A 144,179-nucleotide genomic window follows, 5' to 3' on the forward strand; every position below is an offset into this window, starting at 1 on the left:
ACCTGGGCGGCGGTGTAACCCCCTTCTGAGAGGCATCCTCCATGGCAATAACCTGGCTTGTTTCCAAAAAAGCGCTCCTGCAGCCGACCAGCCTTGCGCCTGTAACACCGGCCAGGCGCCTTTTAATACACGCTGCCGCAGCAGCAGCCGGCGTCCCCCTCTCTGCTGCTGGCGCCAACCCGGCGCGCACTTCCGCCTAGCTGGAACGCACGTGGCCGTGACCCGCACGCCGCGTGCATCCCCGGAAGTGACGCGCTCGCCACTGACGCCGTCCTGACTGCCGGGGAGACTCAGCGCTACCCAGCGCAAGAAGCCGGAGCCTGCATCCGAACGCTGGGACCACGCAGGAGCCGGCAGACAGGTGATACACACATGCAGTATGCAGGGAGGGACGCTGTGGGTTCTATAATGTCCTTGCCGCCGGCTCACGGACATATTTTAGGCTTAGGCACCGCCAGCCTGCCCGCCCAGGTCTCCGGTCGCACAACCAGCCTACCGGGTATATCAAAAATAACAAACTAAACTCTAACTGACTACCTGTCACAGACAGAAGGAGACAGGAAAAAGACTACGGTCTGAAGGGAGGTGCCAGATTATATAGAGGAAGGGGCTGGATCCTAGGGGAAAAAACTACCTGTCTAATTGGAGAGGAGAGAGGGATGAACCCAATGTAATGGCTGCCATGAAGTATGAAGAAGAAATAAAGCTTAATCATATCTGCTCCTAGAGGCTACAGACTGGTGAACCTCGGTAGCAGAGCATCAAAAGGATCTGAAATAGGAAGTTCCCTTATTACAGGAAAACTAAAATAAATTGCTACCTGACTACTAAAGCTTAGACACTATGGAAAGAGGAGCCCCATTACCCAACATTCTAATGCTTTTACCTGCCTGCCATTAACTTAGAAAAGAGAAAACCCATTGCAAGGGCTGCCATGGGCTATTGGGAGAAAACAATTATTTTATATCTTCAGGTCATCCTCAGTCTCTTCTATCAAATCACTACACAAGTATACCTGGAAAGAAAGTCTAAAATCTTGCATATAAATGGATATTAATAAAACATTTCAGTGGGACGACCTAACAGCACAGATCTATACTTTGGTCAAGGTCTCTACACAACACATTCTTCTAGTGCAATATGGTAGCAGTTACATTTCAACATAGAGTCAGACAGATTAGGGGGGAAAAAAACCAGAGTAAAAAGAAGTATTTTTTATTGTATTACAAAAACACACTTTTGGCAATATTCCATACTTTAATTTCCATTAGTCTAATTCAATAGGGGGACAAAATTGTTTAAATTTAGTGAATTTTTCAGTTTGTTAAAATGAAAATAGCCTCACATTTTTTGGGACAGATCAAAACAAAAAGTAAATCAAGTAAGAATCCTGTAACGTAGTTTTAAGTACACCAAGGCCCAAATGTACAGCAGAAGACAAGGAGATGAAATTCAGTTTAGTAAGGTCTGTTGCGCTGATCATTTCTAAAGTCATTCCTGGTAGGTGGGAGAGAGGAAAAAAAAAGTTTTAATAACTGTAAATAATTTGCGGTCATTACTTTAAATAAGACACCAAAACAGGCGTAAAACCTCAATTTGTATAGGCAATAAACTGCTTCATGCAGAATAGCTACCTACTGAACAAGGCTTTGCAAACATTTTAGGAACACTTTATAAAATGTGGCTTTATCTATACATTATAGTATTTTAGAGGTATAATCTTTGTAATAATATTTGCAACACCCAGATTAAATTAAGTCAAATATGTCAAAACTTTATTACAAGTCACAAACAATTGTACAATAAATAATAGCAGAGAGCTCAAAATAAACTAAACCTGGTTTGGTTCAGAGTTGCACATACTCAGATTGTGGGTGTACTGTGCAAGTCCCGAACCCATTCTATGGCCCCCCCCCCCCCCTTTTTTTTTTACTCGTGCCGAAGCCAGGCTTCAGTGTCAAGACAGATTGCCCGAGTGTGCTAGAGGAATTAAGCAGTTATTGTGAATGAGCTTAGACTTTTGTAAGATGGCCGATGGTAATCTGATGCTGCACCCACAACAGAACTTGGATCTGTGATGCCAGCAGGAGAGGTCTTTTTCAGATGCCACTGGTGTGCTACTACAATGCATCTCTCTTAATCAGGCCCATAGCCCCGAGTACATACTGCAATCACAGCGGTTGTGTGCTGGGTAGAAATCTATTTCCCTCCACTCGAGCAGAAGAACTAGTATACAGTCTCCTTTTAAACACTTATGACCAATGATAGCGCAATGTTTATGCAGTGTCTCGTCTGCAGTATTATCACCATTTTCCTCTAATTTGCAGTACATATGCTGCATATTATGCGCAGCGGTTAGAGCAGATGTTGTGATTTGGGATGTGTTTTAGCCACAACAGAAAAAGGTCAGAAAAAGTAGTAGTCATTAAAAAAAAAAAAAAAAAACTGGCTTAATATACCCAGGGATAATAAAGGCAGCTTAACAGAAATTGCTGTGATCCATCTATTCAATACAGACACAAGTATAAGTTTTAAAGAAAATACCCAAATCAAAACTATTGATATTGCATTAAATAGTATTGACATAGCTGGCAATTTAACACTCTAAACCAGAGGTTCCCAACCGCGGTCCTCAAGGCACCCCAACGGTCCAGGTATTAAATATATCCATGCTTGGCCACAGGTGACTTAATTAGTAACTCAGTCAGTCTGATTTAACCATCTGTGCTGAGCCATGGATATACCTAAAACCTGGACCGTTGGGGTGCCTTGAGGTCCGCGTTTGGGAACCTCTGCTCTAAACAAAATAAAAAACGGAAAATATTCAGTTTGGACAGAAATCCTCACTTGTGTATCCAGCTTTTGTTTAAGTGCTACTGAAAAGTAGTTATTTAAGAGAAATCTCACCTGCCACCCATCTTTCCTCCATAGCCACCTCTGTCTCCCCCTCTTCCACGTCCTCTAAATCCTCTGTCACCTCCATATCCACCTCTTCCACGATCTGTGGGGAGTGCACAGCAGTAAATCAAATAGGATTCAGATAAACAATTAACACATTTAAAAATAAAAAAAAAAATAACCAAAAATAAAAATTTACACTATCCATATGGAAATCCCCACAAACAGAGAATGTATGCATTATTAGATAGATCTTGTGCAGGACCAATTTGGTAGTTTTTACTCCACTGGAGGTTGTATTCACCATTGCTCCCTTCACTCCCTTGCCCCGAACTCTTCTCACCTAGCTTTAGCCACACACCCTTCCTTTACCTTATAAAGGTCATCACCCATTGCAGTTTCTTTACTTTGTGGTCCAGCTAGTCTACAGAAGAGACTGCTATACTTCAGAAAGCAGCATCAAATTATTTCTGGAAAGCCTAAAGGGGGAGCTGTGGTCTACATTTTTGTATGGCCATTTGGCCCTAAGGCTATGTTTTTTTTTTATAGTTCTAGTACATAGACAAAGGAAAAGTTCTTAACAGACAAGTTGAAGCATGGGATCTTGCATTCAAATTAGTTTAAAAAGGTTGGTACTTGTGAGTTATCCGGGCTCCCGATTTTTTGATTGTATGCCTTAAGTTAAGGCATACAATCAGATGCGATGCGATATCGCATCGCATCCGACCCGATTTTTCCATAGGAATCAATGTTAAAATGGACTGAGTCCATTTTAACATGGAATTCAATGGGAAAAAGGGGTCCTTTTCATACCCCTACTATCCAAGTGGGCATGGAGTTGGATATAAATCTGTGGCGAGCGTAGCGAGCCACCGAGCCCGAAGCGTGGCGAGCGAAGCGAGCCCCGCGAGGGGACGGTATTCCGTGTCCCCTCGCGGGGCTCGCTACGCTCGCCGCGCTTCGGGCTCGGTGGCTCGCTACGCTCGCCACAGGTTTATATCCAACTCCATGCCCACTTGGATAGTAGGGGTATGAAAAGGACCCGATTTTCCCATTGAATTCCATGTTAAAATGGACTCAGTCCATTTTAACATTGATTCCTATGGAAAAATCGGGTCATCGCATCGCATCGGATGGTCGCATGCGATGCCCCGATCCGACCCGATTTAAAAATCGGACGCCCGGATAACTCATAAGTACCAAAAGGTTTCCCTGTGGGTGTGGAGCAAAGTATGGCGTTACTATATATTAAATTGAACAAATATAATTTACAGACTTGCCAGACCACATGGCCAAGCCCAAAAATTAAGAGGCCAAACCAACCCCCACTCTGTCTTGAATCTTCTGGTCTGGGTTCACTGCACTGGTTACATGAATCTCTTCTGGCAAAGTTTACATTACCACAGGAACTGTGAAAAACAAAACAGATTTCTTAAATCTTTACAAAAGTACAATACATAAATGCACAATTATTCAAGAAGCAAGGTACTTACGGATTTGGGCAGACCCAGTCTCCACCTTGTGGTGGACCGCTGCTTCCTCTGAAAGAGCCACGGCCCCCACCAAAGCCGCCGCCACCACCTCTATGACCTGTGAAGAAAGTTAGTGTAATGGATTTAACCAAAATACATGTAAAAGGAATTATTTTTGTTTTAATTATGTATTCAATACTACACTTACACCTGTTAAAACAGTAATAATTACACAAATTACTTAAACTACATGCAATTTTCTCATTACAAGCGTTTTCTTATTACAATCAAGATTTGTCATCAACAAAAAGGTCAGGCAAATAATCCACGATTTTAAACCTAGATTATGTTAGAAGAGTGTACTGTGGCATATATTTGCACAAGTGCCTGATAAATGTTACAATTAAAAAAGGATAGCTCCTTAGGACATATGTATTTTCAAAATGAATTAATGCAGTGTAAGTCAGGAAATACAAAAATAAACCACCCTATGGGGAAAAGGAGGATTGGATATTATAAATTATCACGGATACTTACCACCGCCACCTCGTCTTGGCACAGCAGTAGCTCCTTTTAGAAATTCAGGCCTCCGCGTAGCAAAGGAAACTTTTATAACATTACCCATAAATTCTTTTCCTACAAATAAAATAAACCTTTAATCACCACTTGTACATTTTCAGTGAGTATGTAAAATGATTATTAATATATTTTTTGTTTTACCATCAAACCAAGTAATGGCTGCTTTGGCTGAAGGAGGATCATCAAAGGACACCGTAGCTTCTCCTTTAGACTTGCCAGATTCCTTATCGGTATAAATATTTATCATTGGTTTAGCAGTCTTCTTGTTAATCTGCAAGACCATTTAAAAAGTGAAAAATACTTCTGGTTAATGTCCAAAACTAATGACCAATAAATATATTCTCTTTGATACCTTAGTGACTTAACAGAAAGAGGCTACATTTAGCTCTGAAGATATTTTTCAGAAGCAACACAAACTGCTGAAGGTCTGGAGATACTGTATACACGATTTCTGTGTTGTATTGTCTGATACCGATGTAATAAACATCCTAACACTGCAGAATATTCTGTGTCTAACTACCCTTCTTCCGACGAGACAGAAAGACACACCCACACAGAAAACCTAGTGCAGTGCTTGTGTTGGCGGCAACCCAAAATCCTGACAAATGGTGCTCCCTTACCCTCCCTAGGCATAATGACAGCACCCTACTTTAGCTGCAACATAACCATCTGTATTTGCCATACTATTAGGAGACTACTAACCGCAGTGATAGGACCAAATAGGTAGGAATGGGGAAGAGTGTCATGACCTCAACAGAACTGCGAGGGTGTATCCAAATAGGCACTCCACCAACTGACCATCACAGCTTCTTTGACACCCAATCAGATTTGTGCAGTATATAATAGTAGTCCTACAACATTTGGTACAACTCAGACCTTAGTTGGCCAACAGGACAAGCTCTTGGACCCTAGGGATCATTGTCATGTGCCTCCATTTATTGCTCACTTAAAGGAATCTGCTGTACACCCTTTCTAGCCATTTGCTATATTTTAATGTGCTTTAATAGGTTTCTCTTAAGAAACCTCAGCATCTTACACACCTGTTTAAAAAAGGTGTATGTGGAGGAATTGCTAGGGCGGAAAACATGGCAATAGCCAACCAGATGTGGTACTGAAGCTTTAATTATTAGTAAGTTTGTATTTTGTTACCTTTATAATGCCAATCTGTTTGAAGTAGTCACCCACTTGGTCTGCAGTTACATCTTCACCAAGACCTTGCACAAATATGGTGTTGTTGTCAGAATTATCCTGATCATCTTTTCAAAATAAAACAAAAATAAATAAATTTTCCCAGACATGATTAGGCAGGAACCATTTACAGTTGAGCATCAGGTAGAACTCTCTTACCATGGTCCGGTTTACTTCCATAATCTTTAGGGCCTGAAAAAAGGACAAAATAAAATATTGGACGAACTGGGTGAAAAGAGCTTTTCGTTCAAATCAAATACAGAAAAGGGAGAGCGAGAGAAGAGACTGAAAAAAAAAAAAAAAAAAAAAAAAAAGGAAAAAAAAGACATGCTTTTTACAATCCACAAAGTCCCACTGAAAACAATTTGAATACATCCCGGTTGGAATTAAAAAAAATCACTATATAAGCTATGCATAAAAGTATTGTGTGTTTAAAAACACCTATAACTTTCATATTCGAATATAGAAAAAAGTGTATTTACAATCATGCATATACCCAAAAACTGTTAACCAGTTTTCCAAAACACCAGTTCTTCCATAATTTTCTAGTTTGATTGCAAATTGCTCCATTACGCCAAATGGCCTTAACCTTTGAGTGCCAACATCTGTGAGAAATGATCAAAATATCCACTAAAAATGCCAGCGTCACTCACATTTGTTATATAAATTCAAATAAACATTGTTGGGATAGAGATATATATATATATATATATATATATATATATATATATATATTTTTTTTTTTTTTTTAACCCAACAATTTTTATTTGAATTTATATAACAAATGCGAGCGACGCTCCTATATAAAAAAGGTAAATATTACAGGTCATTATGATGAATAAAAATGTTTGATTGGGCAATTTTTACACCTATTTTGACAGTCACTTGGCACTCAAAGGGTTAAGCTGGTTCACACCTAAAGATTTCCGTCCAATCTGTCTGGTGGGAACAAAAAGCCAGGTAATATATGCAAGCAAAGGACAATAAACCATTTGCTTCCAAATGCTGAAAAGCAGACTATAGGTCAGAAAAATTTAAAGCCATTTGCTTTACCAAATTTATTCAATAATTTTTATCTATTTTCCAGTGTTTGGGAGCAAATGAGTCACTTTAATTTATTTTCTCCCATGCATTGCCAGATTTTCTTCAAACCAGACAGATTGGAAAGAAAATTTCCTATGCTTTAAGAAAGTTCTCAACTGAATTTTAATCTGATTGATTGTAGTGATAATTTTGCATTTGGACCGGTTACATTATTGACCATACAAACTGACTGATGTTCCCGATTGGCACAAAAAATTGTGCCAATATAAAGATATAATACAATTTCCATTTTTGCACTGGTCAACAGCAAATCGATATTTGCCAAAATATACTCATTAAGCCATTAATTAGGACTTCTAGTTCCAGCTTAGCATTTTTTTTAGTATCTCAACGCACTTACAGTATATTATTAAAAACTGAACTGATTGCTGGTTTCCCTAGTTTTATTCGAATTTCCGCTTGCACCCCAGGACGGGTGCAAGAAGAAATCCACTAGTCAGCGGTAGCAGCTCTGATTAGAATAGCGCTGGGAGCTCCCTCCTGGTGCTATTCACATAATTTTGAGTAGAATGGACTGCACTGAGTGCCGTGTATGCATTTCTCATCTGGCATCCAGTGTAGACACCAAAATGGACACTCAAGCACTAAAGCAGATGTAGTGTTTATGGAAGGGATGGGGAACCTTTTACATCCCTGGTTTATGGAGTAGCCAGCACAACTGTGTGTACTGACAGTTATGTTTATTCATCTGCGAATGCAGACTATAGCTGGGTACACACCTAAGAATTTCTGTCAAATCTAGAAAAACAGATGGCAGCGCTAATAATAGAATAGTATAACCAATTGGACTGGTTTCACAATATAAAACAAATTTATTAGTGTCCAGTGATCACTTAAATTAAGTGATCTGGGTGGCACTCAGACCCTGCTGAATCCTGTAAATAGGAGTACATTGCAATCTTCAATTGGGATCCATCCGAACCAGCCCTGATTTTGAATCCTCCACCATCTTCAGCACAGGAGCAGATTTTCACAAGCTCTGAGCGCCCATCACCCTCCAAGGTCAACTGGATACCATATCTGGACCAGCCTACTACCGTTGAGGAAGTACCAACTGCGCAGAACGGTGCCCCATGAGTGGATGGAAAATCATTACCTCTTCCTATCTTTGAGGAATTTTCTAAAGGGCATAATAGGAATGAACAGACCCCACAAGTACAATATACCAGGAATCATGGGACAAAGTCTAGTGCACTAGCATCTTTTTAGTGTTTTATATATTATTCCATATACCAGTTTATTATTACCTTTAATTGATCTTAATTTAAGTGATCACTGTACACTAATACATTGTGTTTTATATTGTGAAACCAGTCCAATTGGTTATACTATTCTATTATTAGCGCTGCCATCTGTTTTTCTTGTTTTGTGTATACCCCTCTTAGGGACTGACCATCCCTACTTACCAGCAGCTTAGTGAAATCAACTCAGTCAACCGCTACCAGCATTACCCCCTAGGGGGCACTGCTTTTTTCTTTTCTGTCAAATCTGGTGGGAACAAAAATCTGATCTTGTATGGGAGCAAAGGATGATCAACCATTTTCTCAAAAATGCTGGAAAATGGACATTAGGATTTTGTTTTTTTAAATCAAACAGATTTATAAAAATAAAAATAAACAAATCGACCATGATCTGCTTTAAGGTGCCCACACACGTACCAATTACCCGGTACTTTTTGTGCTAAAATAGCATTGTTGTGCATGTGTTATGCATGCACAACGATGCTATTTTAGAACAAAAAGTACTGGGTAATTGGTACGTGTATGGGCACCTTTACAGTGAATTGTTTTTTTGTTTGTTTTTTTATTTACGCTCCCATACGTCGCTAGATTTTGTTTGTTAACCACCAGACAGAAAAATTTTGATGTACCCAGTTTAAGGCCAACAGATCACAAAAGCATTCAGAGGATAGAGTGTAAATACGCAGACTTATGGGGCGATCCCTGGCCATTTTTCTAAGCTCTTTTCGAAGACTTAATTTGACTAGATGCTTAGAAAATGCTCCTACATCGTTCCGTGTGTAGCGGCCATAGCGATGCACTGCATCGAATGTTTCTATAGCCCAGTGATTAAGATCCAGCGTGCAGAATAAATCTAGGTCATCGGTCAGGGCCAGTGTTCTCACAGGAGAACACTGGCCCTGACATCACTCAGCAGCTGAGCTCAGCTGTTCGCTGAGCGATTTGAGCAATCTACCATAGCTCAGCAAAATCTCATCGTGTGTAGGCCACTTTATATAGTTAAAAAGAATGCTTCCAATTAGGCTCTTTTAGACCTTACTTAGTGCATGTACTGGGCATATAAAAAAAAAACCTTAGCTATACATTATGGCCAGATAAAGCTAGAAGGTATATTGAAGAGAAAAAACAATAAAAAAACCCACATAACTTCACATCTGCCTGCATCTGGTCACTACCCAAATAGGCTCTGTTGGATCCAGATTCGGTGTTGCAGAGCCAGGTCTCATGTAGCGACATTAACTGAATGGGTATTTGTTTAATACCTTCCCTCTATTGCAGTCTGTGCTCAAAGCATAGTTCACAAGACACATTTTGCAAAATGGGGTACATTAAAATGTAAGTAGTATCTGCTACTAGTTATTCAATTACTCTGATACCTTACAGCAAATGAACTGTAAAGCTTATCACATACAGGTATCAACATGTCTGCAGAGATCTCAGCAATAGTCACTTCAGAAACACAATCTAGCATGAGATAACCATGAGTGAGAAGTCTGCTTGCAGTAAATCTTCATTATCCTTACCCTAGTTGCAGTTACACTGACTGACCCTTGATGTATCCTTGCATACAGATTTAAGAGCACGTTACTGGCCTGAAACAAGCTGAGGCGTCCTGTCCAATGCGACAGGATTTTCATGGAATCGATATAGGTTCTTGGCACTTACCACCAAAATTTTTGAAGCCACCTCGGTCGCCACTGCTGCGGAGGAAAAAGCGGAGACATGATTTTTTTGCCCCCCTTTACCACATAGGGTTGTTGAACTCAGAAAAGCCAAGACCAGTGAAGCTACCTTTTACATCAAGCCCATCTATGGCAACCGGTGCCTTTAAAAATAAATGAAATAACCTGCTTTTATAGAGATGTTCAGGAAAAAGTAAATTTGTCAGTATCCCTCTTTCCAAATGAAGAAGAACTAAAGGTGCCCATACACGTACCAATTACCTGGTACTTTTTGTGCTAAAATAGCATTGCATCGCATGCACAACGATGCTATTTTAGCACAAAAAGTACCGGGTAATTGGTACGTGTATGGGCACCTTATGTGCTTTTCTAGCATCAGATATAGGATACACAGTTTGAAATGTGGTTTATGTAGGCTGGCAATATGGAGAAACTCTGGCAGAGACCAAGCAGACAGTTGGATGCATCCCTTGAATGGGATACAAACAGTTCTGCCATTTGGAAAGGGTATATTGACAAAGATTTACATTTGATTATACATTAATATACTAATTTTGATAACTTAAGATACCCATACATTGGCATATCTGAGCATACAAACATGTATGCACCGAATAAGACCTCTAGCACACAAGGCACAATTAGTGCTGTACTAGATCAGACTGAACACTCTATTCAAAATGACTGCAGACAGTCTGGATTGGGAGTAGCTTTGTACCCACATATTGTAGTTTTGCTGCCAATTAGGTCTTAAAATCTGACTTGCACCATGTATGGACACCTTTAAGAATTCAGTTTTTTTTTCCTACTGAGAGACGGAACGGTTTGTTATACACCAAGTTCCTTAATCCCCTAACAAACTTCCAAGAAATAACACTATAGAATAAGAATTGCTTTAGTGCTCATTTGCAGAACACATAACAAACAGTTTACTCAGGAAAGACAGTGGATGGAAAAAGGGTCACTGAGGGCGCACTTTAAAGCTGCAATTCCATGAGAAGGTGGGTTTTGTATATGTGCAGGACAGTAGTTTACTGCTACATGATACTCTTCTAGTTTCCTTACCTTCTGTTCAGCAAGCTTTTCACCATTTAGTCTGCCAAGTATCATGCAACTACAATGCCAATCAATCACAAAATAGAATGTATTAAGCAGCCCACTACTCCTATCCCCTAGTCTTCCTCTGCTATAAACTACATGGAATGGTGAACGACTCTTGGGTTATCCGTCCCTCGAGCTAAAATTAAAAAGTTAATTACCGCACCAAGTTTTGCAAAAAGAAGACTGTAAAACAGGAGTAAGTGGGATTACAGCTTTAAGTAGCCCTTTCCTTGTGTTCCAAACCTCTTGACAGTATACTAAAAGTCTAATATAGTTACCATGGCTTCACAAAGAATGGAATCGTTCAGATTTACAGTAACAAACCAGTAACCGGCCACTTCTAACAGAACTGAAAACCAGATTTTAAAATAAGCCATTTTAGTAGATTAGGTAGGCAGATATGTTTCTTGTCCCATCAAAATTATTTTGTCAATATTTAAAGTCCATTTACTACTTGCGTTTGCCTAATTTCGTTATCTAGCTAGTTCATTCTTTTGAGAACCCAGGGGCCCCAAGCAGACCACTGCCTACACACATTTCCCCTTTCCATCCTATCTATGCAACTTATATAGGTGGTCTGTTGCTATATGGAGAGCTCAAAAAAAGCACAATATGTGATGGGACCTAGAAACAGTGCCGTGGGACTCAAACTTAAAGCGAGGGTTTCACTGAACACGATGGCTGTAGCACCTGCATCTTTCAAAACCTGTGCAGTTCCTCTTCCCGGTGTTGGATGTTGCTCTCTGCTGTGGTGCTTCTAGTACACTGTGGTCTATTTTTCATCACATGCTCAAATGGGAAAATCAACCCACTGATTAGATACAAAGCCGCTACAGCAAGAGTCTCCTTTTCATTTGGGCACACCTTATAGTCAATGATTGGCCAATAGAGTGCATGCAGATGAGCAGGGTATGAAGTTCGCTCAGACCTAATGAAAAATACCTAAAACATGTGTTGCTATTGCCTTCTCAAACGTCATGTTCATAATTATTGAATTAAATCCTTAAGTCAGCTAAATGTTATCAGGATAAATATATACCAACAGTAGGTATAATAAGGGACAATCCAATCCCCAGGTACAGCAGTTACATATGCTGGAAGAACTTAAATATCAGAAGCCTACTGGTTTCCAACTAGTTTAGAGGGTACCTAAAATGTATATCTGGGAGCACAATCGGGGTGGCTCCCTGTGAACACCATTTGATGCTTTCAGTAGCAGACATGTGGTCTCCAGATTGGGCGTCTTTAATAGGTGGTTAACAGAATGTGTAATAGATCCTCTTACTTCAGATTTCCACACTACCATCATGGCGCCGGGAAAAAAAAGCATCAGGATTTAGAAGAGGTTAGGGAGGTTATGCTGGGTAAGCGTTGCAATATTCCAGTGGCAGTTCTTCCATTTTCACTCATATTATGGAAACTATAAATACGGTGGTTACTTTCGATAAAAAGTATTTGTGAAATTTATTTTGAAATCAGAGAAAACAAATACAAAAAGGTATGAAGCTGTAGTGGTCAACTCCAGTCCTCGAGAGCTGCCAACAGATCACATTTTCCAGACAACCAAGCTGCTCCAAATTTGTACTCATCACTCATTAATGCTGTGTACACACCTTGAGATTCCATTGCTATTCAACTTAAGATTTGAGTGCTATGCAATCTTTGCTAACTCTGTACTATTTACATACAATTCATAAAATCTGCATTAGATTTGCACTATATAATCATTGCTGCCCTGTTTATATGGGATTCGATTTGTGCTGTCACCGATGTGCATATCAGGATCGCAAGGTAAAAAAAAAAAAAAAAAAAAAAAACTTTGCCATCTGCATACGGCTTTGACTATATAGTCAAAATCTAATGTCAAATCTCACCGTGCGTACACAGCATAACACATTTTAAAAGATCCACAGGTGGAGCTAATTCACTTGTGATTGTGGGATCTGGAAAACATTAACTGTTGGTAGCTGTAAAGGACTTAAGTTGGCTACCCCTGCCCTAAGATAACTATTAAATCACAGTAATACTGCAAAAGGCTATTTTTTCTTCTTCAGGATAACGGACTAAAACAGCATGCCCTAATAGTAATTGATGTTCAAAGCTTACAGCTGTCCATTTTAGCACACATCCTGTACGAACAAGACTCCTGAACAGACTAGTACCATAGATAATTACCACGGTCTATTTCAAAGCATCATACAACTGCACTGTGCTTAGTGGTGGGGGTGTTCAGTTAAACTGCATATAGCAAACTTCCTATGACAAATACAGTTTGGGGACGGTTCTAGTACATAATTATATTTGCACTCAAACATAATATATAGTGATGTGCTCAGGATACAGATGCTGGCTGCTGTCAAAACAGCATAATTTACTCTTACATTCGCTCAGCCAGCCCATATCTACCCGGGTGTGGTATATTAGCCCGACAGTCATTAGTCAGACGTCGGAATCCCAACTGCACAGCGTGGGGAGCGCAATGAAGCCCCTTGCGGGCTCGCCACACTGCGGGCACGGTGGCGAGCTGCGCTCGTCACCTATTTTATTCTCTTTCTAAGGGGGTCATGGACGAGGGAGGGAGCAGTCTGGATTCAGATGTCGGAATCCCGACTGTCGGGGAGCCGTCCGGCACCCATCTACCCCTGGCCTGGCCTGTGAGTCCACATTGCAGCAGGTAATCCAAATACAGATCGAGTATAAAACAAACTGATTTACTTCATGCCATGTGCCAGTCTTTTATGCTGCAATGTGGACACAAGAACAGCTAGGCCAGGGGTGAATTTCCACTGCTTGAGTTCTATAAGAATTTACGATTTAATTAAATTGAGCTGCAGCAGTGCAGTGGCTTTTCTTTCCCCATATAATGTTGTTGTTAGAGGGGACAGCTACTGTCGACTGGTCTGCAACTACTCCTTCCATCCCTCAATCCAGGGCGTGCAAAACCATTGGGCAGCGGACGAGCTAAAAAGGAGAGGTGAGAGCGGCCCTTGCTTCACCTACAGCCATTGCTGGACTGCTGTGCTGGATAGCAGTGGCAGTGCTACAGAGGTTGTGCTGTCACCATGTTAATGAGTCATTGACTTCTTGAAATACCACCGGCCGTTGGCACTTTCACTGTGGCGGCCATGGTGCAATGCACTGGTTTAACCGATTGCCTGTCGCAAATGTAGAAAATGACAGTCAGATCGCTGCCACATCACCTAATAAACCACCAGGACTCTGTGGAGCAGATGGCCAAAGACATCAGCTGGCACCCTGCCACTGCATCCCATAATTTGCTACATTGCTTCTCCTTTAAGTTTATAGCTCTCTGCAACTAGCAATGGAGACGTTAATTTTTTAAGTAAATTGCAATGTAGCTCGTTCCAGGGGACCTAGCCAATCTGAAAGAGTAGTCCCTGATCATTTGAGTAAAATACATACTATGCGCATATTAGCAATCAGTTAAATAGGTGACTAATATTTCCTTCACACATGCAGCTATAGCCTGGATTTTTGCATTTGAAGGCAACGCAGGCTTTCTGCATGTGTGAACAGAATCAACTTGTGTCCAAGTCCCATGTCGTTGTTCTTCACCAGGGTCAGGACCAAGATCCAGGAATTTGCCCACCACTGGACTTGGCAAAATCCCTGCGCTATGTCTGAAAGTGGTAATAAGGTGCTTTTAAGCACACAGAAGTCTAGAAAAGTAGCAGCCATGCTCCAAATCATTATTCTTTAATGCATGGTTATAAAGAACTTTAGATACATCTCAGGTTGTAAGTTTATATTAAAATAAGGTAAACCATTGACATTTTTGAAGACAGTATGGTTTTAAAATGCCATTTAAAGCTATAATCGCGTTCTTTTATGAGGTAAAAAAAAGCTTTGTAAACAAGGTTGAATATGTTGGTTTTTTTTTTTTAAAAAGGAAAGTCATTTTGTTATTGATACCTGTAAAAGTTGATTTGTATAGCATACATTTGTATACAGTCAATATAATCTCACAAAAAATAAAATTATGAAAGTATATTTGATCTTTAGTACCAATAGATTGCAACAGAGCAATGTGATAATCTTAGCACATATATAATTTAACTTTTAGAAAGAACAATGATGTGCAATATAAATATATTTAATGTCGTTAAACTGCAATCAGAATAGCCATGTTTTCCGGAAGCACAAGTGATCATGGTCTTTACATTAGCAGTATGTTACATTGTCCAAAGGGAAGAAAAAAAAAATGCAGGACAGTTTAGAAAACTACAGTAGCTTTTTTCTTTATCATTCTTTTCCAGCAAAAGGCATATTAGATGACTTAAGTGGGAAAATTATTAGCATACCAAAGCACACTGAACAAGATTTCCACAAAAATACATTGGTGGAATTCAACTGTTAGGAGCAAGATGGCACCCAAAGTAGTTAATTGTCGCTCCTTGTATCATGATTATATCCAAATACATGTTTTATATATACATTCCAATAAAGGTTAGCTGCACTACTTCATAGTGCTAGGTAAGCTACCAGAGTTAAAATCCTTGGTCAAAAAAACTAGTCAAATAAAGAAAATTCAAAAAGTTGGACAAGATGAAAGAAAGCATGTCCCGATATTGTAATTCCGCTCTATAAAATACCTTTTTTTGTATTAATTTAATAACTATGAAACATATAAACAAGAGACACAGTAAATGTGTACATAGCTAAGTAACAGTAAAGAAATATGGCACAAACCGAGGTAAAATAATCAGCAAAGAGCCTAAGCCTTAGATACACAATGTAAAAATATTACAAAATGAGTAGCTGTACATGCCTAAGGAGATTAAAATGCTTTAAGCACCAGCATACACAGCCTTATTAGAAGTAAATTGCAATTCAGTAATAGGAGCAAGAGAAAAAACTAACTCACCTCATGTCACTTTGCCTATCTGCATCATAGCCCCCACGGCCTCTGCTACCTCCAAAACTCTGGGATCCACTAAAGCCTCTATCACCACCATACTTGCCCGAATCCCGTCGATCATCATCTGTAAAATAAAAAAAGATGATGTTAAATATGCCAAGTCATTCTAACAGAAGCCAAGATTCTGCTTTAAGTCACATTACCAAGACTAGTCAGGAGTGTAATGATCCCGCTAGGCTCATTTTACAGGGCACTGTGCCCTGCCCATTTTCTAAGCTGCTGAATGTGCCCTGCCAATTTATCTGCGCCCTACCAGGACCACTACCCCCGTCGAGCTGACAACGCTGAGGTCTGTGTTTAACAGACCTCAGCGGCAGGGAACAAGTGGAATAGCTGGCAGCTGCTCTCAGAGGGGGATCAGCGGTGTGTCAGAGCAGCAGGGGGTACCTGGAAGAGCTGCCAGCTATTAAGTAAGGAGGCAGCAACAAAAGAGGCCAGGCAGGGGCGGTGAGTATTACTGGCAAACTACATCAGTGTTACTGATAGTGAGCATTATTGCTTGCATCAGGGCACTACTTAAGTTAGTATACTAAATTCAAATGTCTGCACATCACCTTGAGAGGTGTGGCTATAGCCCTCTTTCCGTGCGTAGGACTGCTGCTGCCCCCCGTATCCTGAAGGTTCAGATGATCCTTGATAGGGTTGTTGTCCATAACCAGATCTTGGTTTCTGTCCATATTCTTGGGTATCAGAGGAATCCTGCTGCTGATACGACTGTCCACTGTTATGCGATTGACCTCTGCTGCTGTATCTGAAAAGGTTAAGATTTAAAAGATGCAAAAAAGTGTGCCACACTGAACACTGAATAGTTGGACTTTTCCGTTTTATTGATTCTACCGGGTAGGTGGGCGACTTTCTGGTAATTCCAGCAGATGAACGGCGGTTTAGCAGAGATGAGGGAGTGCGCATCAGCACTCATCGCTGCCTGGTACACAATGGGCAGCTTTGGAGCTGAAACAAGTAAACTGAGCTGCTTTCAGCTCATAGTTGCCCAGTATGTATTGGCCTTTACAATGGAGAATCCTTAATGTGTTTAACTGAAGCAATTCTACAGTATTATCTATTAAAAGGTCTTACACACGCCATTGCCTCCTTTCCTTCACTCCCCACATTCCTCCATCTATTTCTGTAGCTTCCACCTTCACATTATCTTCAGGATAAAGTCTGCAGCAATCATAGCTTGTTTACTTCTATCTAGATTAGAGTTTGATTGTGCTCAAACTCGGTCCTCAGGACCGCACACAGTTCATTTTCCAGGTCACCCAGCAGGTGCACTCATTACTGACACATTTTTAAAGATCCACAGGTGGAGCTATTTCACTTGATTCTGTGAGGAGACCTGTGTGGGGTCCCGAGGACTGACTGAGAACCTGTGGCCTAGTTTATTTTCTTCTGACAAGCACTATACTAGCTACAACTACTCCTACATAAAGCTTAAATTGGCATTACTCATCACAAATACTTAGCCTTTACATTAGCTAGTTCTTCAAGTCTAGGTAATGTTTATTTTTTTTCTATTGTGTATTTGCGGCAGTCTTTGCATTGCATAATACAGTAAAATATGTTATTTTATTTGTAAGGTGCCATACTTGGTTGTACATGTTACAAAATTACTAAGCATGCCCTTCACAGGCTGAAAATGTAAAGCCAGTACAAACTACTTCAGCGTTCTACTTTTACTAGCATCTTAAAAACGGTCCTTGGCTAAGCTGTATACGTGCAAAATAATGAAAAATGTAAACTGCATGAGTTACATCTAAAATAAATAATTCCTAGTTTGAAGATGAATAGTGTCCACTAAAGACAAAAGCACATTAAACCACTTCAATGCCTTACATGAGAGTTTGTTAACCCCTTCACGACATTTGACGTATATATACGTCATGGCCGGGAAGTACTTCCCGACACATGACGTATATATACGTCATGACTTTAAACTGTCACTGCGTCTCGAGACGCAGTGACAGAGGGACGATGTCTGCTGTCCCTGACAGCAGACATGTCCCTGCATGCCCAGGGGGGGCTGCGATGTCGCCCCCCCGTCGGCGATCGCTGTGATTGGCTGTTCAGTGTGAACAGCCATTCACAGCGTTTTCCTGTGTTACCAGCGAATCGGACGCTTGGTAACACAGGTGTCAATCACCGCCGGGCGTCAGGGGGCATGAGGGGGTCATCGGTGACGATGACACCTCACCCCACCCTCACCCCACCTGCCCCCAAGGCTGTGATTGGTCCGTGGGACCCACGGACCAATCACAGCCAAGGCGCGACATTTAAACTAACGGTGACTGCGCTGCAGACGCCATTCCGGTCTGGAGTAGCGTGCAGAGCGGTCACCGTGCCTATCTGCCGTGATACTGACCTGATCCTTGCTAATACTTACCTGATCCTTGCAAATACCTTACCTGATCACTTGATCACTGCTTGTAGCGTGCTGGACGCTTCCTGGATCTGACTTCCTGAGACTTCCTGCTGCTGCTGCAGTGTGATAGAGAGATAGAGAGAGAGATAGAGAGATAGTGACAGAGAGAGCTATATTTTGTGTCTGCTACCCCCCCTTTTTGGGGGTGCAGGGGTTTTTTATATATAAATAACTGTCGCTGCTGCTGCAGTGTCATAGTGATAGATAGTGATAGATAGTGAGAGATAGTGATAGATAGTAATAGATAGTGAGAGATAGAGAGATTTGTGTCTGCTACCCCCCCTTTTTTGGGGGTGCAGGTTTTTTTTTTATATATATAACTGTCAGTGCTGCTGCTGCAGTGTCAGTGATAGATAGTGATAGATAGTGAGAGAGAGAGATAGAGAGAGATAGTGACAGAGAGTGATAGAGAGTGTATATTTTGTGTCTGCTACCCCCCCTTTTTGGGGGTGCAGGTTTTTTTTTTATACATATAACTGTCAGTGCTGCTGCTGCAGTGTGATAGATAGTGATAGATAGTGATAGATAGTGAGAGATAGAGAGAGATAGTGACAGAGAGTGTATATTTTGTGTCTGCTACCCCCGCCTTTTGTGCTGATCACTATATCTGAGGTGATCAGCAACTTTTTGGGGGTGCAGAGGTTTTTTTTTTTTATATATATACCTGTCAGTTGCTGCCAGTTGCACCAAAGGTTGTGCACCTGCTGCCCCTCACTGGTAATCAGTGTCGCATCACTGATCACCTTTTTTTTTTTTTTTGTGGGTGCTGTGTGGTCTTTTTTTAATTTTTTTTTTACACACACTGTGATTTTGTGGGTGTCCTGTGGCCACTGTGCGCTGATCAGTGACGTACATCACTGATCAGCTTTTTCGGCACAGGGTTGATCTATTTTTTTTTTTTTTTATCAAATTCCTGTTGCCTTTGAGCGCTGTTCAGTGACAGACGTTACTGACCAACATCTGTGCTCAATTTTTGGTGCAGGACCTTTTTTTTTGTTTTTTTAACCCCTTCAATTTTTTTTTTTTTAACCCCTTCAATTTTTATTTTTTTTAACCCCTTCATTTTTTTTTTTTTTGTATAAAGTATTTTTTTTGTTCTGCACTACATACACACAACACACTACATACCCCCCGGGTTGAAATAAAGTTTGTACCCCCCCCCTACACTATACACGTGTTGAAACATTTCACTACCAGTAACACAAAAATAAAAATGTCATCCCAAATGTCATCCCAGTCATCCAGAAGAATGTATTCAGTGGAGGAGGCATATGCCATGCTTGCCTCTGATTCTGACACAGCCAGTGAGGCAAGCGGGGAATTTGAAGGATTCGTCTTAAGCTCCTCTTCCTCCTCTGGTGATGAGGGACCCCCTCAAAGACGCCCCCGTAGAGCAGCTGAGACCCCCCCCCCAATAATTGATCTCGTATGGACCCCACCACCAGACAATTTTGAGCCCCAGGTTCCTGAGTTTTTGGCCATGCCAGGAATCCAATTTGATTCCACAGGTCTCAGAGAAATTGACTTTTTCAAATTATTTTTCTCTGATGATTTTATAAATTTAATGGTGGACCAAACTAATTTATATGCCCAGCAGTTTATTGCTCAAAACCCCACGTCATCATTTGCTAGGTGGACCCCTGTAGATGCAGTAGAGATGATGACGTTTTGGGGTCTGGTGTTTCATATGGGCATAGTAAAAAAGCCACAAATTAGGCAATATTGGAGTACAGATGTTCTGTACAGCACCCCATTTTACCGTATGGCCATGACTCGGACTCGTTTTGAGGCAATCCATAAATTTATACATTACACCGATAATGCACAGTGCCCACCCAGAGATGATCCCACCTTTGACCGGCTATTCAAAGTCAGGCCGGTCATTGATCATTTCAGTGCCAAATTTGCAGAGCTATACATCCCTGAAAAATTTATTTGTATTGACGAGTCCCTTATACATTTTAAAGGAAGGGTTAAATTCCGCCAGTACCTTCCCAGTAAGAGGGCAAGGTATGGCATAAAAATGTATAAGCTGTGTGAAAGCACCACAGGGTACACCCACAAGTTTAGGGTATATGAAGGGAAGGATTCAAGAATTGAACCGCCAGAATGCCCCCCCTCCCTCGTAGGTGTTAGTGGCAAAATTGTCTGGGATTTAATGCACCCCTTCCTGGATAAGGGTTATCACCTCTATGTGGATAACTTTTACACCAGCATCCCCCTGTTTAAGGCCCTTGGTTCAAGAGGTACAGCAGCTTGCGGTACTGTGCGCAAGAACCAAAGAGGCCTCCCCAAAACGCACATTGCCCAAGTAATGAGAAGGGGTGAAAGCAGGGGAATATGCACCGAAAATATGTTGTTGGTCAAATATAAGGACAAGAGGGATGTCCTTATACTGACAACAATTCATGGAGACAGTACCACCTCCATCCCTGTACGAGGTACCAGTACCCACACCTCAAAACCAAATTGTATCCTAGATTACAATAAGTACATGGGCGGAGTTCAGATCAGGTACTGAAGCCGTACAGTGCCCTGCGGAAAACAAATATCTGGTACAAGAAGCTGGCCGTGTATATCATCCAGATGGCACTGTATAACGCTTACGTGCTATTCCGTTCTACCGGCCAGAGGGGGACATTTATGCACTTTCAAGAGGAAGTCATAAAGGGCCTAATATTTGGGAACCAGCAGGCAGAGGGCCCCAGTACTTCTAGTACTGGCCCCCGTATTGTACCAGGGCAGCATTTTCCCAACGAAATCCCCTCCACTGCAAGAAAGGGCAGGACACAAAAAAGGTGCAAAGTTTGCTATAAAAAGGGAATAAGAAAGGAAACTATTTTCCACTGTGAAACTTGCCCCGACAAGTAGTAGTAGTAGTACGTTTATTTATAGGGCGCCGCAAAGTGTCCGCAGCGCCGTACATAGCAAACAAAAAAAATGACGAGGTAACGTACAGGGTGTGTTGAAAAATACAGTATAAATGGGGGTATAGCTGGTAGAACTAAAATCAGCATCAGTTCAGAAGTAGGTGTCAAAATTGTCAAGGAGACTAAAGATGAAGTAGAGGAAGGGAAGAACAGGACAGGAGCACAGGTGAGGTAAAGAGGTAGGGTGAGTACGTGAGGAAGGAGGGCCCTACTCATAAGAGTTAACATACTAAAAATAGGTGGGTGGACGAACGAAAAACAATAGGATAAGTAGGAACGGAGGGGAACGGAGGCAGGATAAGAGGATCAAAAGAGGTTAGGAGGAGGGATAGGCTAGTCGAAAAAAGTGGGTTTTGAGGGAGCGCTTGAAGGAGGTAAGGGAATCAGAAAGCCTGATGGGTGGCGGGAGGTTGTTCCAGTGCAGGGGGGCAGCGCGAGAGAAGTCTTGGACACGGGAGTGGGAGGAGGTGATTAGGTGAGAGGTCAGTCGGCGGTCAGCGATGGAGCGAAGAGGACGGGAGGGAGTGTGGATAGAGATCAGTGAAGAGAGGTAAGGAGCGGTGGAGGAGGAGAGAGCTTTGTAGGTGGTGGTGAGGAGTTTAAAGAGAACTCGGAAAGGAATGGGGAGCCAGTGAAGAGATAGACAGAGGGGGGAGGCGGAGGTAGAGGCCTATGTATAAAGGAGTGTTTCAAAATATACCACACATCGATGGATTATTAGGTTCATCATTTCACCGTGCATCGGGGGTCTTGCTAATGCCACATAGCACCCACCATTCATTCCACCAGAATCTGAGCTGCAAAATCCAAAAATCACTCCTTCCCTTCTGAGTCCTGCCATGCACCCAACTGGTATTTTTTGGTCACATGTGAGGCATTGCCGTACTCTGGAGAAATGGGGGCACAGATTTTGGGGTGCTTTGTCTCCTTCATTCCTTGTGAAAATGAAAAATTTTGAGCCAGAAGTACATTTTTGTGTAAAAAAATGTAATTTTTCATTTTCACAGCCCAGTTGTACCAAAATTGGTGAAACCCCTGGGGGTTTGAAATGTACACTATACCCCTAGATGAATTCCCTGAGGGGTGTAGTTTGCAAAATGGGGTCACTTGTGGGGGGGTTCCACTGTATTGGTAATGCAACATAGCACCCACCATTCATTCCACCAAAATCTGTGCTGCCAAATCCAAAAATCACTCCTTCCCTTCTGAGTCCTGCCATGCGCCCAACTGGTATTTTTTGGTCACATGTGAGGCATTGCCGTACTCGGGAGAAATTGGGGCACAGATTTTGGGGTGCTTTGTCTCCTTCATTCCTTGTGAAAATGAAAAATTTTGAGCCAGAACTGCATTTTTGTGTAAAAAAATGTAATTTTTCATTTTCACAGCCCAGTTGTACCAAAATTGGTGAAACCCCTGGGGGTTTGAAATGTACACTATACCCCTAGATGAATTCCCTGAGGGGTGTAGTTTGCAAAATGGGGTCACTTGTGGGGGGGTTCCACTGTATTGGTAATGCAACATAGCACCCACCATTCATTCCACCAAAATCTGTGCTGCCAAATCCAAAAATCACTCCTTCCCTTCTGAGTCCTGCCATGCGCCCAACTGGTATTTTTTGGTCACATGTGAGGCATTGCCGTACTCGGGAGAAATTGGGGCACAGATTTTGGGGTGCTTTGTCTCCTTCATTCCTTGTGAAAATGAAAAATTTTGAGCCAGAACTGCATTTTTGTGTAAAAAAATGTAATTTTTCATTTTCACTGCCCAGTTGTATCAAAATTGGTGAAACCCCTGGGGGTTTGAAATGTACACTATACCCCTAGATGAATTCCCTGAGGGGTGTACTTTGCAAAAGGGGGTGACTTGTGGGGGGGTTCCACTGTATTGGTGCTTTGGGAGTCTTGCTAATGCAACATGGCACCCACCATTCATTTCACCAAAATCTGTGCTGCAAAATCCAAAAATCACTCCTTCCCTTCTGAGTCCTGCCATGCACCCAACTGGTATTTTTTGGTCACATGTGAGGCATTGCCGTACTCGGGAGAAATTGGGGCACAGATTTTGGGGTGCTTTGTCTCCTTCATTCCTTGTGAAAATGAAAAATTTTGAGCCAGAACTGCATGTTTGTGTAAAAAAATGTAATTTTCCATTTTCACATCCCAGTTGTACCAAAATTGGTGAAACCCCTGGGGGTTTGAAATGTACACTATACCCCTAGATGAATTCCCTGAGGGGTGTAGATTGCAAAATGGGGTGACTTGTGGGGAAGGTTCCTAACTTTTAGCACTTATGGTGCCTAGAAACCTACATGGTGCCTAAAAAAAAATCTCATAAAAAGGAGGCTCCAAAATCAAGTAGGTGCTCCTATTATGAAGCCTGTGGTTTGGTCAACGTGCACACTAGGGCCACATATAGGATATTTTTGAAAACACAAGAATTGGGGGAATCAATTTTTAGTCACATTTCTCTAGTAAAATCTACTGTATTTGTTAGAAAAATGTATTAAAATTGAAACTCTGCAAAAAAAAAGAAATTTTACCTACACTTTGTTTTAATTCCTGTGAAACACCTAAAGGGTTAACAAACTTCCAAAATGCTGTTTTGAATACTGTGAGGGGTGCAGTTTTTGAAATGGCATCATTTATGGGGGTGTCTCACATACAAGTCCCTCAAAGTCACATCAGAACTGAACTGGTCCCTAAAAAAATCAGTGTTTGAAATTTTCTTGAAAATTTGAGAATTTGCTAGTCATATTTGAAGCCTCCTAGTGTCCAAAAAAATGAAAAGGGGGTTGAAATAATGATGGCAACATAAAGTAGACATATGGTCTATGTTAGTTATTAACTATTTTGAGTGGTATGATTATTTGTCTCACAAGCAGAAAATTTAACATTTTGCATATTGCTAAATTTTCCATTTTTTCACGATATTTTGGTATTTTTCACAAAAAAACACAGACTGTATCGACCAAAATTTACCACTAACTTGAAGTACAATGTGTCACGAGAAAACAATCTCAAAATCACTGGGATAAGTAAAAGCAAAAAAAAGTTATCCCCACTTAAGTGAGACATGTCAGATTTGAAAAAAAGGGCTCTGTCATGAAGGCACAAACTGGCTCTGTCATGAAGGGGTTAAAGCAGGCCTGGTAAATATACTCCGTAACTCCTCGAAACAGTGGTGGCTTTAGTAAAGTTTTTTTTTTTTTTATAAACACCGTCTTGAAATCAGTCGCTGAAATGTATTTTGTTTAGAAGGCACCACTGTCCATGACTAATTACTGGAATATGCCAAAAAACTCATTAGACATGGTCATAAAATAAAAGTGATGGTTAAGCTACAAAGTTAGATAGTAAGCAGCTTTTGCTAAAAGGGCAAAGGGTAAGTAAGGATCACTATGCCAGTACATTTCTAGGGAAAAATATCCTGAGAGAATTTCAGTCATTTACCTTAACGTCTCATACATGGCAACCATTCTACTACTATTGCACTGGGCCCTGCTATGATCAGTATCTTATACAGCTCCATTTATTAATTTAAGTTCTTAAAAAAGGTGGAATTCCTCCAAGCGTAAGGCTTAGGGGGGTATTCAATGTCAGGGGCACGGCTGTCGAGCTAGCGCGACAGCCGTGCCCCTGTCCCGTTCTCGGTAAGCTCGCCTGGAGCTCGGCAGTCGGGATTCAATGTCCCGGCCGCCGAGCGGCGAGAAGGGGGCGTGGCCGCAAGTTGCGGCCGGGAAGTGACGAGCTGCAGCCGGCAGCTCGGCACTTCCCGGCTGTTCTCGGCAGAACGAGCCCGACAGCTAGAGATGTCGGGCTCGTTCTGACAGGAAACCCTGTTCAATGCTGTCGGGGAAGACAGCATTGAATAGGGCCCGTCGAGCATCTCCCCCACGGGAGATGCTCGACGGAGATTGAATATCCCCCTTAAACTCAATTGGTACCTATTTTGGTACTTGTGTAGTTTCACGGCGCCAGTAAATCGCATGCGGTATCTCATGCGTGGTGCGATTCAGTACCTGTTCATACCCCCACTTTGGCATGGAGTTGATTTTATATAGTGTGGCGAGCCCCATGTATTCCACGGCCGCTCGCCATGCTTCTGGCTCAGTGAATACATGTCAAGTAATCCGTGTCCCCTCGCCATGCGTCGGGCTTGGTGGCTCGCTGCGCTATATAAAATCAACTCCATGCCGTAGTGGATAGTGGGGATATGAACAGGTACTAAATTGAATCGCATACGATATCCGGTGGCATCGTGAAACTACACAAGTACTGCTATTTTACTCAGAATTTGCACTGTGCTCTAGTAAAATATCTTTGTCTGCTGTAGTCAAAGTACTTCTTTCTTTAGTAAGTCAGTATGTTTCCTTTTAGCCTCTCACCACATTTCCATTGTTTCCCAGACTCAGGCCATATGAAAGGGTTCCAACATCACCACCCCCCCCTCCTTACAAAGAGCGAAGACATCCAAAGAGGTACCAGGAGGGCAACAAACAAGGATAAGCAGACTATTTGGTACTGTTTCCTAGCAGGGCGCCCAGTTAGCATACGTACGGTAGCGTAGTGAAATCGCATCGCTTAGCCCTTTTGTGCCTTGCAATCTCAGTAGTTCATTTAGTTAATTTATTCACTGCACCCTGACTGAAATTGCAGTAGTTGATATGGTAAAACACAAACACTATCCATCCCCGAAACGTGGCGAGCGTAACGAGCACCGCGAGGGTACGCGTTAAGCATCCTCCCGACCTTTTCATACCCCCACTATCCACGTCGGCGTGGAGTTGATTTTATATAGTGTGGCGAGCGCAGCAAGGGAAAGTGGAATACATGGAAAGTAATCCGCGTCCCCTCTGGGGCTTGCCACACTATATAAAATAAACTCCATGCCGACGTGCATAATGGGGGTATGAAAAGGTCGGAGGACGCGTTTTGCTGCGCTCACCACGCCTCGGGGTGGATAGTGCTGCTGTTTTAGGAACACATTCGCACCTGAAAATTCATACAGCTGACACAGTAATGACGACATGTGTTAACTAATTTACAGGGGGTGGGAATGACGCAGCGGGAACATCGCAAGGCACAAAAAGCCATGCGATGTGCGAAGCAATTTCAGTATGCAGAATAGCCCACTAAGCAAAAAACTTCGTGGGCGCCCTACTAGGAAACAAGTACCGACTATTTTGCCAAGGCCCCATTGTGAAACCCCCAGGTACACAACAGTATTTGTTAAACAGTTAAAAAGCAGTGTCCTACATGTTTCAGAGCCGTTCTTTTGGCAGTGAGAATGGCTCTATTTCTATGGCTTGAAAAGTGTTCCCTGGGGGTTAAACGGGTTGAATGTGTGAATGATATTACATGCTATTTAAAAATTGTTTTCACCTGCAATGTGAAAGGTCTTAAGGCTCTGACCCGTTTTAAAGTCCCGTTTAAGAATACCGGGTCTTTACCCGTTTCTGCAGTGTGAAAGCAACATTAATTGCCAATGGAGAAATTTGTGGCGGCTTATTTGTACTTTGATACTCACCTTGTTGATCAGTCATGAAATAGCATTTCATAAAACCAGTCATTACCCACCACCCCTCAGCACCTAGTGGCCGAAAGATAAAATCTTACCCTCCTCTAGAAGAGTCTGAACTTTGTTGTGCATAACCCCCATAAGATTGTTGGCTTTCATAGGGTTCTTGGCTCTGTCCTTGAGAGGACTGCCCATAACCTAGAACATATTGAAATAGGTTTATAGTATAGTATAAATTTATTGTAATGTAAAAAACTGCTTCTGGATCATTGAAAAGTAAAATGTATAAAATTAAACATGTTTCCCATTGTAGGCTTTATGGAACATTTCATCAGAGAGAATTAATCTAAAATAAAAAAAAAAGAATTCAGACATACCTGCAGACTGGCTCTGGCCGTAGCTAGAACCATAGCCTCCATAGCTCTGTCCATATGACTCTGGAGTCTGCCCACTGCCAGAGTAATCCTAACAACAAATGAGATTTCATTTACATTCAAATCTCCAAATCCACCTATGCAGGAGCGGATCACATTGTAATTACTTATGTTAAATACATACTACAAAAATTATCCTTCCAATATTCCTGCGTCTTTGCCAAAAATCTAGTAATGTATGGAAGCAAATAACAAATCATTTGCTCCCAAATAATGGCAACCGGTTGTTTGGTTAAATGAAATGGATTTAACAAATTTGTTTTAGTCTTGTTTCCAGCGTTTGTGACAAAATGGTCAAATCTGGATGCGTCACAGACAATGTGTATAGCAACACAAGCATAAGGTCGGCACTAGTTTTTCACTTCTTTTATTTTTCAATCTTTGCCATTCTTGTGGTCTCTACTTTACCATTCCCAATCAAAGTATGATGAGGGTACACAATGCTCTAAAAAATGCGCCAAAAATGAGCTGCCATGACTTTCAAGTAGACCCCCTCTGCCATGGAAAGACCAAATAGTAATGTGAAAAATTAGAAACATTCCTACCACAATGCAAATCTGAGGAACCCCCGATGACAACCTGATGGGAACATGAAAATAGGCATCCTGAATGTCACAAGAGGACATAAATCCCCTAGCTCCAGAACCAGTATGATGGAACACAGACTCCATGCAGAACTGTGGGCTGTTGCAAGAAGGCAATCTTACGCCATCACGGTGTATACAATATTTTCCAATTCTGGACCAAAGATTAAGTACCAAGAATAAGAAATGGCCACAAAAGGTGTTCTGAAGAGTCGATCAGCTGCCAGGAATGAAGACGTCACTGAGAAAGCCAATTCCTTTGGCGGTAAGGATAACAGTGCCAATTGCTGCTGCACTAAGATAGGAGGCCGCCTCCTTGATATGCTACAACTAGTGAGCATCTTATTCCTGTGGAATGTTCTAGGGTGCCTGAGGACATTCAAGTGTGCCTGCCAAACCCCTTAATGCAGGGGTGGCCAAACCAGTCCTCGAGATCTACCAACGGTCCACGTTTTCCAAGTTACCTAGCTGGTGCACAGCTGTAGTCATTACTAACTGTCACGTTTTAAAACCTGCTGCATTCATTCCTACTATAGAGCCACAGGTTGCCTGGAAAACATGCACCGTTGGTAGATCTTGAGGACAGGTTTGGCCACCACTGCCTTAATGGCTTTAGATACCCAAGCAAATGCTAGGACTGACCGTGCAATAGCAGCGGCATGAGAATAAAGCCCCTTCAGGAAAGTCTCCAGCTTCCTGTCAGATCCTTAAGGGAGTATTAGCATTAGGGAGGGTAGGAGTCTTTGTGCAGACTCCTTCCAGCCAAGCAGTTCCTACCACAATGTGTGACCCCAGCGGTGTGAGGTGTGTGAAGAGGTTGGGGGTGCTGTATGGTCGACTATTTATCATCATGTACCAGACAAAGTTTTTACCTTTTTTTAAGGCTTGATAATAGGGCACTGAAAACATAATTATCATCTACCTGTGAAGGTTGTCCAGCAATATGACCACCACGACTTCCATATCCAGAATAACTGGAAAAACAAATGTTTAAAACTATTCACAACATTCCATTTTGGTTTGTATTAAAATCTACACGTACATTGAGAAACATTTGTTTTATTTGCTTTTAACTGATACAGAATTTGTATAAATAAGCCAGAGTTAAAGGGCATACACAGAGATATGTGCTAAGCTATTTGGGGTAGGTGATTTCCTAGTGACCAGCTCGCCCATGGAGAGCAGATATGCAGTGATTTGTGCTAAGCAATTTTGATAAAAAAAATAACTCAAAAAGGGCAGGGTAGTGGTTCAGAGCGAGAGATCTCGATCACTTTCTCTGTACACAGAGATTTGCAATCACTTGCTAAGCAACAGGACTACATTTTTACTGCATGCACCGACTTAGCAGGATATAGTTAATCATCAGAGTATACACACGGAGCAATCTGTGCTTACTTTCTAAGCCAATATAGTCAGATTGCTTAGAAAAAAAAAAAAAAGCACAAAGTTGCTCCGTGTGTGTACGTCCCTTAAGGGTTCATTTATTTACTGGTGTGCATTTTTTAACACACAGAACATTTAAAGCAGGCATGTCCAAACTGTGGCCATCCAGCTGTTGTAAAACTGCACATCCCAGCATACATTACCATCATTTTAGCATTCTCTAATAGTAAAACTGTGGCAAGGCATGATGGCACAGATGGAGGGCCATAGTTTGGACATTAAGGGGTTTTATTTAAACTAAACGGAACTACAATCGGATAAAAACTAAATCCCCCTCATTTGTTTCTTTATTAAAGGTCATTCTTTGCTTTTTAGCTATGCATGTATATAGAAAGGTTACAATATTCTCATTGCACCAGGAAACAACAGTTCCCCTTGAGAACAGCAGCACCCACAAGCACAGTATTATCTTTGCTTGTGCAAGAACAACACTTCTAATCATATTAAGATATGGTTAATTTACATATAAACTACTACAGGGATGCTCCACACATGTCTGTCATACAGCAATGATTACATAATTCAAAGTGAATTTCCTTTAATAGCATTTCAAGTTAAAATGAATAGTGCACCATCAGAATTCACTTTAGCCTACTATTGCCTTGGAGCTGTATTGCCAGTGGAGTATAAGCAAAAATATGCTTTGTTACATGAATGGAGGATGCAGAGCTACTTTGGCATCTGAACAGCCAGCAGTTGCTTCTGGACTGGACTAGTGCTCCTCACTGGTAGAAAAGGTTTTTCTTTAAGTAGAGAACCAGTTTCAACTAGAGAAGTTAACAGTGATTATTTACAGTAATGAAGTATATTCTGAAAAGAAATGTTCATGAGCTACAATGCCAGTGTTACAAAATAAGGTACTTGTTTCCTAGCACGGCGCCCATCGCAAACCGTATTTAGTGGTGTGCGATGCGATCTTCCCGTTAAATTAACAGGAGTGCTTGTACAATGAAATATCGCATAGCATCGCATGCCAGCAAATGGCATGCGATGCGATTTTTAATTGTACAAGCACCCTGATGGGTGCTTATAATATTAAATACACCCCGATTGTCAATGCCACCCCCACTATCATAGCCAACCCGAAGAGTGGCGAGCGCGGCGTCAGCCGACTTTTTCATACCCCCACTATCCACGTCGGCGTGGACTTGATTTTAGATAGTGTGACGAGCGCAGCAAGCCACCGAGCCCAAAGCGTGGCGAGCCCCGCGAGGGGCCGCGGAATACATGTAAAGTAATCTGTGTCCGCTCGCCACGCTCCGGGCTCGGTGGCTCGCCACACTATCTAAAATCAACTCCACGCCGACATGGATAGTGGGGGTATGAAAAGCCTCTGCTGCTTTCTGCGCTACTATGCAGACTGTAGGAGGCTGGGAGGAGTTGAATGGATGTGGCATCCATTCACCTCACAAAATTAAACTGGGAGCGCATGGAGACTGGTGGCTGCCCAGCAGCTTTCCAGTCGGCGTTGCGGGGGTCCCAGCTGGCTGGTTTTCCGGCGCTTGGAGGTCATCTCCAAGCACCGGTTCAGGGTCCGCCAGCAGCCATAATGCCAGGGGGACGCCCATATAAAAGGGAACAACTGTCAGGTCCAAAAACCCTGGTGTAAAAGTGGTATTAGTAGGATCTACTTTCTTCTGTCCATGTGCATCACCTATTCTACCAAATACAGGTCTAATCAGCCCTGCTCTGCAGCCCACACCCAAACTTCAAACTAGTGAAGGCTGCAAATTGAAATACCGTTCATGATGTTGTATGGTCTTTGTTTCCAAAGATTAGTGCAGTCCAAGAATTTGCAAAAATGTATTTATTCAAAAAAACATGAAAAACTCCACATCTAAAAAACCTAAACCGGCTTCCATATACAATAAAAAATACAAAGCAATTCTTTGTGAAGTCTGTGACACTGGGAGGCAGTAGAAACCAGGGGTTGCAGTGGCAAAGCAACCTCTGAGTATAACATCTTTCCTGAAAAGACGGTATCCGGAGGAAAGGGGGTTACACGGGTAACCACAGTGGCAGTGTGTGAGCCGTGACGTCCCCAGACCAAAAAGGAGAGGTCCCTAACAGTTGCTACAGCAGAAGGGTGAGAGTGTTCTCCTTTTTTCTATTTTCCTGCTTCAAGCCTTTGAAAAGGTCACTGTGAGACTGTGTTAAAAAGCCTCATAGGAGACACCCGGGAATTACAGCTTTCCCTATGAGACTATTGTTTTTGGCATAGCATAGTTACCCGGAAAAGTTCTGGTTTGTTACATCAAGAATCCCTAGTTTCCCTATGATGAAGTATGTGAAGAACTGCTTTGTATTTTTTATTGTATATGGAAGCCGGTTTTGTTTGTTTTTTTAGATGTGGAGTTTTTCGTGTTTTTTTTTAATACACTAATCTTTGGAAACAAGGACCATCCAGTTTATACTGATACCAAGGGCCTGGCGCTGTGTGAAAAGCCTCAAAAAATCTTTTTTGATTTTAGCAATGTTTTGTCTAGTATACAGTTGTACTATTGTTTGAGGACAAGCAGCTGCAGGACTTTTTGTTTTGGCCCTTGAGAAGTGACTGTCAGTTTTTGTGGCATATTCACCTTTCTTGAGGTTGTCCGCCATAACTCCCGTAATTACCAGGATCTAAAAACATTCACGAAAATAAAGTTAAAATGATCTATATAACAATTTATAATAATTACAATTGAAAAAAATAAAGCATCTTAACTACATTATTAAATACAGTCACATGAACACAAGTCAAATGAAATATTTCTATTTAATAACAAAAAACATTACTTTGGATCAATAGGCAGCTACATTTAAGGCTTTGTTTATGACAAATGCATACAAATATTGTTTTTATGACCAGGCCTGAAAAGTAATCTGCATAATATATAATCGCTTACCAAAGGGTTTGTGTTGCACTCACTTACCCTGGTTAAAGTCACAAGTCGGACCAGTTTTCCCTACAACTTCCTTCATTTCACTTGGCGACATTTTTTTTACAAGCGATTTATCCCAAAAGGACTACCGGTCTGATCAAGGGAAATCCAATGCGATACATGAAGGGTGCTTAAGAGCAATCTCGATGTGCACCTGACGGCTGCACATACAATTTATCTTATGTGCCGCACTTCCGACCCCCAACCCAATGCACACGGGACCTCCACCCTTTACTAGAGGGAATATATGATGGCGTGGATAAATTGGTGTTCCACCGACCTTGCTGCTGCCACTGCCATCACAGGTCACATATGTTCCATCGGCCACATGGTCTAAAGCTGCAACCACAGCCTTGGGAACCAGTTGCTACCCGTGGAAAAGGGTCACAAGCCGGGTTGCACCCAGGTTGGTGCCGAGTACAAAACCCCAGGTGCAACCCAGCTATTGGGTATAAAAACATTATAATTCAGGAATGAGGATCCTTTAGCCCGCGAGCTGTTGGTCGACACATCCCAGCATGCCCTACTAAATTTGCTATTTGGTCATTCTAAACATGTTGAAGGGCATGCTGGTATGTGTAGTACAAGAGCTGTTGGGCCAAAGGTTCGCCATCCCTGCTAATTGAACAGCTCTGGGAAATTTACCCCAAAATGACAGCATGCACAAAAGAACTCAGGAGTAACTGAATCTTCCTCTTAAGCTGGGTACACATTTACACAATTCATGGCTCACTCACTCGAGAAATGCATGTGGGCATAAGTGAATGACAAGGGAAAGATATGACCGGTGTCTACGTTTAGGAGACCTATGGTGTAGTCAGTGCAACCCTATTACATACCATCTGTCCTAAATTCATATTGCTCCCCCACACAATCCCATCATCTCCCAGGTCATGGGGAGCATTATTAATTAATAAGGCTCTTGTATAGTACAAAACATTAAGCAGTGTAATGCACTACGCAATATGCTGGTGCAAGAGCCAGGCATTAAGATATTTTAGACTATGTAAAATCCGGACCCGGACTAAACTCCGGATATCAAAATCTGCAGTCCGGAGCTTGTAGTGTCCGGTCGGTGTCCCGTCCAGGGGGCGTCTTATCTAGGGGGGTTCCTGTGATAGCCATCATCAGGGGGACATGGGGAAGGGGAGATTACAGCCTCCCCGTGTGGTCCGGCCCGTCTGGTTTTTGTGACATGCCCGGACCATACAGGGAGGCTTTATTCTCTCCCTCCTCCTCTCTCTGGTGACAGTTGTCACAGGCAGCCCCCAAAAGACAGGACACCCCCGGACCGGACGCTACAAGCTCCAGACTGCAGATTTTGATGTCCGGTCCGGCAGTCCTGTGGTCTTGTCCGGTTGTTACCCATACCCAGATATTTTTCTGTCAACACCTTCCAACATAGCCATAACACTTAAGAAAATAAGTTGCTGCATGACGTATGTTTAGAGTGAAAGCATGCTTGATAAATACAACCCCTCTATAGCGATACATCTGGACTGACATGTTTCCCACCTGCATGCCAATAGTGCTGCTGTGCCAGGAGCACCAAAGGGGCAGTCACAATATACCTGCGTAATCAATGTGGGTTGTCTTCCAAGAGGTCAATTTTACTGCCAGGATTAGAGCATGCCATCCATTCTGTCATCCAACATGCATGCAGCAACACAAAGCAAAAGCTCAGTCCTGCAGCTGATGCAGAAGCCACAACACAGAGGGCGCTGCTCAGGCCAGGGTTAAAATAGCTGTAGGATGAATTCACTCCACGCACACATACACAGAGCCTGCCCTGGACAGGACAAGGATTACACCTTTGTAAACAGGGTGTGATGTAAAAAGCCATGAAATGTAATTTAATGAAGAGTGATAAACCAGCAATCAGCTCATACCTGTCATTTTTCGAATCCAGTCTGTAGTTGCATTTAGGGGCTGAATGGCTAGTGCTTTATCACTATTTTATCAGTTTTCAAGCTTAGTACATTTGGCCCACAAGGAGCAGCCACTGGCGGTACATCTAGCGTATGAGTACTACCGACAGCACAGCATGGGCCTCCCGTGCTCCTGCATTTAAGCCGTGTGCAACGTGATCGGCGAGAGGCCCAGCACCGTGTCCGGGTTGGGGATGGGTTTAGCCTATATGCGCGGTCTTCCTCGTTATCCTGCTGCGTCACCCGCCTGGCTGGGCAGTAGGCCCAGGCCCACAGCGCGGTAGGGCGCCCATCGCCTAACACGGGGGCAGGTCATGGCTTCTTACCTGACATGATGCTGATGGCGGCGGTCAAGACACCAGAGAAGAGACCAGAGAAACACGAACACCACACGCGAGCGGCTCCAAACGTCACACACTAACCACGAGGGGAGCGTACCCACAGCGGCGCGAAAGGGGGGTTCGTGTGCGTCTCCACGCGGGAAAGGGTCAGCGCCTTACGTCACGCACGCACGGGGCTTCAGGAAACAAGTGACGTCAGCGCGCAACATCACGTCTCTCAGTGTCCGTCTGCAACTGGTGTATCAGTCTCTCACTGGGTGTGCGATGTTGTCACTGGTGATAGCGTGACTCCAACACTAGAGGCCGCTGGAAGTAGTAGAGAGCGAGAGATACACATGCACGACGTGAACCGATCGTAGAGTGGTGCATGTTACACGTATTATCCACATCAGTACAGTTACGGACTACAATTTAGCATAATCTACCTTACAGTTACATAGTATCACTGTGTTTCTTTGATGACGCTTTCAGGCCTCTGAGCTGCAATAGGATTATTATAATATATCCCAGCTTCAATGGGCATAACATGTATCACTGCATCGATGTTAAATTCATATGGAAGTATGTAAAAACCGGAGCCGGACTAAACTCCGGACCGCAGGACAGGACATCAAAATCTGCAGTCCGGAGCCAGTAGCGCACGCAGGGGGGGTTTCCGAGTACCCAGAAACCCCCCAAGGAGTCTAAGGATTTTAGGCTGAAAGCTGAGGGTCCCCTCTTTCCATGAGTACAAGAATTTTTAAAATCGGAACTTGGGAACCGGAGATATCTGACTTCAAAGCAGTGGTCCCCATCCAAGCCTGTTAATTGCTCTTCCCAGTCAGATATTTCAGGTTCAGGGAGCGCAGGCAGCCAAAATGGCGCACGGAGCGGCATAGGGGGGCGGGGCAGTGGCGTACCGCAGTCCGAACGGCATGAGGGTCAGGGGGCAGGCAGGTATGCCTGACCCCCCCCCCCCCCCTTTTCACACCGGGTGCTCCGGCCAGCCAGTCAGGGAGAGCAGGGGGGAGTCTGGCCGGGAGGGGTTTAAATAGCCAGGCCAGTGGGGGAGGCAGCATTCAGCACAAGCAGAGCCAGGAAGCAGACCTCCCCAAGCAGCATCAGCAGCTTACAGCCGAAGCACAAGCCACTGAGAGGACAAAGGGCAATGTCTCCTTACCTAGCTTTGAGCACCAAAGGGGATATCCATCAGCCAGGGACCAGAGCAGGATATTAGCAGTCTTTGTCATACTGCTTCACAGCTGCGGGCAAACGGAAAAAGTGTGGAAGGGGCTTCAGCGACTGAGGCAGCATACAGCCAGCATCCATACGGCTCGAGAGGAGAGGCCACAACCAGCATATCAGCAGCATGAAGACATGGCTCAGGCAGAGGATACAGACGGAGGAGCGAAAATCACCAGCGGCTTCCAGTCAGGGATCGGAGCTGAGCAGCAGCAGTCTGTGTCATCCCGCCTCGCAGCTGCCGGGAAAACTGCAATAGCAACGTCGTCACCAGAAGACATGGGGAAACCTATCCACGCCATCTGAGTGAGTACAGAAGCAGAATCCAGCCATTTGCCATACAGCTCCCAGGCCTGGTTCCCATAGCCAGCATGAGCACAAGGAGGAAGTGGGGGAGGAGTCCAGCAGGACAAAGGCAGCAGCAGATTCATTGAGGAAGCGGGGGAGGATTTCAGCCACAGCAGAGGAGTTCGGCCAGAAGGGGCTCCCCCTAGTGGCCGCATCTCATCAAAGCGTTCAACATTCACCAGCGCAGAGCAGCTAACACCACAGCGCAGCAGTAAGGGCCGGCTGCAGCCGCACACTTCGTTTAGAAGAGGCAGGAGCAATATTTTTATCAGGGTGAGCATGTTTATCAGCACAGATGGAGGGGATACAGCAGAGGGCATCAGAGTCCGCCTATGTGTGGCGTCAGGAGCCGGGCAAGGAAACACGGCGAGGCGGGGGCCTTGGCGACACTCGTGGATCACCAGATAGGAGCACATCACCACAGATGAGCAAATACCCACACGGAAGGAGCACATTCATCAGGCCGAGAAGGCATCAAGGCAGGCCATCTGGCCACAGTGAACAGGCAAGGACAGCAAAGTACGGGCACCGCTATGATCGGCGTGGCTTCAGCATTCACGGCGTCTCAGCCAGAATCCATTTGCTCACCTCCTTGCGCATTGTTCGGCGTGGGTAACGGGTGGCATGAGAAGAGGGTTTCCAAGATCGAAGCAGGAGCAAAACAAACGACGCACAGGATTTGGTAAGACAAATGTTGATAACCTGAAAAACGTGTAGTATGCCGAGGTAGATAGTATACAGAAAGTTTGCAATACTATGTACTATGCCATGAGCTGTATATACATTATCCAGAATGTTAGCAATGGTAGTTACTGTTTCCCTTGTGGCGCCTTATAAATAAATGATAATAATAATGATAATAGTATGCCAGTATGCATTATCCAGGATATAATATGCCAAGAAAGGGAGGCAATAATTACCCAGAATGTTAGCAATGCTAGGTAGCATGCCAAGGGACGTAGAATGTTTAACAATGCTAGAAAGTTATACATTATGAGAACCAGAATGCTAGCAATGCTATGGGCGACGCTGTAGGGGTGCCTAGGATGGGTTGCAAAATGCACTTATATTAAAAGGCAGGGCCTTATAGCATAACCCCTGTGGCACCATATAAAGGAAGGATTATTATAATAATAATAGTATGCCAGTATGCATTATCCAGGATATAATATGCCAAGAACGGAGGGCAATAATTACCCAGAATGTTAGCAATGCTAGGTAGCATGCCAAGGGATGTAGAATGTTTAGCAATGCTAGAAGGTTATGCATTATGAGAACCAAATACTAGCAATGCTATGGGTGATGTTGTAGGTGTGCCTAGGACGGGTCAAAAAAGGCACGCGTCCCGGTACAGAGTGACAACAAAACAACATATGTGCAATCTATATTAAAAGGCAGGGCCTTACGGCCATCAAGAGGGGTATAATTTAGCCACCGTAAAACTGTTTTTAAGGACATTGGCTATGGATTGTCGCGCGCAATGAAGTATAATGGACAGTTTAAGTCATTCCTGAGAGACCATAGGAATTCCTTTGTCATACGGCCAGAGGGCAGGTGAGTAGTTGCCACGGTTTTCACGGCAAGAAGTAGCCCTGCTGGCCTAGGAAGGAGGGGGGAGGTGGTGTCCCTCACCCCCCAGGGTGATAACAGCCACACAGATCCTATGCTGGGTCTGGGAGGAAGGGAGAGGGGGGGGGGGGGGGGTTGTGTACCTCTCACCCCCCATAGTGATAACAGCCACACAGATCCTATGCTGGGTCTGGGAGGAAGGGAGAGGGGGATGGGGGGTTGTGTTCCTCTCAACCCCCATAGTGATAACAGCCACACAGATCCTATGCTGGGTCTGGGAGGAAGGGTGAGGGGGGTTGTGTTCCTCTCACCCCCCATAGTGATAACAGCCACACAGATCCTATGCTGGGTCTGGGAGGTAGGGAGAGGGGGGGGGGGGGTTGTGTTCCTCTCACCCCCCATAGTGATAACAGCCACACAGATCCTATGCTGGGTCTGGGAGGAAGGGAGAGGGGGGGGGGGGGTTCAGTTCCTCTCACCCCCATAGTGAGAACAGGCACACAGATGCTATGCTAGGTCTGGGAGGAGGAGGGGGGGCTGCGTTCTCCGCACCCCCAAAGGTTGGGCAATCTGTATCGCATATGCAGGGCCATAGGGTATGCATGGTTAGAGAGATCAGTACAAGTAATGTTCTCATGGATATCATGGCATTTCATGGAAGAGTTGGGAGGCAAGGGGGGAGTCCCGGCAGCGCAGCATCGCATCCCCTTGTGTGGAAGGGCGCAGGGGAGGGGCAATCAATCACCCCTCGTGCCACGGCAACAGCCCCAACATCGCTCGGCTGGAAGAGCCCAGCGGCATGCCCTTGTGCATGTGGAGCATTGGTAAATGGTCAGAACAGGGCAGAGCGTTAGCAAACAGGCAGGCAGAATGGATTAAGGAAAAGGGAGCGTGCCTAGGGATGGCAGCAGTCAGGTAAAAATTGTTTTCAGCACAGCAGCGTAGGTCTGCAGCCACGGCGCAAGGGGGCACCACAGTGAGATGGATGGTTTTGGGTCAGTTACAGGGCACTGACCGGAGCTACCTACACCAGCCAAGGGGTAAGGGACATTGGAACATCGGCCGAGGTGTTAGTTCACTTACATGGCTTGGTAAGCCCGGATGGAAATGCAGGGCCCTTCTTTAAAGGGCATGCATGTTTAGTCTCCAGCGCTAAGAAGCACAGCAGACAAAGGGGATAATTAGCCAGCAAGAAAATCTGCAGCATCAGGGACTGGCAAATACATGGGCGGGCTTAAGCCATCAGGGAGATTAGCACGAAAATGGCATAGGGTAGGAAGGCAGCGCCTTACCTAACCCCGCCAATTTCGGTCCCAAGGGGTAAACCAGGGAGGCCCGGGCTCAGCCAGCACCCGTCATTTATTGACTCAGCGGTCAGGAGGATAAGAGCGCAGGGCCAGGGAGCACGGAGGCAGACGTTTAGACATTAATTCAGCTTTTAGGTTGCACCCTCAGCGTTTGAAGGCTTTTTAGCCTCAAAACTTTTAGCCTCATGGGAAGGAGCTTGACGTCTGTTTTCATAGAAAAAAGGTTTGGTTAGAATTGCGACATCTCATGGGTTTCGCTACCAAGCATTCGGCTCCTTCCCGCAGGAGCGCATAGGGTCAAGGGCGATAGCATGCCTCCGATGAGATCCGGCGGGGCAGGGACCCCCCGGGTCATCGCTATGCTGTCACTTGCGGTGAAACCTACAGAATGCCAGTCCTGCCAGAGGCGCGGGGGGGGGGGGGGCATTACGTTCCCCTCGTACCGGGCCACAGAAATTGACACGGTCATTCCCCCAGTGGGAGCCTGGGTAAAAGTATTAGGGCAAAGAAAGTCATGCCGCGGGCAGTCAGTATTGGGAAGTTTAAATTCCAGTTATTCGTAGATGCCGCAAGGGCCAGAAGCTGCGGAGCTGATGGTCCACCGGAAGAGCGGTGGGCGCTGAGGGGAAACCCTAGTGGGAGGCCATGGAGCAGCATGGAGCTATGCCCAATAGTTGTGCCAGCAACAACTTGGGCAGAGAAGAGCTCACCAACAGACTGAGTCAGTCTGGCGGGCGACAATCGGGCAGTTGTTCAGGCGGTGAACAGCCAGCAGGTAGCAGCACCGCCGCTCATTAGGTGTCCTGGTAGTCGGTCGCAGCATCCCGGCACAGCACCAATATTAAGTTTAGGCCAAAGGAAGGCGCCGGGAGTGGGAAACGGTAGGGAACGTATTATCCAGCCGTAGCTAGGAGCACGCAAGGTAGCAACTCCCCATGCGAGCGCAACAGAACATGGAGGGCGTACAAGTCTGCCCAGTAAAGCTGGATTCAAGTGAAGGGCAGCTGCAGGAGGTAAGCTTCCAGGCAGCGGCTTGCCTGATGATTCTAAAGGGAAAGAAGGCCGCCAAGGCCTGGGTGAGCGCCATGCGGGCGGCCATAGGTGTGTCGGGAATCTAGATTAAGACAATGCAGAGTCTTTTTCAGTGCAAGCAATAATAAGGGGCAGGACATGGAAAAAGGCAAGCATTCGAGCCTCGACACCTAGGGGTAGATATTCATGCTAGAAGTGTCGACAATCCGGCCAGGTCACATTCAGTGAAGCAGCACAGGGGCCTTTAGCGATGCATGCCGGGTTACCGAGCCCCTAGCAAGAGCTAAGCTCGCTGTGGGGATGGCGGTAGCGCAAAAAATGTGGCGGTAAGCAGCAGCAGGGGCCAGTGCAAAGTGCATAGACACAAAACGGATTGGTAGGGTAGAAGCTGGGCGCAGCCGTACGGGTGCAACGTGGCAGCTGTACAGGCGCAACAAGGCCTCGGCATGCCCGGGGCAACCGGCCCCGACTACATGGAAATCAGGCCGCCGGGTGAGGAGCAATGCCGGTGCATAGCAAGGGCTCCCCCCGGGACAAGCGACAGTTTGCAGCAATTCCAAAGAGGGCATGTTGGCTAGCAAATCGAAAGGTTTAGCACACAACTCAGGCAAGCTATATGTGAGGCCGGTCATCAACAGTGCAGCACAAGCGTGCCGGGTAAGCACAGGGCCCAAAGAGGAGAGGCATGTACGGAGCGGTGGCCATTCCCGCATGAATAGGGTGGAGGCCAGGGCTGCAACTAGACCATATGGTCAGCAGCCTGAACTAAGGTATTTTTGGTCAGACAGGTGCACCTGTCGCTGGGCGATAGAGACCCGTTCGGCAATGCACGGCAAAGGTGCCGGGGGGCTAAAATAAGTGGAGGCGGCAGGGTGGGGGTTTTTCGGCCCCTGGGCAGGTAGAGGGGCCTCAGTGGCGGGAAGAAGCAGTGCGCAAGGCATCGGGACAGGAGGAGCCAGCTGAGGTTTGCAGATTCACCCTCGGTCGGGCCGCACGCCAGGCTCCAGCTGTCGACGGCGGGCCAACCGGCTGCGCGCCAGCCAACGGGTGATCGGCGGGGGCTGGCTCACAGGTAAGGGGCGTAGCCAAGGGCCTACAGCGTAGGCGGGGGGCACGCCCCGCGGTTTAAGTCAATGTAGGCCATTGACAGGTTTCTTGCCTTGCCCACTGTTCTCTGTCCCTACCCTGCAAAAGGTAATTAAGGTGTGGTAAATAAACTGTGGCCAATGATTCAATCCCACGCACTGTCTCTGAGTATGATTTCGGTTGGGGTTGGGAGTGAGGTTACACGAGGGACACAGCACACAGCCCTCGCACCCTTAAGGGAGCGCAGGCAGCCAAAATGGCGCACGGAGCGGCATAGGGGGGCGGGGCAGTGGCGTACCGCAGTCCGAACGGCATGAGGGTCAGGGGGCAGGCAGGTATGCCTGACCCCCCCCCCCCTTTTCACACCGGGTGCTCCGGCCAGCCAGTCAGGGAGAGCAGGGGGGAGTCTGGCCGGGAGGGGTTTAAATAGCCAGGCCAGTGGGGGAGGCAGCATTCAGCACAAGCAGAGCCAGGAAGCAGACCCCACCCACCCATCCCATCTAGGATTTATAGGGTCCGGGACCCATAAGGTAGCATGCATTTAAGTTGTGTGGTATGTAATGATGTGATCTGTAATGGTGTGATATGTACTGTATTATTCAAAAAATAAATGAATTAAAAAAAAAAAAAAAAAAAAAAAAAAAGCTAAGTAATAAAGGTAACAAGTAAATTAACGGGATCATGTATGAATACATTGGTGTTTCAAAGGTAATGTATTGTATTCAAGAAAGTGTTGAGCGGGGGTTGGGTAACCAGCTATAAAGGGAAAAGGTTTTAATGTTATGCAATATTGTCACAGTTGAGTGTTGTAAGCATGTCGCAGGGCGGGAAGAAGCAGTGCGCAAGGCATCGGGACAGGAGGAGCCAGCTGAGGTTTGCAGATTCACCCTCGGTCGGGCCGCACGCCAGGCTCCAGCTGTCGACGGCGGGCCAACCGGCTGCGCGCCAGCCAACGGGTGATCGGCGGGGGCTGGCTCACAGGTAAGGGGCGTAGCCAAGGGCCTACAGCGTAGGCGGGGGGCACGCCCCGCGGTTTAAGTCAATGTAGGCCATTGACAGGTTTCTTGCCTTGCCCACTGTTCTCTGTCCCTACCCTGCAAAAGGTAATTAAGGTGTGGTAAATAAACTGTGGCCAATGATTCAATCCCACGCACTGTCTCTGAGTATGATTTCGGTTGGGGTTGGGAGTGAGGTTACACGAGGGACACAGCACACAGCCCTCGCACCCTTATGTCTGATGTAGTGTTTTTCTGAGGTTATATTCCAAAATCTGGGACTCTCCCCCTTCAAAGGACACTAGAAGCTTGTCTCTACTGTTCCCAGAACCAGAGATATCAGCCTTCCAGCAGCTGGTTACTGCTCCAGCTCCACACACCTGGTATGTAGTTTTATATTCTCGTTGGCAGATTGCTCTGCCTCCTGAACTCTGATCCCCTAGTCCCCAGTACCATTTGGTAGGTGGGATTCTCTAGTTTTAATTCCAGTAAAATCTAAGAAATCTAATTCCGGGAACTGGAGATATCTGCAGTCAAGCAAGCTGTCCTCTCACCACAACATAATGAATAATAAGCCCATTCCACTATACACCCCTCCTTTGCGTATTAAACATCCTCTACCGCCCTGGAAGTTATGTATCAGGACCCCTTCATTCAGCCCAATCCCCCCTTCTCCCACCTCATCTCCCACCATCTGTGCAGTAAAGGGGTAATTAGTGGAAATTACTGATCCAGGCCCTACATGCTGAGCGGTTGATATAATACCCCCTACCACCCGCGGGACATCAAAGCATATACTGGGTCACCTAAGTGTCCATCTCTGTGCTTTGCTCCGCCCCTCTGGAAACCCCCTTCTGAAAATCCTGTGTTTGCCCCTGGGAGCTTGTAGGGTCCGGTCCGGGGGGTGTCCTGTCCGGGGGGTGTCTTGTCCGGGGGGGGTCCCTGTGATAGCTATCACCAGGGACATGGGGGAGGGGAGATTACAGCCTCTCCGTGTGGTCTGGACCGTCCGGTTTTTGCTACATGCCCGGACCATACAGGGAGGCTTTATTCTACCCCCTCCTCCTCTACCTGGTGACAGGCAGCCCCCTGGACAGGACACCCCCGGACAGGACACCCCCCCGGACCGGAGGCTACAAGCTCCAAAATGCAGAGTTTGTTGTCTGGTCCGGCGGTCCGGGGGTTTTGTCCTGGTCCGGTTTTCACCCATACCCAATTCATATTGGTTTTTTTTCTGGTCGGGGTAGAATTTGTTTGTCGTGGTTTATTAAAGTAAATATGTTACATTACACAAACAGTTAATTTGCACACAAAATAAATGTTTAAATAAACATTGCCTCAAAGTAAAAAGATCAGTTCATGTTTTGTGGAAAAAAAGATTAATAAGTACACATGCTTGTCCTTTTCTGTGTAAACTGACAGGTGCAATGCAATGCAACAAGCTTGCCTGGAATGCTCTATACCACGGGTGTCAAACACAAGGCCCGCGGGCCAAATCCGGCCCGCCAGACCTCGTCATGTGGCCCGCGCAGCCGCCGCCAGCCTTCACCTTTAATTCTCGCTTTTTTTTTTGAGATCCTGGCCTGCAGTCTGCTGAGGAGATAGCACGCAGGGGCAGTGTGTCCCATGAGATGCATGAGAGCTACCAGAAGCTCTGTGACTCCTACATCATGCCGCACGTCTGACGGCTTGCACTACTACTGCATGGAGTAGCAGCCAATCAGGCGTGCATCCAGATGGAGTTGTGGAACTTGTGTGACGTCACTCTCCCTTCAATCAGCTCACATAGCCGGAGCTGCGGGGTTGGTGCTGGGAAATGCTGGGACTGGGACGTCACGCAGCTGGCGATCCGCGCTGGTAGTAGCGGATGGGAGCAATGGAAGTATGTGATTGGTCTCTACTACTGCTGGATTCCATGTGGTAACCGTGTGTGCGAGGCGGCTTACTGGAATAGGTTAGTAGTGTCAAGCTCGGGCTGGCCGCTGTACATGGGGATCTGTCACTGAGGGTGAGGTTTACACACCAGGCCTTGCTCTCCTCCTAACTTGACTTCAAGGCCAAACAGTGTTCAGGTCGACTGAGCCACTTAAGACGTGTTAGGATAGCTATGTGACCATTTCCATCTTTCTCAAAATCCAAGCAGCTCATATTAGCCCAATAAGTTATTTTTAGGTCCCCAATCTCCCCTATCAGGAAGGAATATCTTTCCTGAGAACTTTCTCAAGTATTATCCAGGTAACTCCTCCCAAAATCATTTTTCAAAAAATTGTACATTTGAATATCTACTTGTCATTATTCTGACTATGTTTCTGCTTTCAGAGCTAGTTATTACTTACATTATTACAAAAAACAGTAATAATTGAATGCAGTGACAATAATTTATGATAATAAAGAGTGGACACATAGTCCTACAGATACAACCGGCCCTTTGAGGGTGACCAAACTGCTGATGCGGCCCCCGAATTTGAGTTTGACACCCCTGCTCTATACCATACAGATTTCAACAGAAATATACTGAAACAATACAAAAATGAAAGCATGGTATTTCATCTGCTATTAGCTCATACTGGGAACTATTCAATCATTTCTAGAATTTAGCTCATATCTAAAGTGCCTGTAAACCATTAAACTGTTCTATGCAAGACAGCATTTCGCACAGGAGAAGCTGAATAGTGTGGCTAATCCCATGGATTTGTATGTAAAAATGTGCCATAGTAATTAACTGAATAGCTCCTGGGAACTAATCCTGGGAACCAAATTTCCAACCAATAATTGAATTGCTTTCACTTCTTAAACCCAGCTGATGGTGCCCAAATGGAGCTACTAAATTGTTGCTCCTTTCTGGCTTGATTTGCTGCCAGTGCTGGCATTACAGCTCATACCCCAGGGGTGGCAAGCTGAAATGTGCAAAAGTTGGCCATTTGAGCAATTAAAGAGGACTTTTCATACTGCACCGATTAGTTTTGTTGAGTTTTGCTGCTTTACATGGCTAAACCCTACACACATTAGCACATATCCTTCATGATATTACAATTGAATCCCGTCCCACACTAAATACACCATACAAAGTCTCCTTTATTTATTTTATTAACATGCTCTGTAGCAAATAAACATTGGGAACATACACTAACAATACGAAACAAGATTGGGTGCTCACAAATAATATGGGGCCTTATTTTGGTTCACTCTTTCTGACAAAATCCTTCTTAGATGGACAAAACCATGTGCACTGCAGGGGAACATATGCAAAATGTGCAGAGAGAGTTAGATTTGGGGATGGGTTTTATTTCAAAGTGAGATCTATATTGAAGTGTAAAAATAAAGCAGTCAGTATTTTCCCTGCACAGAAACAAAATGACTCACCCAAATCTAATTCTCTCTGCACATGTTACATCTGCCCCCCTGCAGTGCACATGGTTTTGTCCATCTAAGAAGTATTTTGTCAGAAAGAGTGAACCAAAATAAGGCCAATGGTGAGAAACTTGCTTTCAAGCTCACAATCTATAGGGAGTTTAAACATGAGCTTAAGCATCACAAAATGCATATTAGTCCAGGCAGTTTGCATATTAAGATATTAAGCCTTATTTTGAGCTGCACGCACTGCTGATGCTGGATGCAGTGGAGCATTTTTTTTACTACTGAGCATGCATCACCATTGTGCCTGCACATTGTCACCATTGGAATTTGAGGTGCATATATATTGAAAATGCGATGGTATACCTCACAACTTTTGGAGGTGAGAAACCAGGAAATGCCGTGGTCATTTCTGAGGCGTGCCCAGCGCACCCAGGCATCTGGGCAGCCCCTAGCTTCCCTCCCTGCACTGCTAAAAGTTGTGCACATTCGTACTGCATCTATTCAGTCATCACCAGAGCAGCATTTATCAATGGCCACCCCCAACTGCCCCCCCTCCCCACCCACACACTGCCCACCGGGCACTGCAACCCCCACTGGTGGGACAGCAGGACCCAGTGGAATTAGTGGGACTGTAATTGGGACAGTTGGGAGACATGCAGTGGCTAGGTGGAAGTTGCTCTAGGCAAATAGCTAGGCTGCCTCTAACTTGGGCCCCCATTTATCATTGATCGAATTTACAATGCGATCTGGGCAAAATATTACCGCCCAGGATCGCATTGTAAAATGCGATCATTTCGCCCCAATGTATCAACTGCCCGGGCGCAGGGACAGGGCTCCGAAAGGAGCCCGTCCCTGCGATGCCTGGAGCCGGAAGCCGGGGGGTCTGCGCATGCGCGGTTATGCGCTGACACCCCCCCCCGCGACCCCGCTGACCGCACTGCAGCTCGGGCAGTGCGATATGTAGCCATAGCCTACAATGGGCTATCGCCATATCAGAATGGAGATAGCCCAGGGCTGCGATGCCGGGCTGCCCAATGTTGATACATCGGGCAGCTTCGCATCCCCCATAGAAACCTATGGGGGATGCGGCCGGCGACGCTGCAGGGGGGGATCGCAGCAGGGATCGGAGATTCCTGCTGCGGTCCCCTTTAATACATTTAGGTGATACTTAATATTTGCGGTTAACTTTCGGGGATTTAGCCGCAAATATTGCTTGATAAATGGGCCCCTTGGTCTGAGGCCTCTTAAAGGGCCAGATGGTATCAAAGGTGATAAAGCACTGGTCAGTCAGCTCCTTACAGACTATGGGTCCGATTCAGACTCATTTGGGCAGTACGGATGGTGTATTGGTGGCCCTAACTCTGTAGAGTTTGTATATTCTCCCTGTACTTGCGTGGGTTTCCTCTGGGTACTCTGGTTTCCTCCCACAATCCAAAAATATACTGGTAAGCTAATTGGCTCAAAAACAAACACAATTAACCCTAGAATGTCTGTGTGCGTGTATATGTGATAGGGAATATAGATTGTAAACTCGACTTGGGCAGGGACTGATGTGAATGTTCAAATATTCTCTGTAAAGAGCTGCGGAATATATATGCGCTATATAAGAAACTGTTATTAATAATAATAATAATAATAATAATAATAATAATATGCAGGGCTGTGAATTTTCCTCTTGCCCCCCGGAAAGGTGGGCAAGTCCCCTGCATCCCCCAGGAACCCCCCCCGTCTTATTGTCCACTTACAGAACACAAGTGGGTAGAATGATTTGCACTGAATCACGTCTTCATAGCCCCACCTCCACTATTTGTACAGCACTGTATGGCAGAGGGCAGAGCCACAATTACACAATTGTGTGGCCACACCCCACTACACCAGATGGACTTACCTCTCCTGCAGAAAGGGGAAGCAAAATCAGCAAGTATGGCTATAGAGAGCACTTGGAGAGTGGATGTGGCAAGCAGCTGTAAAGGGCACTTCCCCGAAAGACCCAGGACCATCCCTGTCTTCATCGCAGCTAACCAAAAGCCAGACTGAGACTCAATAGTAGCAATACAGCTGTGTGATTGGTGGGCCCAGCAGCATATTGCTGTAGTGTGCTTAGGTGTTTATTACTATTAATTGTAGTTATGGCCACCAGCATAATCATCATCAATTGAGGAGTTGGCTTAAATAATCAATGGTGGACTCCTAATATGGATATTGTCATCAATGGTAAAAAATAATAACCATAGGCCATTTGTAACTTGCTTAGAGGAGAATAGAGCAGCTGTTTCCTGTAACCTGTCCTCCTTTAGGAATTGTGACTAAACTTCCCTATATCATAGTTGTTGACCTTGTTGGCTGCCCTCTCCGGGAAAGGGCAGCCAGCTCAGTGAAGCAGGGGACAGGGCCATTGTCGGGAGGGAAAAAGGGTCAGTTTGGGGGTGGGTGGAGCCACAGATGGGCTGTCCTATTGGGGGCATGGCTAGAGTGGTCGCGTACGCGTAATTTTAGCCCCCCCCGCCATGCAATGCCGGTATTTCAGGCATTGCACTGCAGGGGGTGGGGCAAAAATGCTGCAATCGCGTCATTTGACCCGCGGACCCCCCTGCCGGGGGGGGGGGGGGAGTTCGTGGGAGATAGAGGGCTATGCAGGAGAGTTGCTCCACTTTCCGTGGGGGCCAGGAGAGGGACCCAATTTCCGGGCAACCCTGCCCTATATCCACCAGGATTCTTTCCTGAAGTGGAGACATCATTAAATTAAATAAAGACTCATGGAGCAATTCAATTAGATGAGAGCTTGTAAAAGGGTTTTTATTATGAAAATGGCATACATTGCGTGAATTCCCGATCCAATTAGATGGCAATTCACAGAACTTGTGATGAGGATGCAGGGCCGGTGTAAGGCTTCTCATCACCCTAGGCAAAACTTCAACCTGCACCCCACCCCCCCATACTGCCACCAATAACCACTTTCCAACCTCTAAAGGCATACACGACCAACATTCCAGAATGGCAGGGAGGCTAAAAAAAATTGCTCGGTGCTCCCAGCCCCACCTCAGGAACAGTGGGCAAGTCCCCTGCTTTCCCTGGAGGCCTGCCTTTGCCACCCACAATAGAGTACAAGGAGGAAGGGTCAGCAAGGTAGGGAAGTATTCCTCAAGGGAAAGTATGGAGCTGAGTTCTTAGAAGTTCCAGAGCAGACGCCTGAATTAAGTACAACAAGTGGCCACTGATATAGCAGGAGAAAGGTGCCAAATGGTAGATTTTAGGGGTGTGATACAGTGTCTAGATAAAGTCAATAGGTCTACCCCAAAAGGTCAACAGGGTCAAATGGTCAACATTGGAAAGGTCGACTTGGGAGACGTCGACAGCGTCAAAATGTTGACAGAATCAAAATGTCAACAAAAAAGTTCGACATGAAAAGGTTGACATGAGTTTTCACATTTTTGTTGGTGTGATTGTCGGCAACCATCGAAATTGATGTCCAATTAGTATGATGCTTACTCTCGCCATGCTTCTGGCTCAGTGCCTCGCTGTGCTTGGCATGCTTTTATATTCTCACTCTGTGCCTGTATGGATACAGTAACAAGGCAGTAAAAAATAAATAAAAAAATCCTGGTTGACATGACAGCCTTTTGTCTCTCTCGACATTTTGACCTAATGCATGTTGATCCCTTAGGGTAGGCCTATTGACCGTCTATCTGGACACCATAGATGCAATCTGCAATATGAGTAGTTCCCTATGAGAATGGTTCACGGGCAGCTCCTGCTTTGGAGGAGGTTTGCTGCCATTGGCCATGCTGCCAGGTCCTCCAGGGGGCTCCTGGACAATTGAGATGGCAGATGCTGGGATCAGAGCATGTGGAAAACTGGTGACTTGACTGTGCATGAGCATATCCTCAATTTCCATGGACTGCATCAGATATACAGCCCATAGTAGCTGGCTAGGACTGACAATCAGACAGGGAGTGTCTTCCTACAGGACGCCAGCTCTTTGCTTATCTCAGGCCATAATGGCAGTCCCGGAGGTAGGAAACATCTTCCAATGGGAATGCCTGTCCAGCTAATGAAGCTGAATCAGGCCCATATCCTGTTTCCAAAGTGGAGTTCTGTTTCACTGGAGGAACTTGTTGGGGAAGCAGTGTGAACCAATCAGCTCCTACCTGTTGTTTTTCAAACACAGGGCGGGATGCTCGAACGTTTATCCCCCTCCACCAAGCTTTGCATTGTTAATGATCGCATAGCTCTAACATAAGCGATTATTAACACAAGGGCCAGCTCTTGCTATAAGAGCTGTCCCTTGCGATAAGAGCTGTCCCTTGCGAAGCGGCTCCGGGGGTGGACTTTTGTGTCTGAAACCCGAGAGTCCGTCTGCGCATGTGGAGGGTGACGGGGAAGGCGGGGGGCATGCTGGGAGGGATCCTCACACAGCGCTGCGGTAAGAAGCCCATAGGCTTCTGCATGTAAGATTCCCTCCGCAGCGCTGACACTGCAGAGGGGGGGTTAGAGAATACAGAAATGCGGTAAAAACCCATATAACGGGGGGGGGTTTACTGCATTTCTGGTTTAGAGCATCCCGCCCACAGCCTGTGACATTGCAGGTAGGAGGTGATTGGCTGGTTGTTTATCACTCTTTATTTTATCACTTTCAAAGCTTAAGGCCCATACACACTGGGAGACTTTGAGCTGAAAGTCGCTCAAAACAGCAGGTTTGAGCGGCTTTCAGCTCAAAACCGCCCAGTGTGTATGGCCCAACGATGAGCGATGCTGCTCCCGCAACATCGCCGTGAATGCCGTTCATCTGATGGTTATACCAGCAGATGAGCGGCTTTCAGGACTGCTTTGCATAGCACTCCACTATGCAACGCCGTCCCCGGTGTCGGCGCTGGGCAGGGGTAAAGCTGCTCAGTGTGTATGCACTGAGCGGCTTTCCCCGCAACGATGATAGCGATCATCGCTGTCCATACACGCTGGGCATAGTCGCCCAGTGTGTATGGACCTTTAGTGTGCATTGCCTTCAATTGTTGCATTGTCATCAGTGCCGACTCGAGAATGGTTTAGCCAACTGTTTACTAGGATCACTTCAACCAATACGAGCAAACGAGTGAAATCTCCTACATCCGCACAGAAATGATTTCATTTCATGTCTACAGTACACTACCACTACAGGATCCGGACCCGTATTTATTATGCCTTATTCTACTGGTCTTAAGACAGGGTTGAGGCGAGGTTCACTTGCCAAGATTTCAGGAATGGAATGGATTGTCCTCCTGCGAACTGCGATGCGCTGCCCCCCACCGGAAGGAGGCGCGGCACGCACATGGAACGCGGAAGAACACATGTTCCTAGTCCTGGAAACCTGATCTGAGCACAATGGAGGAGGATAGAACAGTAAAAAGATCGTGGCAGAATGTTTTTCTCTTCTGGTTGCCAAAGGTTACCCTTTCCCCGGGCTCTACTCTCACCGTACTTTTGTCCCTAGCGGTATCGGTCCCGGTACTAACACGCGGGGCTGGTGCTGAAAGTAAACTTGACTTGGACGCCGAATTGCTGGAGAGCCTGTCTGGTATGATTCTTGTGCCTGCTATGGGGGGCAGCGTCCGCTTTGCGGCAGGGTGGCAGCGTCCGCTTTGCGGCAGGGTGGCAGATGCAACCTCTGCTGGGAGATGCGAAACAAAAGCAATATAATACTTTACCCTACTTTCATATGTGATAGCATGCTATCACCTGGGTACAGAATAATGTGCCTAGTATATGGCATGGATATTCCTCTCAGATATGGAGGGTGGTGTCAGTCATATATTGCAGCTACAAGTACGGGCAACAACACCAAGATATGTATGGCACAGTGGCTGTGGAATAGCAGGGACTAACAATAATTGCGCACAAGATTTACTACACTACTAGTTTGCAGAGCATAGACATTGCTTGTATTTTAGTCTGTTACGCATTTGTCCCAAATATTTTCAGAAAAACTCAACACAGTATTTGTGTTTTTCTCAGTATGTAATAAAAGGCTATTGGGCACATTTATCATGATATTACAATGCGATCTGGGTGGAATATTACCGCCCAGGATCGCATTGTAAAATGCAATCAGATCACTGGGATGTATAATCCCTGGCACTGCAGGGACAGGGCTCCGAAAGTGCTAAGCCGGAAGCCGGGGGTCAGCGCATGCGCGGGTATGCGCTGACCCCTGCAGACCCCTCTTACCACACTGCCCTGCTCGGCAGTGCGATGTGTAGCCATAGGCTACAATGGGCTATCGCCATCCCAGAATGGCGATAGCCCATGGGTGCGAAGCCGGGCTGCCCGATGTTGGTACATCGGGCAGCTTCACATCCCCCATAGAAACCTATGGGGGATGCGGCTGGCGGCGCTGCAGGGAGGATCACAGCAGGGATCGGAGATTCCTGCTGCGGTCCCCCTATGATACATTTAGGGAATACTTAGTATTTGCAGCTAAACCCCGAAAACATGCGTGTACCGCTCCTCCCCTCTAATGTCGGAATGCAAATGTTTTGCGCACTGGTGGCCAAGTGGGGCAATTCATGTGTTTTTCCATTTGGGCTCGTACAGCAGCCAATGCTGACAGCACTTACATGATTCATCATGGCTCGGTCCCCAGCATATTTGCTCCGGGGACTGATGCTGCAGCTCTGCACATGCGTATAGGCGAATATACACATATGCAGGGCCGATGTACAAACGCCTTCGGAGATTATCACAGTGGCTGAGGCGTTCGCACACTGGGGGGGGGGGGGGGCGGGAATAACTTGACAGGGGGCTGGTGAGTAAGGATTTCCTAGATGTGCCCAGAAAATCGCTGGGCGTCCCCATGCGAATGCAGACGGGTCAAACCTGCATGGGGCGGGCAGCTGGCGTCATTTGATGTGCAAGCGTATACAGCAATTCGCATGCCGCCATGTGTATATATACGGCGGGGCAGTCATTCTCCTGGTGGGTGGCCTTAGCTCACCCACTAAGCAGTGAAAGACTGATGAAGCTGAATCAGGCCCATTGTTTACTCACCTATATCCTCCTCTGTTTCCAAAGTGGAGTTGCAATGAAGGAACTTGGCGTGGTAATCAGTATGAATTAAAGATGGAATAGTCGTAGGAAAGGTTATATATACAGTGAAATATATTTATGTTTTAATTACTATGTCATGTGCAGAGTTTCAGCCGGCTGCAGGGAATGATTTATCTTTATGTGATACAAAAAGGGGGTTTTGCCAATCGCACTGGAGGGTATAGATTATTATGCTTGTAGGACCCCTTTATTCAAGTAAAGAGCAGTATTTGTTATGGGGTGTGCTGCCGTTGGACAATAGGTAAACACAATTGAAGGAAGAAAGAAAGAGAGATTGTCACATTTAAGGCTCACCTGGAGAGAAGAAAATTTATAAAATATAACTTTTATTACTTTATTTTAAGAACTGCGACATATAAAACACATGTAAGGGTAAGACAAGGTAAGTATAAAAAAAAGGGGAGGGGAAGGGGCGGACCACGGCGCACGTAGCGTAGGGAGACACGCTCTCCCCTCCCCCCACCTCCGGCACGAATGAAGCGAGGTAATCGAGCCTGATGCCCGGCAGCTAATCTTGATGTGGCCACATTCTCCCCGAGCCCGGAGCTGACCTGGTGGCGTGTGATGCCGGCCGTGGAGACCGCCTGGTAGTGGAGTTCCCCCTGCTGCTGTGGGCGCAGCGTCAGAGGCCCGGCCGGAGCGTGTGTAAGCCGCTGTGAAGGTGTCGGGCAGCCGAGAGGAGACGCACGGGAGACGTGCGGGGCACGCGTCATTGGTGGGCGCCTGCAGCCTCACGGTGTCTGCATGCAAGTAGCCGGCAACGTACGGCAGCCCTCAGCCCACGTGAAACCCGGTGGAAGCAGAGAGAGCCGGTGGGGCGCCAGCGCCAGGAAGGTGGGCGAGCCTGAAGCCATCAGCCACCCTATTTTTTTTTTTTTAAGCGGAGAGGCCGCCTGTTCCCCCTCTGTACGGGACTGTCTACAAGAACTGTGAGTGCCCCGTTTAATTTGTTCTGGAAAGTGCCTGGGTCTACAATCCCGGCTGGGTCTGCTGTATTCTGGGCATGCGGGGCAAGCAGTGGATTAATAAGTAGACGGAACAATAACAGTTGGGGCCCTATTATAGTGCCCTGTGAGGGGGTGATTATACACTGTTGGCCCTGTCTGCGGATGAGAGGGGGGCAGTAAGCCGGCTGGCTTAACTCAAGCTTGGACTGGGATACGTCTTGAATAAATGTATATGCCGCTGCCTCTCTGGCTATAGGAATAATAGGTCCAGGACTGTGCTCTAGTGAACTTCACGTATTACATTGTTATTGCAATATTTCTTCTGGCAAATAATGGGAAAGACAGGCCAAACTACTGCGGCCGCCAGGCTTGAGAGGTATGCAAGAACCCAGGCCCAGCCTCAGACTGGGGGCAGCTCCCGCACGACAACCCCTGTATCCTCCCCCAGTAAGAGCGAAGGGGCCCAGGCTACCCCAGACATAACCCTGCAGCAGGTCATAGAGGCAATTAACAAGTGTGAAACTCGTCTTGCCGAGCAGTTGGGCAAAGTCCAGTCGGACATCATGCTTATCCGGCAAGATGCTGAGAAAATGAGAGAACGGATGACAGAGGTTGAGACGCGTGTTTCTTCGTTAGAGGACCTGGCCTTCCCTTTAAGCACTCAAATTAAATCCATCTCCTCACAAGTAGGCGAGATGAGAGCGAAACTCACAGATATGGAAGGAAGGCTTCGACGAAGTAATGTTCGTTTTCTAGGTTTCGATGAAAGAGTAGAGGGTAGCGAGCCGGAAAAGTTTCTAGAGGATTGGCTGACCCAAGAGTTTGGAAGGAAGGCCTTCTCTCCCCAGTTCGCTATTGAACGGGCCCACCGTATTCCAGGGAGACCCCCTGCACCGGGGGCGCTACCGCGAACTATTATTGCTAAGTTTTTGCATTTTAAGGACAGGGACGCTCTCCTTCGAATGGCCAGAGACTAGGGGGATTTGGCTCATAATGGGAAGAAGATTTCCACCTTTCCCGATTTCCCCCTTGAGGTGCAGAGGGACAGAATGAAATTCAAATTGGTCAAGACCCGGTTACGGGAGTTGAGCATCCAGTTTAATATGCTGTACCCATCTAAATTGAGGGTGGTGGTAGATGGTGTGTCTAACATTTTTTTCTCCCCAGGTGATGTTGCAGAGTGGCTTGACCGCTCTTACCCAGGGAAGCGTCAGGTGTTGGCTAGCTAAGTAGAACGGGGGGCCAGTTCCCTGGTTGTTCGGGGAGTCTCAGCCCTGTTTAATGCTTGTCGGGTTTTCGGGTGACCTCGCTGGGGTATAGTAGTGGTCAGTAGGTGATAATGCCGGGGGATGGGGGGAGGGGGGTGGGGGTATGTTTCCTAGTGGTTAATTAATTTAAGCCTCAAAAGAGGGGGGGGAAGCGAGATTTGGGGCAGGTATGCCTGGGGTTGGGCCTACAGGGAGGGGGGATGGGGGGCGGGGATGTATTTGTATTTGTCATTGTATTGTTTGGGAGCTTACATGGTCCGGTCACCCCCGAGAGTGTATAGAACCTATATGGGGATCGTTGATAGAGTTGTTGGCTCTGATGGTGTTCTTCCAGATAAGGTTAAACATGTATGGGGGTGCGTTTTCTGTCATGGAATGTTAGGGGACTGAACGACAGGGTCAAGAGGGCGACAGTCTTGGGGCAATGTAGGAAATATGAGGCAGATGTCATTTGCCTTCAAGAGACTCATCTCAGTGGTGAAAAAGCAAAGTCCTTAAGGCGGCCCTGGATTGGCTCTGTCTTTCACGCCCCTTTCTCCAACATGTCTAGGGGGGTTTCCATACTGTTCAAAAAGTCCTTGGCATTTACTCTTGGTAGCCAAAAAATTGACCCGGGGGGTCGGTATATTTTTATTGAAGGCCGTATAGATCAAGTTCAGATTTGTATATTATCAGTTTACATCCCCCCTCCTTTCTCCTATGAGGTTATAAAGAAAGCAGTGGAGTTTGCGGCAGGCTATCCTCAGGCTTCTGTTATTTGCCTCGGCGATTTCAACAAGGTTCTAGACTCCCGTTTGGATAGGTGGAGGCCTGGAGTTCAGCCTACACATGAGGGTAGTAAGTTCAGGGAATTTATTCAGGAGGTCGGCTGGTGGGATCCATGGCGGATAAGGTACCCTGATCGAAAACAGTTTTCATGCTACTCCGATTCTTACGGGGTCTTTTCGAGACTGGACTTAGTGCTGCTCTCGAAGGACCTATTAAATAAAGTCCTGAAGGTTGAATACAGGTCGCGGGGCATTTCGGATCATTTCCCGATAACTGTAGATTTAGATTTGGCAAGGCAGGTTGGATATAGGTGCTGGAAATTGCAGCCATACTGGCTGACACAGATGGGAGAGGGGGAGGAGGTGGAACAGTTGATAGGGGAGTATTTCCAACTGAATTATGGCTCGGTCTGTGGGTCCACCTTATGGGACTCCTTCAAAGCTTACATTAGAGGGGTGTTTATAAAGAAGATCGCCTTTGTCAAAAAGAACTATCGAGCGGAGACTGAAAGACTGGAGGCTAGGTCAGTGGAGTTAGAAAATAATTATGTATCTAGTGATCGGGAAGTGGACCGGGTAGCGTGGCAGGCTGCTCTTAATGAATGGCGGGATCACGTCCAGGACACTTTCTGTCAGAGAGTGAGAACTGGAGATCATAGGCGGTATGTAAACGCGGATCGGGGTGGGAAATGGCTTGCGATGATGGCCAAGAACGAGCGGTCTTCGAATCTGATCTCTGAAATAGCATATGAAAAAGGCAACAGGGTGATGGATACCCCTGCAATTGTGTCCAGTTTCGTGTCATATTATAAAAAATTGTTCACCTCTCAGTCCCTGAATAGTAAGGATAGTATTGCTGATTACTTGGGGGCGTTGGGACTCCCGCAAATTTCAGGGGACTCTAAAGAGCTGTTGGACTCGCCAATTACTCTAGAAGAGGTAACGTCGGTAATTCAAGCCCTCCCCCGAAATAAGGCCCCGGGGTTGGATGGGTTACCTGGGGAATTTTATCTAAAATATTCAAATGTCCTGGCTTCTTCACTATGGGAATTATTGGGTGGTGCTAAGGCGGAGGGTAGGCTTCCTCTGTCTATGGAGGAAGCTTATATAGTTATGATTCCCAAGGTAGGGAAGGACCCCTCCCAGGTTGATTCCTACCGGCCTATATCCATTATGTCCTCGGATGCCAAGATTTTCGCAAAAATTTTGGCTAACCGATTGGGTAGGGTGTTAGATGAAATTGTACACCAAGACCAGACAGGTTTTAGACCGGGAAGGTCGACGGCGGTAAACCTAAGGAGGGTCCTTTCTTTTATTCAAATCATCAACTCCGGTAATAAATGTGCGGCGGTGGCATCGTTTGATGCCAGTAGGGCATTTGACGTTATTGAGTGGGAGTTTTTATGGCCGGTATTAAGAGCTTTTGGCATCGGGGAGGGATTCATTGGATGGATAAGATTACTGTACCGACAGCCGTTGGCCCGAATATAGATTAACGGTTTCACCTCCGCCTCCTTCCCTTTGGCCAGAGGTACGAGGCAGGGGTGTCCACTGTCCCCGCTGTTGTTTGCGGTGGCAGTGGAGCCCCTGGCTCATCTACTTAGACAGAAGCTGGGCTGTCATAATTCTTGCGGGAGTAAATTGGTATCTTTGTACGCCGATGACCTCCTAATTGGTTCTGACAGTCCGGTTATCGATCTTCCATTAATCGTGAACCTTCTAAATGAATTTGGGGGTATGTCAGGTATTAAAATGAACTGGGATAAGTCTCACGTAATGTTCCTGGGTCCTGTGCCCCCTGATATCCAGCTAGCCTGCCCGTTAAAAATATCTAGGAAATTCAAGTACTTGGGCGTGGTAATCTCCGGTGATCCGCGGGATTATATCTCGGATAATCTGAGGCCGCTATTAACGGAAATTAAAACCAAGTGTCGGAGATGGGTGGGTTTGCCACTTTCAAATCGGCAGGGTTAACTTGTTGAAAATGTGTATCCAGCCTAAACTTCTGTATTTGTTGCTTCATTCCCCGTGTTACGTAGGCGTAAAACTCTTTCGTGAACTAAATAGTGTTCTGTCCTCATTTGTGTGGAAAAATAGAAGCCCGAGGATTAGATTATCTATACTGACCCGGGACAGAGAAGAAGGGGGTCTTGCTCTCCCGGATTTTAGACTCTATTACTATTCATCCCAGATAAGTCATCTATGTCCATGGATACAGGGTAGTGAGGGGGTTGGGGAATTCAAGACCCTGGCGTTAATAGGGCAGTCTGGGGTGTCTCCTCTTCAATTGCTCTTGGCAGGGAAGTTACGGGGTAATGCACCCCCCTTGATAGCCCAAGCCTTACGGGTCTGGAGACAGGTGCAAAAGATGACAAACTTTGTGGATATTGATCCACAAACCTCGGTTTTGTCCCTGTCGGAGGTTAAAAATTTGAAGGGCCTAGGAGGGGGAGTGTGGGAGGCATATGGTTTGCTGGAGGTTGGAGCGTGGATACAAGATGGGGGTATTCGATCCTTTGAGGACCTTCAACAGGGGTATGATCTCCCTAGGAAAATGTACTTCAGTTATATTCAGGTTAGGAGTGCGTTAGCTTGCATGATAAGGAAGGGATCCCTGAAGATTGGGGAAGCTCCCTGCAAGGATTTTGTTAAAAAACTGGGTCCCAGGAAGCACCTCTCCAAATTATACAGATATATCCACTCCTTCAATCAAGAAAGCGGCTGGGACAAGCTGAGGTCTCAGTGGGCTAGGGTTATCCCTCGGGTCCTATTAATAGATTGGAGAGAGATTCTATCGGCCACAAGTAAATCCTCTATGTCCCTCTCAGTACAGCAGGTTCAATTCAATATTTTTCATCGAATATACTTTACTCCGGAGCGATTGAGGCATATGGGGAACATCGACAGTGCGGGGTGCCCTAGGTGTGGAGTGGAGCCTGGCACACACTGGCATTTAGTCTGGGAATGTGTGCATGTGCAAGCGTTCTGGTCCGCCATTTGTAATATTATGCTGGAGCTGGGCATCCCAAGTTCAACCTTCAGTACTTTATGTTTAGTTTTGGGGGTAGTGGATGTCCAACTAAGCGGGCATTGGACCCAATTGATAAGGATCTTAGTAGCCTGTGCTAAAGTAATCATAGCAAGGAAATGGATGGCAACGGTGGGGCCGTCAGTGGTGGAGTGGACCAATTTAGTCAATGCTACTTGTTCTCATGAAAAATATGTCTATGCTACACGAGGGTGTTATTCCAAATTTTACAAGGTTTGGGGTGGGTGGACGTCATCCAAATTCTATATAGCTTTGTAAAGAAATTTTGACTCACTTACCACTAAATGCTCTCTTTTTTATTTTAAGGGAAATATTTTCTGTACTGTTATTAACGATAATAATTGCCGAATTAATTAAATTATAATGGTAAATAAGGTAAAGGCACGATGGAGGACGAAGTTGACACAATATTTGATTGGATTTGACTATATATTTTGTTTAATTAATTATTAACATGTTCTTGGGGGTACCTGGTTAATTGAAATAATGTGTTCTCACACGAGGTGTGCTTCTGGCTTCATAGGGTACGGGGTGGGGGGCGGATATTTGAAAACTATACAGTTTGTTAAGTTTTTTTGGATTCACTCAATAATAAATGTCTTTATGTATAGGTAGTGAATTGTTAGGCACTGTAAAATGATAACGCTTGTTGGAACATGACAAGCGGTAAATATTTAAGTGGGGTGTGTTAAGTAAAGGAGTATAAGTGGTATAAGTTCAAGCACGAAGAATCCATGAGTAATAAGGTAATAGTAATTGAGGATTGGTTCTCTTCCTTCTCGTGTATACGGGCTGGACCAGAGGGGATTGCCCGATTTAGTGCCGTGTACAGCCTTACTATTTATATTATATAGGTGTAGAGATTTCCTGTTTAGTGGGGGGAGTGACCGGCCATGGGGGTGTAAGCGCTGTTATATGTATTTGTGTTGTATTGTTTTTAAGTGTTATGTTTGTATTTTGCATAAGAAAAATAAAAACTCAAGAAGTATAAAAAGGGGAATTAACCCTGCGTAGTGGATCCCCTCTATCCCCAATTTATCTGTTGTGATTTGTTGTATACTTTCTGTCAGATTGGATTAGCGCATTTCAATTAGCAAATATTCCTTTATTTAATCATTTACAGGGTGAGTGGGTGTTTAGATGTTATGCTATTTCCAGCTGGTTGGCACAGTGGGGCAGATTGGTGTTGGTTGTGGTGTACACACCTCGAGTAATTGGCTATTTATAAATTGCCGTGGGTGTCTACTAACATTCTCTTCTGCTTAGATGTCAACAGTATTTATTCTTTCATATCACTGTTTATAGATATAACACAGGGAACAATTATTTGAATAGTGTGGTATTTACCCCTGAAATATTAGCACTTTTCACCGATAATAGGTCAAATTTACATTCGACCTATGCAATCTATCCGACCGTCGGAAATTTTCCAGTGGTCTGATACCCCTTGGTTAATGGTTTAAAAAAAAAAAAAAAATACGGAATTGACGCTACGCCTTAAACTACACAGCATAGGATCATGGGACTTGTAGTTTTTTATGTCTAGGGATCCTGTTGTGTGAATCGTAGAGTCACTGTGGAGGATCTCACACGCAAAGATGTATGGGATCTGTAGGACAGCCGTTTGATTATGGCAGCTGCACATAGCGTTACTCCATTGGAGGAGCAGTGCTATAAGAACACCAAAGGGAGAAACCTTGAGAAAGACCTATGAAAGGTCGGAATGCGTGGGTTATTCCAGCGCCGTGAAGCAGTCCTGTTTTTGCCGGAGAGTGACTGACATCATAGACTTGGACCGGAGCCTGTACCCGGGACTTGCTACCGAACCAAGCGCTTATAAACTGTGGGGTAGATTTATTAAGCTCGGTGAAGTGATAACCTCTCTGGTTCTTATCACCGGCCAATCAGCTCCTACCTGTGAAGTTACAGGCCTGGTTTGAAACCTGACAGGTAGGAGCTGATTGGACGGTGATAACCATACACTTTATCACTTCACCGAGCTTAATAAATCTACCCCTGAATCCTTTCAGTTCTTTCCCTCTGGTCATTTTTCTTTGCAATACATGTACCCTCTACATGGATGTGTGGACTGTTATTGTTCAGTTTTAGATGTTTGTATATATCTGTGATTAAAAACATAATGTACTTACCCTGAGGATCATCCGATACAATTGAACATACCAGCACTGGTTAAGTGAATCATTCCATCTTTGTTTCTTTAAAAAAAGTTGAATCTGCATTGGTGAAAACGGACTCTCAAGGTGCATACACACGGGGGAGATATATTGCTCAGCCATATATTGCTTGCAATATATGGCTGAGCAATATATTGATCAGTGTCTCCTTTTCATCAGCGACCAGAGATGGTCGCTGATGAAAAGGAACCTCTGCTGGGGGAGCCGCAGAGGTAATTAGCTGGTCGCAGGAGCAAGCTCCTGCGACCAGCGATTACAATGGGGCAGAAAATGGGAGCGCGCACCCGGCGATTTATCGCTGGGGCACACTTCCATCACTGGCAATATGGTCGCCTGCGACCATATTCCCAGAGATTGTAGCCCATATCGCCCCCGTTTTTTTTTTTTTTTTTTTTTAGAGATGTGTAGGTTCTGATTTACTCTGATTTCAAAGCAGGATCTTATTGGCTATCCCAAATCACATGACAATTGTTGACAGTTGATAGCCAATAGGATCCTGCTTTGAAATCAGAGTAAATCAGAGCCTGCATATCTCTATCTGCAACCGCATTGAATCGGTATGTGCACACATTGAATACCCCCATAAAGTTGCTTTGAAAAGTGGATTGCTGTTAAACAATAAATAATTAAGACTCTATTTCAGTCTACAGATTGATCACATATATTTATTTCCATGAAGATCTACCAACATTGGTGTGCAGTTGCCTGATCACTTGGTATTTTGGCGGAGGTTTTGAAGAGAATGTTGGGACAGTGAAATTTTGTTACCTTACACCGCTATTTGCTGTAGGCACTGGAATTCTGTATCTGGCGGTCCTTGCCACAGGCATCAACTTTCAAGTGGATGGAAGAGTGCAGGGATTTACTGCAGTAGCTTTTTCTATGATGACCATCTTTATCATGTTCACCAGTCTGAAGCGCCTGATATTCTTTGGGTTCATGTTGCGCACTAAGGTGCTGCCGCTGTTGTTTCTGGTACTTGCACTCTTTATACCACACGCTCCTTTGCTCAGTAATGTGTGTGGCATCCTGGTTGGTGTCATTTGTATCCTTCCATTAGTCACAGTTATTAAAGTTCTTTGCCAATTGGACATTACTTTCCATCTATAACAGGCATGTCCAACGTTGGCCCTCCAGATGTTTTGAAACTACACATCCCAGCATGCTTTGCAATAGTTTTAGCATTCTCTAATAGCAAAACTGTGGCAAAGCATGCTGGGATGTGGAGTTTCATAACATCTGGAGGGCAAACGTTGGACATGCCTGATCTATAACATTTATTGTACTGACTAAATCTAACATCTTATTGGTCTCTCTGGGTAATGGTACATTGTTGTTACAAAATGATATTAAGTAATGTGGCTTAAAAATATTATACCCCGATTTCTTATTCTGCAGATGCTGATCAGTGATCAAAACAGACATAGCAATCAATTGGGAAATTGGCAAAATCCTGCTTTTTAAGCCCTCCCCCACATCTAGCCTCCTACTGGAGCCACTGATTAATCCCTGATTTGCCAATTCCCAACCATTTTTTGGTCAGAAACGAAGAATCAAGTTCTTGAATATTCAAGTTCCCTGATCTGGTGTTACCTATTGGAATTTCCTTTGGTAAATTTATTTTGCATTCCCAAAAAAAAAAATGTTAAAGAGAGTGCAAGCATATGTTAAGAGCTGTTAAAATTAATAGAACCCCCCCCCCCCCCCCAAAAAAAAAATAATAATTAGGGGCTAACTCTAATAGCCTTAAGCTCCGGAGGTGCGGGCCATTTGTGCATGTCTCCCCATTTTTTCATAGCATTGATCCATTTTGCTGCTTAATAGAAAAGGGCAGACTTACACAAAAGTCCTGCATCTCAGAAACTTGAGGTTATTACATTTAGCCCCATATATTTGTATCCTCTATATATATGTCTAGTGTTCGTGAGTCTCCAAAATACTGCTGGCAGAGTGTGAAATGACATCTCTTTCTCACACATGCACAAACACAGAAGGTAGCAGACTAGCTTTCGAAGCTTTTGCTTCAAGCGGGCTTACTAGTAGATAGATATATGCTTTGAGTAAAGGTTGAGAGTTGCATTTCAAGTTACTATCCAATACAAAGTGCAGTGTTGCGTTCCTTAAACTTTGATTACAGATGGATTGGGTGGCTGTTTTTTTCTGGATCCTTCAGAGTCCATGTTGTCTCGAATAGATGAAATGTTGCCATTCAGGGTATTGAAGCGCATTCCTCTTTGGAGGTACATCCCTGCATCTTCAGCTGAGAGAAATGCTTCCCAAACCAGAAAGTAAGTGATCTTGTTGTACAGAATTAATCATTGATGTGAAACTAATATTTATGCCTCAATTCTTTATATACTTAGAATAATAATGTTGGCCTTATGTTATTTGCTTTATACTATATTGTATTATTTAAAGTGTAAATCTGTCATTCAAAGATGGTTGGTAATTCAGAAATAGTTGTGGGGCAAAAAAATTGTGAAAAACACCAAGTTGACTGTTTTGACTGTCGACCTAATGACCCTGCCTACCTTCGGCCACGTCGACCTTGAGTCAAGTCGACCTTAATGCTTGTCAATCTAATGATTGTCGACCTAATGCTTTTAGACCTAGTGACCGTATCCCCCACACACACAATGCCACTGCATCTGTCACATTCTGCTCTTCACGTAAGGCCCCATACACTTATACAATTTGGGCACTTTTGACCCCGATTCTGACGCATCAGGCCAAGAAATGGGGTGAAAAGTGCCCAAATTGTATGTGCTTAACCTCTAATTCCGAACTGATGCGTGGTCCCATGCACATCGGTTCGGAGTTTGCAAGGGCTGCAGGTAGGATGTGTCGGATCCCGCAGCCCTTGGCTCCCACCCTTTTTCACACTCGATAAATTACTGCATTTGATTGAATTTCTCCCTAAGGTTCAATTGATCATGAATGTGAATTACATTGTCCGATTTTTGTCTTTAAGGATAAACCCGCCACCTGGATCCTACCCCACACAACAGTACTACACTCCACCTCAAGGCCTCAATGATCCGTACTCTCCATACCGCAACATGAAGCCAGCAGGAGTGTGGCCACCTGCTGGTTTCTCTGCCTACCCAGTTGGCGCAACTCCTGTGGCGTATCATCATGAGAATCATGTCTGCTCTGGAGGACATGGACACAGTCACAGTGATACTGGATTTTCTTCAAATAACTATGAAGCCAGTTTGCAAAAGGGCATTACAATTTCTCCTGCTCAGCCAGAATTACTGCAAGTGCAGACACAGTGAAATGATGGCTTTGGGATTTCAATAATGCTTCCATGGTGGTTGCATAGTTTACAATGGAACCTAATGACAGAATGTTATGAACTGCTACTCCTTGTGTCTATAAGTAATACTATGGGCTGAGGTAGTTGCTGTTTTCTTGTGTGCTATTTCCTGTGGAATGCAATGTCAGCTGTACAGTTATACCCCAACAATACCAGGCACATTCTCAAATGATACTCGGACCTTACTTGGTGAGGGAATTATTTTCCCATTGTCCGTAATCCCAGTATAAATCCATAGTTCTTATATTACGTGCACAGTGTACAAAACAAAGGTGTCTGAATTCCAGTTTACTCAGGTTTTGTCGGTGTGGTGTTGTATAGAATAACTTGGTATAATTCCTTTGAGAAACTTTTTTTTATTTTTTTAAACATTAAAGCAGAAATCCCACATAAAATTTCTTGGTACTTATATGTTAGTTGGGCACACACTATAGTTAGTACGCACATACCCCCACTATCCATGTCCGCTTGGAGTTGATTTTATATAGTGTGGCGACGGATGCGTAAAACTAAGCAAATAGCTAGTCATAGACTAGTCATCAGAGATGTACATATACCCAATTGTTCAGACATTTCCAATGTTTGTAGTACTGCGCACTGTGCTATTTTAGAGTGATGCAGCATTGCCTGAATTTCCAGAAACGGGATGTCAGCCATGTTTTCTGTGAGTGGCTAGACCAATGTTTCTGTCTTCGAGCTTGATCTTGCAACGCTGCGATGTTGATTTGATGCTGCCAGTTCAGACTCAGCACTTGGATCTGAGATGCTGGCAGGAGGTGTCTTTTCTTCAGACGTCCTCTGCAGCATTGGCGTGTATATATATATATATATATATATATATATATATATATATATATATATATATATATATATATATATATATATATATATATATATATATATATATATATATATATATATATATATATATATATATATATATATATATATATAAATATGCACAGCAGCTGCATACAAAGACACAGCTGCTGTGCAAAACTGTCCAACTCTAAATCATGCCCAAAGTACTTTTTAATAAATTCAATTGTTTGTGTGCCAAGTCACACCCGATGTAAAGTGACAGGAGATTAGGGGGGCAATTCAATATTTTTTAATGTGCTTATTATGCAAAGGCTGACCAGGTTTAGTCTAAACCCGACTAAAGTGCTAAGCACAACATGAAAAGTACCATTTTAGTGCCCAAACAGGTCACTTTTTCATAAATTTCTTCTCACCAGCACAGGGGGCTCTGAAGTGAAAAGTAAGCACAGGCAGCACAGCAGCAGGTTCCCACATAAACAATTAAATTGCCAGGTGATCTCCGGAAAGAAGGAGGAGGAGGATGTCACTGAGCAGTCAGAAATCAGAGGGGCATTCCAAAGTCTCTCTGCTCACAACATGATGCAACCGTGGTTGCTGTGATTGTCTAGTATCATTAATAATGGCTTCCTGAAGAAAAGAGCTATACAAGGGAACTGGTAAAAACTAACATTGTTCTTGCAACATGTCATACTCATTTATGTAAAATAAAAACAGTTTATTTTATGGGATTTCTGCTTTAAGGGAATCAGGTCACTAAATAGGCAAGCATTAGGTCGACATGCATGAAGGTCGACTTGACAAGGTCGACATGGGGTTGCGTCGACATGGACCGTCAAAGGGGGGGGGGGGTGTTTGTACCAACAGGCGGTTTTTTTCATTCCATACAATCCAATAGGACGTAGTAGTGTGCTGAGTGTAGTAAGGCACCAAGCCTGAAGCATAGTGAGCCATGCGAGGGGACGCAGTGCACTTTTTTAGTGTCCATGTGGACTGTGTCGACATTCGGGACAAAAAAACGTGAAAACCCCCCTGTCGAGCTAGCTCCATGTCAACCTTGTGGTGTCGACCTAATGCTTGTTGACCTAATGTTGTCTATCCAATTCTCCCATTTCCTGAGCTCTGCGTGCCTAAAGCTGGGTACACATATATACAATTGTCGGGCCGTTCTTCCGTTCTGGGTCGGACAGCCGTTCAATTGTATAGGTGTGTACACTGTCCCTACCGACCGATAAACGGCAAAAAACTGTCTTGACCGTCCATACTCGGTCGGTCGACGGTTCTTTGCTGTTTAATTTTCATCCGACAGGACGGCCCCATATCGGTACAAAAGTGCAGTGTGTACGCACGTCCGACCGATATGCTGCCGTCCTTGCGACTATGCTGCCAAAGCTGGAACACCCATGTGGGCGTTCTAGCTTTGACTAAAAAAAAAAAAAAACGGCGTGGGGTCCCCCAGCCCCGGACCTGGAGCCTGGGGCTGGTTTTAAAAAATCAGCGAAGCCCTATTTGTCGGGTTTCCTGATTTTTTAATACCAGCCCCGGCTCCTTCAGCCTGGTGCTGGTTACGGCTGTGGGGGGGACCCCACGCCGTTTTTTTTTTTTAATAGGTAAAAGGGTGACTGCTGCCCTAACCCAGCCCATTATTATAATTTTGGTCACATGTGAATTGTGAATAGCCCAAATCGGGAGAGTGTGTACGGTGGTACAATCCTTTTCTTGCGACTGTTTGGACAGGAGTACATCAGACGTCGCAAGTAAAATTGTACAGGTGTGTACGCGCGTGTCGGCTGTTGTTTGTCGACGGTCCGACGGGAGTACGGTCGGCCGAACGCTTGCAAAAAAAAAGGATTGTATAGATGTGTACCCAGCTTTACTTTCACAGAGACTGTTAATTATATGTTCTTTTAGCTCTGATTTAGCTTGTACTATTATTACCAACTTATCAAGGGATAGCAAACCTTTGCTCCAATTCTCAGTGGGCAGCTATCTTGTTCACCTGTGATATGAATGTAAAATATATATTGGATTTTAAAATAAGTCTTATTTTTGAAAGTTGTTTTTTTTTTCACTTTTTTTTTTATGCAGCATTTTTTTTTTACTTTACTGTAGATTGAATGCTGCATATTGAGCAAAATACATAGGGGTCACTTGGTGCTTCAGCCAATTAGCACCTGTTAATTGGGTGAAACCTTATATAAGATTAGTAACGAGTGATAACTAGTATATCACCCGCTATGAGTGCTGAGCAGGCTTTTGCCTATACTTATAGGCAAAACCCAGCGATCAGTGCATGTACTGTCTATGCGGGCGATGGCAGGCATACACACGATTAATGGTTTATTTCTAAGCGATCTAGTCAGATTGCTTAGAAATAGGGCTTACATTGCCCCGTTTATATGCCCCATAACCCACATTCAGAAATGCAGCATTTTCAGTCATTAGGAATTATGACCTTAGGGTAAATTTACTAAGATGGGATGTTGCTCATAGCAACTAAGCCCATCCTATCTGTTAGATTCTAGAAAGTGTTAAATAAGAAGTAAAATCTGATTGGTTGCTATGGGCAACATATCATCTTCTATAGAACGCCCATCTTAGTAAATTTACCCCCTTGTGCGTCATGACCAGCAGTCCGATTCCTAGTGACCATAGTAACTAGTTTAATAAGTGATTTCTTGTAAAGCATTACCTCAAATGGGATAAACTGTGTCATTTTACACCAATAAAGTACTTTGTTATGTAAGGTTTGAAACGCTATTGAATGTTTATTCGCATTACAGTCAGTGTTTGTCTACACACTAGTAAAGTAGGGAATAACTCCATTAGAGTGCCTATTGGAGCACATAGTGGCTTGTTGCAGCATTGAGAATTGCACATAAATGTAGAACAATTGCTGGAATGGTTACCCTGACCGCAGGAATGCTAGCATAACAGTATGTAACTTTGCTGTTTATTTCATCATCGTTAAGTTTGATTGTTATTGCAGTGTATATCACATTTGTAACTAATTTATGGATGCCTTGATCCAGTCTAGAGCTGGCCCAATACTGGTGTAGCTGAGACAGGTACTGGATAATTGGCTGCTGTTGGTCAGGGAAAGGGAAATGCCTTGGAGGTAAGCTGTGCTGTCAGTGTTCATGCACACCAGTGCATTCCCTGCGCCGATCTAGAACACAAAAAGGAAAAATATCTTGGCTAAATAATCTCTTTGCATCTTCTTTTTTTTTTTTTGCAAAACAATTTTTATTACGCATCTGTGGTAATACAACATAATAGACAGAAACACTATCTGAAGATAGATATCAGTATAGAAAACAAAGTCTATCCTGAATTGGACATATTCCACACATCAAAATAAAATGATAACAAACAGTGGGGCAGATGTATTAAGCTTTAACAAGAGATAATTCCAAGAGTGATAAGGAGAGATAAACGTCCAGCCAATCACCTGCTAACTGCCATGTTACAGGCTGTGTTTGAAAAAAGTCAACACCTATATACATCTTGCCTCCAGGCAACTGGGACAAACTTACGCCACTGAGCTGTTTTATCATCATCATTAGCTCTGAGCCTGGTGTCTCAGGCTGCTCACCTGTAGTAAATCCCCTCTTTAAGAAAGCTTGTCAGCCCTAGCTATTCTGATTGGGAGTGTTTCTTATCTCCCATGCTGCCTTTCACCAAGGTGTCGGTGATTCTGCTAGTGCAGCCTGTCCAGTCTGTTTCCCTGTCTTGGAAAAAGATAAACTGTGCAAAAGGAAATACTAATAATTCAATAAAATTTATTAAAGATAATAATCACTTATGCAGTTGGTATGTGGCCACAACCTATAAAATATTGGGACATAAAACAAACTGCCTATATAAAATTAAAAATACATAACAATCCAATTATACTGTAATATTCTTCATTCACAAATAGTTCAATGCTGATTACCCTGCAGGTTAGTAATAAAGGTTATAGGGTTAGTAAGCTTTTTGTATATGTATTTAGATCCAGATAGTCAAACAATCAAACCAATGGCGTTTTTTTTTTTTTTTTTTTTAGATGTAGATAGCATATTTCAGATTTGGCATATAGTGCTATTAGTAGCAAGCCATCAGGTTTGTTGCAGTAGTTGTCTGGCCAGACATAAAAAATAGTAAAAAATGTACCTTGGAGATTTGTAGCAAATTACAGTCCCTTGTGCCTCCCAGTTGCTGGAACTGAATTTATTTTTTGATTGCAACTATATTCGGAGTTGAACACCAATTATTTGGAAAATAAAGGTGCAGGAATGTCAGGATCTTAGCATGCCATACGAGAGTGGATGGAATACTTGTATTATTTTAGTTGTTTATTTAGCGCTGGTCTTTTCCCTTTCTTTTGTTGTTTCCCTGTCTTGTTGCAGTCAGTCTGGATCTGTTTGCTGGTCATCAGCCATATTCATCAGTCCTCCTGACTCTGCCTTGGTTCAATATTCCTGGTGCTTTCTGTTCTGCAGTAGGATTACGCGAAGTGTTGGTTTTTGCATCCACTATATATCTGCTGATCCCTTTTAGAGTTTATCTGTGTGGAACATATGTTCTCTCTTATTAGGAATTTTGCCATTCTGTTCCACACAGGTTATATTGTGTATTATTAACATCTTCATGCATTGTTGCATTTATGCCAGGACACACTGTGCTTACATCCTGCTGTGTTCCTGTAGTTATAAGTGAGGGTGTGAGGAATTACTTATTTGCATAACATCTTCTTGCATTGTTGCATTCCTGGGAATTCCATGGAGGATTGCTCCCATATCTTTCCACTCAACTCCCTGGTGTTTCTGACCTATGTAGGGGTTACTTATTATAACATTAGCCGCAGTCAGTTATCATTTTGTCCATCTCCCAGTTTCGGTTGATGCATTGTCCTACATAAGACCTGGGGGCATCGGTGTTGAAGCGGCCTAACTCGCTCCTTTGAATGTGGCTGCTATAGGTGAAGCCTAGCACTACATGCATCAATCGACCACTGAGAGACACAACAGAGTTAGCGAGTATAGGTTTCTCTGTGATCCTCACCACTCACAGACACGGCCTCACAGTCTAGTCTGGAATCCCCTCAGAGTCCTTACAGGCAGTGGATTGTCTTTTAATATAGCATTAAACGCCTCAGCTAGGGGGGCTACTAACTTTGTCTATCAGTATCTTATAAAACTCCCCAGAAAACCCATATGGGCCTGGAGCCTTTAGGGGTTTAAGTTCAACACAACTCAGTGGTGACACCAGAACTTCTGTACAGCTCTCCGCAATGGGAGTATTTTATCTAATCTAACCCTCCTGAGCTGCGTAAATGGGTTAGCACCCCTAGTAATTTAACTAAAGCATAACATGCCTAAGACCACGGTACCCACAGTACAAAATGGGAAATGGGCTAATCATGTCACAAAAAGACTGCATTTGCTAGTTGATAAACCTAAAACATACATTCAAATATCAATTGTCAGTGAAGGAGGCCACTCAACCAAATGATTGCACTCAAAAAAGGACTGAAATTGCCTGCGTCTGCAGTCACTGACATAGGCATAACAATAGCTACATATGTAAGTAAAACAATAGCTACATATGTAAGTAAAACAATAGCTACATATGTAAGTAAAACAATAGCTACATATGTAAGTAAAACAATAGCTACATATGTAAGTAAAACAATCATCCTGGAGGAGGGGTGGAGGCCGGAGTCTCCATCCTGAGTTATGCGCAGGCGTCTCCTGTTGTGGAGAAATCCTTAAACGAGTCTCCTTCAAATACCTGTAGGCAGGACGGATAGAGTAGTGCAAATTTGCATTTATCCGCAATCAACTGAGAACATATTCCAGCAAACTCTTTCCTCACTCTTGTCACCTCTGCTGAATAATCTTGACATAAGTGCAATTTGTGGCCCTCCCATTGCAACGATTTCTGTTTACGTGATGCTGTCCACAGCACCTCTTTATGCAAGTAGTTCAGGCATCTGAAAATGATGATCCTCAGTCTCACATTTGCTCCTTCCTTTTCAGGCCCCAGCTGTGAGCCCCTTCTACAACCATATTGGTACAGTTAGCTTCCACTTCCAACATGGCCGGCAGGGTGTTCCTAATGAAATTATGTAAGGTGGGTCCCTTAAACGACTCTGGGAGACCCACCAGTCTCTATTTATTCTGTCTCAACCGATTTTCAAGGTTGTTGACCTTGTTTCTCAATGTGTAGACAGATTTCTGAAGATCAGCATTATGGGCCTTGAGGTCCTTCACCTCATGAAAAACTGTCCCCAACTGCGATTCATTATGGCAGACCTTCTGGGAAAGTTGTGTCCCTTTAATTCAGCAAAGGTATGCTTAAATATTCAGCCTGTTCCCTGAACATGGGGGCCATAGTGGCTTTAATAGCCCGCACCATGTCCTGGTATGCCACAGTGTCCATGTATGTGCCACCTCCATCTGTCCCCTGTGTGAGGCAATCTGGATTACCTGTGTAGGTGGATATAGGAGGAGACGGAGCCATCCGGGGTGTAAGCGGCATGTCTGTCTGCTGATGCTCTTGCATCTTCGTTTTTAACTGAATAAAAACTTATACTCAACATGCCTGTCTGTATCTAAAGATTGTAAGCTTGCAAGCAGGGCCCTACAACCTTTTGACTGTTTTTAAATACCCAGTTTGTTGTATCGCTTGCTCCTTTTATAAAGCGCAATGGAATATGCTGCGCTATATAAGAAACTGTTAATAAATAAAATATATTCTCATTCTTCTTATATCAAGACACAAGCCATTGATGAGGGTCATGTATTTTAACATGTAGGTGTGATGAATAGACTGGTGAGCTCATTTAAGTTATAGCATGTTCTGCGTACAAGCTGCCCGCTCCATCAGGACTGGCATCACAAATGCCCACTGAGCTGTCAATCCCATTGCGGCTGTATGGGCAGTCAGCGGATCACTGTGTTGCACAGGCGGAGCGATATATCTGTGAATGATGCTTTTCACAGATATATCCCTCATACACTCTGAACGATGGTGCGTCGATATATTGGCTGTCCAATTGAACAGCCGATATATCAGCCAGTGTGTATGCAGCTAAAGAATAAAGCAGCCAATATTTACCTTGCACGGAAACAAAATAACTCAAAGAAATCTACTCTCTCTATCTGTACATGTAACATCTGCCCCACCTGCAGTGCAGCTTGGTTTTGTCCATCTCCAAAAATTGCAGCCTTGCTTACAAGTCTAAATCAGGTCTTCTATGAAACACATGCTCATTGATCAAACCTTATATGTTTTATAACCTGTTGCTTCCTTGACCATATAATACATGTCAGACAATAGCTTGTAGCTAAAATCACCACAAATTACCTTTTGTAACAAAGTGTCTGAAAGGGAGAATTGGAGATAGAGCAATCCATACTCTGACACACTGAGGCAGCTCAGTCCAGAGGTCACGCTGCCATCCAGGCTCAGTAACCCACCTGTGAAGTAAAATGACAAATTTTTAGTAATGTCAGATTGCATCTCACCGATGAGAGGAAGGCTGCATTATTTACCAGCTGACATGTTTCCAGTTGAGGCACTACACACACTTCCCATTTCTGGGTCCGCCGTAGTCTGTGGAAGGCAGATGGGCACAAGGGATGAGGTGAACCAGGCTGGCTTTGAGAGACTAATTAAGGCGAAGTTGTTGCGTAAAGGGGCAGCTGTGAAGTTGGGGTGTTGGATAATCATGGCAATGCTTCTATTGCTGCTCTGAGAGGAATTCTCTGCTTCCAGGTTTACAGTGAGTGAGGAAAGATCCCTGAGAAGATACAAGTATATGTCTGATCACATCTCTCTTCTAACCAATATTATCTGCATACATAGAAGCATCTACCTGTACCCAAAATATGCTTATGAATACACATAGGCATGCGCAGCCCCTTTTCTTAGGGGGTGCACCATTGGAGGGGCGGGTCTATCACCGCCTACTGGGCATCAATGCAAACTAAACAGATGGTGATGTATTTATGTATATGGACAGAATGAATTTCCTCCACCCCCATCCACAACCCCCCGATAAATATACGTTAGAAACAGGGACAGGGCACGCAGGAAAAATTTACATTGTAATGCCCATTACACATTATGCCATACTCCGTAATGCCCATTACACATAAGGTCACACTCTGTAATGTCCATTGCACATTATACCAAACACCGTAATGCCCATGACATATTGTGCCACATGCTGTAATGCCCATTACACATTATGCCACACACCATAAAGCCCATTACACATTATACCACACACTGTAATGCCAATTACACATTATACCACACACTGTAATGCCAATTACACATTAGAACACATGCTTTGATGCGTATTACATATTATGCCACATAAGTGCTGAGCGGAGAACAGGGACAGCAGACTGGCAGAGACCGGTGGGCTATCCGCACAATTCCCTTGATACATCACTTGCGATGTATCAAATGCAATACCCATTACCTGCTGCTGGGAGGGGGTCCAACCTGAAGATCACACAGTACATGCAACACGTATGATCTCCAGGTTTAATCAAATCGGAAGTGAGACACATGCTATTTGGGCAGATTTCTTATTAAATCGGGCACAAATTGCATAGTGTATGGAGGCTGCCACATCTTACATATGATCATACAATCCTTAGATGTTTAATGTCCCTCCCTCACACCACGGACCCTATATATATGTAATTCACTTTTCCTACCCCATACCTTATAAAATATATTTAATGATACCTCCCCCTCCCCATGCTTTGATAAACTGACCCCACAAAGCATAGGCAGCTTCCTAAACCTCTGGCTCCTGGTGTCTCTATCATTACCTACTGCTGCCGGGAGTCTGCTCTGCTGTCTGCAGTGAAGCCTACTGCTGCCACATGGATGGTGATGGGGCGGCACTTGTGTCATGACAGTGCTGCCACGCTGCAGAGAAACAGACTGCAGCACAGCGCAGGAAGTAAGTGTGTGGGCGGGCTGGGGCTTCGGAGATAGTGGGTATATGGGGGACAGCGCCGCAGCCAATACCTGCTCCGGCCAGTGCTACTTCATGCAGGCGGCCATGTGAATACATGCGCACGCCTATGTGAATACATTCTGTCCAATCACATATAATGAATGTTTATTGAAGCATTGTCTTCAGTGCACAGATATCTCAGACCTGCAGCGATGCGAATTTGCAGACCTGTTGATCATGGGATGACCATGCATGTGCATAGTACACTTTGCACATGTGTGAGACATCCCGGTGAAGGCACCCAGCAAAGGCTAGGCTGCTCACAGGGTGATTGACCGCCTGCAGCCATTTGGGGGTGGCAACCCTGTGTTTTCTGGGAGTGCCCCAGCATTCACCGGCCATTGGGTGGGAGGGTCTCTGGCATCAACCTCATGTGCAGGGCTGCAAATGAATTTCAGGGGATTGGCTTGTGTGGGGCGGTGATTCCATGATCGCTGGGCTACGAAGAGACGCAGCCTAGCGATCAGATCTGAATCAGGCCTGTAGATGCCCAACCATCACATTATTATATCCATTGTGTTTTCCACATGCGCCAGAAAGGTGCTTTATCTACAGCAAATTATAACTACTATATTTGTATCCTGCTGGGGCATTCTACATCAAATGAATCCCAGCACAAAATTCCTATGGTGCCCTCCTCCCTGGACAAATACACATGTTGCCCCCGCATAGTCACACGCACACACACACACTTCCCTATAGCCATTAGCCACACAAACATAGTCTCACATGTTGCCCCCTCTCTCCAAACCCTTCTGTGCTATAGTTTTATTTTCTTATTGCTTACAAACTTGATTAATTACCCATAACCTCATCTGGTTCCATACCAAGCATGTATGTCACACAATTTGACAATTATGTACAGTGCACAAATCCCTGGTTCAGTACGGATGAACAATAACCATTTCTGCATAGCAGCTCGGTACCCACCTGCTTAAAACACAATTGGCTGAGGTCAGTGCCCAGAAACCATTTAATAAGATGCCAGTGCATATAGTTATCTGATTTTCTTGCAGTATAATTTGCCAGGGCCAGGCTTGATCTGCATTCACAAACCTTGGACAAGGTGCCGAATCTGTGAAGTAGACATAATCCTATGAAACATACTGACACTGCAATGGGTGTAAATCAGCAACCAGCCTCCAGCAGCAACAAGCCATGCATATCTAGAGGAAACTCCTGCCTGCTGATTCCGTTATTTTCTGACTTTATTACAGCAAAGCTTCTTCTGCTCATGCGCTTTCATGTGGGTATTGGATAGCAGTAGACATTCACATCGATAATTTCAGCAAAATTCTCCATCAATGGCATCTATCAACAACAAGCGTGCCACTGGCCATCATTAACCAATTCTGCTCCTACTGAATTAGCATTTTACTATAATTTAAATAAAACATCCCAAAAAATCGATAAAAGTCAGATAAAAACTCCATAAAAAATGGGGAGACACCTGGTGCTTGCAAGTTTTTTTCAGGGTTACTCTCTTATCCGGATGTAGAGGTCCCCCAACAGCCGAAGATGACTCGCAGCAAAAAACACAACAAGGTTCCAGGTATCACCTCCTCCCACCAACGTGTTTCAGGCTACTAATAGCCCTTTTTCAAGGTGTGGAGGTTCCTAGTGGATTGCTGGTTTTTATACCAGCCATCCACCGGATCACACATAAAACATGGAAACAGCAATTTCATATCCCCACTATCCACGTCGGCGTGGAGCTGAAATTATATAGTGTGGCGAGCGCAGCGAGCCACCGAGCCCGAAGCGCGGCGAGCCCCGCGAGGGGATGTGTAATATCTGTGAAGTAATGCGCGTCCCCTCGGCACGCTTCAGGCTCGGTGTCTGTTACGCTCGCCACACTATATAAAATCAACTCCACGGCGACGTGGATAGTGGGGGTATGAAAAGGTCGGAGGACGCGTACCGCTGCGCTCGCCACGCTTCAGGTTGGCGTTCATCGTGGGATGGCGTTAACAATGGGGGGGGGGGATTTGTCATGTAAAATACCCATAAGGGTGGGTATACAATGACAAATCTGGCCCATTGGCCCGTTTTACATTGTTCCCTATGTAAAATCGGGTCCGTCGCATCGCATGCCTTAACTTAAGGCATGCGATGGACGCGATTTTTTCATTGTCGGGGAAAAGGCTAAAAATTGCCCTAAAATCGCGTCGGTCGCGTCATTTATCTGCCACTATCATGTCACTCTACTCATGTTCCGCACTGCCCGGGAACATCACAGGGGTATTTTCTACTGACCGCTGAATGATCCGAAAATAAATCTAAAGAGAAAGTTGACACAACATGGGTCCTTCCAACCCACGGCTTGCCAGCTGTTGCGGGAACTACAAGTCCCAGGGTACTCTTTCGTCATCTTGCAATGCTGCCAGTCAGATTTTGCCATTGGGGTCACATGTGGTGTCTTCATGGGGGATACGGTCACTGGGTCTCCAGTAACTAGGTCGACAAGCATTAGGTCGATACCACTAGGTCGACATGACTGAAGGTCGACATGGGTGAGGTCGACAGACCACTATGTCGACACACGCGTTAGATAAGCAATATTCTCCGTGTGGTTATTTGATTGAAGTACACCGAGTGCTGCGCTGTATTTTGTCTATATATATATATATATATACATATATATTATAACAAACGTCTGCTGGGTGCCGTTGGTGACAGAACTGAGCATTTTTTTATATATAATACTGATGTTATTGTTGTTATGATTGACGTAGAAGGAAAGAGCTGTGAGCCGTCTGTGAGGCTTTGAGCGGCCAGCAAACTATGAGCCGCAAGAGCTGAGCCGGGAGAGCGGAGTTATGAGCAGGGAGAGCCGGTGGGAGGAGTCCTTGATCTGTGAGTGTGGCTGGGCAGCGGTTCCTGGAGCGAGACAGTTCTTCCAACCACTGACAGTCAATGATTGGAAAAGAAGAGCTGTCTCGCTCCAGGAGCCGCCGTTCAATTTTAATAGTTCACAGCTCAGCCGGCTCATTTGGAAGAGTCGGTTCTTTGATCCGCCTCAGCTGTGAGCTACCCATCTCTAGACCTAAACATTGGTGCCCTAAAACCGATGTTTCTATATATTTTTTAATAAAATGTCTACTTAAGCATATAATACACTAATAAACTTATGAAATGATAAATAAACCTATTAAGTTTATCTTGTTGGAGGCTTATAATGAAGCATTAACTAGCAAAACATTATTGCAACAACTCACAGCAGCTCACAATGGGGCAGATGTATTAAGCCTTAACAAGAGATATATGCAAGTGTGATAAGGAGAGATAAACGTCCAGCCAATCACCTGCCAACTGCCATGTTACAGGCTGTGTTTGAAAAAAGTCAGTAAGGAGCTGATTGGCTGGACGTTTATCTCTCCTTATCACCCTTGCATTTATCTCTTGTATGTTACAGGCTGTGTTTGAAAAAAGTCAGTAAGGAGCTGATTGGCTGGATGTTTATCTCTCTTTATCATCCTTGTATTTATCTCTTGTTAAGGTTTAATACATCTGCCCCAATGTGCTATTTTAAAATATTTTTAAGGTACTTCCTCATCTTTGCGGCCTCCGCTTATGCCAGTTACGTTAGCTGCTATGTTAATCGCGATGGTCCCCTCATGATTGCTCAGTGGCTCGCACTGCTTCACTCGCCACAACATTACTAAAGGTAGTAGATGGTGGTGTGAACCCCGAAAATAACCCTTGCAGCTTGCCGTACGCTACAAAAGGTCCGTAGCGTAAGCGGTGGCCGCAAAGATGAGGAAGTATCATTTTTTAACTTGATTTATACCAGTAGCAAAAAGCTAATTAACTGTTAAACATAAGAAAATAACGGGTGCCGGACGGGGTCCCTACAGGCATTCACCCGACGTCGGGATCCCGACCGTCAAAACACCAACAGCCGGGTTCCCAACGGCCACCCGCTATTTTCCCTCATGGGGGTCCACGACCCCCATAGAGGGAGAATAGAATAGGTTGCCCGCAGCGTGGCGAGCGCAGCGAGCCCGCAAAGGGCTTAGTTGCTCTCACCGTGCTGTCAGGGTCCGGCCGTCGGGATAATGACTGTTGGGATCCTGACTGTCGGACCTCTATACCACACCAGAAAATAACAAAACAACTGTTCATAGAACATACTGTACATTGAAAAAACTGGCCTTTTTTGTTGCAATATAGGAGTATACTATACAGTACCATTAATATTCTCACATACTCTTTAGTTAATCTTTTTCTCTCTCTCTTCTCTCTTAACTTAAGTCTGTATCATTACCACACCATTAATGTTTTGTATCTGTGTTTTTAAGTTGTCAATGAATATAAAACAAGAAGTGAGCTGGGTGTCCGAAGCAGTGACAGCACCACACAGTGACACACAAAAGAAAAAAAACATTGGAAAATTGAGAAAAACATCGGCGTAGAAATCTAGTGATGTTGAGGAAACATTGGATCCTCAACATTGCAGGGCTAAAAATAGGGATGACCATCGACTATCGATGTTCCCAAAACATCGATGGTTGGGACCTAGTGCTAGATGTTTTGGGCATCAATAGTGGATGGTTGAATAGTTTTATGCCATCGATGGATGGCTTCCGATGGTAAAAGTTGTGGGTGCATGCGTAGCGTCATTGCGTCCAGCATCATCGCTGCGGGCGGCCACCCCGCCAGAAGGTGCGCGCATGCTTAAACTGGATTGAAACTTTCTTCTGCGCATGCGCGCGGATCCCGGCCGAGCAGGGGGCCAGTTTGAAAGTATGCTGGTCTGGAGTCTCTCCTTCCCCAATTTCTGTTATTCTCCTCCCAGTTTTTATTTTGTTCTCTCCACCCGTATTGTGAGGCCCATAATTTATGTACCTCAATAGTAGATTCCTATTTTGCTACAAAGAGTTTTTTTCAATGTACTATGTACATTATACTATGTGATTGGTCTATGTAGTATGTTCTATGTTGCACTGTGTGTACAGTTTTTTTGTTTTTTTCTATGATCAACATTAGGGATGGCCATCGTTGCCATTGCCATCGATGGTTGCCATCGATGGCAATTCTGCAACAGGCCATCGATAGTGCTAAACTATGCAATGGATGACCATCGATATTTTTACATATCGATGGTCATCCATTGTGATTGATTGGCCTGTGGTCCAATCAAAGCACGGGGGCGGGGCTTCGCGGGTGTCAGAGGGCGGAGCTATGCTTCGTGTCCCGGAACTTAAAAAAAAAAGTAAAACATCGTTTTGCTGTTCCATCGATGGAGAAAAACCATCTGGTTCTCCCCCATCGATGGCAAAAGTATTTGTCATCGGCCATGAACCATCGATGATTTCGAAACATCGATGGTCGATGGCCATCCCTAATCAACATAAGTTATGGTACTTATGTAGTATCTGGGTGTCCGATTTAGAAATCGGATCGCATCGCATCGCATGCGACCAAATCGTATGCGATGGTCAAGATTTTTCCATAGGATTCAATGTTAAAATGGTGTGAGTCCATTTTAACATAGAATTCAATGGGAAAAAGGGGTCCTTTTCCTTTCCCCACTATCCAAGTGGGCATGGAGTTGGATATAAACCTGTAGCGAGCCACCGAGCCCGAAGCGTGGCGAGCGTAGCGCGCCCCGCGAGGGGACACAGAATACTTTTTAAGAAATATGTGTCCCCTCGTGGGGCTCGCTTCGCTCGCCACGCTTCGGGCTCGGTGGCTCGCTGCACTCACCACGTTATATAAAATCAACTCTATGCCCACTTGGATAGTGGGGAAATGAACAGGACCTTCTTATCATTGAATCCTATGCAAAATCGCATCGAATCGCATCGCATCTGTTTGTATGCCTTAAGGTAAGGCATACAATCACAAAATCGGACGCCCAGATACTACATAAGTACCTAAGTTATTAGCCTGTTGCTACAGTTAAAAATCTAGGTAAAAATAGCAGATTGTGAGTTGTTGCAATAATGTTTTGATAGTTAATGCTTCATGTTTTTTTCCTTCCGTAACAAATTTGATTTACCACAAAACATGAATCATATATCCATTGTGTGTGTATAAACTGTAAGCCTCCAACAAGATAAACTTAATAGAGGGATTATTTATCATTTCAGAAGCTTATTAGTGTATTATATGCTTTGGTAACCAGTTTATTTAAAAAAAAAATTGAAACATCTGGTTCACAGTACCAATGTTTAGGTCTAAATGATGTTTTGCAACCAATGTTGCAAAACATCATTTGACCGATGTTTTCTTTTGATGATCCTCCCATCCCCACTTCCCGTTGCTCTGTCTATGTGCGGCTAAGCGATGGCAGGAACCATCGATGGTGTGAGATAGAAAGGTTTCTAGCCATCGATGGTGGATGTGCCGATGGCCATTCCTAGCTAAACATCGGAACCATAAAGCCGATGTTACATCAATAGCGAACATCGATAAGCGGTGTCTGTGCCGAAGATCAACACACTACTTATAACTATTCCTCCCATAATTGGGAGCAGAGGCTACCAATAGTACTATCATATTCTAATTTTTACAGAATTAAAATAACCACTCAGCTTGTGTATTCTCCCTCCAATCCTCCCAAGAGAGAACAGAACGGTCATCAAAAGCAAATAACAGCCACAATAAAGCAGCACTATAAGCTCACTTCACGCTCAGGAGAATACACCATTGCTCCTCATCGTGGTTAGTGGGTCTGGACACTTTAGAGCACATTTCCTAAGTATAAAACTATAGAAATGATCCCTGAAAGTATAGTCTTAATGCTCTACAGTTTTAATAAAACATCAGATTATACCAGAGCCTCTTTTCCATAGGGGAGATCAGTTCACATTTTCATTCAATCCTTGAAAGGCGATTAGTAATACAATATAAAATAATATTAAGGCTGTAATTCTCATTTAATATTTAAAATATATTAAAAATCACTGAAGATTTAATATGTTAACAGTATTTTCTGTGGCATTTACATACACCACGCCCATCGGCCAATCAGATACCAGTTTTCGTTATCATATCCTGCATTGGACGTCTTTGTTGGGCACTGGGCAGGTTATATATGCGGCGCATCGACTACAAAAATAACATGAGATCAGCTGATGTTATAGCCATGGTGATTGTATTTTTAAATAAAAAGTAACCTGCTTGCAGTTAAAAGTATTTGGCGAGTTTGTATTCAGACTGCGTGCAAAAACACTGAGCTGCATGAGCAGCTGCCACCATGTGGCGCTGTTATGTAATTACAAGCATACATTGTGTCCCGAGTCATGCTGTTGAACAGGTTGTTCATAACCCTGATATAGACAGACATACAATTATATTGTGTAATAAATTTATATATTACGCCCAACTGTTATTTAGCTAAAATGAAACTAATCTGTAAAATTCAAGATACTAATTCACAGAGAACATTCCATAATCCACAGTTTACATACAGTATAGGTTCTTTACTGAAGATCTGTGAATTTTTGTAGGTACTGTAATTACCTCCTACCGTCACACTCTGCACATCTATTGAAATATTAGCATTCGCCATGCTTGCACTGTCACTTTTCAGGACCAGAGACACATTTTCAGCTTGTATTGTAGTCAATGTAGCACTGTCATCACAGCAAAACAGCAGCTGCAAATGCGCAATGACTGGATCAGGGCTGAAACAAAAAAAAATGTAAATATGCACATTATATATGGGAATAAGTAAAAACTGTAACCGGACCAGACAGGCTCCATTTATCAAACAGTGTGATTCCGGAGCATGTAGTGCATACTTGTCGACTTTTGAAGATGCCTCTCAGGGAGAAGCCTAGAGAGGAGACCCAAATCTGTTGGTAGAGAGGGGGGACACACAAGCAGGGCCGGCACCACCACTAGGCAGCCATAGGCATTTGCCTAGGGCGTCGGCCACTGGAGGGCGGCAATTTGGAGCAGGCTCCCCCCTGGATAGAGTTACTTAGCGGCACTGGCCGCAACCCCCATCACCCCCCGCCCCTGGCAAAACACCCCCCCCCCCCTGCGGGATGACGAGGCGACCAGCCGCCACAATACCCGGCACCCCCCTGTGTGGTGCAGCCGGCCTGCTGCCGGGGGGACCTGTGTGGAACAGCCGAATACCCAGCGGGGGTGCTACCCTCCAAACCCCCCCGCAACACCCGGACCCCCACCCCCCTGTGTGGAGCGGGGGAGCAGGTAAGCGCCAGAACGCCCCCACCCCCAGGGGAGCTCCAGTGTCTGGCACCGGCCCATGACACAAGGGTAGCGTCACAAAGCCCCACCCCCAAGCCACACAAACTCTGTGATATGCAGGTCCGCGAGGTGAGGGTAGGGCTAAAATTATGCAAAATTATATGATTCGCGTCATTTTTGTCCCACCTCCTCCCACAGATTCGTGAATTCCGGAATTTGATTCAGCCGGTCCGGGGGAAGCAGGGATTTTGGGGAGCATGCGGGAGACTTGCCCACCTTCCCGGGGAAACGGGATGATGTAGTGTCCTGTCCCTGGCCCCATACAGGGAGGCATTAATCTCTCCCTCTTCATCTCATCACCCTGGTGACATATCACAAGCACCTACCAGACGGGACCTCCCCCTGGACAGGTAACACTCCCCCCCTTCCCCAGACAAGAAACTATAAGCTCTGGAATTACATGACTAGAGCCTGTCCAGTCCGGTGATGCGGGGTCCTGTTTCGGTTTTTACCCATTATATACTCAATGACGTACCCTGGGAAGATTGTTAACATGCAGCATATCTCATAAGCATGCAGTGGCGTCAATAGCGGTGTGCGGCCATCCGTGGGGGCAGTTACTGCACTTTTATTGGGAAGCGTCCAAATGTAAAGGCAATCCAGTGTTACCACATGACAGTTCTTAGCTCTCAATGAGCCAGATGCACTGAGCTTCAAAATTGATAAAATGGAGAGTGATAACCAACCAATCAGCTCCTGCCTGACATTTTTCTAACCCAGTCTGTGACATGGCAGGTAGGAGCTGATTGGCTGGTTGTTTCTCACTCTCCATTTTATCACTTTTGAAGCTCAGTGCATCTGGCCCATTAACATATGCATCATCCAGTCTTGTACAATGAGTATTTGCTGTAAAGGGAGGATCTAGAGAGCATACAATACGTCAGGATGGGCTGAGACAATGTTCAGAATTCTTCCTCCAGTGTCAAATATTGAGGTGCCATCAATACTAGTGAGGACCTTTATCATCTGGACCAATTGGGACCCTGTTCATTTCTTCCTCCGGCGGTGAAAAGGTACAGTAAAGTGCACTTACCTCTAAAATCCACCAATGCCAAGGCCTATGTGATTATACCCGTGGACCAATCTAATATACCTATCCTGCAGATGTGGCATTCTGTTGCTGGTTCCCACTTTTAACCATTTTTATTTCTATTTTCATTCATTGTTATTGTTATCAGTTTAGTGTGTATATTATGTCTTAATTTATATAATATCAGTAAAAGTATTTTAACATTCATTCACTCATTTTATTGAATACAAGCGCTGCTTTTCTTTCTTTGTTTGAGTTTATTGTGGGGTCTGACTATCCCATATTTTTAGCAGCAGCTTTTTCTGAGAGACAGCCCATGCCACAGGCACCTGAAAATATTCTTAATTGAATATTTCTTCTGTTGCCATTTCAAATGTGCCACCAGCTCGTGAGCCACTCAGAGCTCGTGTACAAGCAGCCGCAGTGATTGGATGCCGAGCTGCGAACTCTGGTTGCCTCAACAGCCAGCGCCATATTTGAAATGGCCAGGTGCCGCTGGAGTGGTAGGAGAAGCCTGCGTTCTGCTCTCCCCACATCAGTGGAAAAAAACAGAGGCTGCAGAGGCTGGACCGGGGTGAGCTGTACAGGAGGCACAAATATGTATAAGTGGCACTGCAGGGCACATTCTATATAAGCGCCACTGCAGGGTGCATTATGTTTAAGTAGCTCTAAATAGCACATTCTGTATAATTAGCATACCGGGTACATTCTGTATAAGTTGCACTACAGGGCGCATGCTGTTTAAGCGGCATTACAGGGTGAATTTTGTTTAAGCATTACTACAGGGGGCATTCTGTATAAGTGACACTGCAGGGGGCATTATGTGTAAGCGACACTGCTGTAGTGATTATGTGCAAATGACACTACAGGGCGCATTATGTATAAGTGACACTGCAGGGGGCATTGGGGCAGATGAATTAAGCCTTAACAAGAGATAAATACAAGGGTGATAAAGAGAGATAAACATCCAGCCAATCAGCTCCTTACTGACTTTTTTCAAACACATCCTGTAATATGACAGTTAGCAGGTGATTGGCTGGATGTTTATCTCTCTTTATCATCCTTGCATTTATCTCTTGTTAAGGCTTAATACATCTGCCCCATTATGTATAAGCAACACTGCTGTTGTGATTAATGTGCAAATAGAACTACAGGGCACATTATGTGTAAGTGGCACCACAAGGGCGCATTATGTGTATAAATGACAAGTTTTTCACTCCCGATGTTTTAGTCCATTTTTAGGTGCATGTGGTGGGGATGGAGGGGTGACACCACGAGTTAACCCACCGGGTGACACAAACCATAGTGACGCCCCTGAGTGCATGCATCCAAGGGGGCTATTACATTAATTTCATTCTTACTTATTCATGCACCAGTATAATACCTCTTTTCCACCAAAATTCAAGGTCTAACCTGGTATTTGGAACATGGTCAGGCCTGGTCAGGCCTGGGACTTTACATATTTTAAACTGCACATGTTTGCAGTGTCTTTTGGCCGGTGCTTGGAGATGATGTCATCTCCAAGAGCCGGGAAAGCCAGCAGATATGCACCCCAGGGGTCACACCCACTAATGGTAGTTTCCTAAACCACGCTGGGGGAAAGCCTAGCAATCCAAACAAAAGCTGCTGGGCTGCCCCCAGCTTCCAGCACACACCTTCCCCCGGCTGGCACTGCATGGGTCAGATGCCCCGGGTAACCCATGTACATAAACCCTTAAACTGGGTCCTAACAGTGTCAGACCTTCCTCACTTCCTGCAATGGATTCCTGGGTAACTGGGCCAAGGTTTTATGTTTTTTTTTTTATCCTTTTCCATTGAGAAAACCTTCATGTGCAATAACCCAGGTTCTTCAATTCAATAGAAAAGGGGTATTATACTGCATATTCATACATAATACACATTTTACCTTATAGCAAAGACAGACGCTTTCCTAAAGTTCGCTTGTAACAAGCTATTGTTAAACTTTTTATTCAGCTGAAAAAAATATAATAAAATAGTTACAACTAGGAGAAATAATTTTTAATACATTTTATTTGTATATAGTCCAAAATACATAAAACAACAAAGAGGGGTGTGTGTGTGTATTGGTAAGGAATTCAAAGGAGGTGCTTAACTTTACTTTGGCGGGCGGGGCTACGTAACTAACAAAAATGTTAGTTACGCCACTGCAGCTATGCCCCATATCACCAGCACTAGGGACACAATAAAACATTGCCATTGATAGCAAAGGACTATTGGATTTTTGCCATTGAGGACAAAAACAGCATCCATTGTTGCCAAACCATCAGTGGTTGCTATCCATTGATACTCTTGTAATGGCTTCAATACAATGCAGATAATTATAGTGATCCTACGCATATCTGTTACGTTTGTTAATAAGGACAAAGAAAACATTCAACCACAATTTGCATATGGAATGATTAGAATTAAATTGGAAACGTTTGATTGGGTTGAATTTACTAAGATGGGAGATCTATTGAAGATGGGACGTTGTTCATAGCATCTAATCAGATTCTATCTATTATCTTCTAGAAATTGCTTTACATAAGAAGCAGAATCCAATTGGTTGCTATGGGCAACATCCCATCTTCAATAGAACTCCTGTCTTAGTAAATGTACCCCTAAGAGATGATTAACACATTTAACCATTTGAGCGCCAATGTTGCTATCCTCAAAATATCCGCTAAAAATGCCAGCGTCGCTCACAGTCACTGTTCTTTTTATTATAAATAAATACAAATACAGCCAAGTCAATTCATTGAAGTCTAGTTAAATTTTGCACCCATAAAAAGCACAGTGGCTGTGAGCGACGCTGACATTTTGAAGGGATATTTTGAGGATCTCTCACAGCAACGTTGGCACTCTAAGGGTTTTAAAAAAAGGTTTGCTTGCCCATTTTTACACCTGTTTTGACAAATTCCCTTGGCACTCAAAGGGTTAATAAAAATGGGTAGCTGCTATATCCAAGTGGGCTAAAGACATGACCCTATGAGTGCACTAATGTCAGATTGAGTGTGCTGCTGCTCGGTACATGATTAATGCGGCAGGCCATCCATGCTGGCAAAGTCACTGCTGTATGTGAGCAAGAGCTGCCTGGGGAGGGCTGGACTGCTGTCTGACAGCTGAGCTCAGCCTGTGAAGCTAGAAAGGCAATCCTACCTATCCCAACACACACATTGGGCCAGATTCAGATCCGTAAGCAGGGATGTGAATTTGCAGCCCTGACTATTATTGAAAAACTGCGCATGCACATAGTATGCTGTGCACACGTGCAGGGTCACCCTTGTAAACGGACCATGTGAAGGCTAGCCTTTCCTGGCTGCTCGCAAGGTGATTGACAGGCACCCGGTCTTTGGGGCTTAACACCAACGTTTTCTGGAAGTGTCCCGGAAAACGCAGGCATTGCCCGGCCATTGTAAGGGAGGGCCACTGACATCAGCAGCAGCCTCCTTCTCCCCACAGCCTATGCAGCACGGAGCACTTCCCTGGTAATGTATGATTACCCTCATCTGTGTTGAAGTACCTTTCTTATCAATTAACCAGCTCACCACAGGTGATGACAATCATAGATGAAGAGGGAAGTCCAGGAGCAGAGCAATGTGTCCCACCTAGAAAGGGTCATGTTGGGAGATATGGTTTTCTTATGATTATTATTTTTATTACTATAAAGCCATACTAACTTTCAGATGTTAGTTTTGATTTTGCAATGCTATGCTTTCCTATGTGTATTTAAAAACAGGTTACTCCTTGTTCCAGGTGCTATGATAATGCTTCTATGCAGTACCATGTCCACATCGCACCTGTTCTATATCAAATGACCAGTTTATTTTTCCTAAGCAGTTCTCTTTGTGCTGGTAGAACGATCATTAAAGAGAACATTGTAATCCCTTCTGCATTAACAAACCAATGGTACAAAAGATGCATTTTTGTTTTACCATTGAACAATTTCCAAGAGCTCTATATATGGAACATGGAAATACATATGTATGTAAGTGCTGTTCATTTGGGGGGTTTGTCTATTGTATTCTCTTTGTAAGTTGGGCAACCAAGTGTGTAATATGAACTTTGTAGGCCCCATAGCAAAATGCATGTGATGATAGACTACACGCTCAAGGCCAAACAGCAACAAAAATCAGCCTGTATCCAGGACCGGACTGGCCATCTGGCCCTTCTGGCAAATGCCAGAAAGGCCGATGGCCAGGTGGGCCGAATTTGTCCTATGTGAGCGGCTATCATATCCGTGGCCGTTATACTGTAAGCCTTACACTATAAGCCTTAAGTGTAAGGGCACTTCCGCCCTCCCTGCAGTCCACGCCCCCACGCAGTGTGCACTCGGCGCCAACCTCCCCCTCCCTCCACCGCGCGCGATCACACTGCCATACCTCCCAACATGACCCTCTCCAGGAGGGACAGAATGCTCTGTTCCTGGACTGGCTTGTTAAACATACATTAACAAGGAAGTCCAGGAACAGAGCATTGTGTCCCTCCTGGAGAGGGTCATGTTGGAAGGTATGCACTGCGCATCCGGGGCAGCTGCTGCAGCCGAGCAAAGAGTACGAGGAGGAGGCAGCTTACCTGTCCCCAACAAGCAGAGTAGCCTGGCGAGAGCGGGACCGCCCGGCGCACGGCATGTGATGTGAGTCCTGTCAGCCTGACAGTGTCAGGCTTTTGCCATGTTTTAATATCTGCTAAGTCAGGTCCAAAAATAGCTTTAGAACAGTTATCTGTGCATCATTTCCTGAGCCTCAGGATGAGAAATGATGCACAGATAACTGTTGCTAAAGATATTTTTGTTCCATGGAATCTGGCATTATTAGTCCGGGGGAGCAGCCTGTGGAGTCCTGTTATTATTATACAGGGGCAGCAACCTGTTGTGTGCTATTATTACTATTATACAGGGGGAGCAGCCTGTGGTCTACTGTTATTACTATTATACAGGGTAAGCAGCCTGTGGTGTCCTGTTATTACTATTTAACAGGGCATCAGCCTGTGGGGTCCAGGTATTATAATACAGGGGGAGCAGCATGTTGTGTCCTGTTACTATACAGGGGGAGCAGCCAGTGGCGTAACTAGATACATGTGGGCCCCATAGCAAAAGGTTGTTATCACCTAAAGCTGAAAAATGTATACAGCACATGATACTTTGACAGGCAAAGTGGGCCCCTTTCAGCTCTGGGCCCCATAGCAGCTGCATCACCTGCACCTATGGTAGTTACGCCCTTGTGAGCAGCCTATGGGGTCCAGATTGTGTCATATTCTCTAATGGGCATTACAGTGTGTTCCAAAATGTGTAATGCATCCTTTTTCTGATGCCATGTCTCCTTTCCATGAGACTACACCCCCTTTTTGCTGCGCAGCTTCACCACGCAAACGGTCCTACCTGCTGCAGGTGGGCCTGTGTGCTCAAAATGCGAGGGCTGATTTCTGGTCCCAGTCCGGCCCTGCCTGTATCTGTCGCAAAGTGGTGGTAGGGTTGCACACACTTCCACGGACTGTGAAAATCATTTGTTGGTGAGTGAGTTGTGAATGGATTGGCAGATCAATTATCCATTCACATGCCATTTGCAGACTTGCAAGGGGTGAGATTTCACTCTGTCTGGGCAGCAGCGATCTGACCGCAATCCTCTACAAATTCACACAGCAGCGATCAAGTCTGGATCAGGCCCATAGATAGTTATATATTTTTCTATTAGTTATTAATATGCATACTTAGGGCAGTATTCAATGTGAATACTCTGCATGTGCAGCGAATCCTGTTTAGGATTCGCTGCACAGTCACCGTGTTCCAGAAGGCTGGAGCCTTCGCTGCCTGCCCTCGCTGTCACAGTATTCAATGTCGCAGGGGCTCGCTGACGGCGATTCTTAACCCCTTCGGCATCTGCATCTGGGGACAGTGGCAGGCAGGGAGATGGAAGTCTGGCGTACCCTGCGCTCGCAACGCTGCGGGCACGCCACCTATTCTATTCTCCCTCTAAGGGGGTCGTGGACCCCCAAGAGGGAAAATAGCAGGTGGCCATCGGGAACCCGGCTGTCTGTGTTTTGACAGTCGGGATCCCAACATCGGGTAAATGCCTGTCGGGAGCCCGTCTGCCGTCCGGCACCCCTTATTTTCGGGGTAGGGCTTATTTCAATTAACATTGACAGCATGCCCCTCAGTCCTGCCCCTTACCTTATACTTTCGGCACAACTGACACTTTCCTTTTGCGTTTTTCAGCCTTTCCGCCACCACTCAGTCACTCCACTCCTGCCTGTGTACCGTACACATGCGGGGCGGAGCTGGAAGCATTGTAGTTTAGTGCAGGGACTGGGGAAAATGGAGATTTAGCTAGGGCTTATTTTCGGGGTAGGGCTTATTTATTATGCATAAATGTACCCTCCGACGCGCATCCCCTCCAACACCTATATGAAGTATCTGGTAACATAGTTTTTAAACGAGAAGGTACGTAGTACCATCGATATAGAAGCTTATACGCATTTTCCTTAATCCTCACACACATTGAGCTGGAGGCGGCATTGTCCCAAATCTCAACCCACTCTTCAGAATCTATAGAATGCCCTAGGTCTCGTTCCCATGCTAGCTCATGCGGGTCTCGAGTAGAACCCGAGTCCTCTCCCAAGAGTGTATAGATTACAGATATTAGACCTCTAGTGGATGATCGTTTCCAGCAGATGTATTCAAAAGAGGTTAGGGGTCTAGCAGTGAGAACTGTGAGAGTAAAGTCATATTTCAGAGAAGAGAGGGAAGGGATTGGGCCGGATCAGTGAGGGAGATTAAAACGTTGTCAGCATTTAATGCAATTCTGTGTTCAGAAGGGCCGGTACGAATACCGTGGATAGTTTTATTATTGCATCTCCTTGCCGTCAGAGGCTCCATAACGAGTGCAAAAATGAGTGGGGAGAGGGGACAACACTGACGGGTTCCATTAGCCATTCCAAAGCTATCAGAGATAGCACCATTGACAGAGACCTGGGGTGAGGGGGTACGATATAGTGTTTGAATGCTATCTAAATATTTACCAGCAAAATCCATTCTTTCAAGGACAGCTAAGGTAAAAGGCCAAGATATACGGTCAAAGGCCTTTTCTGCATCGAGTGCCAGAACAAGAGAAGGGAGCTTCTGTTTTTGAATAGAGTATATCAAGTCTACAGCCCGTCTGGTATTATCAGATGCTTGGCATCCTGGAATAAATCCAACTTGGTCTTGGTGTACCAGGTGCGGGAGTAAAAGTGCTATTCAGATCTATGTTCAATAACAAAATCCGCCAAATAGTTGGAGCATCTGGTCGGGTCTCTGTCAGGTTTTGGAATTACCACTATGTCTACCCGGGTCGTTTCAGGTGCAAAAGAAGCGCCTTCTAAAACATCATTAAAAAGTGAAGTGAGGTGTGGGGCCAGATCTTTCGCAAAAAGTTTGTAATATTGGGCTGTGAAGCCGTCTGGCCCCGGGGCAGCTGAAAAGCGCATGGAACGTATAGCAGCAATGGGCTCTTCCTCTGAAATACGAGCATTGAGTGTAGACAGTTGAAAGTCGTGAGAATAGGCAATGGCGTACTGGACAGGTAGGAATGTAATCCTTCCGTTCCAGTAGGTGAGGTAAAAAGCGGAGTCTTGTAGATTATAAAGAGAGCTATAAAATGTACAGAATTCTTCTGTCATTATTTCGGGATCATAAGTGAGGGAATCTAGTTTCTGTGAGTATAATTTGTCTATAGCACTTAACGCTTGCTGGCGTCGCAGCTTGTTGGCCAGTAAATAATCAATTTTATCAGCTTTGTCATAGAACCTTTGATGTAATTTATTTCAAATATTTGCAGCGCGTTGTGATAGGAGGGTATTTAATTGGCCTCTCAGGGTCTCTATTTGTGAAAGCACAAAGGCGCTAGGGGACATTTTGTGTTGGGATAATAGCGTTGAAAGCTGAGATTCCAGGGACTGAATTTCTGCAGCTGATTGTTTCCGGACAGCTGAGGATTTAGCAGTCAGGGATCCTCTAATGGTAGCTTTATGAGCCTCCTATAAAATACCAGAGGAGATGTCAGGGGGAAGCGTTCTCTTTAAAATAATGCGTGATTGCAAGCCGTATTTCAGCTAAAGCTGAGGGTTGTTGCAAGAGAGAATCGTTTAAGCGCCATTTGTGTCTCCTGGTAGAAGATCGACATAAGTCTATGAGAATGTAAGTACCTACATGGTCTGTCCATGTAAACAGGGTTATACCTACTTCCGTAACCTGAGAGGCAATAGAAGAGGAAATATGGATCATATCGATCCTAGAGTAGTGTTGATGTGGGCCAGAGAAATGACTGCAATCTGTAGCATGAGGGTGTTTAATGCGCCAGGAGTCACATACACCATAATGTTTAAGCGAAGCTATAAGGGTGTGGGAAGCCCTAGGGATGACCGTTAGGGAGGCATGTGGAGGTGGAGTAGTTCTATCTAATATTGGATCAATAATTGTATTAAAGTCTCCCCCAACTATAATATGACCCTGAGCTTCTCTACCTAATCATCTAAACATGGAATCAAAGAACTGTGATTGATCTTGGTTGGGGGCATATATTGATACTAGGGTTAGGTGTACAGAGCGAAGGGTGCCAATCACTATGAGAAAACGGCCTTCGTGGTGTTTACAATCCTGATAGGGACAAAAGGAATATTACGGTGGATTAAGATAGCAACCCCGCACTTTTTACAAGCTGCTGAAGCAAAGAAGGTCTGGGAGAACCAGCGACCTTTAAACTGAGAGTGGGAACCTGTGAGATGAGTCTCTTGTAGGAAGGCAATATCAGCTTTCTCTCTCCTGCAGTTCAAACCATTAACATTAACAGACGGTATTTTGAGTGACATGTTATATCATGAAAGGGCGACAACAAACATAGTACACCAGTTAGGATACCTGTGGGAGGCCACATTCTGGGAGAGATTTAATAGGATGAGAGATACACAAAGTTAGAGTTTTGGCAAGAAATATCCAGTTTTTTTTAAAGTGGCAATCATTTACACTGCTTAACCAGTTTGATTTTGCAGTGTAAATGATTGCTGCTTTAAAAAACTGGAGATTTCTCACCAAATCTCTCACTTTCTGAATCTATCATCCTATTAAATCTTACCCACTGTATCCAGAATGAAGGTGACACTTGTGGAGAAGTTCTATGTAGTCAATCAATGTATTCAGTTTAGCACAAACCGTCAACCTATTGAACACTCACTATACACCTGACTTCACAGTGATTGAAGAATAAAATATCAAACCTACCTTAGCTTTTATCTGTTGAGCAGTTGTCTGGAACTCAGCAGATGACGTGTCGTTATATTGAGGTAAGTAAGTTTCATTTAACAGTATGAAGGAAGCCACAAACATTTTGCATTTGTCAGTGGAAGCAGCATGGTGATTTGAACTTCCCGCATATTGCGTACCAGACATCAGTGCATCAACTGACTTTTGGGTGAAATTCATGGTATTTCGGAAGCCATTCATAATGACTGGAAACTCTGTCAGAATAAATACCAATTAATGTAAGGATGCAACTTTGTTACCCATTGCTAATGTTAGGCCAAGTTTTATAACCTTTAGAAAAAAATACATAACTTTGCAGGTCAGGCAACAATAATTGCAAAGATAATCTCAGCATAAGCCAGCTGCCTAGGGTACCTGGGATCTGGGGGGCACCACCGAGTCCGTCTATCACAAATTTAAGGATATCTATGAGGAAGACTTCCTTGTTTTAAAATGACGGGCTAGAAATTGGGTTATGGTGGCTGGGTGGAGTTGGGGTGTGTGTGTGTTTGTGTGTGGGGATGGGGGGGGGGGGGGTGTTAGCAGGTTGAATTTTGCCTAGGCCAAAGAAGCATTACACCAGCCCTGTATTGAAGTAATTTAGTACTGGACACCAAATTGCAACTGAGCACAAAATGAATTTTTTTTCTTTTTTTTTGTAACATTGCCAGAAAAAGGTCCAGCCAAACTTAGCAGATCAACATTCTGCAGATTCACCCAATCCTTCACATAGCACACTCGGTGGTAAATATACATTTTATGCACAAGGCGGCATGAAGCTACATTTGCATTCTGTTGAAAGGTAGAGCCCCTTCGGGGCTTGGTGTAAATGGGACCAAAACAAATTCCAGGTCCGGTAACCCGGGTATCCATCCCGGGAAATGCTCAGGGTCGGACACCCAGGTTCAGGGGTAGTGTAAATGGGTAGCCCGGGTCATCCGACCAGGGACCAGTTTACACCAATGGGGAAGCCCATACCTCCTGACTGCAGCGTCCGGAGGTTGGGATGGGCATGCATACAGGCACCGCTGCGGTTTGCTGTACTATGTACTATACCTGTGTGCGGCATCCATTCATCTCACGAATGGTGGCAGGGATCGCACGGAGGCTGGGGGGCAGCCCTGCAACTTTTAATGGTGCTGTGCTTGCCTACAGTGTGTTGGTTGGCGTTGCGGGGATCCCGGCTGGTGGATTTCCTGGTGCTTGGAAGTGAACTCTGCCTCCGTCGGTGTCACACAGGGCCGGCGCTACCCACTCAGCAGAGGATGCAAAGCAGGTAGGCGCCGTGCAAGAGAGGCGCTGTCCCTGCTGTGCATCCTCTGCTGTCCTCCGTGCCTGCCGGCTGCTGCTGCGCCTGTCACACTTCATCACAGGCAGCAGCGCCGGAGGCACAGAGATCCCTCCTTGCTCATTATCAGCGGGTCATCGGGCAGGGTCCGAAAGGGGGCGGAGCTACACTGACGGAGGGGGCGTGGCTACACTGGGCAGAAGGGGCGGAGCTACAAGGGAGCAAGGCTGACTGAAGACACCAGGAAACAGGAGAGGATGAGCTGCCAGTGCCACCATTGTAAAGTGTGAGTGTACTAATGTCGGTAACTGATGTGGGCATGTGTGTAGGCAGCACTACTAATGTCAGCAACTGGTGTGGGCACATGTGTAGGCAGCACTACTAATGTCGGCAACTGGTGTGGGCACATGTGTAGGCAGCGCTAGTAATGTCGGCGACAGGTGTGGGCACGTATATAGGCAATGCTACTAATGTCGGCAGCTGATGTGGGCACGTGTATAGGCAGCGCTACTAACGTCGGCAACTAGTGTGGGCACGTGTATAGGCAGCACTTCTAATGTCGGCAACGGGTGTGGGCACGTGTAGAGGCAGCGGTACTAATGTCGGCAACTGGTGTAGGCATGTGTACAGGCAGCGCTACTAATGTCGGCAACTGGTGTGGGCACGTGTGTAGGCAGCGGTACTACTGTCGGCAACTGGTGTGGGCACGTGTAGAGGCAGCACTACTAATGTCGGCAACTGGTGTGGGTACGTGTAGAGGCAGCACTACTAATGTCGGCAACGGGTGTGGGCATGTGTAGAGGCAGCGGTACTAATGTCGGCAACTGGTGTAGGCATGTGTACAGGCAGCGCTACTAATGTCGGCAACTGGTGTGGGCATATGGTTACACAGTGCTACTACTGTCTGCAACTGTTGTGGGCACTACGTATAAGCAGAGGTACTACTTTCAGGCAACTGGTGTGGGCATGTGTATAAGCAGAGCAACTACTTTTGGCAACTGGTGTGGGTGTTATGTATAAGCAGAGGTACTACTGTCAGCATCTGGAGTGGGTATATGGTTACGCAGCGCTACTACTGTCGGCAACTGATGTGGGCACTACTTGTAAGCAGAGCAACTACTTTTCGCAACTGGTGTGGGTGTTATGAATAAGCAACGCTACAAATGTGGGCATATGCAGGAGTACTCGGGGCATTATGTGTAGCATAATGTGTGTCAATGTCATATGGGCATTATAGTGCATGGCATATTATGTAAGGGGAATTACAGTGTGTGGCATAATGTGTAATGGGCATTATGGTGTTCTGCATACTGTGCAAGGGGCATCATGATGTGTGGCATTACGAATAATGTGCATTACTGTGTGTGGTTACTATAATGTGTTATGGGCTTTGAGGTGTGAAGCATAATGTGTTATGGGGATTATGGTGTTATTGGTACTTTTATGTGACCACGCTAATTCCCCATGAAGCCACGCTTCTACAATTTTGCGCGCGCCTTCGGCGCGCACTGTCCCTGTTTTCTCACACATGGCACCAAAATGGCTAGTTACAGCACCTGAATAAGATTGTGCTACTGTGTAGTGTAATTTGGAGTGGGAGCATTATTGTGTGGCCACACCCGTCCCTTTGTAAAGTTTGGGTGGGTGCAAATTTATAGTTTGCAGGAGGGCGCCGAACCCCCTAGCACCGGCCCTGGTGTCACCAGCCCGGAATTATGCCGGGCGGGGAGGCTGTATAAAAGGGTCCAATGGCTGGGTTGGAGCCACTTCCAAAAACCTGGGTGCGACCCTGCATCTTGGTATAAAAGTGGTATAATACACAGGGTGACCTTGGTTTTACCCGGGTTGCTCGATCCCAGTTATTTACTTTGGTTCTTTCACACTGCACCTCGACCTGGGTCGACCTGGCAATAACCGTGTTATAAGTGCAATGTGAAAGGGAAACTTATACCCCTTTCACATCTCAAATGCTGAGTCGCACCCGGGATTTGAACATGGGTCCGTCCCAGGAGTGACCCAGCATTTGCAATAAATCTGTAGATGTATGGCCAGCTTAAAGCTACAACTCTCCCATAACAAATGTATTAATAGCGTGAACAATAATAGCTGGCATTAAGCATACAGAATATGACTTATATGTGTTCCATGTTCATACTAGACTGTTATAGCGTATTAATATATCCTACTTACCCAAGAAGATCCTAGCGCACAAGACCAAACCAGCTATTGCCATTAGAAGAATGAATCCACTCAGATAATGAATGCAGCAGAGACAACAGCTGGAACAGCAGCTGCAAGACATCCTCCTGGACTGAAACAGTGTAAGAGGATAATGACATGTGTCCACTCACAATTATTATTCATTACTATTACCATTATAAACAGATCATATCTGTGCAGTATTTATAATAAACCACGAAAGATTGGTTGTGCTGCCTGCATTGTGAAAATCTATTGCAAATATAAGATAAAAAATCAACACTGATTTAATAATAAATGACTCTGATTCTAATTATTATAAAAAAATTTTTGCATAAAAACAACATGCATAAGCAGGGTACAAATTAAATAAATAAAAAAATTCATGAAAACGAATATATTGTATAGAATAATATAGACCCCCCATGCTTTGGGCACACTATTATATTCCCCCACCATGCCCTAGTGGATGGGTTATGGATCATTAGGTCACCAGCATGTTGGTCGACAGTCATTAGGTCGACACCATTAGGGCGACATGCAGGAAGGGGGAAATGACTTTAGGTCGACAGGTCATTAGGTCGACACAAGCATTAGGTTGACATGGGGAAGGTCGACAGTCAAAAGGTCAACTTGGTTTTTCTTATTTTTTGGTCCCAAATGTCGACACGGTCGACATGCACAATGAAACGTAGCCCCACGTCCCCTTGCATGGTTTGCTGTGCTCGACATGCTTTGTGCAAAGTGCTTAGCAACACTCAGCACACTATTCTCCCACCACACTGTAGTGGATGGTAGGGCATGAAATAACGCTCATTGGCACATGTCGGCTCCAAAATAATGTGAAAAACCCCATGTCGACCTATCCCATGTCGACCTAATGCTTATGTCTACCTAATGACCCTGTCGATCTAACCCATGTTTACCTAAAGTCATGGCAACCTTCCTGCATGTCGACCTAATGGTGTCGACCTAATGACTGTCGACCAACATGCTGGTGACGCCCAATGGCCGTTTCCCAGTGGGTGGTTGGGTATGAATTACCACCTGTTTCAGGGAAAATAAGAGAAAAACTAATTTTGACCATTTTACTGTCGACCAAATGCTTGTGTCGACCTTCCGACCCTGTCGACCTTAGCAGTGTCAACCCATTTCATATGTCTGAATGGGGTGTTGTATATAAAATGGCCACTTCTCTCATGGACACTATTATGAATATGGGGAAAACTAATTAAATCAGGTAAAAGGTGTGGGAAATACTTCCCTATTCTCTGTCCCTAATCATGTTGGTATAAGGAGGTTGCCATCTTTTATTGTTCGGATTCAGGGGTTCTAAAGGTAAGACCTGCGTATCATCATGGTTCTCTGTTCACGGATGGGGTATATATCCATCCTATCCTTATGTTTATGTGCACAATTAACCTATGTATCCGCTCTTGGGGAAATTGTTGTGACTATTCACGTGATTATGGTCTTCTGAAAACTCACCCATATTTATAGCTTAATTTGCACTCTCCATGCAGTTAATGTGCTACGGTTTTGCGACATAAGATATCTCTATATGACACGTATCTGTTTAATTTTTATAATAAGCATGTTGACCATTATCTGCAATCTAGCCTCTTTACACCCAGTAGCGATCGCAGGGGGGGTTTCTGAGTACCCAGAAACCCCCCCCAGGAGTCTAAAGGCCCTAGGCTGAAAGCTGAGGGTCCCCTTTTTCCATGGATACAAGAATTTTCAAAAATCGGCCCTTGGGAACCGGAGATATCTGACTTCAAAGCAGTGGTCCCCATCCAAGCCTATTAATTGCTCTTCCCAGTTAGATAATTCAGGTTCTGTCTGACTTAGTGTTTTTCTGAGGGTATAATCCAAAAGCTGGGACTCTCCCCCTTTGATGGACACTAGTAGCTTGTCTCTACTGTTTCCAGAACCAGAGATATAAGCCTTCGAGCAGCTGGTTACTGCTCCAGCTCCATACACCTGGTATGTAGTTTTATATACTCGTTGGCAGATTGCTCTGCCTCCTGAACTCTGATCCCCTAGTCCCAATACCATTTGGTAGGTGGGATTCTCTAGTTTTTAATTCCATTAAAATCTAAAATCTATTTCTGGGAACAGGAGATATCTGCAGTCAAGCAAGCTGTCCTCCCTCCAGAAAATTATGGATAGTAAGCCCACGCCACTATACACCCCTCCTCTGCATATTAAACATCCTCTACCACCCTGGAAGTTATGTATCAGGGCCCCTTTATTCAGCCCAATGCCCCCTTCTCTCACCCAATCTCCAACCATATGTGCAGTAAAGGGGTAATTAGTGGAAATTACTGATCCAGGCCCTACATGCTGAGCGGTTGATATAATACCCCCTACCACCCGCGGGACATCAAAGCTTCCCCCACCCCTACCGCTGGAGGATTGGCACATTGCTATGCCCAGGGGTCTACACTGCTGTTGACGCCCCTGTATGTATATATATGTATGTATATGTATGAGTATAATATATGTGTGTATGTATATATATATATGTATGTGTATATATATATATATATATATATATATATATATATATGGGTAGAACAGGAGAGAAATGGGAAGGAGCGCTTCCTAGTGTATTAAAAGAGTATTTATTGAACATAAAAGGAGATACAAACTCCAGGGTACATAACAGTGATGCTCGTACCTAAAAATACAACACTGTGGACTGGTCCACACGGCTTGATAATAATCAATCAGGCAAAACAGCTCACTCGTATGGGCGACCTCCGTGTCCTGGGGAACTCCGAAACGACAGGCGCTGGATTGCGCTGCAGAAGCGGGGGAGTCCAGTGGCAGGGGCGACCGTCAGGAGAGCACAGCTCAGAGAGAAGAGTTCCAAGTCCACAGCTATGGTAGTCAAGCAAAAGCAACAGCCTGTAATTCCAGAGAACTGGGAGGGTGGGAAGCTGGAGTGGCCCTTCTGCCTTCAAATCTTTATTTATTTAGTAGCGTTCTCTGGATAAGAGATACGTATGGCACGGGATCTGGGAATTCCAGCAACCACCGACCAGGATGATGACAGGCGGTTACAGCGTGCTCGACACACCAAGCTGAAGGTACGGGACCTGGGGACTCCAGTCTCTCCGACCAAGATGGATCAGCGACGGCGGCGGCGGCGTTCTCAGCACGGCAAGGCGACAGACAGGTAAGGATCAGCACAGGAGTTCTGATACGTCAGGTGGACACGCCCCAACGTGTTTCGTCGTGGGACTTCGTCAGGAGGCGTGTCTTAGGTAAGTATGGTCTCACTTATAAAGCCCATTCATTAGCGTTAATATAGAACAGCCTATGCTCATTAGATGCTTGAGTCGGCTTACTTATACTATGAGAATACAGAGATCAGAGGATATTTTTAACAGAATCCAACCAGTGGAAAAAACATCACTGGCTGGAGTTACAGAATAAAAATCACTAACATAAAATTTGCTAACTTTAATACACAATAACAATAATGAATAAATAAATAGATATTAAAATATACACTTCAAAGTGAATTTATTACACTTTCCAATATTCTAAAAATAAATATTTAAATCTACTAGAATAAAAAAGTACATATATATCGTAAATCCCCTGTAAGATAGGAGACAAGATAAATAAATGAGGGAGAAAAAGAAACAAGTATTAGCATATAGTAATATAATGACATTGTCATGAACCCCGGTTCTCGCACCGCTCGCATGCGCCCCTTACCGGCACGCTGGGGTAGTGTCCTCCGTAGATCAGCTGCCGGCACAGTCGGCAATCCCTGGCGTGATGTCTTTTGCTTCCAAGTCGCCCCTGCGTCACTGTGAACTTCAGGTGTATTCCCTAATCAAACTGCGGGTCACATGATCCAGGTAAGCTCCAACTTACTTCCTGGTCTGTGTGCTGCTGCTGCGGCTAATCCCATCACCTGCGTCTGATTCCCTAATCACCTGGAGGGATAAAAGCCTAGCTCACAGTCTCCTCCTTGTCTTGAACAACTCGTCAGTTTACCTGTGAGTTCTCCAGCGTTAAGCTCCTGTCAAGACTCCCCACGTGCTCCAGAGGTCCGGTTTCCTGAGTCCGCTGTCACCTGTGTTACTCTCAGCGTCCTGGTCATTCCACTCCTGCCAGAAGTCTCCACGTGTTTCCATCTGCCGTGTGATCCTGTCTTCTTGTGCAGCCCAGGTTATTTACTCAGTGTCCGGTTAGCAGTGGGTTCCGTGCCCGTCTCCCCTCGGCTCCCAGGCCGCTCCAGTGATCTCCAGTATCGGCTCCCTAGCCGCTCCAGCGATCCCTAGTGATCTCCAGTATCGGCTCCCTAGCCGCTCCAGTGATCCTCAGTGTCTCCTGCGTCTCCCTGTGCTACCCTCGTGTCATCCCCGGCTTCCAGGCCGCATCTCACATTCCTCAAGTACCCTCCGTGTTGCTGTATAGCATTCAGTGCCATCGATCACCATCGATGGTTTTAGTACCCCTCTAAAGACTCTTGTTATTTAAACCCTGCCAAAGCCACAGGGGAACCTGGGCAGAGGGCCGCGACCTGGTCGGCAGTTGCAGCGAAGTCTATATCCCCTTGCGGGGGTCCCTGGTGAATACCACTGTCGGCTTAGACCCCGCGCCTCTGCTTTAGGTCTCAGCCAATCCTCTGTGTCCCCGGCAGGTCATCTCCTTCCAGCCTCCGTGCATGAGCTCCAGCTACCTCAAGCCTCCTCGCTTCCAGTTCCCTGCGCCCTCCACTGGCGCACCCAGGTCAGTGCCGGGAACACAGACAGTCCAGGCCGTGACAGACATCACATCAGTAAATAATTTTAAAACAATACTTATGGAGTATATCTAGAGAATTAAAGATCTAATAAGAGTGGGGTGGATACTGCTCTACACCATGACACGGAAAGGGCAAAACCACTATAGGCACAGTGCAGGAGCAATAGCTCAGCATATATATATATATATATAATATCAGAATCATCTTTATTGGCCAGGTATACTTGTGTATGCTTGGAATTTTTTGTGGTAACAGTGCAGCATCAATCAGGGAACACAAAGGGGGTGGGAAGAGAGGCAAAAACATACATCACATACATTTCACATGTATCTAGAAAAGTTCGAGTTAGTATTTGGTATGTTCAATACGGTTTAGTTGGTGGACAGCTATTGGGAAGAAGCCTTTTGTAGTTCTTGTCGTCTTTGCTGGAATGGATCTAAAACGTCTGCCTGACGGAAGGGGTTTAAAAAGGTTGTGGCCAGGGTGTAGCTTGTCCGCCAAGATCTTTCCTGCACGCTTATTGACCCTGGCTAGGTATAGTTCTTGGACAGTGGGGAGCTCCGCCCCAATGATCTTTTCTGCCATCCTCACCACTCTTTGCAACCTTCGTCTGTCATTCTCGTTTGCTCCTCCGAACCAGATTGTGATCGAGGAGCAAAGGACAGACTCTACTATGGCAGTGTAGAAGATGAGCAGCAGCTCCTGCGGGATGTTGAATTTCTTGAGTTGCCTCAGGAAGAACAACCGCTGCTGAGCCTTCTTGACAGTTGTAATGATGTTGGGACCCCATTTGAGGTCGCAGGAAATCTTTGTTCCTAGGAATTTGAAGGAGTCGACCCTCGACACTACTCTGTCAGATATTATGAGTGGGTGCATGGCATTTGGTTTCCTTCTGAAGTCCACCACCATCTCCACCGTTTTGAGGGGGTTGAGGTCAAGGTTGTTTCCGCTACACCATTTAGTTAGCTGATCCACCTCCCGTCTGTATGCCGACTCGTTTCCATCCATGATTAGGCCGATAACCGTCTTGTCATCTGCAAATTTTATAATTTTTACTGACTGTTCTGCTGAGGTGCAGTCGTTTGTGTAGAGGGAGAAGAGCAGGGGGGAGAGGACACATCCTTGAGGGGCACCGGTGCTAATTGTGCATGTGTTTGAAATGAATGCTCCTGCTTTCACCGCCTGTTTCCTTTCAGTCAGGAAGTCAGTGATCCAGGAGCATGTAGGTTCTGGGACTCCTAGTGAACGGAGTTTTGGCTCCAGGATGTGAGGGATGATAGTGCTGAATGCCGAGCTGAAATCAACAAATAGTATCCTTGCATAGGTGCCTGGACTGTCCAGGTGCTGTAGAATGTGGTGCAGCCCTAGGTTGACTGCATCCTCGACACTTCTGTTTGCTCGGTAGGCAAACTGCAGGGGGTCGAGGTGAGCATTTGTAAGAACTCTCAGGTGGTTCAGCACCATACGTTCAATCACTTTCATGACCACCGATGTTAGTGCAATCGGCCTGTAGTCATTGAGGTCTTTCGCAGTTGAGCTCTTGGGAACCGGGACGATAATTGAGCCTTTGAAGCAGGTGGGGACCTTGCACATTTCTAGTGAAGTGTTGAAAATCCTGGTAAAGATAGGGGCGAGCTGTGTTGCACAGGTCTTGAGGGCAGATGGAGACACTCCATCTTGGCCTCCAGCTTTCCTAGGGTTGACCCTCTTGAACATTCCTTCTACCTCTGTTTGGTCCACCTGGAGAGTCTGGGGGTGGCAGTTTTGGAAGGAGGGGGGGCAAGCCGTTTTGCCCCGGTCAGGGGTAGGACTGATGCAGGTAGCTTCCTTCTCGAACCTGCAGTAGAAATCGTTCAGCTCTTTCACTAGTTTCTGGTGCATGGTGGAGGGGGTTTGAGAGATCTTGTAGTTGGTTATAGCTTGCATGCCTCTCCAAGCTGACGCGGGGTCTATATATATATATATATAGATGAAAGAAAGGACTGGCACTCCTGGGTCTTGTAAGAAAACGTGTATTCAGCAAATAACAACCAACGTTTCGGGGCAGATGCCCCTTTGTCAAGGTGTAGGTGATAACGTTATCACCTACACCTTGACAAAGGGGCATCTGCCCCGAAACGTTGGTTGTTATTTGCTGAATACACGTTTTCTTACAAGACCCAGGAGTGCCAGTCCTTTCTTTCATCTATCGTCGATCCACCTGTACGGGCACCCGGGCAGTTAAACAGGAGGGGTGAGTGCCGGGCCGCAACCCAGATATATATATATATATATATATATATATGTACAGATTGTGGGTGTACGAGCGCAGGAGTGTCCAATTGTCGGAAAGTCCAGTAAATCACCTGCACCTGAGCAGGGATGGTAGTTACACACAAAGTCTTAGGTAAGACTGCAGCTTCCTTGTCCCATATAATGAATCCCGGGTCCAAGGGATTAGGTGAATCTGGGTAGAACAGGAGAGAAATGGGAAGGAGCGCTTCCTAGTGTATTAAAAGAGTATTTATTGCACAAAAAGGAGATAAAAACTCCAAGGTACATAACAGTAATGCCCGTACCTAAAAAGACAACACTGTGGACTGGTTACCACACGGCTTGATAATGATACATCAGGCAAAACAGCTCACTCGTATGGGCGACCTCCGTGTCCTGGGGAACTCCGAAACGACATACGCTGGCTTGCGTAGCAGAAGCGGGGGAGTCCAGTGGCAGGAGCGACCGTCGGGAGAGCACAGCTGGTGGAGCAAGGTAGGCCACGTGGCCTACCTTGCTCCACCAGCTGTGCTCTCCCGACGGTCGCTCCTGCCACTGGACTCCCCCGCTTCTGCTACGCAAGCCAGCGTATGTCGTTTCGGAGTTCCCCAGGACACGGAGGTCGCCCATACGAGTGAGCTGTTTTGCCTGATGTATCATTATCAAGCCGTGTGGTAACCAGTCCACAGTGTTGTCTTTTTAGGTACGGGCATTACTGTTATGTACCTTGGAGTTTTTATCTCCTTTTTGTGCAATAAATACTCTTTTAATACACTAGGAAGCGCTCCTTCCCATTTCTCTCCTGTTCTACCCATATATATATATATATATATATATATATATAGAGAAAGATGGGGTTTTCAGGGTGTGCTAAAAAGACCTTATACAATTGAACTGTACAACTGTACAGTTCAATTGTATAAGGTCTTTTTAGCGCACCCTGAAAACCCCATCTTTCTCCATTTCTCTAACCGGGTCCCATCTAACAGGGGATCCTTTCAGGGTTGCAGCTCTCTCTGTTACTCCCATTGAGCGCACTGTGTGGCTTTGCCACTCCCATATATATATATATATATATATATATATATATATATATATATATATATATATATATATATATATTTGGTCTATCTATAATACTTTAACTGACCCCGCATATACTGTGTGGCTTTGCCACTCCCCATATATATATATATATATATATATATATATATATATATATATATATATATATATATTTGGTCTATCTATAATACTTTAACTGACCCGGCATATACTGGGTCACCTAAGTGTCCATCTCCCTGCTTTGCTCCGCCCCTCTGGAAACCCCCTTCTGAAAATCCTGCGTTTACCCCTACACCTGCATATGCACTTAATGGGTGTTCAGTACTATAAGTCCCGGTATTACCCACACTGCTGGACCAATATCAGCATGATTGGACATAGGTCACTTTAGGTACTCTGAAGCGATCTATCCCTTGCTGCATCTGAAACTCTCACCAAGTGATCACATGTCCCCGCTGCATCTGAAACCCTCACCAAGTGATCACGTGTCCCCGCTACACTGGCTGACACGCACACTGTCCGATACCCGGAAGTGCTGCGTTCCAGCAACCTTACTCCGCCTCGATTACACTTCCGGTTTCCTGACTTCCGGGTCCGGCCTGCGTTTCAGATGCGGTCCACAGGAGCCGCAGGTTCCTGTGCCTGCTATATCAGCACTACACAGGACGTGACTTCACTGGACGAGTGGCGGGACCATGCGCGCACGTGACTTCCGGCATTAGGATATATATACTGGGCAGTGGCAGTCTCGATGGGTGTCTCCATTCCTGCACCTGGCTGGTTTGCATGTGCTGCACCAAAACCTTCTTTGAACTCTGTTTCACTCACCTAAACGTAAGTTTGACTATTTCCACTATCACCTATGGTGCATAAGGCTATGTATATGCACTGATGGGCATTTTGCATTGTTTGTACACATTAAGGCTCCTTGATAAAGGTCCAGTTTTTCAAGGACCGAAACGTCGGAGCTTGGTGAATTTGGAATTATACTCTAAGACACCGTTGAAAATAAAACCAAAACGTTTTTTATCAAAAATCTTGTCTTTGATAAAGTGGCGAGTGCTTGCGTCTCTATATGAGAAAGTGGATATACATTGTAGTACGGAGTGACCTCAGGACCCCTTCGCATGCACCCCACCGCTGTTCTATTAACCCTAGTGTGAGTGCGGTCTATCTCTGCACTATATATATATATATATATATATATATATATATACACACACATACAGAGTACCACAACACTCGCCATCTCTGCGAATGGGGTGCAAACAGCACTCGCCATTCCCAGGTTGGGGTGAAAGTGGCCTGTGACCACATGCTCTAATAAATACAAATACAGGGACTCAACACTCTCCATAATGAACTAACTCACCTTAGTATACAATTAACCAAATAAATAATGGGGTTTTAGTTCATGAATTGATCAATGCATTTAAGCTTGCAGCCCATCGCCAAGGGACCCCATTTCACTGCAAGTCCTACACTAGCATTTGTTTCTCAAGAGCCTGCCAACTGCCGACACATCATAGCTAAAGTGGACATGTGTTTTTTTCTGGTTTAAAGCTCACCTGCCAAGTGCCTTATGGCTTTTAAAGATGAGGCAGTCACCTAACACAACACCTGACTTAGAATTAAATGGGGAGCTGTAACAGGTTACAGATAAATTAGCTCATCTGGGGTGAAAGAGAAAGCTATGATCACAGTAACAAAGGTTAATAAAAATTAACCCACATATATACACACATACAGAGTACCACAACACTCGCCATCTCTGCGAATGGGGTGCAAACAGCACTCGCCATTCCCAGGTTGGGGTGAAAGTGGCCTGTGACCACATGCTCTAATAAATACAAATACAGGGACTCAACACTCTCCATAATGAACTAACTCACCTTAGTATACAATTAACCAAATAAATATATATATATCTGGGTTACGGCGGCACTCGTCACAGTGAGGAAAGAGCCAGGAGACTGGATAGGTTCCCCCAAACAATAGAGACTGGATAGGTTCCCACCTGACAATAGGCATATTACCCACTGGTAACAAGCCAAAAACCACTGGCAATGAATAAGAAACCTCTGGAAATGAGCATGAAACCCCTTTCTATGACCATGTAACCCTTGGCAGTGAGCATGAAACCCATACCAATGAGCATGTAACCCCTCAGGAGTAGCGCTTTAAATTTTTATTGCTCGGGTGGTGGGGCTCAACTGTACTTGTCCTGATTCCTGGCCTGCCAACAGGGGGGGTCTGGAGTCCCAGGCCCTGAGAGAGAAGGGGACCCTGACCTGGTCCTACAACTATTAACATTGAATATCTCCTTACCAGCTATCCATCGGTGTCCCTGCTTTCTGTCCCCCTGGTGTGCGTATCGGCTCAGCTGCAGGTAGACTCTACTCTGGTCCCGGACAGCAGGGGCTGCTGGGACATGTAGTTTTATTTTATAAGTATCTGGCAGCCAGACACTTTAAAAAACTACATGTCCCAGCAGCCCCTGCTGTCCAGACCAGAGCAGCCCAGACTAATGGATGCCTGAAGCAGTTCTCACTAGTGAGAGCTGCTGCGCAGGAGACAGGTGCATGGAGAGATGGTACTGCCTGTGCGGATGAGGGGAGAAGGAGGACCCAGCAAGCAACACTGCAGCAAGGATTTCCCTGTCATATGTAATTTTGGATCCTTGTCTAATGACTGGTAAAAAAAAACTGGGAAAAATCTGAATCAGGTGCAATATTAGAATGTAAACTACTATTGTGGAAATTACATAATTTACACACCATATATAATTGTAAATAAAAAAATATACACACAATTGTTAACTGTATCTCTAGCATCACAATAATTACCTTCTGCTCCAGTAACTGCCGATCTCCATCATTTTCAACTGCTTCTGCCATTAAAGCCATCGGTTCAAAGATTGCTATGAACTCTGGTATTTTAGCCGATCATAAATTCTTTACATCTATGAGTAGAAAAGGCTGTGTTGAAATGCTGAAATCAATTATGAATTAAAAAAAAAATAATAGTCAGCCAATCACATCAGATAGTGTGATGTTTGTAAATAGCGACCTATGAAAATCTGCGGCCTATCATCTGTTGCTAGTCCCAAACTAGCTAACAAGTAAAGGTGAGAAACAATATTTATTGATGTTGAAAACTGCATTATAATGATTATAATATTGAATTATGGGGGTGCTGGATTGTTGCATCTAGAGCACATGTGACCAAATGTTCAATTGCAACTTGTTGGTAGGCAACTCATGCTGACCACACATCAGACCAATTTTTCTCCAGCCATCCAACTATTTGGTTGGATGGAATAAAAACCTGGTACTGGATGGGAGCAAATGTAATTTGTAATTAAGCCATTTGTTTCCCAAATCGGAAAATAGACAACAACTGTCACTCAGACAATGTACTGTAGTTGGACCTAATTGATTTAAACAATTTCACTGAATGTTTTTGTCCATTCTCCTGAGTTTGTGAGAAAATTGCTTATTGGCATTTGCCCCATACAGTTCCAGATTTTCAGTCCAACCAACCACCCAACTAGTTAAATGGTTGGAGGAAAGTTGGTCTGATGTGTGGCCAGCATTAAATCATACAGCACCCACCTGTGGATGGGGGACACTGGATACTCTTGTGGCTTTATTCTTATACCCCTTTCAGACAGAAAAATCCCAAAAACCCAGGTATTTGCCGGATACAAAAACCCGGGTACAACTAGGCAGCAAGGGGCTGACCCCCTTTCACACAGGAGCAAAAACCCGGGTATTTCCCGTGTCGACCCCTTTCACACATAAGCCTGATTTTTCCTGCAAAACTCTGTGTGTCATAAGAATAGGACAGTTTTAAAGGCACACAGAGATGAGGTCATCAAACGTGGGTGGTGACTGCTCACTGCATTGCATTAACCATGGCATGACACAAGGATATGTTGTAAACAAGTTTTATTGTTTTTATATACTGGAAGGTACATGTTACCTCACATGGCTGTCAGTATATTTGCAATGTTTGAGTACACTGTGGCATCTTTGACTGTCCCAGTCATCTGTTTGCCGATATCCTCATCCCCTCTCACTGCCAGCAGCTCTCACCTCTTGCTTCTACCAGTGGGCCATGCTATCCTTTTTTCAGCTCCTAATGACCTCAGAGGCCAGCTCCATTGCCATGCCCTCCCAGCCAATCAGAGAAGCCTATCCTCACAACCAATCAGCCAGCACCCCACCAGGAGAGCCAATCAGTGCCTAACAATGTGTAATAATCCCAAAAACCCGGGTCGTTTCCTTTCAGACAGCCGGCGACCCGGGTTTTTGGAATACAGACCCAGGAAAAACCCAGGTAAATACCTGGGTCGAAGTCCCGGAACTTTAGACCCGTGTTGACCCTTTCAGACAGAAAAAAAACCCGGGTCGACACGGCAAGAGCAGGGAAATTCCCGGGTCTTTTTTTCTGTCTGAAAGGGGTATAATTCTTTGTTTCCACCACAAAGGTTTCAGAAATTCTGCCCTGAGTGTATAGGCAACTACTGTAGAAGCATTTTGTAAAGTGGAAGTAGGAAATGGTGTTTAAATATTATTAGGGAGAACAAGAGATACAGAAAACTGTTTAGAGCGCTTGTCAGGGCTGATTACTCAAAAAGACCTGCTGCAAGAGGGACTAGTCAGGTCCCTTATTAGTAACAAAGAAAAAAGACAGTATTGCAGCGCTCGTTTTAATGATTAAACCAAATATGATATATAAACAATTTTAATTAATAGGATCAATGAAATGCAATAAAAAAACTCTATATTAATTGAAAACAATAAAGCAATAGGGACCTGTCAATATGATAGAACCTGCTCTGGTAAGTCCAAATCCCAACACGGTTGGACGAGTGAGACCAAAGGAGTCCAATTTTGTAATCCCAAAGTGTCGCTGGAGGTGTCCCTGTCCTAGAAAGGACTTGCTGGCTTGTAGGGATCCTCACTAAAGTGGGTACGTGCTTGAGGGAAAGGATATTCCAGTTTGTAATCCCACAGTACCACTGGAGGTGTCCTAGTCCTAAAGGGGACTTCAATACACGTGGGGGATCCTCTCTAAAGTGCGCTTGTGCTTGGGAGAAATAAAGTGCTCCGAGTGTAGGAATGAATGGCAAAGTCCAGATCAATAAGCAGGTAAAAGGCAATATGTCCAAGGCAGGTCCCAATGGATCACCAACGCGTTTTGCTGTCACTCCAAGGACAGCTTATTCAGGGTGACTGTTCCAGGCTCAAATCCGGGTAAAAATACCCTCACTAATTGGTATTGGTTGACCTCATTAAGAAAATAACATGCTCATTGAGACTATAAAACAAATAGGAAGACTCAGAGACAGACTAATAACCATATATCAAATGTAATGTAAATATTCAAATCTAACATTGTTCACAAAAACGCAGTATATAAATATTTAGAATAAGGTCAGAATGACCTCTACACCCGGGTGAAGTAATCACTTCCGGGTCGAATCTAGTGAATATAGTAGAGAAACGGATAAATCATCCAAATTAATAATATCAACGGACAAGAATATATCTTTCAGTCTAACGATTGGCTCATACAAAGTATCAGTATAATTGTGGAACCATGGGCCTTATTTTGGTTCATTCTTTCTGACAAAATCCTTCTTAGATGGACAAAACCATGTGCACTGCAGGGGGGGGCAGATGTAACATGTGCAAAGAAAATTAGATTTGGGTGAGTAATTTTGTTTCTGTGCAGGGAAAATACTGACTGCTTTATTTTTACACTGCAATATAGATCTCACTTTGAAGTAAAACCGCACCCAAATCTAATTCTCTCTGCACATGTTACATCTGCCCCACCTGCAGTGCACATGGTTTTGCCCATCTAAGAAGGATTTTGTCAGAAAGAATGAACCAAAATAAGGCCCCATGAGAGGTGATTCTATAGATCAGAAATATGATGCGCCCATTAGCCAATAAGATTTTAGGCTATTGGAGCGCATATGCAATACGGAAGTAACTCACTGCTGATCCTGGAGTGTGTCACTTCCGCCATATGGCACAAAATGCAGAAGTGACAACTTGGACGTAGTGTGCCCGTAGTGTACTCCAGCGACCCTTTGGTCTCACTCCTCCAATCATGTTGGGATTTGGACTTGCAGGTTCTAACATATTGACAGGTCCCTATTGCTTTATTGCTTTTAATTAATATAGAGTTTTTAGTATTGCATTTCATTGATCCTATTAATTAAAATTGTTTAAATATCATATTTGGTTTAATCATTGAAACGAACACTGCAATACTGTCTTTTTTTGGTACTTGTGTACTAGCACGGCACCCACGATAATTAGTCGCCCGATTTTTGATCGCATGCCATACACCCGATGGCATGCGATGCGATTTTGCCCCATATACGATGTTAAATTGTATAAGCACCCTAATGAGTGCTTTTAAGCACCCTAATGGGTGCTTACAATGTTAAATGCACCCCCACGCCACCCCCCAAGTATAAACATGAACCCGAAGCGTGGCGAGCGCAGCCACCCTCGAGGGGCGGCGGTCCGCGTCCTACGACCTTTTCATACCCCCCCTATCCACATCGGCGTGGAGTTGATTTTATAACGTGTGGCGAGCGCAGCGAGCCACCGTGCCCGAAGTGTTGCGAGGGGACGCGTATACCTGTGAAGTTCTACGCTTCCCCTCGCCACGCTTTGGGCTCGGTGGCTCGCTGCGCTCGCCACACTTTATATAATCAATTCCACGCCGACGTGGATAGTGGGGGTATGAAAAGGTCGTAGCTAGGGTAGTAGCTAGGCGTAGCTAGGGTGGAGCCGGTGGAGCACAAGCTCCAGGCGCAGGATCATCACCTGGCGCCGGAGCTGTACATCCTGCCACCAGCTCCCCCCTGCCCTGCTCGCCTGCTCCCTGCTGTGCCCGGCGAGTGCATTGCGGTGGCGATAGAAGCCGGAGAATGACGCTGCTGACTGAAGCACTGAGGTCACATCGCTTCAGTCGGGCGCCGGAGCTGTGCACCGCCAGCCCGCCTGCCTCTATTTTTCATTCAAGTCTCTCTCCTGACCTGCTGGAACGCGGCGCTCGCCAATAAGCGCTTGCAGTCCAGCAGCCAATCAGAAGCATTGGTGGCAGCTGGAGTGCCGCAGTCCAGCGGGAGACTTGAATTCAAAATAGCAGTGGACAGCCGGAGGCGGAGCTGACTTGACTTGTAATTTATTGTGCGGGTCCCGGCGCTCAGCTTAGCAGGTGCCGTGCAGGAGACGCACTCTGCATCCTCTGCTCCTGACCTCTTGTTGCCGGCTACCGCAGCCGCTCTGTCCAGAGGAGGAGCACTGGCTTATCTTCAGCACCACTCTCTTATTCACCCTCCTTCCTGTGCTGCTGGGGCTCCTCCTCTCTCTTCATCTTCCTGCAGCACTGGCAGCAACTATAATGACGCCTATTAGAGCAGAGAGGAGGGAGGTCCTTCATGTCACTCAGCCTCCAGCTGTCCTTACTCCTGCAAAGTAAGTGTCCAGACTTGTCTCCAGCATTCTGTGAGCACTGAACCTACAGTGGGCACTGTGTGTATAAATGGTGCTACTATTGGGGGCTTTATGTGTATGTGTTGCTACTACAGTGGGCATTATATGCAAGGGGCATGTATATGGCACTATTGTAAGCATGTGTATCAACAGGACTACTACTACAGTGAGCATTATGTGTAAAATGGGGGGGGGGCGCGAAACATGCCCATGCTCCGTGCACCGTGGCACCTAGCTACATCACTGCGTGTACCGCCGCCCCTCGCGGGCTTCCTGTGCTCGCCACGCTTCGGGTTCACGTTTATACTTGGGGGGTGGCGTGGGGGTGCATTTAACATTGTAAGCACCCATTAGGGTGCTTATACAAGTTATAATCGCATCCATCGCATTGTATGCCATATACAATGCCATACAATTTTAAAATTGTATGACATTGTGGAACATTGCGCGATATCGCATCGCATGCGATATGGTCTGCTATGCGATGGGCGCCGTGATAATACACAAGTACCCTTTTTTCTTTGTTTTAAATATTATTAGATGTTAAGAAATAAAATTGTGTACATATATATTTGTGTGTGTAAATCTGGCTCTGATTATAGCAAGTGCCTCCCCAGCCATTAAACTCACCACACATCACCACCACCACACTAAAAAGACTCTTAGGGCGGTGTTTAACTGTTTTCACCTGCATTGCAGATTGCTATCCCTGAAGGTTGTGAGCTGAAGTTTGCGAATGCATGGCTAAACCTGTCCATCATAGCATGATATTCGCAAAAACATTAGTTAAATTGAATATCGCCCTACGATCTCCCGTTATTTTAGATGGAAGATCGGGCGCAAAATAGCAATTGAATACCACCCATAGTGTAATATTAAAATTATTTTATATTGAAAATTAATTCTCATAGTGGCGAAACGTCAAGTCTGTGTTGTATTGGCATTGGCATGTTTGACTGGAATCAAGGCTTAGAACGCATGCTGTGGCCAGTTGCACATTCCAGAGTGCTGCCGGAGAATCGAGTGTAGTCGAGAAGTGGTCTTGCATTAGACTCTCTACAGATGGATCATTTGTAATGCCATTATTACCCATCATTCTTACCCTGGTGTGACTGACAGTAACTGTCAGTTTTCTGTTTCTGTTTTCTGTTGTAAGTCTCAGCATAGCCCATTATGCACTTCTGTTACCTGTAAAGCTGGCAATACACCACTCCGAGGTATCGCATGCAGCCTCGCATGCGATACCACGCTAACTGCCCACCGATGTATTGTATGTGACACCCAGAAAGTTTTTCTCCAATAAATGTTACGTCCAGCACTTGTGATCTCAGGATCCGATGCCAATGGGGAGCCGGTGTAGATAGTCAGTGGGGTAGCAGGAACTAAGCTCCCACTACCTGTAAGAGTTTTTAATAACACATGGTGGTGGTGGTAGCATTAGAACGGGGAAATGTGCCAGGATATTAATATTTTCATACAGACTTATTGGGGTATAGACGCAGCACTCCAGACTTCTTACTCTTCAAATGACTGTATTGAGACATAGCAACGTTTCAATGCAGGAGCCTGACGATAATGCTTGTGCATTGAAACGTTGCTATGTCTCAATAAAATCATTTGACGAGTAAGAAGTCTGGAGTGCTGCGTCTATCCCCCAAGAAGTCTCTCCCTCTCTCTCTCTCCCTCTCTCTATATATATATATCTATATATCTAAATAAACAGTTGTTGCAGCGTGAGAGTAGGTGGATCTTCACACTTGGCACTCTGGCCCCGGGTGGTCTAAATGAGACTCTGGGGCTGCAGTGCTTTTTGTGAATTTCCACCTGTCTTTTCTATCGGTGTTTCTATTGGGGCTTTGTTTCCTTGTTTTTGGCTTTCTACTTCATTTTTTATATGTGATATAATTGATATGACCGGCCCTTTATTCCGTGGTCTTCCTAGAAAAAAAATGTTTGGATCACCCGGAATAAACAGTCTTTTCATTATCCCTTTTTTTGGGTTTTGTTATTTGACTTTTCGTTATATGTTTGTCACTTGTAATTGATGTGGTTTGTGTGCTTTTCCATTTGCTTGGTGCACATGATGCTGAGCGATCTGCATCTATTGTATTTAGTTTGATTATCAGGTGATTATTACAGCTAAAAGCTTATTCTGTTGTTGTAGGCAGCATTCGCCAGACATCTTCGATATATGTAATTCTTTTTCATATTTGTATTTCTTTATATGTATATGTTGCCTAGGCAACAAATAGGGCTCAGACCAGCTCACATGTTATTTCCAGGTCCCGCGCGCCATCTTGGGATTGGCGCTCCTACTGAGCAGACTGTGGTTGGCGGAAGTGGGGTGTAGAAACCTTAGCCTCCGGCCGTCCACTTCTGTTTGCAGCGGAGTGCTTGCCCGGCGGACGCGCGCTGAGGCGGAACTGACTCTCCGAATGGTCAGCTGGACCGGAGGGACGCCTACTGTCGGGTGGACATTTCCGGTCCTATCTGACTGTGTAGGACGCTCCCAAGTCCGGCAGGTGAGCCTGATTTGTTTTTAATAGGGTTGGTGGGCGGGATTGGGTGGGGGATTTGGTGGGTATATAAAGCCTTTCTTGTTATATGCATTTGTGTGTATGCTGTCCATCCCTGACGACGGGGGGTAACCCCGATACTGTAGGATTAAAGGACCTCATTTATACAAGCCTGTCGAGTGCCGCCTCCCTCCTTCCTCTTCTATGTCTGTTTGCCCTACATGGACTTACAATTGGATGGCACCCCAGCATTTGTGATCATCACGCAGACTTAAGTAAGTCTTTTTCCATTTTTCGAGTGCCGGATCCATATGTTATATGTTTGGACTTTGGTTGTGCTTTTGCATCATTGAAGTTCCTATCAAGGCACCGCATTGTGTACTAAACCAGGAAGTGTGCTATTATATGCACCATTACCCACATTCACCTGCAACATACCTTCCCTGTACCTGACGTTGCTACAATATCTGCCTGCTTGATTATGACATCGGCAAGTCAGGAGCTAGACATGGCACTTGAATTCATCCAGATGGATGTCAGAGAGTTAGTCAGCTTGTCTGACAGTGACGCTGAATCTATTCTGTCTAAACTCTCTCTGGCTGATGACACTGCCACTGAGGTGCCGGAAGCCCTTTTTAAACAGCTCCTCCGTCTCAAGCAGAGGGAATGTGATTTTAAATACCACGCTATAAGCCTGTCGGATTATTACAGGAATAAATTAATACCGAGGGGCTTTCGGGTAAAAAACACGCCCACCATCGGCATCCTTCTGTCGCCGCTGGATAGGGGTGTTAAACAAATGTTCTATGGACTTATTACTCCTGGTGGTGGAGGAATCCACTAAAGAACAATTGCTTTTTCAGCAAAAAATAGAACAATTTGAAAAAAGTCACATTCCTGTACTAGCGTCAGATCCTAGCAACAAATGGATTGAAAAATTGCAGGAGCAGATGGATGCGTACAGAACGAATCTAATCAATTTCAAACGTGACAAACTTAGAAAGGTTCAATTGGACTATGACCAGAAGAGGGTCTACGAGTGGCTTAATCCAAATCGGCCACAAGGCAGACCCAGACCCTATAAAAAACGTCAACCTCGGGCAGCCGATGGCAGAACCCCTGGGGGTTCAAGTACTTCCCAGAGTGAGACCGATTCAGGCCCATCAGGTGCCAGCAGGGGTAGACTCCCTTTAGGGACCCAGACTCGGGCCATGTACTCAAGGGATCCTACAGCGGAGTTGGAGGGAGGACTCGACGTGCGGGCCAAAACCTCAGGCAGGAGAGGCGCCAATGCGCGGACGCGCAAAGAGACTTAGTCTTTAATCTGTCAACAGCCACGCTAACAGAGGTGGAGATCCAAGTACTTGCAAAAGGACTATCATTCATTCCTACCCATCGAGGGGACCCATTTCAGTGGAAGGTGGACACCTTCAGGCTCAATAGGTCGTTGCGCCTGAAAGACCACTTTGGAAAACAGCCCCATAGCAAGGATTTAGCCTCACCCATCTCTACTATTCCTCCTAAACTCAAAAAATTAGCTCCCAAGTCGAAATTTGATCCTATTTCCAATAGCCCAACTATTAAAACATTCACCCGCCTGATGGAACAGCAAGTAGAACATCTACAGACACCAGGGGCCACGATACATCATAACCTCACTAAAGCAGAGAAGGTGGCCTTGGATGCTCTTTCTGCCCGGAAAGATATAATTATACGTGGGGCAGATAAAGGCGGTGGAGTGGTGGTACTCGATGTGGGGGATTACCGCAGAGAATGTGACCGCTTACTAAGTGATACCAGCACCTATGGGCTTCTGGACAAAGACCCGACTTGGGGGTTTAAAGTGGAATTAGACTCTATTCTTAATAAAGCAGTACGGGAAGGTGATATTCTTCCAGAATTGAAACAGGCATTAACAGTGGATTTTCCAGTGACTCCCCTGTTTTATTGTATACCAAAAATCCACAAGGGACTCAGGGATCCACCTGGTCGGCCTATTGTGTCGGCCAGGGGATCCCTATACCACCCTATTTCTGTGTTCTTGGACTGCTGGTTGAACCCTTGTGTTCAGGCTCTTCCTGGTTACTTAAAGGATACTTCCTCTTTGTTGGTTATTTTGAGGGACCTGCATTGTATACAAGATCTTTCCCTCATTACTTGTCTGTGTACAGCTGACGTGACTAGTCTCTACACCTGCATCCCACACGGTGCAGGTGTGGAGGCGGTCAGACAGCTGTTAACCAATAACCCTCTATATAATGGTCCTCCCATAGAGCTGTTTATTGCCTTATTGACCCTGGTATTGACCAGGAACTATTTTTTATACAATGGGAAATTTTACATCCAGCAGCTGGCGTGGCCATGGGGTCGGCGGTGGCCCCGGCCTACGCCAATACTTACATGCATGGGATTGAGCTTAACCTATTCTTTGAGGGTGACCGTCACAGAGAGGGAGTGGTACTTTATTATCGTTATATTGACGACCTTTTGATCTTCTGGTCTAAACATCCTTCTGGTCTAAAACAACTTTTAAATGATCATAACAACAGTGGCAGTGTCATTCAATTTACTTCTCACATTGATGCCACAAATGTCCAATTTTTGGACGTTGACATTAGCCTTAAAGATGGGCATTTGATAACTGCCCTCTACACTAAGAGCACCGATAGGAATACCATTTTAAGACACAATAGTTCTCATCCATTACCATTGCGGCGTGGTCTACCATACTCGCAACTTTTGCGGGTGCGCCGGATCACGTCGGACGAGTCCCAGGTACCCCAGGCTTTGGACACCATGGTGGACAAATTTGTTCAACGTGGCTATCCAAGATCTACCCTAATGCCCATCAGACAACGGGTGTTGGAGACACCAAGGGATATTACCCTACGGCCCAAACCATCTACCATTGATACTCAGTTAAGCAACAAGGTCCCGTGGGTTAATCGCTTTTCTTGTGATAGCAAACATACCACCATGCGAGCTAAACAATGGTGGCCGATGGTCTCCTCGGATCCAGATCTCCCCCTTTTACATAAATCACATCTTATGCCAAGCTATTCAAGACAGTCCAATTTGAAGGATTGTCTGGTTAAATTGGACATCACAGGGTGGGATAAAAAAGTCCCCTCACATTTTTTAACTAGAAAGAATGGGTGTTTCAGATGCCTGGGATGCACTACGTGTAGAACTATGGATATTGGTGACAAATTTGTGCATCCGCACACTAAAAAAGTGTTCACCATTAATCATCCTCTCACCTGCAGCACAACTTATGTTATTTATTTACTTACGTGCCCTTGTGGGCTGTCCTATGTGGGGAAGACCCAGCGCCAGTTTAAAGAGCGCATGGCCCTACATAGGACAGCTATCAATCAGGCCTGCCATACGGGACACAGTGACCAACCCCTTGCCCGGCATTGTCTAGCCTTCCATCACACGGTCAATGAGGTACGCTCAATTATTATTGACCACATCCCCAAAAACCTTAGGGGGGGCAACAGAAATAAACAGTTGTTGCAGCGTGAGAGTAGGTGGATCTTCACACTTGGCACTCTGGCCCCGGGTGGTCTAAATGAGACTCTGGGGCTGCAGTGCTTTTTGTGAATTTCCACCTGTCTTTTCTATCGGTGTTTATATTGGGGCTTTGTTTCCTTGTTTTTGGCTTTCTACTTCATTTTTTATATGTGATATAATTGATATGACCGGCCCTTTATTCCGTGGTCTTCCTAGAAAAATTTTTTTTGGATCACCCGGAATAAACAGTCTTTTCATTATCCCTTTTTTGGGGTTTTGTTATTTGACTTTTCGTTATATGTTTGTCACTTGTAATTGATGTGGTTTGTGTGCTTTTCCATTTGCTTGGTGCACATGATGCTGAGCGATCTGCATCTATTGTATTTAGTTTGATTATCAGGTGATTATTACAGCTAAAAGCTTATTCTGTTGTTGTAGGCAGCATTCGCCAGACATCTTCGATATATGTAATTCTTTTTCATATTTGTATTTCTTTATATGTATATGTTGCCTAGGCAACAAATCGGGCTCAGACCAGCTCACATGTTATTTCCAGGTCCCGCGCGCCATCTTGGGATTGGCGCTCCTACTGAGCAGACTGTGGTTGGCGGAAGTGGGGTGTAGAAACCTTAGCCTCCGGCCGTCCACTTCTGTTTGCAGCGGAGTGCTTGCCCGGCGGACGCGCGCTGAGGCGGAACTGACTCTCCGAGTGGTCAGCTGGACCGGAGGGACGCCTACTGTCGGGTGGACATTTCCGGTCCTATCTGACTGTGTAGGACGCTCCCAAGTCCGGCAGGTGAGCCTGATTTGTTTTTAATAGGGTTGGTGGGCGGGATTGGGTGGGGGATTTGGTGGGTATATAAAGCCTTTCTTGTTATATGCATTTGTGTGTATGCTGTCCATCCCTGACGACGGGGGGTAACCCCGATACTGTAGGATTAAAGGACCTCATTTATACAAGCCTGTCGAGTGCCGCCTCCCTCCTTCCTCTTCTATGTCTGTTTGCCCTACATGGACTTACAATTGGATGGCACCCCAGCATTTGTGATCATCACGCAGACTTAAGTAAGTCTTTTTCCATTTTTCGAGTGCCGGATCCATATGTTATATGTTTGGACTTTGGTTGTGCTTTTGCATCATTGAAGTTCCTATCAAGGCACCGCATTGTGTACTAAACCAGGAAGTGTGCTATTATATGCACCATTACCCACATTCACCTGCAACATACCTTCCCTGTACCTGACGTTGCTACAATATCTGCCTGCTTGATTATGACATCGGCAAGTCAGGAGCTAGACATGGCACTTGAATTCATCCAGATGGATGTCAGAGAGTTAGTCAGCTTGTCTGACAGTGACGCTGAATCTATTCTGTCTAAACTCTCTCTGGCTGATGACACTGCCACTGAGGTGCCGGAAGCCCTTTTTAAACAGCTCCTCCGTCTCAAGCAGAGGGAATGTGATTTTAAATACCACGCTATAAGCCTGTCGGATTATTACAGGAATAAATTAATACCGAGGGGCTTTCGGGTAAAAAACACGCCCACCATCGGCATCCTTCTGTCGCCGCTGGATAGGGGTGTTAAACAAATGTTCTATGGACTTATTACTCCTGGTGGTGGAGGAATCCACTAAAGAACAATTGCTTTTTCAGCAAAAAATAGAACAATTTGAAAAAAGTCACATTCCTGTACTAGCGTCAGATCCTAGCAACAAATGGATTGAAAAATTGCAGGAGCAGATGGATGCGTACAGAACGAATCTAATCAATTTCAAACGTGACAAACTTAGAAAGGTTCAATTGGACTATGACCAGAAGAGGGTCTACGAGTGGCTTAATCCAAATCGGCCACAAGGCAGACCCAGACCCTATAAAAAACGTCAACCTCGGGCAGCCGATGGCAGAACCCCTGGGGGTTCAAGTACTTCCCAGAGTGAGACCGATTCAGGCCCATCAGGTGCCAGCAGGGGTAGACTCCCTTTAGGGACCCAGACTCGGGCCATGTACTCAAGGGATCCTACAGCGGAGTTGGAGGGAGGACTCGACGTGCGGGCCAAAACCTCAGGCAGGAGAGGCGCCAATGCGCGGACGCGCAAAGAGACTTAGTCTTTAATCTGTCAACAGCCACGCTAACAGAGGTGGAGATCCAAGTACTTGCAAAAGGGCTATCATTCATTCCTACCCATCGAGGGGACCCATTTCAGTGGAAGGTGGACACCTTCAGGCTCAATAGGTCGTTGCGCCTGAAAGACCACTTTGGAAAACAGCCCCATAGCAAGGATTTAGCCTCACCCATCTCTACTATTCCTCCTAAACTCAAAAAATTAGCTCCCAAGTCGAAATTTGATCCTATTTCCAATAGCCCAACTATTAAAACATTCACCCGCCTGATGGAACAGCAAGTAGAACATCTACAGACACCAGGGGCCACGATACATCATAACCTCACTAAAGCAGAGAAGGTGGCCTTGGATGCTCTTTCTGCCCGGAAAGATATAATTATACGTGGGGCAGATAAAGGCGGTGGAGTGGTGGTACTCGATGTGGGGGATTACCGCAGAGAATGTGACCGCTTACTAAGTGATACCAGCACCTATGGGCTTCTGGACAAAGACCCGACTTGGGGGTTTAAAGTGGAATTAGACTCTATTCTTAATAAAGCAGTACGGGAAGGTGATATTCTTCCAGAATTGAAACAGGCATTAACAGTGGATTTTCCAGTGACTCCCCTGTTTTATTGTATACCAAAAATCCACAAGGGACTCAGGGATCCACCTGGTCGGCCTATTGTGTCGGCCAGGGGATCCCTATACCACCCTATTTCTGTGTTCTTGGACTGCTGGTTGAACCCTTGTGTTCAGGCTCTTCCTGGTTACTTAAAGGATACTTCCTCTTTGTTGGTTATTTTGAGGGACCTGCATTGTATACAAGATCTTTCCCTCATTACTTGTCTGTGTACAGCTGACGTGACTAGTCTCTACACCTGCATCCCACACGGTGCAGGTGTGGAGGCGGTCAGACAGCTGTTAACCAATAACCCTCTATATAATGGTCCTCCCATAGAGCTGTTTATTGCCTTATTGACCCTGGTATTGACCAGGAACTATTTTTTATACAATGGGAAATTTTACATCCAGCAGCTGGCGTGGCCATGGGGTCGGCGGTGGCCCCGGCCTACGCCAATACTTACATGCATGGGATTGAGCTTAACCTATTCTTTGAGGGTGACCGTCACAGAGAGGGAGTGGTACTTTATTATCGTTATATTGACGACCTTTTGATCTTCTGGTCTAAACATCCTTCTGGTCTAAAACAACTTTTAAATGATCATAACAACAGTGGCAGTGTCATTCAATTTACTTCTCACATTGATGCCACAAATGTCCAATTTTTGGACGTTGACATTAGCCTTAAAGATGGGCATTTGATAACTGCCCTCTACACTAAGAGCACCGATAGGAATACCATTTTAAGACACAATAGTTCTCATCCATTACCATTGCGGCGTGGTCTACCATACTCGCAACTTTTGCGGGTGCGCCGGATCACGTCGGACGAGTCCCAGGTACCCCAGGCTTTGGACACCATGGTGGACAAATTTGTTCAACGTGGCTATCCAAGATCTACCCTAATGCCCATCAGACAACGGGTGTTGGAGACACCAAGGGATATTACCCTACGGCCCAAACCATCTACCATTGATACTCAGTTAAGCAACAAGGTCCCGTGGGTTAATCGCTTTTCTTGTGATAGCAAACATACCACCATGCGAGCTAAACAATGGTGGCCGATGGTCTCCTCGGATCCAGATCTCCCCCTTTTACATAAATCACATCTTATGCCAAGCTATTCAAGACAGTCCAATTTGAAGGATTGTCTGGTTAAATTGGACATCACAGGGTGGGATAAAAAAGTCCCCTCACATTTTTTAACTAGAAAGAATGGGTGTTTCAGATGCCTGGGATGCACTACGTGTAGAACTATGGATATTGGTGACAAATTTGTGCATCCGCACACTAAAAAAGTGTTCACCATTAATCATCCTCTCACCTGCAGCACAACTTATGTTATTTATTTACTTACGTGCCCTTGTGGGCTGTCCTATGTGGGGAAGACCCAGCGCCAGTTTAAAGAGCGCATGGCCCTACATAGGACAGCTATCAATCAGGCCTGCCATACGGGACACAGTGACCAACCCCTTGCCCGGCATTGTCTAGCCTTCCATCACACGGTCAATGAGGTACGCTCAATTATTATTGACCACATCCCCAAAAACCTTAGGGGGGGCAACAGAAATAAACAGTTGTTGCAGCGTGAGAGTAGGTGGATCTTCACACTTGGCACTCTGGCCCCGGGTGGTCTAAATGAGACTCTGGGGCTGCAGTGCTTTTTGTGAATTTCCACCTGTCTTTTCTATCGGTGTTTATATTGGGGCTTTGTTTCCTTGTTTTTGGCTTTCTACTTCATTTTTTATATGTGATATAATTGATATGACCGGCCCTTTATTCTGTGGTCTTCCTAGAAAAAATTTTTTTGGATCACCCGGAATAAACAGTCTTTTCATTATCCCTTTTTTGGGGTTTTGTTATTTGACTTTTCGTTATATGTTTGTCACTTGTAATTGATGTGGTTTGTGTGCTTTTCCATTTGCTTGGTGCACATGATGCTGAGCGATCTGCATCTATTGTATTTAGTTTGATTATCAGGTGATTATTACAGCTAAAAGCTTATTCTGTTGTTGTAGGCAGCATTCGCCAGACATCTTCGATATATGTAATTCTTTTTCATATTTGTATTTCTTTATATGTATATGTTGCCTAGGCAACAAATCGGGCTCAGACCAGCTCACATGTTATTTCCAGGTCCCGCGCGCCATCTTGGGATTGGCGCTCCTACTGAGCAGACTGTGGTTGGCGGAAGTGGGGTGTAGAAACCTTAGCCTCCGGCCGTCCACTTCTGTTTGCAGCGGAGTGCTTGCCCGGCGGACGCGCGCTGAGGCGGAACTGACTCTCCGAGTGGTCAGCTGGACCGGAGGGACGCCTACTGTCGGGTGGACATTTCCGGTCCTATCTGACTGTGTAGGACGCTCCCAAGTCCGGCAGGTGAGCCTGATTTGTTTTTAATAGGGTTGGTGGGCGGGATTGGGTGGGGGATTTGGTGGGTATATAAAGCCTTTCTTGTTATATGCATTTGTGTGTATGCTGTCCATCCCTGACGACGGGGGGTAACCCCGATACTGTAGGATTAAAGGACCTCATTTATACAAGCCTGTCGAGTGCCGCCTCCCTCCTTCCTCTTCTATGTCTGTTTGCCCTACATGGACTTACAATTGGATGGCACCCCAGCATTTGTGATCATCACGCAGACTTAAGTAAGTCTTTTTCCATTTTTCGAGTGCCGGATCCATATGTTATATATATATATATATATATATATATGTATATATACTAGCTGTACCCGGCCACGCGTTGCTGTGGGTCAGTCGGGTTAATCGAAAAAGAAAGAAAAGAGAAAGCACACGTTTGTAATATGTTTAATTTGACAATGCTTGTGGGTATACAATATTTTTTGTTGTTCCATTGTCTGTGCAAATATAGAGATGGTCTGGTTTGCAGACTCTAGAACATGCAACATTTAATTGTCCATGTGCGGGATGCGCTAAACCGAAAATGCGTTAAAAACCCTGTTACCAGGGTTTTTCCCGTATTTTCATATGCAAGAAAACCTGCACGCCAGGTTTTTTTCTGTGGGGGGTATCGTCAGCAAAAGCTGGCGATACCCCATAGAAGCCTATGGGCTTCTTACCGCGACCTCCCGGCACCACACACAGACCCCCGGCGCCCCGCACTGCCCCCCCCCCCTCAATGCTGCGCTGGCCGGACCAGTGGCATCCTCCCTAGCCCCTACATCCCCTTCCGGGTGCAGGGAGGAGGAGGCGGAGCCATGCCGACATCCAATGCAGACCTGCTGTCCTTCCCTGTTGGGGATTGAGCTCTTACTGAAAGGTTCTCACAGATAGCACTATACAGGGAAGGAATTTTTTATTCCTAAAACCCGATTGGTGTTTGCACGCTTGTACGTATTAGCACTTCACGTTTTAATCCAGTTCCATTGAGTCTAATTGAGAAGTGGTATAAAAGATCTATAGAAGAATGTGATTTCTCTTCCCCCTAATACTATTCAGAGACCTAATTCTTTTTGAGAAGAATCTTGATTGTACCCCTGATGAAGTCACTATAGACTAAATGCGTTGGGTCTTTCTCTTACTGTTTTGCCTGTGACAAATATGTAGGATTAAAATAAACAAGTCTTTGGATGAAATTTTCTGGTGTGGCAAGGAACAATTTGCACACTTTAAATCTCAGAAATTCGGGTGCTCAATCACATAAAGGTAATTATGATCTGATGCATTATAAATTGTCACACCAACAAAAACTTGTCAGAGTCCATGCAGTGGGAAAACAAACATATTTGCCATACTTAACAGGATCCCTGCAAGCCTGCCATGCTCGACAGCTGTTTCGGTATATCACCTTCGTCAGGATAGGCATATATACATACAATATAAGAGAACTATAAACTGACATGTTTTCTCTTTAACTTTTTAGTTTAGTTTGCAGCTATCCCATTTCCATATCTGCACTTCTAAATTCAAAGTTCGACCACTGGAACATTCATATATACAGATTGAGTATCCCATAAATAGGCATGCAAAGCATTTTATTAGGGGGTGGACCACCATAGGGGTGTGCCTAGCACCACCTATTAGTCATATCTAAGACCACTCATTGGGCGGTATTCAATGTGAATACCTGCGAGGTGCAGCGAATCCTTTTTAGGATTCGCTGCACATTCGCCACGTTCCGGAGCCAGCGGGCTCCGGTATTCAACGTGTCAGGGGCTCGCTGCCCCTGACAGGCGAATATGAGCTCCTGCGGCGATTGCCGCAGGGAGCCTCAGGACGGAGCCAGGCAGAGAGATGGTAGTCTCTCTGCCTAGCCCAGACCTTTGTGGGGGCTTAGGTGTGCTCCCCGGGTGCCAGGCAGCACAGGCTGCCCCCCCCCGGCGGTGCCAGCAGGCTCACGTATAACTATATTCACTACACACGATCAAAATGATCGTGCAGTGAATATATGAATATGTAATGAGCGGCTCCGCTCTGGCGCCACCTGCTGGATGCTGTGTAAAAAAAAAATAAAAAAAAAAAATATTATTTTTAAAATTAAATATATATTCATGTGCTTACAGCACATGAATAAAAATAGCATGCCCCTCCTCAGAATAAAATTCCTGATTTTTTGACACCAAATGTAAAAAACAAAACACTTTATTTTAAAAGTTCACATTCCACTTCACCATAATAAGATAGCGATTGCTACTCGGTGAATCATGGTGAAAAAAACCTAGAAATGTATTCGCCATGTGGTCATTGAATAGGGTGATTCACCGTTTTTGACAGAAATTCGCCAAACAGCACAAAATCGCCATAAAAACCTGGCGAATCAGGCTCATTGAATACCGCCCCTCGGGTGTGTCTAACACAGCCAATCAGGCGTGTCTACCATCATCAATTGGCACTCACTACAATATAAAACGTCTCTCAGCCACACCATACTCTCCTGCCTATTTCAGTTTTAATCTTCTAATTACTCTGTGTAACAGTACATGCAAATAAAGTCAAAAACATATATGGATGACGCAGGTGTGTAGTAACATGACAATGGTCTTATACAATTAATAATGCAAAACACACATAATTGATTGATGGGCGTGTCTAAATGGAGCACAGTTCTAAAAAGCAAAAGCCTTTGGTAAAAGGTATTGCTAGCAGCAGGGAGGTGTTCATAATGGTTTGCACAGCATTAGGGTGTACATCTCTGTACATCTCTAACACTCAATGGGCCTAATTCTGGTTCACTCACAAAAGCAAATTCTCTCTTTAATGGACAAAACCATGTGCACTGCAGATGGGGCAGATGTAACATGTGCAGAGAGAGTTACATTTGGGTGGGGTTTTTCTTCATATTGATATCTACTGTATATTGCAGTGTAAAAATAAAACAACCAGTATTTATCCTGCACATGTTACTTCTTCCCCCTTGCAGTACACATGGTTTTGTCAATTAGATACCTTATACAAATATCTGTTATCCAAATTATTCTGTAGTTTCCAGAATTACATAATATGTAACTGGCACTACTGGGGACATGATAGTTACATAGGGCCTTATTCTAGTTCACTCTTTCTGACAAATTCCTTCTTAGATGGACAAAACCATGGGGGTTATTCTAGTTCACTCTTTCTGACAAAATCCTTCTTAGATGGACAAAACCATGTGCACTGCAGGGGGGCAGATATAAAATTTGCAGAGAAAATTAGATTTGGGTGAGTAATTTTGCTTCTGTGCAGGGAAAATACTGACTGCATGATTTTACACTGCAATATAGATCTCACTTTGAAGTAAAACCCCAGCCAAAACTAATTCTCTCTTCACAAGTAACATCTGCCCCACCTGCAGTGCACATGGTTTTGTCCATCTAAGAAGGATTTTGTCAGAAAGAGTGAAATAGAATAAGGCCCCATGTGCACTGCAGAGGGTCAGATGTAAAATGTGCAGAGAGAATTAGATTTGGGTGAGTTATTTTGTTTCTGTGCAGGGTAAATAATGGCTGCTTTAGTTTTACACTGCAATATCTCACATTGAAGTAAAACCCCACCCAAATCAAATTCTCTCTGCACAAGTTTCATCTGCCCCCTGCAGTGCACATGGTTTTGTCCATCTAAGGATTTTGTCAGAAAGAGTGAACTAGAATAAGGCCCATAGTTACATAGTAGTTAAGGCGGAATAAAAACATGCGTCTATCGAGTTCAACCTTGGTTAGTGTGTATGATCTATTTGCTATTATACTGTATATTATGATCTATTTAAAGACTGATTATGATTATTGTTTGTACCTCTGGATGTTTTTACCCAATAGATGTTTGTCCAACCTTATTTTAAATTTATTTATTATGTCTGCCAACACCACCTCTCCAGGAAAAGAGTTCCATAGTTTGGCTGCCCTGACCATAAAAAAATATTTCCTTCTAAGGGAACAAAATCTTCTCTCCTCTAGCCTAAACTCATGCCATGTGTCCTAGAGTCTTTCCTCACAGCAAAAAGGGTGCCTGATAGTTCCTTATATTGCCCCCTGATATATTTGTACGTTTAGCATGTCCCCCTTAAACATCTCTTTTCTAGCATAAGTAATCCCAATTTGTTCTATCTGTTTTCATAGCTTAAATTCTCCAACCCATTTATTAGCCTTGTTGCTCTTCTTTGGACTTTTTTTAGTTCTATTATGTCCTTTTTGTAGTGCGGGGCCCAGAATTGTACTCCACATTCTAGAAGCAGTCTAACCAATGCTTTGTACAGTGGCATCATTGCATTTGATATGTAACTGGCACTAAATATGTGTAAGAAAATTATTGCTTGGCATTTTGAAACTTTGTTTTATGCACAAATAAAATATATTTGTGTGCTTTTCATGTGTTCGATATGTTTACACAACATAAATGCAAGATACCTCATTGAAAGATATAAAAATATTCAGAAATACAGTATAATCTGTTATCCAAAATGCTTCTGGTCCCAAGCAAATATCCTGAAGACAGACTTTGGCCCAAAACGGCGTTGACCGCATAAAGTATTATTTTTTTGCACAAATAAATCTGATGCTTTTTCTTGCTGTTTGTATGTATATATATATATATATCTCCACTATTTATTATCAGTTAATTTAGTGTGTGCAGAGCCCCTACAATGTCTGTTTAAACAATGTGGTCACAAGCCATAGGGCACCCCAAAACTAGGAAAGGTGAGTGCCGATGTTAAGTGTATATATTGTTTTATAGATTAGTTTTTTAAATTAGTCTTCTTGTGGTCACATTCTCTCATGCACCCTGTTTAACAAAGATTCCATAGCTTATGTTAACCATTTCCCTAGATGATTAGTGACAGGTGTGTTGGTAGCTGCTCACCTATAAAAGCAAAGTGTGCTGTGAGCTTTAGACCAGATAGCATGCCTGGAATCAAACATTGATGTGATAGCTATGTGTATTGTAGCCATTTTCAGCGATAGTGTTAGGACCTGCAGAAAAGTAGGGTCCCGTGAAGGGGGCTGCAGGCTTAAATGCATTGATCAATTCATGAACTAAATCTCCACTATTTATTATCAGTTAATTTAGTGTGTGCAGAGCCCCTACAACATCTGTTTAAACAATGTGGTCACAAGCCATAGGGCACCCCAAAACTAGGAAAGGTGAGTGACGATGTTAAGTGTGTATATATATATATATATATATATATATAGTGTTCACTCTAGGAGTGACAGCAGGCAGGGGCCACCGACGTCATGAAGGGGGCTTGTCCGGGCCGCCGCCATCATGAAAGGGGCGTGCCCGGGCCGCCGCCGTCATGAAAGAGGCATGCATTGTCATCAAGGGGGCGGGCCCAGCCACCACCGTCATCAAAGGGGGCGGACCCAGCCCCTCCAAAGCCACTGTGCTGCCAGGGAAGCGCCAGGCATCGCCGTCTACGGCGACGCTGGGCTTCCCCGTGAGGCTGTTTTAGTGTGAGTGCGAGAGGGGCAGGGCGCATTTTGCCCTTTAAAAATCGGGCAGGGCGCAGCGTCCTGCTCAAACAGCCTAGCGGGAACACTTACTATATATATATATATATATATATATATATATATATATATATATATATATATATACAGGGCTATTTTTGTGCAGGCTCCAAACCCCACCCAAATCTAATTATCTCTGCACAAGTAACACCTGCCTCACCTGCAGTGCACATGGTTTTGTCCATCTAAGAAATATTTTGTCTGAAAGAGTGAACTAGAATAAGGTCCTCAGTTCCTGCTGGAGCCTGCACAAAAATAGCCCTGTGTATATATATATATATATATATATATATATATATATATATATATATGTGTATGTATGTATGTATGTATGTATGTATCTGAAAAAGAGAGTGAGAAGGGCGCCTCCTAGTGCAATATATCGGTATGTTTTTTGTGAAGTAACCCTCCACCAAAGAGAGAAACAGCACCCCCAAAAATTTAAGGAGTACCGTGAATAGTGGTATCCAACCACTGTATTTTTAGCCTGTTGTTTTATCCTTCTGTGGGCGGGAAATGTTCACACAGGTCCTTATCCTTCACGTCTCATTTAACATGAATATGAAAAACAAGAATATGCAGGAGGCGGAAAATAGTGTAATACTGTTTAAAAATTTAATTAAATTGACATAATGACAAAATAGTTGCGCGTACAATGTTAAAAATCATAAAAGCTTATCTGGTGTATGCTCCAAGTTGCATATATGAGCACAGTCACCGGTCAGTCGTCAGAGTTCCCTCAACGCGTTTCATCCATGCCTTCTGGTTGGCTGGACTTCCTCAGGAGTATACCCTGACCTGTTCCCTAACCTCTATTTATACTAGTGCTGGTAATTACCATGTTTGGGGCGGTTTCCCGCTAAGAAACGTAGGACTTCCGGTTTCGGCCTCCGTGGAACGCAAAACAGTGTCACTTCCGGTCCGTGACCCGCAAAACGTCGTCACTTCCGGTCCGTGAACCGCAAATTGCGTCACTTCCGGTTTCTGCTGTGAACCGCACACAGCTTCCGGTTCCAGGTTCCATGACCCGCATATGATAGTGGATTTGACTGAGCCCACCCTCTCCAACAAAGGGGGCGGTTATCTAATCTGCATGTTCCTCCTCAAAACCGCAGTATGTATTTTCTATTAGATCCAGGTCCTTTACGCTTAAAGAGATACAATGTTTTTCTTTCTTTAAAGGACATTATCACGGGTCCACCTCCGTGAGGGTTTGAATGGTCACAGTGCCAGCCCTAATGTTGTTTTTCCGCGACGTTGTCCTTTATTTTGATTCTTTTAATACAGTGTATAAAAGTAAAAAATGGTGAAAAAAGTGGTAAAAAGAAGAGAGATCTCTTGTTTGATCTTTCCCAGAGAAAATATTGTGCAAATGTGCCGTCATTGTGCAAAATATGCCATCATATTAGATAACAATATAGATACACATATATATAAAAAAATTCGTAAAAATGCTAGATAAAAAATAAGAGATAATAAATGACTTAAAAAATTACCAATTAAAAATTACCAATTAAACCAATCCAGACTTTTCATAAAAAGGGGGCTATCTCGTAATTGTCATTCAACCCATTCGGAGTGAGGGTCCCTATTTCATGGATCCAGTACATTTCTCTCCTTGAGAGGAGATTCTCCCTGTCTCCTCCTCTGGGTCCCAGGGTTACATGTTCCAGTACTTTAAATTTTAATCCATCTACATCTCCGTTATGATAGCGGTTAAAATGTCTGGGTATGGTGTGTGTTTCAACTTTATTTTTGATCCCCCTCACATGCTCCTGGATTCTTATTTTCAGGTTTCGCTTGGTTTTGCCTATATATTTGAGGCCACACCCACACTCCAACATGTAGATCACCCAGGTGGTATTGCAATTGACCAAGCTTTTCAATTTATAACTTTTAGTCTGGTTAAAATTCGTAAAATTTCTAAAATCTGTATGTGCAAAACGGCATATGTTACATTTATTGCACTTATAGAACCCTTTGGCCTGATCCCATGGGGTAGTCGTCTTTGTTGTTTTCTTTGGTAAAAGTGTACTCGGTGCTAGAGAGTCTTTTAGGTTTTTTGCTTTCCTGAAGGTCAGGACTGGTTTTGTTGTTAGGATTTTATTCAAAACTGGATCTGTCTGTAAGATCTCCCAGTGTTTTGTTAAAATCTTCCTTATCTCCTTCTCTTGGGTGTTATACTTGGTTATGAAGTTGAGTCCTTCCTTTTGTTTACTCCTCTCCCGGTATTTTAGAAGATCTTTCCTTTCCACAAACTTTGTTTTTTCGGCAGCTTCTTGTACTACTTCCTCTGGGTATTTTCTTTCCGTAAATCTCTGTTTGTAGACTTCTATTTGTGTCTCGCAGTCAGATGTATTCGTACAATTCCTCTTAATTCTACAGAATTGGCACAGTGGTGTGTTTGTCTTCCACTGCTTCTTATGATTGCTCCTAAAATGTATGTAGGAATTTGCATCTACCGATTTGATGTAATTCTTGGTAACCACCTTGTTACCCTCACTTGTTAGAATCAAATCCAGGTATTCCACTTCTTCTCTGCTTGTCTTATATGTGAACGCCAAGTTATATTCGTTATCTTCAATTATTTTCACAAAGGAACTGAAGTCTTCTTCTGTCCCGTCCCAGACAATAAGAATGTCGTCTATATATCTCTTGAAAACGACTATCTTATCTTGGTATGGATTATTCAAGTAGACATTTTTTCATTCCCAGCTTCCCATATGCAGGTTTGCAAAGCTGGGGGCAAAGACTGTCCCCATTGCAGTCCCGCATATCTGCACGAAGAACTGGTCCAGAAATTTAAAATAATTGTGTTTCAGGATATACCTGATAAGGGTACAGATGAATTCCTTGTGTGTGACTTCCAATTCATTGTCTTCTTCCATGAATTCTCTGCAAGCTTTGATACCCTTCTCATGATCGATCGAGGTGTACAGAGACTGGACATCAATTGTTGCCCAAATGTACCCCTCTTTCCATTTCAGGTTCTCCAAGACCTGGAGGACTGCCGTAGTGTCTTTGATATACGACTTGAGTTTCTGTACATATTTCTTCGAAAAGACTTCCACATACTCAGAAAGTAGGCTCATGAAGCTCATCATCGAAGAGAAAGGAAGAGACCTGCTCACTTTAGAACAAGAGCTTAAACAGAAAGAACAGGAAATGGAGGAGGATAAAAATAGTGAAGATTTTAGAATTAATGAGAAAGTGCTGGTAAAAAAATTAGAAAGAATAGAGGAAGAGGTCACACGCATAAAAGAGAAAAAACACAAGAGAGACAAACAAGATTACGATAATAACAGAGTAAAAAAATGGAATGGAAAACTTATGGAAAGAACCCGAGATGAATCAAGACAGAGGCAGTATAAAGATTGGAAGAAGGGACCACAAGGCCAAAGAAACTGGAACCAGAGCTTCACCCCGAAAAGAAACGGTAGGGAAGTAGAAAATAGACATGTGGTACCAGTGTCACGAAGAGAAACTAGGAAACGGGAAGAGAGTACGCCTTTTTTATCTGCAGCAGCCTCAGAGAACATACAGAGGAAGGTGCAAATAGTCAAGGAGGTAGTGAACAGGGCATCACCGTTAAAAAGAAGATTAACAGAAGAAGAGGAACCAGAGGGGGGAAGTCTAAACGACTACAAAAAACGAAGGAACCTGAAAAGTTAATTACCCAGGATTATAGAATGGGAGATGGCGGAATATATAATCTTTCTGATCACAAATTAACGACAACCGAAATCTCCCTCTTAAACAAAGGGTTGTCCTTTACTCCAAATTCAGATATGAACCACTTTGAAATTTTCACAGACCTTAATAAATTTGTGAGGAAGCTCACACTGAAAAGACATTTTGCTAAGAACGAGAAGGGTACAGAGAACTCCCAGAATATGGATGTAGAAGTTACCTCCAACAAATCAAAATCCGGCCTGAAGCCACCATCTAAATTCTATCCCCAGGAATCAAAGAGCACACAGATAGACCTGTTTTATGAATTAGTGAGAAAAGATCTGTGTGACCTAGCAGGAAAGAAGAACAAATCAGGGGAGAATCTGACAAACTTTAAGAAACAGGCTCTAAAGAAATTGTAGAATAATACAGATTTGGTACTGAAGAGTGCAGATAAGGGCGACGGCATGGTTTTGATGAACAGGACGAGTTATGAAAAGGAAGCAGAAAGACTTTTAGGGGACGTGAAATCGTACCTACCCTTGAAAAAGGATCCAACCAATGACTATTACACGACTTGAGACCTATTCTGGTGAATGCACTGCACCAAGGAATTTTGGTGAAGGAGGAGTACCAATATCTAATTAAGAACTCTCCAGTGATACCAGTATTTTACTTCCTTCCTAAAATACATAAGGGTTTGGATAATCCCCCCGGACGCCCGATAGTTTCCGGGATTGACTCTTTGACGTCAGGCCTTTCTGAGTATGTGGAAGTCTTTTTGAAGGAATATTTACCGAAACTCAAGTCGTATATCAAAGACACTACGGCAGTCCTCCAGGTCTTGGAGAACCTGAAATGGAAAGAGGGGTACATTTGGGCAACAATTGATGTCCAGTCTCTGTACACCTCGATCGATCTTGAGAAGGGTATCAAAGCTTGCAGAGAATTCATGGAAGAAGACAATGAATTGGAAGTCACACACAAGGAATTCATCTGTACCCTTATCAGGTATATCCTGAAACACAATTATTTTAAATTTCTGGACCAGTTCTTCGTGCAGATATGCGGGACTGCAATGGGGACAGTCTTTGCCCCCAGCTTTGCAAACCTGCATATGGGAAGCTGGGAACGAAAAAATGTCTACTTGAATAATCCATACCAAGATAAGATAGTCGTTTTCAAGAGATATATAGATGACATTCTTATTGTCTGGGACGGGACAGAAGAAGACTTCAGTTCCTTTGTGAAAATAATTGAAGATAACGAATATAACTTGGCGTTCACATATAAGACAAGCAGAGAAGAAGTGGAATACCTGGATTTGATTCTAACAAGTGAGGGTAACAAGGTGGTTACCAAGAATTACATCAAATCGGTAGATGCAAATTCCTACATACATTTTAGGAGCAATCCTAAGAAGCAGTGGAAGACAAACACACCACTGTGCCAATTCTGTAGAATTAAGAGGAATTGTACGAATACATCTGACTGCGAGACACAAATAGATGTCTACAAACAAAGATTTACGGAAAGAAAATACCCAGAGGAAGTAGTACAAGAAGCTGCCGAAAAAACAAAGTTGGTGGAAAGGAAAGATCTTCTAAAATACCGGGAGAGGAGTAAACAAAAGGAAGGACTCAACTTCATAACCAAGTATAACACCCAAGAGAAGGAGATAAGGAAGATTTTAACAAAACACTGGGAGATCTTACAGACAGATCCAGTTTTGAATAAAATCCTAACAACAAAACCAGTCCTGACCTTCAGGAAAGCAAAAAACCTAAAAGACTCTCTAGCACCGAGTACACTTTTACCAAAGAAAACAACAAAGACGACTACCCCATGGGATCAGGCCAAAGGGTTCTATAAGTGCAATAAATGTAACATATGCCGTTTTGCACATACAGATTTTAGAAATTTTACGAATTTTAACCAGACTAAAAGTTATAAATTGAAAAGCTTGGTCAATTGCAATACCACCTGGGTGATCTACATGTTGGAGTGTGGGTGTGGCCTCAAATATATAGGCAAAACCAAGCGAAACCTGAAAATAAGAATCCAGGAGCATGTGAGGGGGATCAAAAATAAAGTTGAAACACACACCATACCCAGACATTTTAACCGCTATCATAACGGAGATGTAGATGGATTAAAATTTAAAGTACTGGAACATGTAACCCTGGGACCCAGAGGAGGAGACAGGGAGAATCTCCTCTCAAAGAGAGAAATGTACTGGATCCATGAAATAGGGACCCTCACTCCGAATGGGTTGAATGACAATTACGAGATAGCCCCCTTTTTATGAAAAGTCTGGATCGGTTTAATTGGTAATTTTTAATTGGTAATTTTTTAAGTCATTTATTATCTCTTATTTTTTATCTAGCATTTTTATGAATTTTTTTATATATATGTGTATCTATATTGTTATCTAATATGATGGCATATTTTGCACAATGACGGCACATTTGCACAATATTTTCTCTGGGAAAGATCAAACAAGAGATCTCTCTTCTTTTTACCACTTTTTTCACCATTTTTTACTTTTATATACTGTATTAAAAGAATCAAAATAAAGGACAACGTCGCGGAAAAACAACATGAGGGCTGGCATTGTGACCATTCAAACCCTCACGGAGGTGGACCCGTGATAATGTCCTTTAAAGAAAGAAAAACATTGTATCTCTTTAAGCGTAAAGGACCTGGATCTAATAGAAAATACATACTGCGGTTTTGAGGAGGAACATGCAGATTAGATAACCGCCCCCTTTGTTGGAGAGGGTGGGCTCAGTCAAATCCACTATCATATGCGGGTCATGGAACCTGGAACCGGAAGCTGTGTGCGGTTCACAGCAGAAACCGGAAGTGAGGCAATTTGCTGTTCACGGACCGGAAGTGACACTGTTTTGCGGGTCACGGACCGGAAGTGACGCCGTTTTGCGTTCCACGGAAGTCCTACGTTTTTTGGTGGGAAACCGCCCCAAACATTGTAATTACCAGCACTAGTATAAATAGAGGTTAGGGAACAGGTTAGGGAACAGGTCAGGGTATACTGTTTACACATTCTTTCCACCCCTGTAAAATGGACTTCTTGGATATCAGTCTGGAAGCTAGAGGTAATAAAATCTATACCTCTAACTATATAAAAAAACTGTAAATACGGATTCATATTTGCACTATCATAGTGCACACCATCCGTCTTGGAAGAGAAACATTCCCAGGGGTCAAATGCTCCGTCTGAGGCGTAATTGCTCAGACTTACAATCATTTGAGTCTCAGGCGACAGATTTAGCCAAATCATTTATATCCAGAGGATATCCCGAATACCTGGTTAACAATGCGATAGAAGAGGTTAAAAAATACGACAGAAACACATTATTAGTTCAAAAAAAGAAAAAACAGACAATTCAAAAAGAAGAAAGAAACATTTCCTTCATTGCCACTTTTAATTCTCAATATAAAGAAATTAAAAAGATTGTACAGAAAAATTACGATATACTTAAACAAGACCATACCCTAAGAGATATACTCCCTGTTAAACCATCATTTATTTTTAAAAACCCTGAAAACATTGCTGGCCCCAAGTGAATTAAAAGAGCTAAAACACAATCCTAAAGACCCAACTATAACACCAGGAACCTCTAATATGTGGCTACCTAATAAAATACAGGGATGTTACAAATGTGGACGGAACACATGCATTACCTGTGGACACATTCAAAATAAGACCAAATCCATTACCATTGAAGGGGAAAAGAATCCTTATATTATTAAGAACTTTATAAATTGCAACAGTGACTATGTAGTCTACCTTCTAACATGCACATGCGGTTTGAAATATGTGGGTAGAACCACCAGACCCATGCGAGTGAGATTTCTTGAACACCGCAGAAACATTATAAACAAAAATTTGTTACACAGTGTGTCCCGCCATTTTTTTGAACAACATAGAAGTGACCCTAAAGACCTTAGTATACTAGGTATAGAACAAATAGACATCAGTAAAAGAGGTGGAAACAGATTTAGGACCCTGTGTAGCCAAGAAATATACTGGATCTTTAAATTCAATTCCCTTTACCCAAAGGGCCTAAATGATTCACTTGAGCTGAATGTTGTCCTTTGAGTAATGGTCATCCTTTGAGTAGTATCCATCCTCCCCCCCCCCCACCCCACCCCCCTCTTTTCAATGCACTAACAACAATTCCCCAAGTTTTGTTTATTATGTTCATTCCCTTTTCTTTTTCCCTTCATTTATTTGAAACCACAAATGTTGAAGGTATCATTCAATTATAGACATATATATTGAAATGATTCCTTTTAAAAATAGCGGTACCAAAAAGGCTATTACCCTGATCCAACTGTCACTTCTAGGTATTATATCTATTTCCATTATTTCCTATCCTGGTATCTGCATTGTAGAATATAGACCCTTATTGTTCAATTTAAGTATACATCTGATATGATTATTGATTCCTAATCTGTGATAACCATCGAAGACACAATCGAAGATACATCTTATATGCATGCATACAATTTTCTGCTAATACCTGTGTATAAAGTATGTCTCTTATGCCATCATTATCATTATGTTATGTATCCCCTTTTTATTTATGTATATATATTTTCTCATAACGTTGTAGTCTCCTGAATCTCATCTGAGAGAAAAAGTTACCATAGGTAAAATATAATCTATACTTCCATTGTATATATGTGAATAGATGTCTGACACATAAAAAACTATTTGTGCTTCACTATTCCCTGTTAGTTGTCATGACTACGCCCACCAAAGCGCCACACTCCGGACGCAGTATATACTTATGAACTTGTAGGTGTTGCCAAGACAACACACACGCGAGAAGCGATATCCGGAAATAATGAGCGCTTAATATGACACGCATTTTGCGTTCCAGCCAGCCGGAAATATGTACCACAATCAGGCTGCAATATAGCTGGACCGGATGTGACGTGTGCACTGAAGCTTGGCGTAGCGTCATTTCCGATCTAACCAGGTACCCATGGCAACTGGACTGGTACACTACAGGACTGGAAGTGACGTGCGCACCGACTAAGGCCGGGCGTAACGTCACTTCCGGTTTCTGCGATCTACACAAATATCACGCTTTCACAGCTACAGGATATACAGTATGTGAGTAACTGGGCCATTACCTTGTATACTAGCCACACTCTAAATAAACACATTATAAGTTTTATCACTACCGTATGTCCTTACAATAGGTTTTTTTAAACGATCAGCACCAAACCGGAAGTTGTCACATCAGTGATGACCGAGTAATAACCCGGAAGTGCTTTATACATTATTTGTTTTATAAATACGTTTTCTGACTTATATTCGAATTAAAACAGCCACCTAATCACCAATATATAATTATGTTCAATGCCTTTTGTCTCCGAGTAACTCTATTCAGTGTTTTTATATATTTTTGTACTTTGAACCAATGTGGTATGCAAATTAACACATGGGCAGTCAGGTATAAAAATGGCTCCCATTGACCCAAACAGACACCTTGACAAAGCAGTCTGAGAACTGCGAAATGCGTTGGTGACACCCCTTGCCTGGACCCACATCACCTCTAAGACCTCCATCTGCACTAAGGATTGCCCCACCTGCTAAAAATTTCTGATCGAAAGCCGACCTTTTCTAAGAGTCTCAAGCCAACATTCCTTGTCTGGATACCTGACCATCTACATCAGCGGGACTCCCGATCAGGCTAATTCCACTCTTGCCATCGGTTGTAGTCCATTAATAACATCTCCGCTTCAGGACACCATTCAAGTGGCCGTAAAGGACTCCCTCCAATTCTTCTGGATCAGAGCAGGTTTCATTACCTTCCATCCTTGGTGACTATAATTGGGTCCAGTCTCTATTTATCTTTGTCATTTTTTGCACCATTTGGTTCATTTTAATGTATTTTATTCTTGCTTTTATTGTGTAATAAATTTGCTACATTGTAGTAACAGCGCTGCTTCACTTTTTATTTAAACGCTCTTTTTTTCTATCTGGGAGCTGACTACTCCCTTAAGCAGCAGCTATTTGACTAAACCACCCCTGGCAAGCGCTCCATACCAACCTCGGTTGGTCTCTCTTTATACTCCTGAGGAAGTCAGCCAACCAGAAGGCACGGATGAAACACGTTGAGGGAACTCTGACGACTGACCGGTGACTGTGCTCATATATGCAACTTGGAGCATACACCAGATAAGCTTTTATGATTTTTAACATTGTACGCGCAACTATTTTGTCATTATGTCAATTTAATTAAATTTTTAAACAGTATTACACTATTTTCCGCCTCCTGCATATTCTTGTTTTTCATATTCATGTTAAATGAGACGTGAAGGATAAGGACCTGTGTGAACATTTCCCGCCCACAGAAGGATAAAACAACAGGCTAAAAATATAGTGGTTGGATACCACTATTCACGGTACTCCTTAAATTTTTGGGGGTGCTGTTTCTCTCTTTGGTGGAGGGTTACTTCACAAAAAACATACCGATATATTGCACTAGGAGGCGCCCTTCTCACTCTCTTTTTCAGATAATTTAAAGGGTTCAATCGGAACTAGAACCATTTGGAGGAGGAGCAGCCGCCCTAGAATAAGGGAGAAGTGCAGACGTTTTTGTAGAAAAGAACTCTATAGAACTATTCCTAAACTACTTCACAAACGACTGGGAATATATCAGGGAGTTTTTGACAGCACTAGTACCACCACCTATCGTATATATATGTATATATATATATACGGAAGAAACAACATACAGTGGCACTCGGAGGACTTGTATTCAATCAAATAGTTGCATTTATTCCAAAATGCTGGTGTCCGATGTTTCGAGGCCTTGAAACGTCAGGTTGCTGTTTGTGTATATATATATATATATATATATATATATATATATATATATATATATATATATATATATATATATATATATATATATGCAAATGTGGGGTACCCTGGCCCGTCAATGTACAAACTTCAGGTGGGATACTGCTCCCTTCGCCCGTCACTCACAAACAACCCAAGAAAGAGACCTCAGTCTGGTCTGGTAGGCCTATCTTTGTTGGGTTGTTTGTGAGTATATATATATATATATATATATATATATATATATCCTGGCACTCAAAACAATTTAGCCAATAACTTGCTCCTGTGCCCTCTGTCACCAACAGGTCCAAATGACGATGGGCTGATTGGCCCTAAACATATGTTGGAATAAATTTTACTTCTATATCGCAGAGAAGTCTCCTGTGTTGTGTTGTTTAACTACAATTCCCAGCAAGCCTGCACCGCATGCATGGACTTGGGAGAACCACAAGTCTTAGCATGTGGGGCATTAAATCGCCCGCTGGTACTTGTAGTTCTACAACATAACAAATAGTTATATAAAAGACACAGACACTTAAGAGTAATAACATACATTCTACAACCATTAATACTATACGTAATTATGGATTCCAATGTTGGTCCATCCAGGGCAGCCAAGAGGAGGGGAGTGGATACTATTTACCTGGGCCCTGGCTTTGCTGGAGAGGCCCGGCAGGGGCCCTGGTCCGACCCCCCCTTCCCCATCCATCCCTCATGGGCAGCAGCACCTCTCCAAACATGTGCTGTGCTGACAGAGCACAGCACATTCTGTAGGTGTTTGCTGCTGCTGAAGGGGGGGATGGGACAATAACACCCCCTGGACTTTAGAGTGTTTTTTCACCCCATCTAAACAGGTTTTTTTTTGTGTGTGTGTGTGGGGGGGGGGGGGGGCGGTTAATCGCGGGAGGTGGCCATGCCTCCCAGGATTAGTCCATGTCCCCAAAATTTTACCTGGGCCCTGCATACCTCTCGGCAGCCCTGGGTCTGTCCTCTTCTCCATTAGGAATCCAGTCAGTACCTGTTGAAGAAAATTACACTTATCGAGGCCTCCGGCGTAGATTGTGTCCTCTTCATTCCCTAGTAGGCATCACTGGACTTAAAATAACAATAAGGACGATATTAGTACATTTCCCCGCTTTTGAGAGTGAACCTGAATTAGGCCTGTTATTATGTGTTACTCCCAACTCTGGTGCTTGCACAAGGATTGAAATCACAATACACAAATTCATCACAGTGTAATGTTACTTAAGCCAGTACATTTTGTTCCCTACTTAGCAGCAGTTATGTAACTGTTTTTATTCTCTTTCCAGTTGTTAAGCAGCCAAATAATTTTTGTTATGGAGCACAACTTAGATAAATACTATCAATTGAATGGAATGCCTGATACAAAGATAACAAAATCAAGAAAAAAACACAGGAAAAATATTTCTGATGAAGTGAACTTACAGTATGAAAATGAGGGGATGAACAGGCAGTACAGGGGAGCAGGGCCATTTTAACATTAGGAAGGGCCCCATGGCAACCTAATTCACTGGACCCCCCCCCACAAAATTAGTTTGCCTAGGAGCCCTCAGTCACCTCCCCAACCCTCACCTCTCTGGCTCCATGTGGCAGCCAGTCAGCTTCCGGCGGCCGGGGTCTGGGGATCCGGTCATCCTCACTGGGGGATCTGGGCAGGGGGATCAGGGCAGCGGCGGTAGCTAGGAGCCTGAAGCAGCGAAGCGCTATTTGCCGGTAGGGTGGGAAGCTCTGCTGCATTTGAAAAGACTGTCCGGATGCTGATTGGTTGAATTCAGACAATCAGCGTCCGGCCAGTTTTTTCAAATGTAGCAGCGCTTCCTACCCCACCGGCAAATAGCGCTAATGGGAAAGATGGCGGCTGGGTGGCGGGGATCCAACCATTCTCACTTGGGAAGGGGATCAGGGCAGCGGTAGCTAGGAGCCCAAAGCGGCAAAGCACTATTTGTCGGCGGGGGAGGGAGGCACTGTTGAATTTGAAAAGACTGGCCAGACACTGATTGGCTGAATTCAACGCTATAATGAAACCAGGAACCAATGACTGACAACACTTGTTCTGTGTGATGCATGCGACACTACAATGCATGGGACATTAAAAACATATAGATTAATATACATTCATCTCTCCCATGCTATTGTGTTAAAGCGCTATGTTTTAGACTGAGTGCTAACAGCGCTATCCTCTGTCCTTGCGGCTCTGCTCCAACGCGCTCCGGACGTGTGTGACGTCACTTCCAGCCGCGTGTTCCTTGTAGAGTGTATGCTTGGTCCGGCATCACACGGAACAAGTGTTGTCAGTCATTGGATCCTAGTTTCATTATAGCGTTGTACTCCCATGGTGGATGATTAGCTGTTTTGCCTTTAGATGGTGTATGTCATATGGATTTGTATGGACCGCTAATTTTCATAATATTGCCATTTTTCTCTAAAACAAGCACCCTCAATTGAACAGAGAACTTTAATAAAGAATGGGATAACATCCTTAACACCTGCTCATTTTCAGTAATGGAGATGAACCTGAAAGAAAGGAGAGAGAAATTGAAAGAAGCTTCAGAGAGAGTGGACACCATACAATCACTCATAACTCAATTTAGTCAAATGCCAATATATGCTGACCTGGAACAAAAAAATGATAGATAACTTGGATAAAAATACCAGAATACTGACAAAGAAGAAACAAAAGAAGTTGCACCGGGACTACAATTACTACAAATTTGGCTCCAACGTAGATACTCAAAAGAAAAAAAGACATGACACAGAGATAAAAGAATAGAAACTATCTAAAAGGAAGTCCAAAGTAAAACAGAAAGAAATACATAGGAAGACACACCCAGAAGTTCAACATGTACAAGAAGAAGAGTCATGCTACATACCACAACAAAGAGATACGTATCAATTCTACAATAGAAACGCCATGAGAGAAGGCGAGAATATTATCTGTCACGCGCCGCCGCGGCTTAGCACGTCGGGTACAATACTCACCCGTCCGTGCCTGCCGACGGCTGGCATGTGTCCGCTGGAGTCTTGGTCGGGTAGGCAGTGGTGGTATTGTGCAGCTGTGAGCAGCAAGCATGGATTCTAACAGAGGTGTGGCAGTCTGGCTGTCAGGAGGCTGGCACTGGAGTACGGTGCCGCCAACTTGCTTGAGGGCAAAAGCAGTATTGGCCAGGTCAGGGCTTCTCCTCCCATTCTGTCCAGTTGGCCTATGGCAGTCCTTCTCTTGGTATAAAGGGGAGCTGCCAAGTTCCATCTGTGTGAGTACAACTTGTTTCCTTAGCCTGCAAGCAAGGGGAAGTTCCTGACCATCCTAGTGCCTATGCACTGCACTCTCCAGCTGGTTGTCCTTGCTGGCCTCTGATTCCATTGCTGCAGTCTCAGGTGAGCCACACACATCAGTTGACTTCCTTCCTAGAAATCCCTTGGCTTATCTTTATACCCTGCTGGTCTCTGATTCCATTGCTGCAGTCTCCGTTGACCCACACACATCAATCATCTTCCTTAATGGAGATCCCTTGGCTCATCTTCAGACCCTGCTGTCCAATCATCCAATCCTCAATCATCCAATCCTCAATCATCCAATCTCCCAATCTTCAATCATCCAATCTTCTCTTCGTTCAGTCATCAATCATCCAATCTTCCAAGGATCGAATCTTCAGGTATTCTACATCATTTAAATCAAGTGTCTGAATCATTGTTTATACAAAGGACTGCAATCCTGATTATCTTCTTTTACAAAGACTGCCATCTTGTTTACTTCTTTCAATCCAAAAGACTGTTATTGTGTTTATTGCCATATACCAAAGACTCTTTGATAAATTATTATTATTATTCATCTATTCAAGAAGTATTGATGCCAGTTATATTATTCTTTGTATGAGTTAATTTATTAAACCTGCTTGTTTTAACCCATCCTCTGCTGGTCCCGCCTCGCTTCCTGAGAACCGCACGACACCATCAGAACTCACATCGTTACAATTATCCCTATAGAAATAGAACCTATAGATCAAGATGGAGAATGGAAAACTCAAGACAATACCATAAATTTACAACCAATCAAAGAAGTTTTTCCAGAGGGAGAAGAAATGATCCACAAGAGAGAAGAATATTCCTTTGAGATCAACATCACCTATCAAACACATATAGGAGGAGGAATCAGTCTCAGCTGTAAGAAGAAATCACTCAAGACACGAAGACCCAAACAGAGAAGAAAGACGGAGGATCGTTCAGAATCTACCAAATATAACCTACAAAGAAGAACAGGAATAGACCACAGAAGAAAACCCCTACGAGAAGAAATAAGATATTCAATTGAAAAAAAAGATAGAGAACACCTAAGGAGAGGGAAACATCAAAAAGAAACACAGGAAAGAAGGACTCCAAAACAATGATAGATCCCACTACATCTTTTTTAGAACAAAGAAGGGAAAAGTCAATAAGAAGAAGAGTAACAAAGGAAAATCATCAGATAAGAAGAAAATTAAGCTTCCAATAAAATCGACAAACCGGAGAGGAAAAAGAGGGGGGAAAATATCTAAGAAAAACTACACAAAAAGGAAAAGAATAAAAAGGAGGACCTACATAGATTCAGAAAATAAGTCCAACATTGTATTAAATTTAAGCCAGAGAACATTAACGGAAGTAGAAGAGAAAGTCCTCCAATTAAGGTTTAAAATATGCTCCCTCGTCCACTGTTGACCCCTTTGATAAATTTGTAGATATACAAAAATTCAGACAACACACCTTGAAAAAAACTATTCGCTATGAAAGAAAATCAAAAGGATGAAGGAACTACAGAAAAAAACATCCAGGAGCGAAGGAGGAACCACAAACCAAAAATTAGAAAGAAATCCAAGTTCTATCCAACACATATCTAGGGCAATTTCATTGAGACATTCAACAAATTAGTCATAAATTATTTAGAATAGATTGAAAAAAAAGAATCAGAAAAAAAACAAAGAAAGAACAACATGACAAAGAAGGAAAAGGAAGCTCTAGAGTCAAGTAAAGATAGAAATATTGTCATCAAACCCTGTGAAAAAGGGGGGGGCATAGCTATTCTAAATTAAGAACACTATGTAAATGAAATGAAACAAACAGCTTGAAGTTAGAGAAACCTAAAAAAAAAAAAATGAATTAAGACCCCACCAATAAGAT

General features: G+C 44.4%; 3 protein-coding genes and 1 non-coding gene across 9 annotated transcripts; 1 reads left to right on the top strand and 3 right to left on the bottom strand.

Annotated features, from left to right (window-relative positions):
* Positions 1-1,199: 1,199 nt before the first annotated feature.
* Positions 1,200-34,911, bottom strand: TAF15 (TATA-box binding protein associated factor 15). 4 transcript variants are annotated; one of them, XM_083173912.1, is made up of 16 exons: positions 34,716-34,911; positions 32,117-32,159; positions 29,014-29,065; positions 27,451-27,538; positions 27,172-27,271; positions 16,759-16,955; positions 16,151-16,268; positions 10,148-10,182; positions 6,297-6,329; positions 6,099-6,205; positions 5,091-5,220; positions 4,908-5,006; positions 4,392-4,488; positions 4,222-4,307; positions 2,908-3,001; positions 1,200-1,497 (listed from the first exon to the last, which is right to left on the bottom strand). In XM_083173912.1, the coding sequence occupies exons 1-16, from the start codon at positions 34,720-34,722 to the stop codon at positions 1,458-1,460; spliced, it is 1,326 nt and encodes a 441-aa protein (XP_083030038.1). In that variant the 5' UTR covers positions 34,723-34,911; the 3' UTR covers positions 1,200-1,457. The 4 variants fall into 4 exon arrangements, with proteins under 4 accessions (XP_083030038.1, XP_083030039.1, XP_083030037.1 ...); XM_083173913.1 differs by lacking the exon at positions 34,716-34,911 and having other exon boundaries at positions 10,148-10,179; positions 32,117-32,169; XM_083173911.1 differs by lacking the exon at positions 34,716-34,911 and having other exon boundaries at positions 32,117-32,169.
* Positions 34,912-35,750: 839 nt separating this feature from the next.
* On the top strand, positions 35,751-65,093 carry RHBDD2 (rhomboid domain containing 2). 2 transcript variants are annotated; one of them, XM_083173916.1, is made up of 4 exons: positions 35,751-36,981; positions 61,595-61,996; positions 63,089-63,239; positions 63,923-65,093. In XM_083173916.1, exons 1-4 carry the CDS (start codon positions 36,924-36,926, stop codon positions 64,227-64,229), a joined length of 918 nt encoding a protein of 305 aa, XP_083030042.1. In that variant the 5' UTR covers positions 35,751-36,923; the 3' UTR covers positions 64,230-65,093. The 2 variants fall into 2 exon arrangements, with proteins under 2 accessions (XP_083030042.1, XP_083030041.1); XM_083173915.1 differs by lacking the exon at positions 35,751-36,981 and adding an exon at positions 50,875-51,196.
* A 2,591-nt stretch (positions 65,094-67,684) lies between these two features.
* LOC146060563 (transmembrane protease serine 11D-like) lies at positions 67,685-106,619 on the bottom strand. Of its 2 annotated transcripts, XR_014470445.1 has the most exons (10): positions 106,552-106,619; positions 96,126-96,246; positions 92,627-92,862; positions 85,280-85,347; positions 81,588-81,751; positions 75,048-75,192; positions 72,631-72,878; positions 72,443-72,555; positions 68,685-68,820; positions 68,128-68,258 (listed from the first exon to the last, which is right to left on the bottom strand). XR_014470445.1 is itself a non-coding variant. In XM_083173918.1 (9 exons), the coding sequence occupies exons 2-9, from the start codon at positions 96,235-96,237 to the stop codon at positions 68,097-68,099; spliced, it is 1,248 nt and encodes a 415-aa protein (XP_083030044.1). In that variant the 5' UTR covers positions 96,238-96,246; positions 106,552-106,619; the 3' UTR covers positions 67,685-68,096. The 2 variants fall into 2 exon arrangements, 1 of the variants encoding a protein (XP_083030044.1); XM_083173918.1 differs by lacking the exon at positions 68,685-68,820 and having other exon boundaries at positions 67,685-68,258.
* On the bottom strand, positions 80,648-80,862 carry LOC146060922 (small nucleolar RNA U3). The gene has a single exon (XR_014470492.1). It is a non-coding gene; the product is annotated as a small nucleolar RNA U3 (small nucleolar RNA).
* Positions 106,620-144,179: the final 37,560 nt, after the last annotated feature.

This window comes from Crinia signifera, chromosome 2, assembly GCF_055691185.1.
Source record: "Crinia signifera chromosome 2, ASM5569118v1, whole genome shotgun sequence".
NCBI lineage: Eukaryota > Metazoa > Chordata > Amphibia > Anura > Myobatrachidae > Crinia > Crinia signifera.

Bases quoted from the DNA above. Each gene is read 5' to 3' on its own strand.
- TAF15 (XM_083173911.1), bottom strand. From the start codon at position 32,169: ATGTTTTTAGATCCTGGTAATTACGGGAGTTATGGCGGACAACCTCAA. The intron at 16,956-27,171 runs GTAAGATTTTAT...TAACCTTTTCAG, and splicing joins TCAGACTCTTCTAGAGGAGG to ATACAGCAGCAGAGGTCAAT. The intron at 4,308-4,391 runs GTAAGTACCTTG...TGTTTTTCACAG, and splicing joins GACTGGGTCTGCCCAAATCC to TTCCTGTGGTAATGTAAACT.
- RHBDD2 (XM_083173915.1), top strand. From the start codon at position 51,004: ATGGAGGAGGATAGAACAGTAAAAAGATCGTGGCAGAATGTTTTTCTC. The intron at 51,197-61,594 runs GTATGATTCTTG...ACTCTATTTCAG, and splicing joins ATTGCTGGAGAGCCTGTCTG to TCTACAGATTGATCACATAT. The intron at 61,997-63,088 runs GTATCCTTCCAT...CTTTGATTACAG, and splicing joins CATCCTGGTTGGTGTCATTT to ATGGATTGGGTGGCTGTTTT.
- LOC146060563 (XM_083173918.1), bottom strand. From the start codon at position 96,237: ATGTCTTGCAGCTGCTGTTCCAGCTGTTGTCTCTGCTGCATTCATTAT. The intron at 92,863-96,125 runs GTAAGTAGGATA...TTATTCTGACAG, and splicing joins GTGCGCTAGGATCTTCTTGG to AGTTTCCAGTCATTATGAAT. The intron at 81,752-85,279 runs GTAAAATGTGTA...TTTTTGTTTCAG, and splicing joins GCGTCTGTCTTTGCTATAAG to CCCTGATCCAGTCATTGCGC.